We start from the raw sequence: 121,653 nt of genomic DNA, 5'->3' as shown, positions 1-121,653 counted from the left end.
GTCATAAGCACTTATTTCTGTTGAATATATGCCTAGGAGTGGAATTCTTGGTCATATTTGGGGTATATAAAATAGTTGTGTATTTCTCTCAATGCTCATGTAAATGTGTGTGTGTGTGTGTGTGTGTGTATATATATATATATATATATATATATATATATATAAAATTAAGGGAGGTGGGGAGTTTCCTAGGGCTGCCATAACAAGTCACCACAAACTTGGTGGCTTGCAACAACAGAACTTTACTCTCTCACACTTCTAGAGGCCAGAAGTCTAAAAGCAAGGTGTTAGCAGGGCCAGACTTCCTCTGAAGATTCTAGGGGAAAATCCTAGCTTACCTCTTCTAGCTTCTAGAGGCTCCAGGCTTTACTTGGCTTGTGGCAGCATAACTCCTATCTCTGCCTTTGTCTTCACGTGGTCTTCTTTTCTCTGTCTTCTTCCTGCCTCTGATAAGGACATTCGTCATTGGATTTAGGGCCCAGTCTAATCCAGGTGATCTCATCTCAAGATCCTTATTACATCAGCAAAACCATTTTCCCAAATAAGGTCACATTCATAGGTGTCTGGTGGACATATTTGGGGGACCACCATTCAACCCAGTACAGGGGAGTCTTTTTAAACAAAAATGGGAAACTTAGTTGTAACTTGGTACTTTTTAAAAAATAGCCATGGCTACAGGTCATTGCATACAGATCTAACCATGGTATGGTTGCACGGTAATTTATCCAGTCATTTGCTTACTCGTGGACAATCAGGATGTTTGGAAGCCTTTGTCACTATGAACAGTTCTGTAATGTATATCAGCATCCTTATCCCCATGTACTGGTGCATTTATTTCTCTAAGAATCAATTCTTAAAGATAGGATCCTTAGGGCAAAGGTATTCTTGTTTGTAATTTTAACAGATATTGTCCAACAAGAGTTTAGTTCTGGGCTTCCCTGGTGGCGCAGTCGTTGAGAGTCCGCCTGCCGATGCAGGGGACGCGGGTTCGTGCCCCGGTTCGGGAGGATCCCACATGCCGCGGAGCGGCTGGGCCTGTGGGCCATGGCCGCTGGGCCTGCGCGTCTGGAGCCTGTGCTCCGCAACGGGAGAGGCCGCAACAGTGAGAGGCCCGCGTACCGCAAAAAAAAAAAAAAAAAAAAAAAAGAGTTTAGTTCTTTATATCCCCATGTCCTCAATAACATTAGATACTATTAATCTCTAATAATTTTGCCGACCCAAGTGAAAAATGGTATCTTAGGTTCTTTTTTAGTATAATTTTATTACAAAATTTTTTTTTTAAAAAACAAAATGCGGGCTTCCCTGGTGGCGCAGTGGTTGAGAATCCGCCTGCCGATGCAGGGGTCACGGGTTCGTGCCCTGGTCCGGGAAGATCCCACATGCCGCGGAGCAACTGGGCCCGTGAGCCATGGCTGCTGAGCCTGCGCGTCCGGAGCCTGTGCTCCGCAACGGGAGAGGCCACAGCAGTGAGAGGCCCGCATACCACAAAAAAAAAAAAATAAATAAAAAATAAATAAAAAATAAAATAAAAAACAAAATGCAACATTCTCATTCTAGAAAACCCCTATTTACTATTGATACTAATTTCTATGAGTTTGCTGTGCTACCATACACAAATCAAGAAGTTAAAGAAACATATTCAGAAACATTCAACATCAGAAGCTTTAAAATCTAACTATGTAGTAACCTCTCAAAAAGCTACAACCTGCATTTTTTTTTTTTTTTTTTGTGGTACGCGGGCCTCTCACCACTGTGGCCTCTCCCATTGCGGAGCACAGGCTCCGGACGCGCAGGCTCAGCGGCCATGGCTCACGGGCCCAGCCGCTCCGCGGCACGTGGGATCCTCCCGGACCCCGGCACGAACCCGCGTCTCCTGCATCGGCAGGCGGATTCTCAACCACTGCGCCACCAGGGAAGCCCCCAACCTGCATTTTTTAAAAAGTGTTTTCTATACAAAGAATCTTATCAGCTATACAAAAATCTGTACAGTTTTTATACTGAAGCTAATATTGAGCTGCACTTGAATTCACATTCTTAGCCAAACAACTGCCTGAGCACACATGCACACTCCACGTACATCATTACAGATTAGCCATTTATTCCTCATCCTCATCCTCTTCCTCCTCATCTTCATCTTCTTCCTCATCTTCTGGTTCATTCTTCTTGGATCCTGTTGGCCTGCCAGGGCCCTTCTTTCCCGCTTCACTCTTGCCCTTGGTGTGGTATGCGGCAATATCCTTTTCATATTTCTCCTTTAGCTTAGCTGCTTTCTGTTCATAGGGTTGTTTACCTTTGGCTGACTGCTCAGACCACATTTCACTCACTTTTTTTTTTTGCAGTACGCGGGCCTCTCACTGTTGTGGCCTCTCCCGTTGCGGAGCACAGGCTCCGGACGCGCAGGCTCAGCGGCCATGGCTTACGGGCCCAGCCGCTCCGGGGCATGTGGGATCCTCCCGGACCAGGGCACGAACCCGCGTCCCCTGCATCGGCAGGCAGACTCTCAACCACTGCGCCACCAGGGAAGCCCTCATAGTTTCTTATTTCTATCTTAAAATCTCCTCCATCCCAAGTTTATAAAAGTCACCCAGAATGTATTTTGGAATATGATGTGAGGGTAATGAATCCAAGCCTTACATACTGGATGACTAATTAGATCTATGTCATTTATGAATTATACTACCATTTGTCCATAATATCATTCAAATATTCTTCCAAAACATCATTTGGAATTTTCAACTTTCTGCTGCGGTAATAGTTCAGTGAGCAGTCTTTTTTTTTGGAGTATAGTTGCTTTAAAATGTTGTGTTAGTTTCTGCTGTACAACAAAGTGAATCAGCTATACGTTTACATATATCCCCTTCCTTTTGGATTTCCTTCCCATTTAGGTCACCACAGAGCATTGAGTAGAGTTCCCTGTGCTATACAGTGGGTTCTCATTAGTTATCTATTTTATACACAGTAGTGTATGTATGTCAATCCCAATCAGTGAGCATTCTTGTACACAAATCACTGACACATCTCTGATCTCCTGACCCTAGACTCTGAAGGTAAGGTAAGGGTAAGGAACTAATTCGTTTTGGCCTTCTCTTTTGTTTATTTGCTATTCTACATGACAATACCAATATATATTATCCTAACTGGAAACTTGATCACTAGTCATTTGAATCCTTTATTTTATCATCATCAAGTTCCAAGAGTCACCGAATGTAAGTTTTTAGTATGAGAATTCCATATGCTCAAAGATTGGTTCCAGTTCATGAAGTTAAATTTTTTTTTCTTCTAAGATTTATTTTATAACTGTGTTAAGAAAAGTTCTACATCAGGGACTTCACAGGGTGGCACAGTGGTTAAGAATCCGCCTGCCAATGCAGGGGACATGGGTTCAAGCCCTGGTCCAGGAAGATGCCGCAGAGCAATTAAGCTCGTGTGCCACAACTACTGAAGCCCGTGCTCTAGAGCCCGTGCTTAACAAGAGAAGCCACCACACTGAGAAGCCTCCGCATCCCAACGAAGACCCAGCGCAGCCAGAAATAAAATAAATTTTTAAAACGTTCTACATCATTGTTGGTTAGATTACACAACAACAGTCTGCCTTGAAACCAGTATGCTGTTCTCAAGGTCATCAAAGACATTCTGTCCTTTTAGTTCTTCAGAGAAAAAAAATGGTTTGACTTCTAATTTATTTCTTGCCATGTAAGATTTAAAAGCAAATACTTATACATCAACTTATTTGTGCAGCAGTTAATCTGTGAAGCCATGATTTGCTGTTAACTTTAATCCAAACTGCCTGTTAGCATTTCACCATAACTTTAAAACTGTACCATATGACAGTGGGAAGCCTACTTTAGGCAAAAGAGCTGTTGCCAGGAAAGAGATCTGTTTCTTTGAGCCTTCTTTGGACTGCTGTCACTTTCCTCACCAATTGGATCAGATGCTAAGAAATGGCCCAACAGACCCTCTTTGGGGCCTCTCATGTACCTGCCAGCTTCCTTTCCTGCTCACCTGGGGGCAGTTAAGTGCTTTCTAAAAAATATTCTGGACTATCTACGTGACTTTCCAGCAAATTCTTTATAAAGCTGGGTAAGCTTCACCTCGGATATGGCCAGGTCATCAAAATTTGAATTTTATGGAGGTCTACTTAATGAGATTCTTTCTTATGCAAGTGCAGTTTATGCACTTGTGAATAACCTTCCTCTTTTTAAATCTCGTAGACTAGCCTGCAGACAAACGTGCTAGAGCTGGGTTGGGTTCCCACAATTCATTGATTTACCAAACTTTTCTGGCACCACTTATTCTGGACTGGCCTGGTAGGAGGAACAGAGATAACAACATGAAGATGCCTGGTCACAGGGACTGCTAGCAGGGAAAAGAGAATATGAAAATAAAGTGTTGTGTGTACAAGGCAGAACCATAAGGACTATTCTGTAAGAGGATCCTGGGGCCTCAGAAAATGGAGCTGTTCCTGCAGCTGGGGGGATTTACACATTCAGCCATGTGTATGGGGGACCTGCCAGGTGCCAGGCACAGTACTCAGACTGGCAACCCCCCATGATCATACAGTTAAATTTAAGGTTTACATAAGTGCCTTCAAATCTGATGAAACGGTTTCCTTTGGAAGTCCTCTACATTATGTGAGCGCTTTGTCTATCATATGGAATAACTGTAAAATACATATGGTGATTCAAATCTGGATGTCACCATCAAGGAAAAAAAGAACATGTTTTCTTTGAGGACAAAAATGCCATAGGTTCATTTTTGTTGAGGAACAAGGTAGGTGGAAATCTACTTATCTACTTCCTGATAAGTAGAAATACTTTTTCAACAAAGAACTTGCCATTTAAAATTCATTAAAGTGGGCTTCCCTGGTGGCGCAGTGGTTGAGAGTCCGCCTGCCGATGCAGGGGACACGGGTTCGTGCCCTGGTCCGGGAAGATCCCACATGCCGCGGAGCAACTAAGCCCGTGAGCCATGGCCGCTGGGCCTGCGCGTCCGGAGCCTGTGCTCCGCAACGGGAGAGGCCACAACAGTGAGAGGCCCGCATACCGCAAAAAAATAAAAAAAAATAAAATTCATTAAAGCTAATTCCTCCTTGAAAACATTATACTAAGTGAAAAAAGACACCAAAGGTCACATGTTATATGATTCCATTTGTATGAAATATCCAGAGCAAGTAAATCTATAGACAGTGGTTGTGAGGGACTGGAATGAGGAGAGACTGTGGAGTGATTTCTAATGGATACAAGGTTTCTTTTGGCGGTGATGAAAATGTTTTGGAATTTAGACAGTGGTGGTAGCTGCACAATCTTGTGACCATACCAAAACCCACTAAATTGCATGCTTTAAAATGATGAATTTTATGGTATGTAAATTCTATCTAAAAAATAAATAAATAAAAAGAAACCTGGTTCCAAATTGTTTAAATTTCTGCATCATATGCCACTGTGAGAATTATGATTGAAGAAATCTAAGTGAGCTTTTAAAAAAATACATCTATTTCTGTTATCTACAGAAGCCAAAGGAAGCCATCAAAGTTCCCTGGGTGACCTTTAAAAAAAAGAAAAAATTACAATAGGTACTTGGAAGCCATTTAGCAATCCTAAATGTTTAATAAAGAATACTGGAAAAATAAAGGGTAAGCTCCAGAACTAAAAGCCTGCTTGACCCATGTAAAGACAAACATGAAAAAACGAGCAAACAAAAAGCACATTCTTAAACAATACAACAATTCATCTCTTGTTTTTAAATTCAAAAAGTTACTAGAGAGGATTTGGGAGAAGAGATATTAAACTAAATGCTAAGGCTGGGAAATGTTACAGACATTCTGGATTCCAGGCATTTGTGTACACGCTCTGTGCCTCAGTTTCCCGTCTTTAAATGAGAAAATAGCCCCTAATTCATAGGGTTGTGAAAATAAAATTAAAATATATAAAACTCTTAAAAGCACTTTTTAAAAATGGTAGCTATATTATTATTGGTTACCAAGGGACTGCTTTTTATTTTACTGCTTGCTTACCCATATTTTCTAAGTGACCTGCAACGAACGCTATTCTCCTAAGAGGATTTATTGTTTAAAACAAACAAACAAAAACTCTGGTCGAATCACTCTCGGAACAGACGAAAAAGTGAAATCAAAGAATTGAGAGGATACGGAGAAGAAACACCAATGCTGCCGACTGGGGTAGGCGGCGCCCGCGGGCAGAAAACGCAGAGACTCCTCCCCGCCAGCCGGCGGCCCTGAGGCCGCCATGCTCTTCCGCTCCCGGAGGCCGGGAGGCGGAAGTCGTCACTCGCCGAGGGACCTAGCCCACGCCGCGTACCCAGCCCACGCCGCGTACCCAGCCCACGCCGCGTACCCAGCCCACGCCGCGTACCCGGCAGGAGGTTAGCCATGGCGATGGGCGGCGGCGGCGGCAGCAGCAGCAGCGGCGTCCCAGAGCCGGAAGACTCGGTGCTGTTCCGGCGCGGCACAGGCCAGGTGAGGTCGCAGCCGGTGCTGTCCCCGACCGGTCCCCTGCGCTTTTTCCTCGGCCAGTCGGCTCAGTGCGGGGCGGTGGGTCCGCATGTTTCTACATCTTTCCTCACTTGGGAGCCTCAGCCGCAAGCTCGTTCCTCGGCCAGTTTGGGCTCCCTAATAACTTTGAGCCTAGGCCCTACTGCTACTCGATTGTTCCTTGGTCGTACACCTCTCTCTCCAACTGGGAGGTGTGCTGGGGCAGGCCAGGGGGAAGCAGGGAAACCAGTTAGGAGTCTATTGGAATAATCCCGCTGTTATCAGTGGACAGCCGGTTACTTGGCTTCTGGATATATTTTGAAATCAGAGGCAACAGGTTGTGCACGCGTATACGATAATAGAGGCTTGAGAGAGGAAAGTCAAGGATAACTCCAAGATGAGAAGATGAAGTTGCCTTTTACTTTGATGGGGAATACTGCAAGTAAGGCAGGTTTATAAGGGGGTAAGATTAGAACTCATTCTTGGGTGAAATGTGATTGGAGCGAGTTCGCGAGTCGGAGAGGAGAAATTCACGGCAACATATGTGAGCAAATATTTCAAGTTTTATTGTGGGTACTGGAAGATAGAGAAATTGACCAATGGATGGAGAGGGAAGTGAGATAAAGAGGATTCTTAATTGTGTTTTTGTTTTTAAGATGGGAGAAATGTTTCAGCATGTTTTTGGGCTGATAGGAAAGATCCAGTAAGGACGGTATAATTGACGTTGCAGGAGAGAAGAAAATTGCGCAAGCAGCATTCTAGCGTAGTAGGAGGGAATGGATTTGGTCTTTGTTCGAAATATTGACAGTTCATGTGGTGACAGTTATATGGGTACAGATTTGTGTGGATGGGCAGATACAGTGGCAGGAGATTATGAAAATTCTGTTTTGATTGTTGCTGTTCTCTCAGTAAAAGAAGCAAGATCATCAGCCTACTAGTGAGGAGGGGGCAGGGGGCAGGTGTTGGAGGTTAGAGAAGAGAGAAGGTAGGAAGTAAACCTCTAGGAGAGTGGATGAGTGTTGCGTTAGGGAAATCTAGGCAACTTTAAAGGCCTACTTCAGATTTGTCGTTATGAGTTTAAAGGAGACTAGATAGGACTTCCCTGGTGGCACAGTGGTTAAGAATCCGCTGCCAGTGCAGGGGACATGGGTTCGAGCCCTGGTCCGGGAAGATTCCCACATGCCGTGGAGCAACTAAGCCTGTGCTCCACAGCTGCTGAGCCTGCATGTCTAGAGCCTGTGCTCTGCAACAAAAGAAGCCACCACAATGAGAAGCCCTCGCACCACAACAAAGAGTAGCCCCTGCTCACCACAACTAGAGAAGGCCCGTGTACAGCAACGAAGACCCAACGCAGACAGAAATAAATAAATAAATAAATATTTTTTAAAAAGGAAACTAGGCAGCATGATTGTATTTTAACCAAGCTAAATTCAAATTCAGGTGTGTGAGGGCAGACACAAAGTAAATGAATAGTTGAAATTAATAGGGTTGTAGTTTTACTTAGTATGAAGTGAAAAGGGGGCGGTACAGGGAGTTGTCTTAATGATCGATGGTGGAATTAAAGCTGGCTAAGAAAGGAAGTGAGGACATTACCATGGTGAGAAGCAGTTTAAAAAGTGTGAGGATAGGGCTTCCCTGGTGGCGCAGTGGTTGAGAATCCGCCTGCCGATGCAGGGGTCACGGGTTCGTGCCCTGGTCCGGGAAGATCCCACATGCCGCGGAGCAACTAAGCCCGTGAGCCATGGCCGCTAGGCCTGCGCGTCCGGAGCCTGTGCTCCGCAACGGGAGAGGCCACAGCAGTGAGAGGCCCGCATACCACAAAAAAAAAAAAAAAAAAAAAAAAAAAAAAAAAGTGTGAGGATCACTGTTTTACCAATCCCAGTGAAGTGGAATGACTGTCATCATCAACCTACTAGAAGGAATAAGTTGCAGAGCCTAGAAGGCAGTAGTTGGAGAGTAGGATTCTTGCAGTTGAATTTATGGAGATGTTATAGTTAATGGTTATAATAAAGACCATAGAAGTGAGTATCTGAGATTGGGTACTATAAAAGGTTATTGGTAGCGAAACGTTTAAAGATGTAGCAAGGGTAGGGTATTGGAAGGATCACGTACATGGGGTTTTTTTTTTTTAATTATCTCTTAATTTGGTTTATTTTTGAGTAATACTTTTTTATCGTTATTTATTTAATTTTTTTTTTTGCCTGCGTTGGGTCTTTGTTGCTGTGCACGGGCTTTCTCTAATTGCGATGAGCGGGGGCTACTCTTCGTTGTGGTGCGAAGGCTTCTCATTGTGGTGGCTTCTCTTGTTGCAGAGCACGGGCTGTAGGTGCGCGGGCTTCAGTAGTTGTGGCACACAGCCTCAGTAGTTGTGGCTCACAGCCTCAGTCAGTAGTTGTGGCTCACGGGCTCTAGAACTCAGGCTCAGTAGTTGTGGTGCATGGGCTTAGTTGCTCCACGGCATGTAGGACCTTCCCACACCAGGGCTCGAACCCATGTATCCTGCGTTAGCAGGCGGATTCTTCACCACTGCGCCACCAGGGAAGTCCCTGTACATGGGTTATTTTGTGTGTGTGTGTGGGGGGGTGTGGTACGTGGGCCCCTCACTGCTGTGGCCTCTCCCGTTGCGGAGCACGGGCTCCGGACACACAGGCTCAGCGGCCATGGCTCACAGGCCCAGCCGCTCCGCGGCTTGTGGGATCCTCCCAGACCGGGGCACAAACCCTTGTCCCCTGCATTGGCAGGCGAACTCTCAACCACTGTGCCACCAGGGAAGCCCATGTACATGGGTTTTTAAATAACCAAAAATTATGACAGGATTAGTGTTGGAGGGAGTACTGGCATATAAACCTCAAGGAATGAGGAAGAGTGACCCAGGAAGATATAGATGATTGCAATGAGGAGGGATAGTGGACAGTGGAGTTTGGTGATGGGATTTTCAAACCTGGGAGTTTTTAGGGAGGAAGAATAATCTGGAAGTGGAAGTGAGGAGCAAGGAAGATTCCTTCCCCACCTCTGGTACAGTAATTTGAGGGATATGGGGAAGAAATCATTTCATTTTGAAATGCCTGCAAGGAAAGAAGTGGGCTTCTCTTGGTGACTGAGAAACAGATATAAAGGCAGTCCTGATGGTCTGTTCTCTTTGCTATTGCTGTGTAACAAATCACCCATAACTTAGTGGCTTGAAACAATAATCATTTTTTATTCTCTCTCATAGTTTCTGTGGGTCAGGAATTTGTGAAAGCCTTAGTGGGCAGTTCGCCTTCAGACATTTCGTGTAGTTGCATCCACATAGTAATCGGAGCTACAATAGCTGGGGACTGAACTGCTAGGAATTGACAGGCCATCTCTTTTCTTCATGTTGTCTCGGCTTCTCCACGTGGTCCCAGTGTGCGGGATGGTTTGATTTCCTTACACCCCTTTGTAATCCTTCCCTTTCATCCTTCCTCATCTCCTGCCCCCAGACAACTGCTGATCCACTTTCTGTCACCATTAATTAGTCTACATATTCTAGAATTTTACAAATACGGAGTCATTTTTTATCTGGCTTCTTTAACTACGCATAGTTATTTTGAGTTTCATCCATTTTCTTGTGTATATCAGTCATTCATTCCTTTTCATTGCTGTAGGATCCTGTTGCACGAATATACTACAATTTGTTTATCCATTCACTTGTTCATGAACATTTGGGTTGCTTTCAGTTTGGGACTGTTATAAATAGAATCACCATGAGTATGGTGATTCTATTTGTATGGGCATATGCTTTCACTTCTCTTTGACAAACACCTAGGTCATGGAATAGATATATTTTAATTTTTTTTCTTTTTTCTTTTTTTCCCATGCATTGTGGGATCTTAGTTCCCTTACCAGAGGGTGAACCCAGACCCACAGCAGTGAGAGCGCAGAGTCCTAACCACTGGACCACCAGGGAACTCCCTATTTTAATTCTTCTGGGTTTTTTTTAAAGTTGAATTTTATTGTTTTTATTTTTATTTATTTATTTATTTATTTTTGGCTGCTTTGGGTCTTTGTTGCTGCACACAGGCTTTTTCCAGTTGTGGTGAGTGGGGGCTACTCTTCATTACAATGCATGGGCTTCTCATTGTGGTGGCTTCCTTTGTTGCGGAGCACAGGCTCCAGGTGTGTGGGCTTCAGCAGTTGCAGCATGCAGGCTCAGTAGTTGTGGCACATGGGCCCTAGAGTGTGTGGGTTTCAGTAGTTGCAGTGGCCTGTGGGCTCTAGAGGGCAGGCTCAATAGTTGCGGCGCATGGGCTTAGTTGCTCCGAGGCATGTGGGATCTTCCTGGACCAGGGATAGAACCCCTGTCCCCTGCATTGGCAGGCACATTCTTAACCACTGCACCACCAGGGAAGTCCACTATTTTGATTCTTTAAGAAGCTGCCAAACTTTTCTTCAAAGTGATTGTACCGTTTTACGTTTCAACCAGCAATGTATGAAAAGTTCCATTTTGTTCCACATCCTTGCTAACACTCGGTATGGTCAGTCTTGTTAATTTTAGACATTCTAATGTGTAGTGGTGTCTTGTTGTTGTTGTGGTTTTAATTAGCATTTCCCTAATGACTGATGATATTTATTGTCATTTCATGTGCTTATTTGCCATCCGTGTATCTTCTTAGGCAAAGTGTCTGTTCAAATCTTTTGCCCATTTTTAAATTGAATTATTTTTTTTGTTGAGATTTTTTTTTTTTTTTTTTTTTTTTTTTGCGTTACGTGGGCCTCTCACTGTTGTGGCCTCTCCTGTTGCAGAGCACAGGCTCCGGACGCGCAGGCTCAGCGGCCATGGCTCACGGGCCCAGCCGCTCCACAGTATGTGGGATCTTCCCGGACTGGGGCACGAACCCGCGTTCCCTGCATTGGCAGGCGGACTCTCAACCACTGCGCCACCAGGGAAGTCCATTGTTGAGATTTTTTTTGTGTATTCTAGATACAAAACCTTTATCAGATAGGTAATTTGCAAATATTTTCTCCCAGTTTGTGAGTTCATTCATTTTTTCATTCTCTTAACAATATCTTTTTGGGAATTACCTGGCAGTCCAGTGGGTAAGACTCCATGCTCTCACTGCCAAGGGCCCGGGTTCAATCCCTGGTCAGGCAATTGAGATCCCACAAGCAGCTCAGTGCAGCCAAAAAAAAAAAAAAAAACACAACTGAGTCTTGCTGCTTGAAGGACAGCTAGGGTGTATATAAAATCCTTGGCTCATACTTTTTTCCCATAAATTTCTATGAGGAAGTCTAATACTAACTAGTTTTCTGTATTTTGTAAATGACTTGATCTTTTTGCTTAGAGGCTCTGAGAATTCCTTTTAGAGACTTTTGTTTATTTGTTTAGCTTTTATTCTTCAGGGACCCCATTTATACATATGTTAAATATTCTTTGCCAGTCCTCATTTCACTTATTTTCTTTTTCTTTTTCTTTTTTCATGTCTTTTCCTTGGTACCGATTAGATTTTCAGTCAAATGTATTCTTATTTGGGTACCTTGCAGTCAGTATTACTTTTTCTTCCATTTCGTTCTTGATTTTGTTTAACTCCTCATTTGACTGTTTCCCTTTAGCCTTCTTTCTCATCTGAATTTTTAGAAATTTTGATTCAAGGTGTTTTATTTCCATATTGCGAATGCTAGTTTAAGACAATTTAATTTCAGATGGTTATCGTATTTTCTTCTGTTTGTGATTGTCAGTTGAGAAGTTTTATCACCTAAAATGTTTCTTCTCATAGTAACTTTGTATGGATGTCTTTGTTTGCTGTTCATTTTGAAATGTCTTATAACAGTTGTAATGTGATGAGTTTGGGTTCCTATGTATTTGTATCTTACTTTTAAGAGTGCCCACTTCTGTTGATACAGTGGAGTACACTTTCCTTTATTAGTAGTACCTTTTCCATTTGCAGAATTGATATATCTTCTGCTTTAAGAAACATCTCCTATTCCAAGGGGCAGCATAACCTCAAACAAGTCAATTACCTCTTTGGCTAATGGTTGTCCTTGGAGTGCTTTCTATTTTCTTTTCTATCTATCCAGATCCTTTTAGTTTTTATTTCCTAGCCTGTTTCCTCCATGATCATCCACCATACATTCCTTTCCCTTTTTTTTCCCTTTTTTAAATTGAGGTATAATTGACATATAACATATTAATTTTAGTTGTACAACATAATGATTTGCTATTTATACATATTGCAAAATGATCACAATAAGTCTAGTTAATATCTGCCACCATACATAGTTATAATATTTTTTTCCTTGTGTTGAGAATTTTATGTCTCTACAACTTTCAGATATGCAATACAGTGTTACTAACTATAGGCACCATGTTGCACATTACATCCCCGTGACTTATTTACTTGATAACTGGAAGTTGGTACTTTTTGACCCCCTTTGCCTGTTTCAGTCCCCTCCCCCATCCCCTCCACCCCCACCTCTGGAAACCACCAATCTGTTCTTTGTATTTATGAGGTTGGGCTTTTTTTGTTTGTTTGTTTGTTCTGTTTTTTGTTCCTAAATTCCACAGATAAGTAAGATCACATGGTATTTGTCTCTCTGTCTTACTTACTTCACTTAGTGTAATGACCTCAGGATCCATTCATGTTGTCTCAAATGACAAGATTTCTTTTTTATGGCTGAATAATATTCTATTGTATATGAACAGTTATCCCCTGCTTTTTAAAAGTTTGCTTTATACCACTTCACTTTTATAAAAGACCTATATTAGTAACTATTTGCACTAACTGAAGGAAATCAAAAGAGGATTTTTGCTTTTATGGAAAAAAAAATAAGGTGAAAAGCAAAAATAACATTCAGTGTTTTGTTTTGCAGCAAGCCATTATAGAGGCAGCAGGCAACCCAAGCAGTGAGAGTGGCACCACCAAGCTCCTTCCCCAGGAGCTACACTCAGCATCTCAGCATCAAGCCACCATAGCTTTGAACTGTGCCTGTGAGCATTTGTACCTTATCCTGATTATTTTGTTTATCCATTAGCAAGTTGTGTTCTAACATAATTGATTCTTTGCTTTACTCCATTTCCATTTACAAAAGCTTTCGTAGGAACACCCTACTTTCATATAGTGGGGAAACCTGTATACATTTTCTTTTTTAAAGATTTATTTATTATTTATTTATTTATTTAATTTATTTTCAGCTGTGTAGGGTCTTAGTTGTGGCACGCAGGATCTTCGTTGAGGCATGCAGGATCTTTCATTGCTGCACACAGGCTTCTCTCTGGTTGTGACGTGCGGGTTTCTCTTCTCTGGTTGTGGCACATGGGCTTAGTTGCCCCGGCATGTGGGATCTTAGTTCCCTGACCAGGGATTGAACCCGTGTCCCCTGCATTGTAAGGCAGATTCTTTACCACTGGACGACCAGGGAAGTCCCTGTATACATTTTCTTTATCCATTCACCCATTGTTGGACACTTAGGTTGTTTCCATATCTTATATGTTGTAAAATTTCTAATTTTTTGAGGAACCTTCATACTATTTTCCATAGTGGCTGTACCAGTTTACATTCCTACCAATAGTGTACTAGTGTACCTTTTCTCTACATCCTCATCAACACTTGTTATTGTCTTTTTGGTAATAGCCATTCTAACAGGTGTGAGGTGATTGGTTTTAATTTGCATTTCCCTAATGATTGGTGATGTTGAGCATCTTTTCATGTACCTGTTAGCCATCTGTATGTCTTCTTTGGAAAAATGTCTGTTCAGATCTTCTGCCCTTTTTTAAAAAATAAATTTATTTTATTTTATTTATTTTTGGCTGTGTTGGGTCTTTGCTGCACGTGGGCTTTCTCTAGTTTTGGCGAGTGGGGGCTACTCTTCATTGTGGTGCATGTGCTTCTCATTCTGGTGGTTTCTCTTGTTGCGGGGCACGGGCTCTAGGTGCACGGTCTTCAGTATTTGTGGCATGTGGGCTTCAGTAGTTATGGTGCGCAGGCTCAGTAATTGTAGTGCACAAGCTTAGTTGTTCAACAGCATGTGGGATCTTCTGGACCAGGGATTGAACCATGTCCCTAGCATCAGCAGGCACATTCTTAACCACTGCGCCACCAGGGAAGTCCCTTTTCCGTATTTTTAGTTGAATTATTTGGGGTTTTGCTCTTGAGTTGCATGAGTTCTTTACATATCTTGGATATTAACCCCTTGTCAGATAAGTGATTTGCAAATATTTTCTCCCATTGAGTTGGTTGCCTTTTAGTTTTGTTGATTTTTTTTTTTTTTTTTTTTTGCTATGCAGAAGCTTTTAAGTTTGGTGTATTCCCATTTGTTAGTTTTTGCTTCTGTTGCTTTTGCTTTGGTGTCAAATCCAAAAAAATCATTGCCGAGACTGATATCGAGGAGCTTACCCCTATGTTTTCTTCTAGGAGTTTTATGATTTTAGGCCTTACATTTAAGTTTTTAAGCCACTTTTAGTTAATTCTTTTTTAAAAATTTATCTTATTGAAATATAATTGGTTTACAATGTTGTGTTAATTTATACTGTACAACAAAGTGATTCAGTTATACATATATATATTCTTTTTCATATTCTTTTCCATTATGTTTTATCACAGGATACTGAAGAGTTTCCTGTCCTTTACAGTAGCATTTTGAGTTAATTCTTATATGTGGTATAAGACAATGGCCCAGTTTCATTCTTTTGCATGTGGCTGTCCAGGGTTTTTTTTGTATCATTTATTGAAGAGACTGTCTTTTCCCCATTATATTCTTGGCTCTTTTGTCATATATTAACTGACCATATATGCGTGGCTTTATTTCTGGGCACTCTATTCTGTACCACTGATTTGTCTGTCTTTATACCAGTACCATACTGTTTTGATTACTGTGGCTTTGTAATATAGTTTGAAATCAGGGAGCATGGTGCCTCCAGCTTTGTTGTTCTTTCTCAAGATTGCTTTGGCTATTTGGAGTCTTTTGTGGTTCCATACAAATTTTGGGATTTTGCTAGGGGTTGCGTTGAATCTGTAGGTTGCTTTAGGTAGTATGGACATTTTAACAATATTAATATTTACAATCCACGAGTACAGAATATCCTTCCATTTATTTCTATTTTCTTCAGTTACTTTAATAATATCTTATAGTTATCAGTGTACAATTCTTTCTTTTCCTCGATTAGGTTTATTCCTAGGTATTTTATTCTTTTTGATGCAGTTGTAAATGGGATTGTATTATTTTCTCTTTCTGATAGTTTGTTTTTATGGTATAGAAATTCAACACTTTTTATATATTGATTTTGTGTCCTGCAACTTTACTAAATTTGTTTATTCTAACTGTTTTGGTGGGGTCTTTAAGGCTTTCTATGTATAATGTCACGTTATCTGCAAATAGTGACATTTTTATTTCTTCCTTTACAAATTGGATGCCTTTTATTTCTCTTGCCTAATTGCTCTGGCTAGGATTTCTAATGCTTTGTTGAATAAAAGTGGTAAGAGTAGACATCCTTGTCTTGTGCCTGATGTTAGAGGAGAAGCTTTCAGCTTTTCATCATTTAGGATGATGTTAGCTGTGAGTTTGTCATGTATAGCCTTTATGATGTTGCGGTATGTTCCCTCTATACCCACTTTGTTGTGAGTTTTTATCATAAATGGATGTTGAATTTTGTCAAATGCTTTTTCTGCATCTATTGAGATGATCATATGATTTTCATCCTTCTTTTAGTCAATGTGATGTATCACATAGATTAATTTGTGAATGTTGAACCATCCTTGCATCCCTGTGATAAATCCCACTTGATCATGGTATAAGATTCTTTTAAATGTGTTGTTGAATTCGGATTGCTAATATTTTTTGAGGATTTTTACATCTTTATTAATCAGGGATGTTGGCCTGTAGTTTTCTTTTTTTGTGGTGTCCTTGTTTGGTTTTGATATTAGGGTAATGTTGCCCTCATGAAATGAGTTTGAAAGTGTTTATTCCTCTTCTATTTTTTTTTGAAAAGTTTGAGAAGGATTAGTATTAATTCTTATTTGAATGTTTGAAAGAATTGACCTGTGAAGCTATCTGCTCTTGAACTTTGTTTGAATTAATAGTCAAAAGCCTCTAACAATCTTCTTACTAGTAATTGGTCTATTGAGATTTTCTGTTTCTTCATGATTCACTCTTGGTAGGGTGTATGTTTCTTTGAATTTCTTCTAGGCTGTCAGATTTGTTGGCATATAATTGTTCATAGTACAGTCAGCCTTTCATATCCTAAGCTCCCACATTTGCACATTCAGCCAACTTCAGATCAATCATATTTGGGTAAAAAAAAATTTCCAGAAAGTTCCAAAAACAAAACTTGAATTTGCTGCATGCCAGCAACTATTTACATAGCATTTACATTATATTAGGTATTACTAACAATCAAGTATGCAGGATTGTATGCAAATACTATGCCATTTTATATAAAGGACTTGAGCAAGCATCAATTTTGGTATCCATGGTGGGTCCTGGAACCAGTACCCTGTGGATATTGAGGGATGACTGTAGTTACTTAAGATCCTTTGTATTTCTGTGGTATCAGTTGTAATGTCTCCACTTCCATTTCCAATTATATTTATTTGAGTCCTATGTTTTTTTCTTTGTGAGTCATCTAGAGGTTTGTCAATTTTATCTTTCTAAAGAACCTACTGTTAGTTTCATTGATCTTTTCTATTGTCTTTCAGTTTCTGTTTCATTTCTTTTTACTCTGATCTTTGTTAATTCCTTCCTTTTACCAACTTTGAGTTTCATTGGGTTCCTCTTTCCCTAATACTTAGGTGAAACTTAGGTTGTTTAAGATTTTTTCTTCTTTCTTTCTTTCTTTCTTTTTGGCTGCATTGGGTCTTCGTTGCTGCACGCGGGCTTTCTCTAGTTGCAACGAGCAGGGGCTACTCTGTTGTGCACAGCCTTCTCATTGCGGTGGCTTCTCGTTGTGGAGCACAGGCTCTAGGCGCACAGGCTTCAGTAGTTGTGGCACGTGGACTCAGTAGTTGTGGCGCGCGGGCTTAGTTGCTCCGCGGCATGTGGGATCTTCCTGGACCAGGGCTGGAACCCATTGGCAGGCGGATTCTTAACCACTGTGCCGCCAGGGAAGTCCTCTTGTTTCTTGATATTGGCATTTATCTATGAACTTGCTGCTTAGAACTGCTTTTGCTAAGTTTGGTACGTTATATTTCTATTTTCATTTGTATCAAGGTATTTTTTTTTCTCTTTTGATTCCTTCGTTAACCTATTGGTTGTTCAGTAGCATGTTGTTTAATCTCCACGTATTTGTGAATTTTCCAATTTTTTTCTTATAATTGGTTTCTGCTTTCATACATTGTGGTCAGACAAGATGCTTGATACGATTTCCATTTTCTTAACTTTATTAAGACTTCTGTCCTGACATATGATCTATCCTAGAGAATGTTTTTTCGCACTTGAGAAGAATGTGTATTTCTGTTGCTCTATATTTTTCCATTAAGTTAATCTGATTTGACATATCTTTCAAGGCAGATGGTTCCTTATTGATTTTTTTATCTGAATGATATATTTATTGCTGGGGTGTTGAAGTTCCCTACCATTATTGTATTGTCTGTCTCTCCCTTTAGGTCTGTTCATATTTGCTTTATATATTTAGGGGTGCCTCTGTTGGGTGCATAAATACGTCTGAATGTTGTATCCTTTTCGTAGATTGACAGCTTTATTATTATGTAGTGCTCTTCTTTACCTTTTATTAACAGTCTTTGTTTTAAAGTCTACTTGTCTTATGAGTATTGCTACCCCAGCCTTCTTTTCATTTCCATTTGCATGGAACATCTTTTTCCATCTCTTCACTTTGAGTCTGTGTGTGTTCTTACATCTGAAGTGAGTCTCCTGTAGGCAGCATATAGGTGAGTTTTAGTTTGTTATCCATTCAACCACTCTGTGTCTTTTGATTGGAGAATTTAAATTTAGTCCATTTACATTTTAAGTAATTATTGATAGGTATGTATTTATTGCCATTTTGTTAAATTTCTTCTGGAAGTTTTGTAGTTCTTCTGTTTCCTTCTTTCCTCTCTCTTCATTTGTGGTTTGATCATTTTCTCTAATGGTATGCTTAGATATTTCTCCCTTTACCTTTTGTGTATTTCCTGTAGATTTTTGCCTTGTGGTTACCATGAGTCTTACGTATAAAAACTTATATTTATTACCATCTATTTTAAGTTGATAAAAAGGTAAATTTGAACTCATTCTAAAGCTCTACATTTATACTCCCCTCCACATTTTGTCTTTGATGTCACATTTTACATTAAGCACCTTTCTGGGAGATACAGTGAGCTTGAGCCAGGCAGAGAGAGTGCAGATATTGCATCCAGTAGCCTCTGAGCATCTTTGTAGATCCCTAGCTATACACCAAACTAGAAGCCTCCTCCTCAAGACTAATTTCCTTTACAAGCAAATAGGCCTTTTTCACAGAAAGAATGGGGTGTGTTTCAGTCTGCTGTCTGTTCAGTTTCCTGAGGGTGGTAGCCCGCCAAGGACTGTCTTTTTGGTTGTTACAGCCCCATGGGACCCAAGAACACAGTAAGCCCCACCCTGGGCAGCAGCTATAAAAACCAAGCCACCAGACATAAAAACTGGGACTGTCTCTTTGATTGTTAACAGTCCCATGGGACCCAAGAACACAGTAAGCCCCACCCTGGGCTGCAACTGTAAAAACTAGGACATCAGATGTGCATAAAAGCTCCCCTCTGGGAGTTACTGGTGCTGTGGAGAGCAGCAGAGGGCAAAGATGGCCCTTGCTGGCTGGAGTGAGGCAGATGGCATAGGTACTGCTAGCCGCTGTCCTTAGTGTCCCAGCAGGTCCCTAGATGTATGTTAAATTAAATGCCTACTCTGCAGGTCAGCACTTTAAGATAAGCAAGTGAGCCTCTTTGACAGAAAGTCTGGGCGCCTCTCAATCAGCTGCTTCTGCGCTGGGTCATTGGAGGGGAGGGGTGGTTCCAAGTGTGGGAACCCTTTCAGTTCCTGTTCCCTCGTGGGTTTCGCGGACATGAATCCCCTTGGTTTTTAAAGTTAGATGTTTTGGGGACTCATCTCTCAGGTGCTGGTCTTAAAACCTAGGGTGCCCAATTTGGAGTTCAGACCCATTGCTCCTCAGGGAAAAGCTCCAGCTTGTGAGTTCACTCCTGACTGTGGGTCTCCACACCGGGAGAGGGGTTTACGGCAAGAGTGTTTCTCAGCCTCTCCTTCCCACTTCTGAATTTGTACTTTTTGTTTGTACTTCATGTTTTAATATTTTATCATATTCATTTTATATTATTATTTTGTGTGACAGTATGTCTTAAATCCCTGGTGGCCTGTTGTTTTCCAATTCTGCCAAACTAAACCCTTTATCTGCTCTTAGAAAAGACTGAAACGTGGATTACCCTTGAGCAGATCCACTTACGGTTGGTGGATAGGAATTAAATTGTGGAGTGTTTACTTCATGGCACTCTTAGAATATTTACGTATGTCTAGCTTCGGGGGTAATGTCCCATAATCTCTAAGCAGGTAGGCTTCTTGTGGTTTATTTAGGATTTTAAATACCCATTTTTAATGGAATTTCATTATGTTTGAATTAAGATAGCTCTTACTACTTGTTACTAACACATAACTTTTATGAAATCCAACCAAACATGAATTGTTTTTATTCTTTACCCTTCCCAGAGTGATGATTCTGACATTTGGGATGATACAGCATTGATAAAAGCTTATGATAAAGCTGTGGCTTCATTTAAGGTATGAAATTCTTATTTATTATTTTCCTTATTTTCTCATATGTACTCATTCGGGGAAAAAAATGATAGCATACTTACAGCAAAGTGTTAAAGTACCTATTACTCAGTCTAATTTTGAAAAAGATAACAGGATAGATAAATTAGTTATCTTCCTTTAGAAGTTGGTAACCAGTCTATGTGTCATCCCTTTAACAGAGGCAATTTGAGCAGAATTTTAAACATTTATAATTTTTAATGTGTTTAGACTGTATCAAACTATCAAAGTCTTCTTCTTTTTTTTTTTTTTTTTTTTTTGCGGTATGTGGGCCTCTCACTGCTGTGGCCTCTCCCGTTGCGGAGCGCAGGCTCAGCGGCCATGGCTCACGGGCTCAGCCGCTCCGTGGCATGTGGGATCTTCCCAGACCGGGGCACGAACCCGTGTCCCCTGCATTGGCAGGCGGATTCTCAACCACTGCGCCACCAGGGAAGCCCTATCAAAGTCTTCTAATTCAGCTTAGTGGAAGGACAATCTGAATTATACTTTTGAAACATTTAACAAGCCTTTATTGAAATAATATTGAGGATAAATAACCTCGTGGAGTAATGAATACTTGCAGAGTGTTTACAGTGTTCTAGGTACTGTTCCATATGCTTTACATACATTAAATTAATGTAATCCTCTCCAGATCCTATGAGGTATCAAGTCAGGTGTTCCTAATGGTGATGAATGTCAAGGAATATACATTTCTTTTGCAGGGTGAAGTCATTTTTTGTGGCTCAAACAAGACATTTACACAGTTGTCCAATATCATCATTTTCCCCACTGTCTAAGGTGCTTAGTCTTTTTGAGCATCAGACATGGGCCATCAGTAGTCCAGGCACAGAGCATACACTCATACAGAGCACCGAGCATGGAGTCCACTTCCATCCCTAGTCACTCCTGTAGTGTGAGGTAAAGGTCAGATCTGTATGTCATCCTTGAAGCTGAACTCTAAATTTGTCAATAACATGCTTTCCAACATACATTTAGACTAGAAATAACACTAATGCAGAGTTGCCAAGAGAGTTCTATAAAACGCAGATTAATATGGGGCTCGATGTGGCACGGGGTTGGTGATATTGCATGGGGAAGTAGACTGAGCAGAGAAAAAGAACTGATTTGGGCAAGAGATAGTTTACTTTTAATTGTGTTGCATTTGAGGTAAACGTGAGGATATGAAATTGGTAATTGGAAATGTTGAACTAAGGAGAAAAGTCAGAGCTGGATAATAGCTTTGGACGTTTGTTTGCATAGAAAGTATAATTGAAATAATAGGAATAGATGATCATAAGCTGGTAAAGAAGGATGGCCCGCTCTTCTTGGGAAATGCCCAAGTTTTAGACTTGATCTGAGAAGTAATAAAAGCATTAGGGCCCAACATTGCTATGTCATCACAAATGTTGTGACTATCAAAAAGAAAAATGATTGACAGAGTCTAATGTTATGGAAAGGTTGAGAGTGAGGAGACTTGCTTAAAAGGGTCCTTAGAGCTGATAATCAGATATATGATACCTTCAAGAGCAGTTTCTGTAGCATGTGGGATGGTGAAGAGAGGAAATAGAAGCTATCCTGAGACGGTGGGGCCTGGAGACCAGTTTATAGTGACTGAGTTATATTGTGACTTTTTAAATATATCACCCTGTAACATGTACATTTCTATTCATGTTTTCATAGCACGCTCTAAAGAACGGTGACATTTCCGAAGTTTCAGAAAAACCAAAAGTCACACCTAAAAGAAAACCTGCTAAGAAGAAAAGCCAAAGAAAGAATACCACAGCTCCCTTGAAGCAGGTTATTTTAAAACCTTGAGATTTAACTTCAAAGAATTTCTTGTTACTGTCCTTATTAAATAGTATAAAGTACCTTTAAATTATTAGGACAGTATTTTTCTATTGACATATAATCATAAAATTTCTAAAGCACTTATTAAACTTTCTGTTATTTAGGAACATGCATATTAATATAAAGAATTAGGAGGAAATGATAAGTACTAAATTCAGGACAGTGTTTATGTTGGGGTAGAGGGGAGGAAGGCAGTGCAGCTTGGAAGAAGTACCTGAAGGCTTAAACTGAATTAGCAGTGTTTGACTTTTCTAAATCTGAGAGAGGTATCCTTTTTTTTTCCTTCAAAAATACTAAAACTGTTAATACCTGGGGACCAGATATTCTGGGTAAAGTCATTTCTGCTATTTGAAACAGTCCACATAGAAGCTAATTATTTTGGTGTCTCATTAGTTGCTTTAGTTTCATCATTAGCAAGGGTGAAGAGAGCTGATGTTTGATAAGCACGTGCTATGAGCTGGGCTAGCGTACCGGACACTTTGCATGCTCGCCCTCCTTTCTGTTCTTCACAACAAATATGTGAGGCAGATTATACTACACCCACTTAACAGATGAGGAAAATAAGACTCAAGGAGATTAAGAAACTGGTCCATGATTATATAAATGGCAGGACTGTGTCATGTTATATTTATATTAGAATTCAGATTTCTGTGTTTGGGGCCCCAAGTTTTTTCACTATAACATTCTGCCTCCCAGAACAGTTAACCAGAGACTGTCCCCTCCACCCCCAACCCCTCTCCACCCAAACAAGATTATAGTTTACCCTCTTTTAAAGAAATGTGCGTGTGTTTGTGTGTGTGTGTCTATCTTTGGTTTCTTTTATAGTGGAAAGTTGGTGACAAATGTGCTGCCATTTGGTCAGAAGATGGCTGTGTTTACCCAGCTACCATTGCTTCGATTGACTTTAAGAGAGAAACCTGTGTTGTCATTTACACTGGATATGGAAATAGAGAGGAGCAAAATCTGTCTGATCTACTTTCCACAACCTCTGAAGTAGCTAATAATATAGAACAGAATGCTCGGGAGGTAAGGATAAAAAAATGGAATTCTTGGAAGCAGAAACTAGATGAGAAATTAAGCAGTATAACTGGTTGTCAGTTTGATCCACTGAAGCATTATATTTTTCTTAATGATGCTTTTGTAACAAAAATACATGTATTTCTTTCTCTTAAAAGAATGAAAATGAAAGTCAAATTTCAACAGATGAAAGCGAGAACTCCTCTAGGTCTCCTGTAAATCAACCAAATAGCATCAAGTCAAAAGCTGCTCCATGGAACTCTTTTCTCCCTCCACCACCCCATATGCCAGGATCAGGTCTGGGACCAGGAAAGGTAAACTTCTACCCAGAAAAGGTTTCCCAGGAGATACTTAATATAGTATTGGAACATTCAGCCCCTCCATTAAGTGAATTGTAGCTTTTCTCACGAAACTTTTTTTTTTTCGCTGTGCCCTGCAACTTGCAGGATCTTAGTTCCCGGACCAGGGATTGAACCCGGGCCACCTGGACCACTAGGGATTTCCCTCATGAAACTTTCATAGCTTTCCATAGATGTTGTAAATACATACCTGAGAATTCTTTGAAAAGGAAATAAGATAGTAATGTAGAATAGTTTATAATGAAAGCCTTTCCTAACAATTTTTATAGAGTATTAGGTATATTAGAGTAATAACTTAGCAAACTTTTGGAGATTGACATATATACTCTACTATGTGTAAAATAGATAACTAATAAGAACCTACTGTATAGCACAGGGAACTCTACTCAGTGCTCTTTGGTGACCTAAATGGGAAGGAAATCGAAAAAAGAGGGGATATATGTACATGTATAACTGATTCACTTTGCTATACAGCAGAAACTAACACAACATTGTAAAGCAACTATACTCCAATAAAAATTAATTTTAAAAATAGTTTAGCAAACTTAAGTTTGAAGGTATAATATTTTATCATCAGCTGGATGTTGTGCTGTAGTTCCCTGTGTCACTTGTATAAGGTATATAAAAATTGGAAGAGAACACAGTATTTACATCTGATACAGGTGAAATCCAGAGAAGCTCCCAGACTGTTTTGTAGAGCAAGATGTAAATACTGTTTTTATTCATGGTTCTTTTGGTTATCAGTAGCAAACAACTTAAACAAAAAGGATTTTTAGTTTAGGTTATATCATGGAATCAAAGTCCCTGTCCAGTAGTTTTGTATAAAGCATTGATTTCTTCAGGCAGTGATAATAATAAAGATTTTTAAAATCAAGCATGACATTAAAACTTTTCCTTAGGATTCCCTGTTGAGAGCTTCCTTATTGAGGTTTATATTCTATTACATTTTTCAGAATGGTCAGACCTCTTAATTTATATATATAACAAACATGCTTCATTGGTCTCAGGGGGCTGATTTTTCTTGTCAAGTGAGAGACACTAATTTTTATAATATATGCTATGCTCTAAATTAGCATATGTAATTGAAAGGACATCCAATAGATTATGCAATTTAGTTAATGAAATTGTGGGAGATATGGTCTTTTATGATGGAAATGTCTTGCTGAGTATACAGTCTCTGATTTATTAGGTAATTTAAAATTTTTCTTACTTTGGCTTTACTGCCTGAATGTCTACAGAGAAAGGAAATGAGAAAAATCTAAATTTATGAGTCTATATGACTTCAGCATTTGGCACGTGAAATTCTATTTAACCTTTTTGATATGAATAATATAGATATTATTCTGGGCAATTATTTCGATTCTTTTGACATTGAATTCTTTTTTACTGTTTACATATTGAAACTGTTAAATTGGTCTTTCTTTGAAATGTTCTTTACAGCCAGATCTAAAATTCAGTGGCCCTCCGCCACCACCCTTCCCATCATGCTGGCTGCCTCCATTTCCTTCTGGACCACCAGTAAGTGCAAAAGAATTCAGATTAAACTTTGCTTTCATACACAGTTTGGAATTTAGCAGAACATAGGTAGTTTGGAAATGTCACAGCCAGGTTCTGATGGGTAAAAATTCGGACTAAACTTCAGGGTTTTGTTTTTGTTTTGGGGTTTTTAAAAAATTTATTTTTGGCTGCGTTGGGTCTTCATTGCTGTGCACGGCTTTCTCTAGTTGCGGTGAGCGAGGGCTACTCTTCATTGCGGTGCCCAGGTTCTCATTGCGGTGGCTTCTCTTGTTGCGGAGCACGGGCTGTAGGTGCGCGGGCTTCAGTAGGTGTGGCTCGCGGGCTCTAGAGCTTAGGCTCAGTAGTTGTGGCGCACAGACTTAGTTGCTCCGCGGCATGTGGGATCTTCCCGGACCAGGGCTCGAACCCATGTCCCCTGCATTGGCAGGTGGATTCTTAACCACTGCGCCACCAGGGAAGTCCCAGGGTTTTTGTTTTTAATGACCTTCTGCTACCCAGACTTAGTCCTCTTATAGCCCATGTTATTCATGCTTCCTTCCTGGCAGCAAGCAGTATCTCACTCTAAGGGAGATAGCGCCTATCCAAAAGGATTTAATTACACCGTACCTTAGGATTCATGTTTTACCCTTCCAGGCATGGTCTGATCACGTAGATTGTCCAGATATCTAATGGCAGACTTTTAGATATAAACAATAGGCAAAATACAAAGACACTTTTTGGCAGACTGCATTGGGGTGGGGGCAGTGCAGATGTTCTAGCCAGAACTTTTACTTGAAACGCTGTGTGGGTGTTTTTTGAGGAAAACCATAGAAGGATTTATCCTTGGTCTTTTACCTATAGCTTCATAATGGAACAGAAAAATAGGTCTCATGAAAGCAAAATGTTTAAATATTTTATGTGACCCTGTTGCCTTTTGATTCATGTTCGATTTAATTTTATTGTTCTCTTGTTGTTGTTACTGATTGGCTTTCTCCAAATCCCAGATTTTTAAAAAAGTTTTAACTAGGAGATTACATGGAACGTAGGGAAAGATACAACTGACATCCAGCATTCTGTACATAAAATAGGTTTCCAGACCTTATGTTTTTGTCTACTAATTTTAAAGTGTATCTTTCTCTGTTTCCAGATAATTCCCCCACCACCTCCTGTATGTCCAGATTCTCTGGATGATGCTGATGCTTTGGGAAGTATGTTAATCTCTTGGTACATGAGTGGTTATCATACTGGTTACTATATGGTAAGTGATCACTCAGCATCTTCCCTGACAGTCACTTTGTGATTTTGTGACTTTGTTTTTTCATTTGTGACTAAAGAGTGGTTTCTTTTTTTTGTTTGTTTGTTTTGTTTGTTTTGTGTGTGTGTGTGTGTGTGTGTGTGTGTGTGTATGTGTGTGTGTGTGTGTGGTACACGGGCCTCTCACTGTTGTGGCCTCTCCCGTTGTGGAGCGCAGGCTCCAGACACACAGACTCAGTGGCCATGGCTCACAGGCCCAGCTGCTCCGCGGCATGTGGGATCTTCCCGGACCGGGGCACGAACCTGTGTCCCCTGCATCGGCAGGCGTATTCTCAACCACTGCGCCACCAGGGAAGCCCAAGAATGGTTTCTTATGTTAGGTAGATCCTAAGAGTTGAAAACTATAGGCAGGTTCAGTTCCAGACCACTGTAATGAAGTGAGTGTCACAATTAAGCAAGTCATGAATTTTTTGGTTTCCTAGTACATATAAACGTTATGTTGGGCTTCCCTGGTGGCGCAGTGGTTGAGAATCTTCCTGCTAATGCAGGGGACACGGTTTCGAGCCCTGGTCTGGGAAGATCCCACTGGCTGTGGAGCAACTGGGCCCGTGAGCCACAATTACTGAGTCTGCGCATCTGGAGCCTGTGCTCCGCAACAAGAGAGGCCGCGATAGTGAGAGGCCCGCACACCATGATGAAGAGTGGCCCCCACTTGCCACAACTGGAGAAAGCCCTTGCACAGAAACGAAGACCGAACACAGCCATAAATAAATAAAAATTTAAAAAGAGTTCCAATTTCAACGGTCAGCTACTCTAAAAAAAAAAGAAAAAAGTTATGTTTACACTATACTGTATTCTAGTACATATTTAATAGCATTGTGTCTTAAAAGCAGTGTACATACCTTAATTTAAAAATATTTTATTGCTGAGAAAAGCTAGCTACTATTTGACAACACAGGGTTGCCCCAGCCTTCAATTTGTGCAGAATATAGTATCTGCAAAGTACAATAAAACAAGGTATGTTCCTACCTTACAGTTTTAAACAATACATCTATCTAAGGCTAAAATTTCTCTTGTATTGTCCCCACTAAGTATAGTTGTAGTGCATTTAAAAATCTTTCATATTATTAGGTTATTTTTATTACAGTTGGCCCTCTGTATCAATGGGTTCTGCATCCATGCATTCAACCAACTGTGAATGTTCAAAGAAAAGAAATTCCAGAAAGTTCCAAAAAAGCAAAACTTGAATTTACTGCATGCTAACAACTATTTACATAGTATTAGATATTATAAGTAACCTAGAGATGATTTAAAGTATATGAGAGGATGTGCATAGGTTACATGCAAGTACTATGCCATTTTATATAAAGGACTGGAGCATCTGAAGATTTTGGTGTTCAGTGGCAGGGTGGGATGGGGGTGTATCCTGGAACTCATCCCCCATGGCTGTCAAGGGACGAATGTGTACATTTTCTAATTTAAGTGAAACTTTTTCTAAATTATTTTCCAATCTCATTAGTCTTTCTATTTTGATTTGAAATAAAATGGGTTGTAGGAAATGGAAAAAGGAAGGATAATACCCCCCACTCCCCCAGCCCCGCCCCAGAAAAAGGAAAAGAAAGACAAAAAAATAGGTTATTTTTGTGCACAGTGAAAGTCTGGTGTGATAAATGCCAAACTGGACCTTAGGGACTGAGGCTCCAAACTTCTCGTTTTGTGCATCTATCTGTTGCAGACATGTTCTACTGTAATTTAGCAGGAAATTTTAAAGGTTTTAAAAAATGAAACTAATATGGCATGCTAAGATTATGATGTGATACTTGAACTTTTAGTTAACTAATATATAGAAGAAACTAAACAACTGACTTGAAGATGTAATTTTATAAGTATATCATGTGTACATTCCTCCATCAATATTCTTACTTTAAAGCTACTCTTCAGCTGTTGTATAACCTTGATATATTTGTATGGTATGATGAAGTTCCCCTTTTAATGACCGAAACAATAATGGAAACTAAATTAATAGTTTGTAATGTGTTTTGAGACCAGTCATCTGATAACTTTCTCAGTTTCCCCCTTCTGCACTTCAAATTTCTCCGCATGTTTTCTGTAAATTATGAAATATAGTAGTTTCTCGGTATCTGCAGGCGATTGGCTCCAGGATTCCTTCAGGTACCAAAATTCAGGGATGCTCATGTCCCTTATGGAAAATGGCATACTACTTGCATATAACCTACACACATCCTCCTGTGTACTTTGAATCATTTTTAGATTACTTATAATAACCTAATACAATGTAAATGATATGTAAGTAGTTGCTGGTATGTTGCAAATTTAAGTTTTGCTTTTTGGAACTTTCTGGAATTCCTTTTTTCTAATATTTTTGATCTGTAGTTGGTTGAATCTGCAGATGTGGAATCTGTGGATACAGAAGGCCAACTGTATTTTGAAAAATAATTATAAAGTATTGGCATAAGTTATGTTTATTTTTAAATTTTTTAGACAGGAAAGATAGTGCAAAATTCATCCATAGTTCTAGTACGCGGATATACCATATTTTGCCTTGTTTTCAGGTTCATATTATGCAAAGGTTCATGGCTTTGTTTGGTTGTTGTTAGTATAAACTTTTTATTGAAATATGCAAGCAGAAGAGTACACATATTAGAAGTCCACAGTTTGGTGAATTTTCACAAAGTGATCACATTTGTGTAATCAGTGCTAATATCAACAAAAAGCCCACAATCCTGAAATTTCTTTTTATCCCCTTCTAGTCATTACCAATCCCTTTCCTAAGGGTAACTAACCCTTTTCCTGACTTATAATGTCATCAAATTTTTTAATTTTGTGAATAAATCACACATATACTCCTTTACGGCTGGTGTATTTTGTTCAGCACTTTGTGAGATTAATCTACATTGTTGTGTGTGGTTGTAGCTGTATTTCATTCCATTGTATACATATACCATAATCTGTTTATTCATTTTAACTGTTGACGGACATTTGGTTTGTTTCCAATTTGGGGCTATTAAATATTTTTAATAATTAAGCTTTATTAAGATACAATTTACATGGTATACAGGTCACCCATTTAAAGTGCACAGGTCAGTGGTTTTCGTTTTTATTATATTCACAATTATGTAGCCATCACTATAATCAATTTTATTTTATTTCATTTCATTTTGTTTCATTTCATTTTATTTGTTTTTGGTCACACTGCACGGCATGTGGGATCTTAGTTCCCTGACCAGGGATTGAACCTGCACCCCCTGCACTGGAAGTGCAGAGTCTTAACCACTGGACCGCCAGGGAAGTCCCTACAATCAATTTTAGAATAATTTCATTATCTACCCCCCAACCCCAAGAAAATCACATACCCTCATTTTCCCCAACCTCCCAGCAGTAGGCAATGATTAAACTACTTTCTATCTTCTTTTGGATTTGCCTCTTCTGGACATTTTGAATAAATAGAATCGTACTGTATGTGATCTTTTGTGTGTATCCTTTTTCACTCAGCCTGATGTTGTCAGGATCCATCTGTGTTGTAGTATGTATTAGTACTTCATTTTTTATTGCCAAATAATACTCTGTTGTGTATACCACATTTTATCCATTTGAGTTGTTTCCACTTTTTGGCTGTAATGAATAATGCTGCTGTGTACATTCGTGTACAAGTTTTTGTGTGGATGTACGTTTTCATTTCTCTTGGGTATATACCTAGGAGTGGAATTGCTGGATCACATGGTACGTGAAGGTTCAGCTTTGGTAGGTAACCAAACCAGAATACAAGTGTGTTGTTGTTTTAATAATTTCAGACTTACAGAAAAATTGCAAAAAATAGTACAAGAATTTCCATGTGTAGGTTCCCCAAATGTCAACGTTTTACCCCTTTAGGTTTCTCATTCTCATTCATTTCATTTTTCCTTCTCTCTCCTCTCTCCTTCTCTGTATCTATCTATATTTTTCCCCCCAAAACTATTCAGAATCAGTTGCAGATATAGTGCCCCTAGCATTTAAATACACTATGTATTTCCTGAAAGCAAGAACATTCTTTTGTATAATCACCATATAGTTATCAAATCAGGAACTTAAATCGATTAATACTGATACTATGATCTTATCTACTGGCCTTATTCAAATTTTGCCAGTTGTCTTATGAATGTCCTTTACAACAAAAGAAAGTTGTTATTTTAATCTAGAATTCAGTCCAGGGCCATGTGTTACCTTTTGTTGTCATATCTCTTTAGTCTTACATGACTGACTTTTAAAATATAGTTTTGTCCTCATACCATTTACATTGTTGTGTATCCTTTAAAAATATATATTTGTTAATTACAAGTGATAAATGTAAATTTTTCAAAAATTAAAGATGAGACAGGGCTTCCCTGGTGGTGCAGTGGTTGAGAGTCCACCTGCCGATGCAGGGGACACGGGTTCGTGCCCCGGTTTGGGAAGATCCTACATGCCGCGGAGCGGCTGGGCCCATGAGCCATGGCCGCTGAGCCTGCGCGTCCGGAGCCTGTGCTCCGCAACGGGAGGGGCCACAGCAGTGAGAGGCCCGCATACAGAAAAAAAAAAAAAAAAAAAAGATGAGACAAAAATCCTGTTGGTGACCAAAGCCATGCCCATAAATTGGGAGACTGAGGTTGACATATGCACACTACTATATATAAAATTGATAACTAATAAGAATCTACTACGTGGCACAGGGAACTCTTAATCAATACTCTGTAATGACCTATATGGGGATAGAATCTAAAAAAGAGTGGATATATGTATATGTATAACTGATTCACTTTGCTCTAGAGCAGAAACTAACACAGCATTGTAAATCAACTGTACACCAATAAAAATTAATTAAAAAAAAAAAAGCCAGACCCAGTTTCTACCCTTCTCCAGAGGTCACCACTGATATTAGTTTGCCGTATAGCCTATCAAAATCTCTTTCTCTGTGTTCAGGTATATATATGTGTGCTTATAAGAAATGTATTGTTTTTATGTTCATCTTTCTGTATATAAAGACATTCTGTAAGAGTTTAGTTCAGGATTTCCCTGGCAGTCCAGTGGTTAGGACTCCGTGCTTCCACTGCAGGGGGCACTGGTTCGATCCCTGGTTGGGGTACTAAGATCCCGCGTGCCACGTTGTGCAGCCAAAAAAAAAAAAGTGAAGTTGGCTTTTCTTACTCGTCATTCTGTTGGTGACCAATTTCACTAAATTTACTGACCATTTACTTCAACTATATTCTTTCTAACTTCCCTGGTGATCACATCATTTCTCTCCTCCGCTTCATAGGCAAACTTCTTCAAAAAATTATCTCTAGTTGTCCTCTTTACCTCCTTATCTCACATTCTCTTCAGGCCTGTCAGGTAGACTTCTGTCTTTCCTACTGTACTGAGATTTTTTTGTTTTTAAAGATTTTTAAAAATTAATTAATGCATTTATTTTTGGCTGTGTTGGGTCTTCACTGCTGCGTGTGGGGTTTCTCTAGTTGCAGTGAGCAGAGGCTGCTCTTCTTTGCGGTGCGCGGGCTTCCCATTGCGGTGCCTTCTCTTGTTGAGGAGCACAGGCTCTAGGCATGCAGGCTTCAGTAGTTGTGGCGTGTGGGCTTAGTTGCTCCACAGCGTGTGGGATCTTCCCGGACCAGGGCTCGAACCTGTGTCCCCTGCACTGGCAGGTGGATTCTTAACCACTGTGCCACCAGGGAAGCCCTGTATTGAGATTTTACCTCCAGATTGCTGACTCAGTGGTCAGTTCTCTGCTTTATGTCTCTTACCTCTCAGGAACATTTTAATATATTTGACTACACTTTTGAAAGACTTTTTTCTCCTGCCTTCAGTAACACGTTTTAATCTACTAGTCTTTTTTTGTGTGTGTGTGTGTGGTACGCGGACCTCTCCCTGCTGTGGCCTCTCCCGTTGCGGAGCACAGGCTCCGGACGCGCAGGCTCAGCGGCCATGGCTCACAGGCCCAGCCGCTCCGCGGCATGTGGGATCTTCCCGGACCGGGGCCCGAACCCGTGTCCCCTGCATCGGCAGGCGGACTCCCAACCACTGCACCACCAGGGAAACCCTAATCTACTAGTCTTACACCTTCTTCCTTGGCTGCTCCTTTTAGACTCCTTTAACAGCTTTTCCTCCTCTACCCAATATCTGTGTGGGATTCCTTATGCCCAACCCATAGCCCCCTTCTCTTCTCTAACTATAAACTCTCACTAGGTGACCTCATCTGCTCTAGGACTTAAAATGGCATGTCTGTACTGGAAGTTCTCAGATGTCTAGTTCTGAATTTGAGACTTGTTTATCCAACTGCCTATTTTCCCTCACCACATGGATGTCTGTTAGGTACATCTCAAACCAAATATAGCCAAAACCGAACTGTTAGTGTTATTTCATACACCTCTATTCCCACAGCCTTTCCATCTCAGTAAGCAGTAACATTGATGCACTAGCAGCACCAGTTTCTCAAGCCACAAATGTGGAGTTAGCATTGATTGATTCCTCACTTTCCTTCACTTTTTATAACCAATTTGTAAGAAAGTTCAGTTGACTATTTCCATACAGATCCTGAATCAATGCACTTTGATTTCTCTCCACTAATACCCATTCAAGATACTATCATCTCTTTTTTTAACCGAGATATATTGGGTTGGCCAAAAAGTTCATTCGAGTCCCCATTTCTTTTAATTGCATGGATGTACCACGTTGTGTTTATCCATTCATATGGACATTTGGGTTGTCTCGTCTTTTTGGCTACAGTGAATAATTCTGTTATCAACATTTGTGTATAAAATTTTTTAGGGACATATGTTTTCAGTTTTCTTGGGTGTATATTTAGGCGTAGAATTGCTGGCTCAAAAGATCACTGTAGCAGAACCATGGTCAGGGAGCTAAGATCCCACATGCCTCTCGGCCAAAAAACCAAAACATAAAACAGAAGCAATATTGTAACAAGTTCAGTAAAGACTTTAAAAAAATGGTACACATCAGAAAAAGTCTTCAAAAAAAATAAGTAAATAAATAAAGTGACTGCACCATTTTATTATAACCACCAGCGATGTGTGAGGGTTCCTATTTCTCCACGTCATCACCAACACTTACTATTGTCTCCTTGTTTGATTATAGCCATCCTAGTGGGTATGAAGTGATACGTTATTATGGTTTTGATTTGTACTTCCCTAATGACTAAATGATGTTGAGCATCTTTTCATGTGCTTGCTGACCATTTATATATCTTTTTTGGAGAACTGTCTATTTACATCCTTTGCCTGTTTTTTAAATAGGTTGTTTGTCGATGAGTTGTAATAGCTCTTTATATATTCTGGATAAGACATCATTACCTCTTACCTTACTGCAGCAGATCCCAAGTATTCTTTTTGCTTATGAAATTTCATGTCCCATCCTGCCAAATCCATTCTGAATACAGCAGCTAGAGTGATATTTTATTTTATTTTATTTTTTAAAATATTTATTTATTTGCATGGGGCCTTAGTTGCACCATGTGGGATCTTTAGTTGCACCATGCAGACTTCTTAGTTGTGGCATGTGGACTCTTAATTGCAGCATGCATGCAGGATCTAGTTCCCCGACCAGGGATTGAACCTGGGCATTGGGTGCGTAGAGTCTTACCCACTGGACCACCAGGGAAGTTCCTCCACACTCTTCTTACTCAGTGCACTCCTGCAACACTGGCCTCTTTTCTTGCTCAGGTCCAGATTTATACCTTCTTCTGGGCCTTTGCACTCATTATTCTTTAGTCTGAAAAGCTGTTACTGTATTTCACTTATCTGGCTTGTTACTCAGATCTCAACTGAAATTTCATCTTCCTGATTAAGCTAGAAGTGATCCACCCTCATTCTCTATTATATCACCCCACTTAGATTCTCTGTGTGGCATTTATTGTTCTTGGTATGATTTTCTTTACCTGTTTATCTGTCTCCTTCCAGTAGAAGAATGTTGAGCTCCACGGGAGCAGGGATCTTGTCTGTCTTATAACCTTGGATCTTTAGCATCTGGAATAGTGTCTGGTTCAGAATAAGTTCATCATTTGCTAAATGTTGAACATTAACAAGTTTTTCCTCTGGTAATTAGATAACCATTCTTATATATAAATCTTCTTGCAGATTATTTCCTTATGACATCTGGAAGTATCATTATTGGGTCAGAAAGTATAAACATTTTATTTTAGTTTAGTTTTTAAACATTTTAGTAGCTTTTGATACTGTTGACTGCCTTTCCACAATTCTTTCCATGTGTATTGCCACTGGCGCAACTTGAAAATGTTTGTTTTACCACAGCCTTAAATAGTTATACACCTTATTGCTTTCTTCTTTGATAACTCAAGCAGCAGTTAAAAAATATGAATGTTCTAACGTGTCAGAATATATTTGATTTGAAGGATGACCTGGATGAAAATTAAAGTTGGTTAACATTCATATTTCACATACTTGATTGTACTGTTATTAAAACCTAGCAGGTTTTTTGTTTTTTGGTTTTTTGCTTTGTTTTTGCGGTACGCGGGCCTCTCCCTGTCGTGGCCTCTCCCATTGCGGAGCACAGGCTCCGGACACGCAGGTTCAGCGGCCGTGGCTCACGGACCCAGCCGCTCTGCGGCATGTGGGATCTTCCCGGACTGGGGAACGAACCCGTGTCCCCTGCATCGGCAGGCGGATTCTCAACCACTGCGCCACCAAGGAAGCCCAAACCTGGCAGGTTTTCAACAGACTTTGAACTCTGGTCCTAACCAACAAAATGCAGATGTTTCTGTTTCTTCTGTGAGTTCAAGCAGCAGTTCCTAGGAAAGCAGCCTTGTCCAGTATATTTGCCACAAATTCAGGGCTAAGCTATGGTTAACTTGTTCCAGAGAAATGATCTTTACTTTTTGCACTATTATTTGTATATCTGCATAAATTAAAATATAAACCTGTGTTCGTATTCAGAAGTGTAAACAAATGGCCATTTCCTAGATCTTGCATTGTTGTCTCTTGGAAATTTTTACCATTAAAAAGAAGAAGCTATTGTTCATTGTCATGTTTTCCAATAGCTTATGTGTGTTGTAGAGAGCATTGCCTTCAGGTAGCGATTCTTAACCATTGCTCCACAGAAGCATACATGATTGACAACTTTTCCATTACTAATCTGTTCCCATAAGAGCAGCCAGACAGGATTTGGGTCTAGCTCTTAACCTATACATTTTTCTTTTTCTAGAAATCCTAGCAGAATACAGATGAATGAGAGTAATGTTATTGAAATAACATAGCACAGGCTCTAACGTTGGTACTTATTAGTAACAAATCCCCTTTAATACATCTTGTGGCCTCAAAGATATAGATTAATAGTGAAGTCAAAAGCTAGTATATATGTAGGGAAAGATAGAAAGCATTGAGGCCAGAAGAGAGAAGAGAGGAGTAGGACATTTGTGCTAAGTATGACCAGGAAAAACAGTAAATATTTGAGTCTTGATTTTTTTTTTAACTTCTAAAATATTTTTGTCTAGTGGGTACTGGTTTTTAATGGTTTTATTTTAATAAATGAGTATGACACATTATATATTTTATTTGACAGAAAATAAGATATAAGTTGGCTCAGGAACATCTTCAGACTTAGTGAAAGAAGAAAACTTTCTTAATTGCAGCCTAATAATTGTTTACTTTGGAGTCACTTTTAAAGTACACTTGAAGGCTGTACTTATTTTCTGATGATATTTTGTTAAAGAGAATTAATGAAATGTCTTATGTGAAACAAAATGTTCACTTCTGTATAAAATATGTTCTTTTTTTGTTTTAACATCTTTATTGGCGTATAATTGCCCTACAATGTTGTGTTAGTTTCTGCTGTATAACAAAGTGAATCAGCTATATGTATAATACATCCCCATATCCCCTCCCTCTTGCGTCTCCTTCCCACCCTCCCTATCCCTTAGGTTGTCACAAAGCACCAAGCTGATCTCCCTGTGCTATGCGGCTGCTTCCCACTAGCTATCTGTTTTACACTTGGTAGTGTATATATGTCCCTGCCACTCTCTCACTTTGTCCCAGCTTCCCCTTCCACCTCCCCATATCCTCAAGTCCATGCTCTAGTAGGTCTGTGTTTTATTCCTGTCCTACGCCTAGTCTCTTCATGACATTTTTTTTTCTTAGATTCCATATATATGTGTTAGCATATGGTATTTGTTTTTCTTTTTCTGACTTACTTCACTCTGTATGACAGACTCTGGGTCCATCCACCTCACTACAAATAACTCAATTTCGTTTCTTTTTATGGCTGAGTAATATTCCATTGTATATATGTGCCACATCTTCTTTATCCATTCATCTGTCGATGGACACTTAGGTTGCTTCCATGTCCTGGTTATTGTAAATAGTGCTGCAATGAACATTGTGGTACATGACTCTTTTTGAATTATGGTTTTCTCAGGGTGAGATTGCTGGGTCATATGATAATTCTATTTTTAGTTTTTTAAGGAACCTCCATACGGTTCTCCATAGTGGCTGTATCAATTTACATTCCCACCAATACTGCAAGAGGGTTCCCTTTTCTCCGCACCCTCTCCAGCATTTATTGTTTGTAGATTTTTTTTTTTTTTTTTTTTGGTGGTACACGGGCCTCTCACCATTGTGGCCTCTCCCTCTGCGGAGCGCAGGCTCTGGATGCACAGGCTTAGTGGCCACGGCCCACGGGCCCAGCCGCTCCGCAGCATGTGGGATCCTCCCAGACCGGGGCACAAACCCGTGTCCCCTGCATCAGCAGGCGGACTCTCAACCACTGCGCCACCAGGGAAGCCCTATAGATTTTTTTTGGTGATGGACATTCTGACCTGTCTGAGGTGATACCTCATTGTAGTTTTGATTTGCATTTCTCTAATAATTAGTGATGTTGAGCATCCTTTCATGTGTTTATTGGCAATCTGTATATCTTCTTTGGAGAAATGTCTATTTAGGTCTTCTGCCCATTTTTGGATTGGGTTGTTTGTTTTTTTTGATATTGAGCTGCATAAGCTGCTTGTATATTTTGGAAATTAATCCTTTGTCAGTTGCTTTGTTTGCAAATATTTTCTCCCATGTTCTATGCTTCTAAATTCCTTTATTTTCCTTACAGGGTTTCAAACAAAGTCAAAAGGAAAGAAGGTGCTCACATTTCAATTAAGGAGTAAGTCTGCCATCATTATAAAAGAGAGTGTTACTTTTTTATAAATTTTGTAGTTTGTAGAAAGTATATGTTTAAAAATTGAAATATTGAAAAGTAGAAAAGTTAATGTAAAACAATATTAAAGACATTTTGGTGCAAAAACTGTTTGATAAAAGATTGATCTAAATCCCCTCTAGAACTCTTATGATGTCAAAGTATCATCTCAGCAAATAATTGTTGGTTGGTTGTATTGAAAGGAAAACATACCTTTATAATAAAGAGATCCTTAGAATCAGAGATGAAACTTTGTGTCACTGTAATCAGACAGTCAGACTTGCTTTTTCATTTGAGATGCAGTATGAAATACACTGTATTACCTATGAAGTGTTATGGTCAAAAAAGTTTAACTGGAATTTAGACAAACCTTTAGGATCTACTTTCCCATTTATCAGAAATACTGGGGATAGAGAAACAAGTTAAATGACACCACAAAAGAAATGATCAGACAGGTCCAGACCGTGGAATGTTGTAGAAGATAACTGGCCTCCTTTCTTCAAAAAGTCAGTGTCATGAAAGAAAAAATGACATGGAGTGGGTAACTATTCCAGATTAGAAGTGACTTGAGATATAACAGCCAAATACAATGTGGCATCCTTCATTATTCATTAGACCCTGGACTTGAAAAGCTATTTATAAGAGACTTGGAGGTTGAGGAAATTTGAATATAGACTGGATTTTAAATGATATTAGATAACTATTGCTAATTTTATGAGCTGTGATAAGGGTGTTGTTGTTTCTGGAAGAATGTCTTTAAATTTGCATACTAAAGTATTTAGAAGTGAAGTGTTACAGTGTTTGTAATACATTTCTAAATGATTTAGCAAAATGTATATATGTGTGTGCATGAAGCATATATGGCTGTTATTGAATCTAAGTGGTGTTCATATGGATGTTCATTGTACTATTTTTTCTATTTTCTGTGTGTTTGAAAAGTACATAAGAAAAATGTTCAGTATTTTTAACTAAATTAGTAAAATCTATGTGTCTATTATTGTATTCCCTTTTTACATATTATTTTACACTTTTGGTCCATATTCATCCATATTTTGATGTTTTTCATCAGTATTTTATGCATGTGTGTGTATATATATCACATTTTTAATGTTTTTACATATTCTTTCTATCAGCTTGTTTGCCTGTATGTTATGCCGCTGTTCCTTTAGTTCAGTAGCTTTTGGCATTCTCAATAACATTAGTAAATACCTTCTTATATGTAGTACTCGATTCTATTCTGTCTTAGCGTTAGGGTAACTTTCTGTGTTGTGACTATTTAATATAAGGTTGTGGACATTATGATTCTTAGTGGATGTTTCCATGTTGCCTTGAAAAGCAAATTTCAAAAAACATCTCTTCAAAATCTATGCATTCCTGGGTGGGATATTTTTTAAATTATATAAATCCTCACATTTAAAAGTATAGTTACCTGTATTTCATTCTTCGATTAAAGTCAGTTTTATTCAATTGAAGTTCTTCAGCTAGGTTATTCAGCTAAGTCTAAAGAGATGAATAGAAAAACTAGGCAGGGGATGAATTGGGCTGAAGCATTCCAGGCAGAGAATGCACAAGCTAGAAGCATCAGGGCAGTGTGTTTCAAGGCCTAAGGCTAGCCCAAATGTCATACCACTGTCATCCGTTCTCCATCCATGTAAGTTCCCCTCTTTGAATCTCTTGTCTGCTTATTTCTATTACACAGCTTTTCACAGTATATTATATTTATTGTTTATGTATCTGTCTTTCCTCTGTCATTAGAGGCAAGGCACCACATCTCATTCTTCATCATGTCTACAGTATCTGGCACGGTTTTTTGAATGGTTTTTTGAATGGCACGGTTCTAGAATGGGCTTAGAGCACAGATTGGAGGGAATGTAAAAGAAGAGAGAAAATGAAGTCAAAACAGCTTGTTTTCTTGCTTTCACTGTAGTAATTGTCTTTGTGGTTACGAAGAATCCTAGATGGAAAATTCCATGATCTGTACCTATATTCAGAAGATAGGCAAATAGAAATGAGATGCCATATTTGAAGAGTACCTTCATTAAGGGATCAGCCAGAGATTACTTTATCTGAGTCATGTTTTAAGTTTAGCTTTTCTGTATGGTTGCCATTAACAGAAATAAACTACAGGGTTAATGGTTATGAACTTAAGTTATGTGTTGTTTGAAGCTCTTGGTGAATGGAAAACAATTCAATTCAGAAATAAAATTCTGAAAGTTTAACCAAAGTAACTCATGCTTCTGCAGAAATCCATGTTTATATACAGCAATCAGTAGAAGACATTCAGTATTCAGGTATTTCACAAAATACTTGGCATTTTATCATTTTTGTGTATGAATTGTGGCCTTTCAAGAGGATTCAAGAACATTTTTACATCGCTCTCATTTTTTTTCCAAATACTTTTTTCGAGGTTAACTTATATACAATAAAATGCACAGATTGGGACTTCCCTGGTGGCGCAATGATTAAGAATCCGCCTGCCAATGCAGGGGACACGGGTTCAAGCCCTAGTTGGGGAAGATCCCACATGCTGCGGAGCAACTAAGCCCGTGTGCCACAACTACTGTGCCTGCACTCTAGAACCCACGTGCCGCAACTACTGAAGCCCGTGCGCCTAGAGCCCGTGCTCTGCAACAAGAGAAGACACCACAATGAGAAACCCGTGCACCGCAACGAAGAGTAGCTCCTACTTGCCTCAAATGGAGAAAGCCAGCACGCAGCAGTGAAGACCCAATGCAGCCAAAAATTAAATAAACTTTTTTTTTTTTTGGTGGTATGCGGGCCTCACTGTTGTGGCCTCTCCCGTTGCGGAGCACAGGCTCCGGACGCGCAGGCCCAGCGGCCATGGCTCACGGGCCCAGCCGCTCCGCGGCACGTGGGATCTTCCCGGACTGGGGCACGAACCCGTGTGCCCTGCATCGGCAGGCGGGCTCTCAACCACTGCGCCACCAGGGAAGCCCTAAACTTTTTTTTAAAATGCACAGATTTAAAGTGAAGAGTTTGATCAGTTTTGAGAAGGTGTACCATTGTTACTACATCAAGATAAAAGAACATTTCCCTCAGTCCAGAAGTTCCTTTGTACCCCTTTCCATTCACCACACTTACCTATCCTGGTAATCACCATTCTGACCTCTATGAACAAAGATTAGTTTTACTTAGTTTAGAACTGCAATCATACTGTATGACTCTTTTGCACAGGATTGTTTTAAATTATTATTACTTGTGGGTTCAGCTATTGTCCTGAGATTATATATGTAACATATTTTGAAGACACCAAGTAATACAGTTGGAGAAGCTTTTGGAGAAACTAATTTCTTTTCTTTCTTTCTTTTTTTTTTTAAATGGAAATATAGTTGGATTTACCATGTTTTAGGTGTGTAGCAAAGTGATTTCAGTTATACATATACATGTATGTATATCCATTCTTCAGATTCTTTTCCATTATATGTTATTATAAGATATCAAATATAGTTCCCAGTGCTATACAGTAGGTCCTTGTTGTTTATCTTATATGTAATAGTGTGTATCTATTAATCCCAAATTCCAAACTTATCACTATTCCCCCTTTCTAGAGTCCACGTGTAAGTGACATCACATGATGTTTGTCTTTCTCTGACTTACTTCACTCAGTATGATAATCTCTAGGTCCACCCATGTTGCTGCAAATGGCATTACTTCATTCTTTTTAATGCCTGAGTAATATTCCGTTATATATGTATATATATACCACATCTTCTTTATCTATTCATCTTACAATAGACATTTAGGTTGCTTCCATGTCATGACTATTGTAAATAGTGCTGCTATGAACATTGGGGTGCATGTGTCCTTTCAAATTAGAGTTTTCTCTAGATATATGCCCAGGAGTGGGATTACTGGATCATATGGTAGCTCTATTTTTAGTTTTTTAAGGAACCTCCATACTGTAGGAGAAAGTAATTTTCTGAGCTTCGAAGTTCTAATCCTTTCATTACTAGTTAGTTTTTTTTGTGTGTGTGTGTGTGTGTGGTACGCGGGCCTCTCACTGCCGCGGCCTCTCCCATCGCGGAGCACAGGCTCCGGACGCGCAGGCTCAGCGGCCATGGCTCACGGGCCCAGCCGCTCCGCAGCACGTGGGATCCTCCCAGACCGGGGCACGAACCTGCGTCCCCTGCATCGGCAGGCAGACTCCCAACCACTGCGCCACCAGGGAAGCCCTCATTACTAGTTATTGTGACACATAAATTGACCTTTTACATTTTAAAATGGCATATAATTTAGAGTTGAGCTGCATTCCACTTTAAATAAAACTTGGTTTCTAGGCAGAAGAAGAAAGATGTGAAGCAGTGTACCTGAATATTAATGAGTCTTTGTGTTTAGATAAATACTTCTGGTTAAGAGTAAATAAAATCTTATTTTATATATATATATATATATATATATATATATATATATATTTAAAAAAAGACAGCATAGCTACCTTGTTTGATACCACTCAGTTGTTAGTTAGGGGAGCAGGGATTTGATTTGAAATTTGTTTGCTTACAAACTTCATGTTTTTTCCAGTTAAGCTGCTGATCTGGAAAGTTGTAGGTTGTTTGGTAAAATTTGGACTCCATAGTTTCCCTACTCTTGCCATTACCTGTAGGTAGAATTTTGACTTCTAGGATATTGTTCATTTTACTTTTACTGTAAAATTTATAATAAAAAATTAAATTTGTAAAAGAAAAATCTTACTTTATAGAACTTGGTTTCAGTAGACTCTTAGCTCTGTGTTAGTTGGGTTTTTATTGTAAAGGAAACTAGAAACTCACATCTTTTTCTTCCCTTTACAAGTAATGATAACTATACTTTTTGAATGATTACTATGTGTTGCTAGGCATTGTTATTTCATTGAATCTTTTTTTTTTAAATTTTATTTATTTATTTATGGCTGTGTTGGGTCTTTTGCTGCTCACGGACTTTCTCTAGTTGCAGAGAGTAGGGGCCACTCTTCATTGCAGTGCGCGGGCTTCTCATTGCAGTGGCTTCTCTTGTTGCAGAGCATGGGCTCTAGGTGTGCAGGCTTCAGTAGTTGTGGCATGTGGGCTCAGTCGCCCTGCGGCATGTGGGATCTTCCCGGGTCAGGGATCGAACCCATGTCCCCTGAATTGACAGGCGGATTCTTAACCACTACGCCACCAGGGAAGCTCCTCGTTGAACCTTCATAGCACTCTCAAGTTAGTTACTATTATTATTCCCAAGTGACTTGCTTTGGACCACACAGTAAGTGGTAGAACTCTGTATGACTTCAGAACTCTCTCTCCAGCTCTTAGCCCCCCAGCAACTGCTTCTGCCAGGCTCTGTGGAGTGTTGTCCTACACGTGCATAATTTAGGATTTGGGCAAGGACCTAAGTGGCAATCCTACACAGATTTCTGGGGCTCCTTCTCTTTAAGTCCCTCCTCTCTAGACCTTACCTCCTCAAATTCCATCTGCCTTATTCCAGAGCCTAGACACCAATCTCTGTTTCTTCCACCCACCCCGGAAGAACAGTACTCTCTACTCAGGCTCCACCTTTCATGCTGCAGTTTCATGCTGGAAACTGTGTCCAGCCAAAGGGGGTGAATGCAAAGCTCACCTGTTTCCCTTTCTCAAGAATCTCACCCTGTGCTCTCTGTTGCCCAATGCCTGGAAACAGCTGCATCCTAAATTGTGCCCAGTTTTATAACCTATCACGGAAAACAAGTACACTACCAGCTATTCCTCCGTTTTGTTTGTTTGTTTTTTGCGGTACGTGGGCCTCTCGCTGTCGTGGCCTCTCCTTTTGTGGAGCACAGGCTCCGGAGGCGCAGGCTCAGCGGCCATGGCTCACGGGCCCAGCCGCTCCGCGGCACGTGGGATCTTCCCAGACCGGGACACGAACCCACGTCCCCTGCATCGGCAGGCGGACTCTCAACCACTGCGCCACCAGGGAAGCCCCCTCCTATTTTTAAGCAAACATTTTATCATTTTTTTGAATACTTGGTTGGATGGCACAATTCATTGCATCACCTTTTCATTTTGGAACAATTAATTTTCAGTTGTTGGATGATTTCTGAAAGATTAATCTGTTGTGATGGTTAAAACAAAATGTGCTAAACAATGATATTACACTCTATCTCTCAAGTACATAAGGTTCATCTGTCAAAGTTGGGGTTATTGGTGTGTGTGTGTGTGTGTGTGTGTGTGTGTGTGTGTATACATATATATATATATACACCTCTCTGTGACAGTAGTAGGTCTGTTTTGGGCTTGTTTTGTTTAACTGTAGTTCCATAGAATTATTTTTGTGAATTGTTGATTAGTTTCATGTATTGGGCCTCAGAATCTAAATAGTGCTGTAGATCATCATATGTTGTCATACTGCTTCCCCAAAAGAATAGTTACTAAAGCCCTCATCCTTTACACTTATCGTTATTAGAGTATCTACTTGTTATAGTTTATTTAAATTATTTCTTTCTCCATTGTTATTCATGTTATAAAATAAAAGTTATAAAATAGTTTGAATCAGTTTTTGGACATTATTCAGTTTATTCTTTTAATTCTTTTTTTGTGTGTGTTTTTCTTAAACTACATTGTTGTTTGTTATATATAGCAATCTGATAGGAAAATATATTTAAATGAAAAAAGTAAAATGCAGAACTGTGTGTATTATGCTACCTGCCATTTGTGTAAATATACATTTACATATATGCATGTATGTGCATTGATTATCATCTCATGGCAATAGTCTAGTTATTACTGAAGAGGGACTAGAAGACACAGGTATGTGAGGGAAACTTCACAGTATACCTTTTTGTATTTTTTCTACTTTTGTGCTGTGTACATCTACTGACAGTAAAACAATATGTAATTAAGTTAAACTTGGTAAGATACTGATATATCATCTTCTTTAAATTTTTTTTCTTAATCAATTTTTTTTATTGAAGTATAGTTGATTTACAGTGTTGTGTTAATTTCTGCTATACAGCAAAGTGATTCAGTTATACATATATATAGTCTTTTTTAAAAATTCTTTTCCATTATGGTCTATCATAGGATACTGAATATAGTTCCCTGTGCTATACAGTAGGACCTTGTTGTGTATCCATTCTATATATAAAAGCTTACATCTGCTAACCCCAACCTCCCACTCCATCCCTCCCCCAACCCCCTCCCCCTTGGCAACCACCAGTCTGTTTTCTGTGTCCGTGATTCTGTTTCTGTTTCATAGATAGGTTCATTTGTGTCATACAGTAAGTCCCCTACATACGAACCTTCAAGTTGCAAACTTTCAAAGATGTGAATGTGCCCCTCTATGCCAGCTGCTGTACTGTACTACTGTGCCTTTCAAGGTACTATACTGTAAGATTAAAAGTGTTTTGTTTTGGGGGACTTCCCTGGTGGCGCAGTGGGTAAGCATCTGCCTGCCAATGCAGGGGACATGGATTCGAGCCCTGGTCCAGGAGGATCCCACGTGCTGCGGAGCAACTAAGCCCATGCGCCACAACTACTGAGCCTGTGCTCTAGAGCCTGCAAGCCACAACTACTGAGCCTGTGCACCACAACTATTGAGCCCATGTGCCACAACTACTGAAGCCCGTGTGCCTAGAGCCTGTGATCCACAACAAGAGAAGCCACCGCAATAAGAAGCCCACACACCACAATGAAGAGTAGCCCCCGTTTGCTGCAACTAGAGAAAGCCCACATGCAGCAACAAAGACCCAACACAGCCATACATACATACATAAAAATATTTTAATTTTTATTTTTTGTTCTTGTTTTGTTGTTGTTGTTGTTGTTGTTTTGCGGTACGCAGGCCTCTCACTGTTGTGGTCCCTCCCATTGCGGAGCACAGGCTCCAGACGCACAGGCTCAGCAGCCATGGCTCACGGACCCAGCCGCTCTGCGGCATGTGGGATCTTCCCAGACCGGGGCACGAACCCGTGTCCCCTGCATTGGCAGATGGACTCAACCACTGCGCCACCAGGGAAGTCCTTGTTTGTTTTTTATGTATAATTTGTATGAAAAGTATTATAAACGTATTACAGTACAGTACTATATAGCCAATTGTGTTAGTTGGGTACCTAGGCTAACTTTGTTGGACTTAAAACAAATTGGACTTACGAACACGCTCTGGGAACAGAACTCATTCGGTATGCAGGGGACTTACTGCATTTTAGATTCCACATATAAGTAATATCATATGGTATTTGTCTTTCTCTGTCTGACTTACTTCACTCAGTATGATACTCTCTAGCTTCTTACATGTTGCTGCAAATGGCATGATTTCATTCTTTTTAATGGCTGAGTAATATTCCATTGTATATGTGTACCACATCATCTTTATCCATTCATCTGTTGATGGACACTTAGGTTGTTTCCATGTCTTGGCTATTGTGAACAGTGCTGCTGTGAGCATAGGGGTACATGTGTCTTTTTGAATTATGAACTTCACAGTATACCCTTTTGTATTCTATTTTTGTGCTGTGTACATTTACTGACGATAAGAAATAATATGTAATGAAAGTACACTTGGTAAGCTATATCCATCATATAACTCCTTTAAACTTTTTTATTTTTCCATTTTTATAGGTAATTCATATAGTGTTTTATAATAAGTAAGTACTCTTTCCTTAGTATTTCTTGGAGAACACTTCATATCAGTATGTAGAACTGTCTTGTTTTAAACATTTGCAAGATATTCTTATATACAGATGTGTACCATACTTATTTGATTGAGCTCTTACGGATGGAAGTTTAGGTTGCTTCCAGTTGTTTGCTATTTAATACTATAGTCAGTGTTCTTTTACATAATTCTTTTTGTAGATATCTGAATACATCCTTAAGATTATCTGAATAGATTGAATTAGAATCAAGAATTAGATTCTAGAATTAGAACTCCTGGATTGAAGAAGATACACATTTATAATTTTAAAGATTTTTGCCAAATTGCTCTCAGTAGAGATTGTATTAATTTCCATTTCCACTGACATTGTATGAGAGTCGCTATTTCCCACAGTCTAGCCAATAATTTATCAGACCTTTGGATCTTTGTCAGTCTGATAGTTGGAAATGATTGTCTCATTGTATTTATAATTTATCTTATTGTGAAGTTCAGCAACTTTTCTTGTGTTTAAGAGAACTGTGTATCTTCTTTTCTGAAAACTTTAGAAACATCACCTTTGCCTACTTTTCAACTGGGATGTGTGTTTTTCCTTTTTGATTTGCAAGAATTCTTTGTGATATGAGTTGCAAATACTTTTTTCCTAACTTGTCATTTCTTTTGACCTTGCTTTGTTGTCATTTTGACAGAAATATTTGCTTTTTATGTAGTCATAGTGTTGAATTTTCATATAGTCAGAATATGAACAATTTCACCATTATTAGTCCAGAATAAACATCAAAATTTTTTTCTTAAAGGGTTAGACAGTAACTATGTTAGGCCATAGTTTCCCAGCCGCTGACCTTATCATTACCTTGATTCTTCATGCACTTGGTTTGTCAAAACAGTACTTTTGAAAGCTTCTATTTGTTGGATAGACAGATGATGGCTATCCACTTTGTTGCCTAATAGCAAACTATTTCATTTTTTTTGTAGATACCAGTTAGAATGATCTTATTGTTTTTCATTTCTACATATTTGTTACCTTCCAATTACTTTGTATACACATCTGTCTTCCATATCTGTCCACAAACTGTAAGTAAATTTTAGTGTACAAGCATTATAAAAGATGAAAGAATATTGTCACATGTCCTTTTAGCAAAATGGGATGGTTCAGTTTTTTAATCATAAAATATTAGATAATGAAGTCCTTCCTGTTGAAGGACTAACTAAATGATACTACCATATTTTCTTTTTTTGTCCTGAGAAATATATCAGTTCCTTTATTTACAAAACAGAAACAGACTCACAGACTTAGAGAACGAACTTATGGTTACCAGGGGGGAAGGGTGGGGGAAACAGATAGGGAGCTTGGGATTGACATGTACACACTGCTATATTTAAAATAGATAACCAACAAGGACTTACTGTATAGCATAGAGAACTCTGCTCAGTATCATGTAACAACCTAGATGGAAAAAAATTTGAAAAAGAATAGATACATGTATATGTATAACTAAGTCACTTTGCTGTACACCTGAAACTATCACATTATTAATCAACTATACTCCAATATAAAATTAAAAGTTAAACAAAAAAGAAGTATATCATTTCTTGAGTTTGGGAAAATTCACCTAAGTAGAATATGTCATCTGAAGACTCACCATCTGAGACTTAACTTATATGAACAATTTCACCATTATTAGTCCAGAATAAACATCAAAATTTTTTTCTTAAAGTGTTAGACAGTAAATATGTTAGGCCATAGTTTTCCAGCTGCTGGCCTAGATGTTACTCTCTATCCCTTTACATTCATCTAATTGCTTTAATAATTTTGAAATGACTTTCTCTGTCAATTTTGTTCTCTTTGCTATTATGGACAGAAAATGAAAAAGTCTGAATTCTCAACTGTGTTCAGGGAAAGCTTTTTTAAAAAAAGACTACAAGGATTGTATCTCCATACTTCCATTAAAACTTCTTGAAAGATAATCCAGTAAGAAAACTGAAGGATGGTGTAATAGTGATGCTTTATTTCACTACTGTTGATTTATTTCATCATCGTTTTAGGTGATTCCATCCTTTCATGTCCTTATTTTAGTCTTTTTTTTCCTTATGCATAGCTAGGGGTCACTGGTGAATGTCTTATCTATTGCTACGTAACAAATTACCCTAAAATTTAGCACCTTAAAACAGCAAATATTTATTTATTTATCTTCAGTTTCTGTGGGTCAGGAATGCAGGGGCAGCTGAGGTGAGGTGGGTGGTTCTCCTAAGGCTGCAAATCAGGTTGTCAGCCTCAAGGCAATAGTCATCTCAGAGTTTTACTGGGGCTGGAGGATCTGCTTCAAGCTCACCCAGATGGTGGTTGTCAAGAGGCTCTCTTGCTCCCTGGGGTTCTCCATAGGCAGCCTGAGAGTCCTCACAAACTGAGAGTTGGCTTCTCCAGAGTGGGTGATCCATGGGTGATCCAGTACAGAATGAGCAACACCACATGTACTTTTATAACTTAGTCTCTGCATCACACACCATCACTTCCACCTTTTTCTATCCTTTTGACTTAAGTGCAGCCCACAGCCAACTGGAGGGGATTAGAGAAGGGCAGGAATCATTGGGGACCATCTTGAAGACTGACTACCACAATGAGTTAAAATAAAATATGTCCTGGGATGAAGAATAACAAAATGTTTTAAGATAAGGGATAGTAAAATCACTAAGATTCTATATTGTAGATTTATAAAAGAGTCCAGTAGAGTTACAGCATAATTGCAAGATAGGAGTTTTATTTGTTTGTTTATTTTTTTAAATAAATAAATTTTCTCTTTGTTCTTTGGCAGACCTCTAAGAGTGAGTCGTGAATGTAAGGACAAATAGTTAGAACTGATCGAATAAGAAACTCAAAAATTGGGAATTCCTTGGCGGTCCAGTGGTTAGGACTCAGTGCTTTCACTTCCATGGCCCAGGTTCAATCCCATCCCTGGTTGGGGAACTAAGATCCAAAAAAAAAAAAAAAAAAAAAAAACCTCAAAAATTAAAACTGGGTTCATTGGGCCCAGATGATCTTGGGATTAATTTCCACTTTCTGCTTTCCTTAGAAGTTTTTTTAAATTTTCTTTCTATCTGTTGTTTATTAAAATGGATATTTCAGGACCATAAATTTTTCTCTGACAATTTAGTTGTATTCTGTAGAATTCTTATTTTCTAGATATTCCAAATTTCAAAATTTTGTTTTTAACTCTAGAAATGTTTTAATTTCAGGTTAATTTCAATTCATTTCAGTTAATTAATTTTTAGGTTAATTTTAATTTCAGTTAGGTTTAATTTCTAGTTTTATTGTAGTATAGTTATAGAATGTTTGTATTGTTCTAATTACTATTTTTTTAACACATAATTTTGATCAGTTTTTAGTATGTTTTAAATTCTGTCAGGACAGATCAAATACCAGTGCTCCTTAAGAATTTTTTTAAAAGTACTCTTGCCCATTTGTTCTTCAAACGAATTTCACAATTAATTTGTCTAAATATCTATCCCATAAAGATTGAAATTAGTATTGTTTTTTACACTAGCATATTTTTATTCTAGTTTCATTTACCATGATGTGTGTGTTGCTTTATGTTTTCTTCTTTATGATTTTATAAGAAAATAGATTTTTAAATTTAATAATTGTATATAGACTTTTTATCTTTCAGATTCAGGTGCAGCTCTCTCCCAAGGAGGATGGTATATTGATGTGCCCTGGTCGATGTGAACAGAAGTTTCATCATTTTCTTCATGAACACTTGGATGGGTGTATGTCATCTTCATTTCCCCTTGTTGCGTGTGACTCATGCTTAAATAACTAGTTAGCTATTTTGAGGGAATAATCAGTTTGAATAACTGAACAATGGAAATATGAGTGATTAAAAGAAATTCAAGGTCACACACAGTGCAGAAAGTCAATCAGTCAAAATCACAACTGAACCCATTTGTATATTGTAACTTTCTTAGTAAGTATGTTAAGATTTTTATCAGTGCCTTTAAAAATAAATAACTTTTTTTTCTTAAACCTTGACTATCTGAATATTTTTCTTTGGAATATATATGGTAGGTTGGAGTCTGTCTAAAGATGTAGAGAAAACTACTCAGGCTTATTTGGGTAAAGGGTAGTATTGTAAAGATACAACCAGTTGTAAAACAACGCTGCTGATGATCCAAGGTTAGGGAACAGAGCCTAGCTGAAGCTGAGTGTCAGAGGACTGGACCTGGCCAGTCAGGAACCAAGGCTGTGTTCTGTTGCTTGGCTGTCATATTGTCATTCTCCTCCTGCACCTTTTCTTATCTGTCTGCCTCTCTTCTAGCCTCCTCCACACCCTCCTCATTGCACAGTGCCTAACATGATTGCCCAGCCCGTCCTCTCTTCATCATTACCTTGCAGTTTCGTCTACCATCCATTTGACTATATCTGTGTCTCTCAGTTCAGATTCTCTGAAGAGGTAGAACATAGTACTGTTTTAGTTTAGTCTAAAGGATTGGTGTTCTTATGCCTGAGATTCTCCCTAGTCCATTTAGCTGTGGGAGAAGATACTATATGTAAGTACTATTTCTTTTTTTTTTTTTTTTTTTTTTTTAATTTTATTTATTTATTTATTTTTGGCTGTGTTGGGTCTTCGTTTCTGTGCGTGGGCTTTCTCTAGTTGTGGCGAGTGGGGGCCACTCTTTGTTACAGTGTGCGGGCTTCTCATTGTGGTGGCTTCTCCTGTTGCAGAGCACGGGCTCCAGGCATGTGGGCTTCAGTAGCTGTGGCACGTGGGCTCAGTAGCTGTGGCTTGCAGGCTCTAGAGCGCAGGCTCAGTAGTTGTGGCCCACGCGCTTGGTTGCTCCACTGCGTGTGGGATCTTCCCGGACCAGGGCTCGAACCCGTGTCCCCTGCATTGGCAGGCGGATTCCCAACCACTTCGCCACCAGTGAAGTCCCGTAAGTACTATTTCTTTCAGAAGTTCTGCTTTGCCAAACTGCGTGTGCCTAGAATATTAGTAGCTGCCCAGTATTTTTTGAATAAATAAGTGAATATTCAAGTGCCTGTTAAGTAAGCTTCGCAGAATGGAATGTTCTATGGCTTAAGCTTTTTTGTACGGGGTAAGTAGAGTTTTATCATTTTTCATGACAATGCTAATATTTTATATTAATTGCCTAAAATATGCCAGGTTAAATTTAGTTATGAAGGTAGCTTATTTGCTTTCTAAGATTTTTGGATGTTACCTCCCTTAATATTGTACCTAATACAGTTGGAGAGTAGTTGTAGGTTCAGGGAAGTCATTCATTTCAGCAAATATTTATTCAACTTTGTGTTAGGCACTGTTCTAGGTGCTTGGGAACAAAACAGATGAAATTTCCTGCTTACAGAGGTGGGAACTAGCTAGTAAACAAGTGAAATTTATAAGGTGGCACGTAGTGATTCATGTCACAGAGAAAAGGGAAACAGGAAAGGGAGCTGGCAGAGTGGAATTAGAAACAGGAATGCTTTATTTATTTATTTATTTATTTATTTATTTTTGCAGTACGCGGGCCTCTCACTGTTGTGGCCTCTCCCGTTGCGGAGCACAGGCTCCAGACGCGCACTCTCAGCGGCCACGGCTCACGGGCCCAGCTGCTCCGCGGCATGTGGGATCCTCCCAGACTGGGGCACGAACCCGTGTCCCCTGCATCGGCAGGCGGACTCGCAACTACTGCACCACCAGGGAAGCTTTTTTTAAAAAAAAAAACAGGGAACTCCTAATTGAGGTGACATTTGAGCAGAGATCTGCAGAAAATGAGAGCCATTCACATAAGTGAAGAACCTCCCAAGCAAAGAAAATGACAGGTGCAAAGGTCCTAAGACAAGAGTGTGTTTAGCATGTTCAGGGAACAGCAAAGAAACCAGCTTGGCTGGAGTGGAAGTAAGCAAGAAGGAGAGGTTAAGGTCATATGTAGGCCATTGCAAGGTCTTCAGCATTTCTTGGGAATCCATTGGAAGGTTTTGAACCAAAGGTGTTGCATGAGCGGATGCATAAAAAGAGGCTTCTGGGGGGAATTCCCTGGGAGTCCAGTGGTTAGGACTGTGGGCTTCCACTGCAGGGAGCACAGGTTTGATCCCTAGTCGGGGAACTAAGATTCCACACGCCAAGCAGCGTGGCTCAAAAAAATAATAATTTAAACAAAAAAGAGGCTTCTGACTGCTTTGTTGAAAATAAACCATAAGTTTCAAGGGAGAGAGAGCAGGCCGAGTAGGGCTTGGATCTGAGTGTAATTTCCAAGTGGAGCTCAGGATTTGCCAGTAGATTCCATGTGGAGTATGAAAGAAAGGAATCAAGAATGACCCCCAAGGTTTTTGGCCTGACCAAGTGGGAGAATAAAGTAATGAGATGGGGACTTCCCTGGTGGCGCAGTGGTTAAGAATCCACCTGCCAATGCAGGGAACACGGGTTCGAGCCCTGGTCCGGGAAGATCCCACATGCCGCGGAGCCACTACGCCCATGAGCCACAACTACTGAGCCTGCATGCCTAGAGCCTGTGCTCCGCAGCAACAAAAGCCACCACAATGAGAAGCCCACACACTGCAATGAGGACCCAACACAGCCAAAAATAAATAAGTTTATATAAAGTAATGAGATGGAGAAGTCTGCATAAAGAGTACTTTTGTAGAAAGGAAGGAGGAGTTGGGTTTGGACCTTTGTAGTCTGAGGAGTTGGATATGAGTAAAGTGTTCAAAGGAGAGACCTGGGATAAAGATGAAATTTTAGAAGTTAGCATAGACCTAGAATTTAAAGCCGTTTGTCAGGATGAGATAGCCGAGGAAGTGCATATAGAGATGTTAGAGAACTCTGGGGTACTCCCATTGTTTAGAGATCTGATAGGAGAAGCAGTAAAAGAGACTGAGGGAGCCCTTAATTAATTAGGAGGAAGCCCAGAGCGATGCCCTGGAAGCCAAATGGAGAAAGTTTCAAGGAGTGATGGGCCATATCAGAGCTACCAGTAGGTCAGATGCTGCTAGCAAGTCACATAGGATGAGGACTAAGAAGTATTTGTTGAATTTAGCAGTGACCCTCATAAGGGCTGTTTTGGTGCAATGGAGGAGGTGGTAGAGAATGGAAAAGAACAGATGAAGACAGCACATGTAAACAACTTAAGAATCTTTGTATTTCTGAATTTTTGTTATATTTGGGTATTAGTAAAATTACATTTGACATAACTTTAGAATTTTTTGTGAATCTTGTGTTGGTTGTATATATGTGTGTGTGTGTAAATTTTTTAATGTAAGATTTCTTACTGTGAGTCATGGTGAAAAAGTTTTAAAAATATGGGATTAGAACAAGAAGGTGAAGAGAATGTTTAGAAAAGAGGTAAAGGATATGGGAGGTGTTTCTCATGTGAGCACAGGGGAAGGATTTAGGGAGTTGGAGAAGGTTGGGATATGTGATCAGAAAGGGAGAAGATTTGAAACACAAGGATGAGTGTCAGGGCAGTGAGGGTTGACCTAGGAGTCCTGTGGAAATTGATGTATACTAGAATAAAGGGCATAGTGATCTTATGATCCAGAAATAATTCATTCTCTGTGAAGGGCCAGGGTAAATTAGTTTAGCTTTGTGGGCCTCTAAAAATGTAAAAAAAAACAGTCTTCGCTTATAGGCTATGGTCATACTTTGCTGCCCCCTGCTTTTTTGGGGGAGGGTGCATGCCACGTGGTTTATGGGATGTTAGTTCCCAGACCAGGGATTGAACCCAGGCCCTCAGCAGTGAGAGCGCAGAGTGCTAACCTCTGGACTGCTGGGGAATTCCCACTGCTCCCTGCTTTATACTAGAAGCCCTTGGCAGAAGCTCTGGACAAATAATTTGCGTGCAGTCCTGTTATTTTTTAAAGTATTTTTAATAGTACATGTATACGGTACAGAATTCAGATGATTATATGCAGGATAAAATGAACCTCCCTACTGTGTCCACTAGCTATCCTGCTCCCCTCCCTGGAATCTATCATCATTTACAGTTTCTTATTTAAGAAGTTTTCTATGAAGGTATGAACATGCATGTACATATATGTTCTCAGTCAATCTTAAATTTAACTAGATTCTTTTTCCTTGAGGTTTGAACTATGAAATGTAATAATACTTGTACCACTTATGACATTATTGCCTTCATGTCCAAATCCAGCCTTCACTGCCTACTCTGCAGTAATGAATCTGGACTCTGTAACTACCCCTCCCTTGTCAGCAGGTACAGTATAAAGCTTTGTCAGTAGAGGGTGCTGGTGAGACACAGGAGGGGCAAGGGACTTCTTTTCTTGGGTCCAGTGTGCCTCTCTAGCAGACACCTGCAGCACATGGTTTCTGCAGCCTTGTGCAGCGCCTGCCTTCAGCAGTGCCCAGTGGCCAGCAGCACTCAGCAGCCCCACGTGGATGGCTTTCCCTGGCACCCCCAAGACACTTTCTAAGCAAAGTGCTCCAAGCTTATATCTTCTTGGGCTGCACCTCTTTAATTAAGCCAACCTCTCTATTGTCCATGGCTGTGCCTTCTCTGTCGAAATGTAGATCTCAGCCCTGGGGTACTTTCTTTGGGTGCTCTGTCTCAGCCTAGCATGAAGAGCCATAAGCTATTCCCTATACCTGCTTAGAGTTCTCAATTTCATAATCAATCCTCATTCCTCCAGTTTCCTGTTACAGTGAATAACTCTTTATAGTAAACTTTCCCCAAATTACTGTGTGGTTTCTATCTCCTGATTGGACTCTGATACAAAACTTAAAACCTTTCTGATTACAAAAGCATTGGATATAAAATCAGACAAGAAGATAATCCATCCCACTTTCTAGTAATCTCACCCTCCAGAGCAACTATTAATGTTGTAATGCTAGTTTTATGCTTTATTTTAAATATAAACATAAAAACAGCTACTTGTAAAACAGAAAGCAGTACAAAAAGGACAAAAGTAAAAACGAATGCCTTCCTGTCCCCTTTCTACCCACTTAAAATAATTACCACTATTAACATTTTCTTGTGTATTCTTCCAGAAATTCTTAATGCATCTAGAAACATGAGAGTATAGCTTTTAAACAAATGGAATCATACCATAAATACCATCCCTGTGTTTCATGGTAAAAATAAAAATTAAGGTAAAAGAATGGTTTTCCAACTTATACTAGCATTATGAATTTGGATTGGCCTTCTAACCATTCAGAAAACTGTTGATTAACTGGTAGGAATGAAATTTTGGACACAGGCACAGATGTAGACATTCACATCAAATGTAATACCTTGAACATTATGAAGTCACTCACAAAATATGTTCTCCCTGAGCAAAGTGGATTCATAAGAAAATTTTAAGGCCATTATAAATGCATATGTTGGACTCAAACATGGTTATCTAAAAAAAAACACTGATACTCAAGATTCTTGAAAACACAGATTTAGCTAATTTCCAATAATGCTAAATTCTATTCTATACTTTTTTGCTTCTACAATAAGCATTGAATCAAAAGCCTCTAGAATACAAGCATTTTCCCTAAATCCTATTTCTTCATATCCAACACAGTTGGTAAAGGGAAGGTGTAAGTAAACCCTACTATACCAAAGTTAATTAAATGTACAAAACAGACCCTACAAGGATTAAGGAATATCTTGTTTCACCTATGTGTGAAAGTGATTCAGTCCTTAAGTTAGCCATTTTCTAATAACTTGACTACACCTTTCATATTGCGGCTTTAAGATAGATTGGTACACCTCTCCCTACCCCCTTCTCTGTGGCTTTGTTTGTTACTGTTCACCATAGTTAGCCTGAAAGCCCGATGCTGACCCTGGGTAATGAAGAGTTAGATGCGTAAACTTGATTAAAGGTCTGATCTTTGGTTGGGGAGGATCATTTAGGGACTAAAGAGTTACTGGTAATAATCTGTTTCTTAAGCTCAGTAATGGGTAAGCAGGTGTTTGGTTTTTTTATTATGTGCCTTATGCATTTTATTCTTTTGTATGCAGTATTTAATAAGTTTTTGGAAAATTAGGTTTTTTTAATTGTTGACAAAATTTTTCTTGATTTAGCAGTTTTTAGCTAAATCTTCTATTTCTGAATGATTGGAGAGAATGGCAGTACCCATTTCCAGTGAAGGGTGAAGTGTTTAGATAGAGGATGCCTTTCTATCACGGCAGTAAGCAGTGTGATGTCTTCTGCATCCAGGAGCCAACTTAACATGTTAAGTCTAGTGAGTCTTGGCAGTCGTAACACACATCGACTCAAAGACTTGACTGTTGTGGCCTGAGCTTTGATACATTCTTTGAAATGCCTGGAAATTGTTAACTCTTGCAAGTTGGGCATGTTGTCCAGTGTTTGAAAGAAGTTTCTGTATCCTTCCTCTGTAATCTTATGGTTGATTGAAAGATTAAGATTCTCAAGTTTCTGGAAACCTCCATTGATTGCTACCTTGGCTATAAATATAAAAGCAAAATATTTGTGAAAACAGAATCATAAGGACTTCTATTTCAGTACTGGTAGGCTAGGTTAGTTGAACCAACCTCTTCTACCACCATCACTTAAAGTAGAAAATGCCCAATTTTAATAAAGATATATAAATTTAACAAGTACATTAGATAGATTTACTTCTAATTGGAGTATTAAAGATTAATAAATTACATTTTAAAAAACCAAACTGTATATTTTTAACGAGACACACTTTAAATATAAGGACATAGATTAAAAGTAAAAGGGGTACATCTCTAAATAACTGGTGTGGCAAAAAAATGACAACTGAAATTAGAAAATATTTTGAACTGAATGAGAATGAAAATATGACACTAAAACTTGTGAGAGGGAGCTAAAGCCAAAGTTAGTGCTCTAACTATCCATCTCAGAAAATTAGGATACCAAAAAAAAAGAAAGAAATTAGGACCAAAAAAGCAAATTAGGACCAAAAAAGCAAATTATATCCAAAGAAAGTAGCAGGGGATAATAGAGGTAAAAGCAGAATAAATGAAAAACATGTAGAGAAAAAAAAATTTAATAAAATTGAAAAACCAATCAGGTAAAAAAAAAAAGTATTGAATATATCAGGAATGAAAAGGGGACTATCACCACAGGTCATACAGATAGTTTTTAAATTATAAATAAATACTATGAGCAATCTTAGAAAAGTTTTTAAATCCTTAGAAAAATGTAACTTGTCCAAACTGAACCAATGATAACACAAACGTATACCAATAGAAAACCCACAGTGAGATATCACAACAGATTCTTCATCAGAATGGCTAAAGCTTAAAGGTCTGACAATACCAAGCAGTAGCCAGAATGTGAAACAACTGCTGGTAGGAATGTAAGTTGGTACAATTATGGAAAACAGAATACTTACCAAATGACTCAAAGTCCAGCCTAGAAATACCTCCGTATATGCATCAACAGTCATGTACAAAATGTTCATAGCAGCATTATTCATAGTAGCCAACTCATATCCAGTTGAATGGATAAATTGGCGTATGTATAGTCATACGTGGGACAATATACAGCAATGAAAATCAGGGAACTCTATAGTCACACACATCAGTATGAATCAGAATCACAAGTATGTTGAGCCCGAAGAGGCAAGCACAAGAGTACATACTGTGGGGGATTCCGTGACATATATTTTTAAAACAGGTAAAACTAATCTATGGTGAAAGAAAGCAGTATGGTGGTCACCTTTGGGAAGGAGGGGAATGCAGTGTCAGAAGGGACACAAAGGCGGCTTCTGGGATGTAATATTCTATGTTGTAACCTAATGAGTAATTGTTACACAAGTATGAGTAACAAGATTTAAGTATGTTCACTTGAAAACTCATTGAGCTGTACACTTATGATTTTTGTACTTTTCTTTACGTGTATTAATTTTCTATTTTTAAAAAAGTACTATAAAAAGGAGTACGTGGGGGGTATGTGGCCAGGTGTCTGAGACACTAGGTGTTAAGAATGGACTTGAGGGCTTGTGTAGTCTCAAGTGGGAGGCTATCTTTTACTTCTAAATCTGACCAGAATGAACCAAAATCCACAGAACATTAGAGGGAACAATATGAATGAGGAAGTGGGTTGAACATTTTTAGAGGGATGAATGTTTTTGTAGACATTTTGTAGCAGAAAGCTTGAGTAATACCACTGGCTTTCATGTGAGCTGAAAGAGTTTATCTGAGGGTATCTCACCAATTTCCACGACGCTGTCATCATCCAAAGTCTGGAAAAATGAGAGAATGCGGAGACCTTGAAGATGCTGACATTGCTGGATGATCAGTTTGGCCACTTGATGAATCCCATCCCCAGTAGGAAGGATCAATTCTTCCAGGTTATTTAGAGAACCTAAAGTGTAGGCTATCAGAAGAAATAAAAAAGCTATTCTCTGTACTGTGTTCCCAAACAATTATAACTGAAAGTCTCAAAATCATGCACATTCTATGAGTCCCCATGTAGCATAGAGGCTATTCCTCTCTCTCTCGAAGGGCTAGAGAAAGGGGTCAGCCTACACCTTGATCTTCATGGCTACCTCTAGACAACCGTTCCTCCACCCTTCCCCAACCAGTCTCTCCTGTACTGAAGTCCAAAAGGCCTATCACATCTCCACTTCCTTTTTTTTTTTTTTTTGGCTGCACCACACAGCTTGCAGTTCCCCAACCTGGTATTGAACCCGGGGGCCCTCGGCAGTGAAAGAGTGGAGTCCTAACCACTGGACCACCAGGGAATTCCCATCCATTTCCTCTTTTAGACTGAAGCTTCTCCTGGCCTCCAGGATACTCTCCTAGCTCCTCAATGCCTTCATCCCCCTTCCTTTCTGTCCTGTTGTCATCCTTAGTGAGTTCTGCCTCTTCCTCCTAGCACTAAATCCTCACAATCCACCACTCTCATAACTTGACTTTTCACTTTGATCCCTCCTTAGCATGGCTTCACTTGTTGCAGAGCATGGGCTCTTGTAGCGCAGGCTTCAGTAGTTGTGGTTCGCGGGCTCTAGAGCTCAGGCTCAGTAGTTGTAGCACATGGGCTTAGTTGCTCTGCAGCATGTGGGATCTTCCCAGACCAGGGCTCGAACCTGTGTCCCCTGCATTGGCAGGCAGATTCTTAACCACTGTGCTACCAGGGAAGTCCCCATTTTTGTTCAAATAAATTCTTAATTTTTAATATGCTTCAGTTTATCTTTTAAGACCTGTTAGAACTTTTTTCCAGAACATACATTGCTTTTGTAATCATAAAAAAATAAGTTGAAAAAGTAATCTCTATAGTTATCATTTTGTTAAATCTAGGTTTTCATATACTGAGTTTTCATAACCTTAAAAGATAGTTTCACCTATATTCTAGAAACCTTTGAAACAACAGCTATTTAACTTGTCTGGAATGGATACCTGGCAATGAAATTGCATGGTGCTGGGACTTCTCTGGTGGTCCAGTGGCTAAGACTCTGTGCTCCCAATGCAGGGGGCCCAGGTTCGATCCCTGGTCAGGGAACTAGATCCCAATGCCACAACTAAAGATCTCTCATTCTGCAACTAAAAGATCCAGCATGTCGCAATGAAGATCCCGCATGCCATAACTAAGACCCAGCGCAGACAAATAAATAAATAAATAAGAAATTGCATAGTGCTGTAACAAATCTGTACTCAAAGAAATGAGTCACTCAGAACATTGCTTTGAAAGACATCAAGTGAGATCAAGGCATTTGGAGGGTAGAAGTTGAGCAGCACTGTCCCTCCTAATGAGCAAGGGCAGCTAATACATGTTGTAATTTGTTATAGCTAATGCAAAATAGGATTTTATGGGGGAAAGAATAAAGAGCAAGCTTTAGGCACTGTTTTATAAACATACCAAATTTTTCAGCTGTTTCCTTATCAGGAATATATTGGTGCTCAAGATTTAATATCTTCAGAGAAATAAAATTTGGTAAAACAATGACTATAAAAGGGAAAAGAAAAATTTAGTTATATCAGCTATATTTCTTATACCAAAAAGTAATGTGTTTAAAGAGTATTTTTAAAGTGATAGAAATTAATATAATAATACAGATTGAATTAATTAGTATGACAAGTAGATAACACAAATCTTTGCTCAGGAAACAATTCTCATAACTAGAAATGTTTAAACATCTAGAAACAACTATACCTTTAAAATTCATTTAAGATCAGATATTTATTGCGATAGTTTTGTTCTTTGACATCAACTGCATTTTTAAAATTTGGCTGTTAAAAAATGACTGTCCACAGAAGGATCTTAAACCAAAATTTTAGAATTATAGCTCTTACCAAATGGGGCGGCTTTAAAAAATGGTCCAGTAAGCTTAATTTCTTCAAGTTTCTTGCACGAAGCAAGTACAGTCATGAGAGACTCAAGATCCGAAAAGAAATTACATTGCAGATGGAAAACACGAAGGTTTGGAGAATTCTGAATTAATTTGACTGTAAAATATCAGTTAAATTTAAGGCATCAGAGATTGAAAATTTCTATCAGAATTAGTCATATAATTTATTAACTTGTTTCAACAATAGTGAATTAAAATAAAGCATCATGATGTAATGAATTGGGCTTAGGTTCAGGGTCTGTGACTAACTGATGAGCTACGTTAACCATCATTACTGACCCTCTCTGGGGAATCAGTTTTCTCCTCTATATAGTAATGGCATTGACTCAGCTAAAACCTTCAGCTTTAACATCCTAACGTCTCTAAGTTTGCACATGATGTCTACACTATAGAAACACTATGCAAAGAAACATAAAGGCAGTGACAACTCTGAAGCAAAACTTAAATTTGATGAAACAATTGCTGAGAAATACAAGAAAACTACTACTTCCAGCTTCAGCTACAAATTTTTTTGCATGCAGCTCTGCATGTCAGTTCAGTAGAGATTTACCTTTTTTTAGTCTTTAGTGTTTAGTCTTTACTAAACTAAGGAGTTGATGATACCTAAGTCATTTTGCTAAATGATACATTTAAGAAAGATAGTCGTACAGGCTGTTCATCAACCACGAAAATAGGCTGATGAGAAACAGGAAAAGGCTTCTGATTACTACCAGTCATCAGATTTCCTTCCCTCTTATCTGGCAGATCTCTAAGTTGCAACAGTAAGAGCAACTTAAACAAAAACAAAATAAAAGAACTCTACAAACTATTTTTGGAGAGGCAGTACATACCACTGGTTAAGAGCTCAGACTTAATAGTCAGAATTCCTGTGTTTAATTGCAAATTTACCATTTCCTTATCTGGGTGACCTTGAGCAAATTATCAATACTTAACCTCTATAACTCCATTTCCCCCACTGTAAAAATGAGAATATAATAGTATTTACCTTGTAGAATGGGTATGAAGGTTAAATGAGTTAATATTTATAAAGTGCTTAGAACAATTCCTACCATGTTGTAATGGCTCAGTAATTACAAATAGCTGTCATTTTTTAATGACAACAAGTGCTGTTCCCACAATTTACCTTGGATACAGGCTACACCCTCAGATCCACAGAAGCTTTAAATTAAATAAATTATTGGCCAAGTAGGTTTTCCAAGTGATATAAAAACAAGTAAATCAAAGCGCCACACTTACCTAGTTTGGAAGGACCGTATTCAGCTAAAATTCGGATCAATAATTTCTCCATATGGTGGAGATTTAGGAATTCTTCAGGAATGACTAAAAAAACATCTCGTTTATCATCCAGATTCACAGACAGTTCTTTCAGGCACAAGAACTTGTCCAAACTAAGAAAGAGTTGATCTAGAAAGTAGCACACAGTTTCCCATTATTAATCTAAGGAGTTCCAAATGCAAAATTTCAAACTATCATTTGATTCATCAAACTATTTTCATATTTCAAATGAAAACCTTTTACATACCATAAGACTTTCTTTTTTAGAAAGCACATATGTGAAGATAATGCTTTCTGCAGCATTTACTGATCATGTCAACTAATGCAAAACCTAAAAGTTTTGAGTTATGTTTTATTCAGTGGACATTCTTAGGACTTCAAGTCCGGGAGGCAGCATCTCAAGTAATCCTGAGAAAACTGCTCCAAGGAGGTGAGGCGGGGAGCTAGGATATATAGGAGTTTTGCAACAAAGGCAGGTAGTCAGAACAAAAGATTACTGTTAATAAAAGAAAACTAGATATCTCAAGTTAAAGAATTTAGCACTTTTCTATGTATGGGAAGATGCAAGAGTCTGGGGTCACTAAAATCGTTCTTTTGACATGCACCTCAGCTATCTGGGGCCAGTATCCTGTGTTTTCACATCCTGAGTTTCTTCCAGCTGCACCCCTTGGGGTGGCTGCAGTCTGATAACTGCTAGATGGCAGGTATTCTTTGTTTCCTTCCTGAGTTTCCTCAGGGCTCACTATCGGGGGTGGCTGCAATTGCTGATAGCTACAACATTCTTTGTTTACTGATATGGCAGGCAATATTTTATTTCTCATCTACCATATGAGAAGCCTTGTACTATACTCTGGATTCACAAAGACATCTGAGCAAATGGGGCTGGGACAACTGAATTTCTCCATGCAAAGAAGTTGGACCCTTACCTCCCAGCACCATATATAGAATTGGCTCAAAATGAATCAACAACCTAAATATAAGAGCTAAAACCATACAACTCTTAGAAGAAAACAGGAATAAATTTTCATGACCTTGGATTTGACAATAGGTTCTTACATATGCTACCAAGAGCACTAGCACAAAAGAAAAACAGACAAATTGGACTTCATTGAAATTTGAAACTTTACAGATTGAAGTACATTATTGAGACAGTGAAAAGGGCAATCTATAGCAGAAAATATTTTAAAACCAAGTGTCCAATAAATATTTAATTATACAAAGAACTCCTATAACTCAAAACAAAAAGACAACACAATTTTTAAAATGGACAAAGGAACAAACAACCCAGTCACAAAATGGGCAGGAGACCTAAGGAGACATTTCTCCAAAGAAGACATACAGTTGGCTAACAAGCACATAATATGCTCAACATCGCTAATTATTAGAGAAATGCAAATCAAAACTACGAGGTCTCACCTGACAATGGTCAAAATGGCTATCATCAAAAAGTCTACAAATAGGGACTTCCCTGGTGGCGCAATGGTTAAGAATCTGCCTGCCGATGCAGGGGACACAGGTTCGAGCCTTGGTCCAGAAAGATCCCACATGCCACAGAGCAACTAAGCCTGTACACCACAACTACTGAGCCTGTGCTCTAGAGCCTGCGAGCCACAACTACTGAAGCCCGCACACCTAGAGCCTGTGCTCTGCAAAAAGAGAAGCCACTGCAACGAGAAGACCACACACTGCAATGAAGAGCAGCCCACGCACAGCAACGAAGACCCAACGCAGCCAAAAATAAATAAATTTTAAAAAAAAATTTTTTTTTAAGTCTCCAGGGCTTCCCTGGTGGCGCAGTGGTTGAGAGTCCGCCTGCCGATGCAGGGGACACGGGTTCATGCCCCGGTCCGGGAAGTTCCCACATGCCGCGGAGCGGCTGGTCCCGTGAGCCATGGCTGCTGAGCCTGCGCGTCTGGAGCTGTGCTCCGCAACAGGAGAGGCCACAACAGTGAGAGGCCCACATACAACCAAAAAAAAAAAAAAAAGTCTCCAAAAATAAATGGTGGGGAGGATGTGGAAAAAAGGAAACCCTCCTACACTGTTGGTGGGAATGTAAATTGGTGCAGCCACTATGGAAAATGGTAAAGAGGTTCTTTAAAAAACTAAAAATAGGGACTTCCCTAGTGGCGCAGTGGTTAAGAATCCGCCTACCAATGCAGGGGGCAAGGGTTCAATCCCTGGTCCAGGAAGATCCCACATGCCGTGGAGCAACTAAGCCCGTGCACCACAACTACTGAGCCTGCACTCTAGAGCCCATGAGCCACAACTACTGAAGCCCGCACTCCTAGAGTCCGTGCTCCATAACAAGAGAAGCCACCACAATGAGAGGCCTGCACACTGCAACTAGAGAAAGGCTGCACGCAGCAATGAAGACCCAATGCAGCCAAAAAAAAAAAAAAAACTAAACTAAAAATAGAGTTACCATATGATGCAGTGATCCCACTCCTGGGCATGTATCAGGAGAAAACCATAGTTTGAAAGGGTACATGCACCACAGTGTTCACAGCAGTACTATTACCATAGCCAAGACATGGAAGCAACCTAAACATCCATCAGCAGATGACTGGATAAAGAGGATGTGATGCAAACACACAACAGAATGCTACTCAGCCATAAAAAAGAATGAAATAATGCCATTTGCAGCTACATGGATGGACCTAGAGATTATCATACTAAATGAAGTAAGTCAGACAGAAAGACAAATATATGATATCACTTCTACATGGAATCTAAAAAAGTGATACAAATGAACTTACTTACAAAATAGAAATAGACTCACAGACATAGAAAAAAACTTATGGTTACCAAAGGGGAAAGGGGAGGGAGGGAGGGATAAATTAGGAGTTTGAGATTAACAGATATAGACTACTACATATAAAATAAACAAGGACCTACAGTATAGCACAGGGAACTATATTCAATATCTCGTAATGATCTATATTGGAAAAGAATCTGAAAAAGTTTATTTATACACACACACACTATCTGAATCACTTTGCTGTACACCAGAAACTAACACAAAATTGTAAATAAACTACACTTCAATTTTTTTTAATGGGCAAAAGGATTTAATAGACTGTCTCCAAAAAAGACACACTAACAGCCAATAAGCACATGAAAAGTTGCTCAACAGCATTATTCATTAGAAAAATGCAAATCAAAACCAACGTGAGATACAATTTCACACCTATTAGGATGTCTCTGATTTTAAAAAAACAAAAAAGCATTGAGGATGTGAAGAAACTGGAGCCCTTGTACATTGCTTGTAGGAATGTAAAATGCTGCAGCCATCATGGACAACAGTTTGGAGTTTCCTTGAAAATTAAAATAGAATTACTATCATTAATAGCCAGTAATTCCACTTCTGGGTATATATCCAAAAGAATTCAAAGTAGGGTCTCAAAGTAATATTTGTGCACCCATGTTCATGGCAACTTTAGCCAGAATAAACAGTGCAAATGTCCATCAACAGATGAATTGATTAATAAAATGTGATATATACATACAATGAAATATTATTCAGCTATAAAAGTAGTGAAGTTCTGACACATGCTACAACATGGATGAACCTTAAAAACATGAAAGAAGCCAGACACAAAAGGACAAAATATTGTATGGATTCACTTACGTGAAATAGAATAGACAAATTCATAGAGACATCAGCAGCTGGGGAGAAGGAGGAGTTATTGTTTAATAGGTACAGAGTTTGGGATGATGAAAAGGTTCTGGAAGTGGATAGTGGTGATGGTTGCACAACACTGTAATTGTACTTAATGCCACTGAATTGTATACTGAAAAATGATTTTGAAGTTTCATGTATGTTTTACCATGAGAAAAAATATTTGAAAAAACAAAATTTTTCTAAATTTGATGATAAATATCAACCCACAGATCCAAAAAAAATGTTCAGTGACCCTCAAGTAAGATAGATACAAAGCAAAGCACATCTAGGCAATCAACAAACTGCTGAAAATCAAACCCATACTAGCAACAATCAGAAAATGAAAAAATTTAAATATTTATAAGAGTATCAAAAACACAAGGACCTAGGAATAAACTTAATGAAAGATGATAAAGTCTACACTGAAAACTCTCAAACACTGCTTAGACAAGTGAAAGGAGACACAAGTAACTGGGAGATACTACTTCCCACTTGTTTATTTCCCAGAGTACAAGCCCTTTCTTCCATGAAGCAGGTGGGGTGAGGGTAATTCTCAAGCATCATTTACATATAGATCATTCTTTTACTAATAACAAGTCATCTATTTATTAAGAGACTTCATTAGTCATTTTATTATTTTTATCAGAGTTTGAAAGCCATTCTGTTATTTGGAAGCCTTTCACTAATTCATATTATTGACAGAAATAAGTTAGTAAAGATTTATTTTATATCTGTTCAATCAGCAAGGATTTATGGTCTCACACTTTCAGAAGTTTTCATCCACCTAAAACTAAGAGTGAGAAGATAAAAGTACACATCCTAACAGTCATCTAAAGCAGGTGCAGGTTTACCTTGTAGATGGGTTGTCTCTGAGACTTCAAGAGATTCTAGGGAAGGCAGAGTGAGAAGCAATTCCTGTTCTACTGCACTCAGCTCAGATTGGCTTATGGAGCACTTGGTGAACGAGGCCTTATACTGCTCAAGAGCTGGGCGGATGCTTTCAATAAAACCGCTGCATCTGGTCAAGTGGAGTTCAATGTGCTGTGAAGCTGAGAAAACTTTCGTTAGAAACCTTAGCATCTCCTGATCCACAGCATCAGCATCAGTCACATGAACTTCCAGAAGGGGAATCTTGTACTGCTTTGGAGAAAGGTTCCAATAGCCAGTGCTGATATCTGCTGGTGCCTTGAGTTGCATGTTCAGAAAACTGTTCACGTTTTCCTCTTTTTTAACTAAATTCTGCTTCCATTCACTCTCAAGTTCAAAGGCAGAAGCATAGTCCTGATCTATAGTTGGTGCCTGGGATTTGTCTAAAAAGTCTCCCAGTAATGAAATATCTGATTTGGGTAACCTATTTCCGCTTATGGAGACCTGGACGCTCCCCAACAATAACAGGCTTTCTGGGTGGTCAAAAAAATACTGTAACTTAAGTACACTCAGAGACAGGGTTCTCCCTCGAAGGAACTGCAAAATAAATGGAGAACAGGCAGCAACAGTGTTGCTTTGATAAGCAATTTTTACAGCCAGAGCCAGTAAATGTTTTGAAACCAGTGAAAGGTAACCTTCTGGAGAGAGTTGCCACAACACCCTGAGATACTGCATCTTCTCTGAAATCTCTGGATGATGCTTCAGGTAGTCATCATTTTCAGATATATTCTCCAGTGTCTCTTGATTATTCACCAAAAGAAGCAATTGGGATACAATTGTTGGCCCTGCCTTTGTTGAAGGGTGGCAAGAGACATAGTTCAAAAATTTTTCATAGGGACCTACAGCCATCATGGTTGAGTTAATTTGTTTCAAATAATGAAGTCCCAAATCTTGATCCTCTTGCCTATCTGAATCCAGGAGTTCAGTCAGCCTCATCCCAGCAAGAAATTCTTGGAATGAAGCATTCAAAAACTGATAGACTGGCCTCAGTCTCTGGGCTGTGAATTTGCTCATGAGGTACATGGCTAGATCTTCATCTTCACCAATCCCTACTTCTATGAGATCATCATCACTAAACTCAAAGCAAGATGAAAAAAACCCTTTCAAGGCCAGCTCACCACAGGAGGACACAATTGCTTTGAGACGGTCAGCTGCAGCTTTGTGCTTCAAGAAAAGGCATTCTATATAGGACTTAAAAACAGCCACATCATCAAAGGACTGACAAAAAGGATACCGAAGCCAATTAGCACAGACTGCTGCTACGAAGAAGGGAGTTTTCTGAATTTCCAGCAATGTTTCATTCATTCTAAAGTCAATCATAAACTTTCGCAGACGGGTCAAATCATCTGGAAAGAGCTTCCGTAATATATAGATGGTATTACAGAAGGGAAACGCTTTGATCTCTAGAATTGTATCTAGGTATCGGCGGATGTCCTTGGCCCTGTTTGTATGGACAGCAATCAATAAGCAGGTCCTTGACAAATGGTTTTTTTGAATCATCCTCTCTATGATTTGGGGGATTGAGCACATCTCTTTGTAGTCATCCAAAAGGAATAACACCTGGTTCTTTAACTGCTGGATGATGTTCCTCAGGCCCACTTCAGTAACAGATCCTTCTGTCTCTAGGAGTTGGTCACAAATGACATTGGCCAGCCCCTGGTCTGGTCTGGTAGAGCCAAGGGAGATGTAGAAAACCAGCTGGAACCTGTGTAACGAGGGACAGCATCCTGATGCCCATAGAAGAGCTATTTTCTTCAGGAGGACCGTCTTTCCACTACCAGCTTCACCCTCCACACACATGATGGAGTTCAAGTTAGCAAAGACCTCAGGCAACACCACAGGCTCCTGCACAGTATCGATGATGTGTTTTGAAGCAAGGGACAGATCACAATTCAGCAGCTGATCGGTGGCTAGACAGGAAGAGACCTCAAGCAAAGACATGTAGCAGAAAGGGGCACTGGTGTAGGCTTTTCTCAGGTGCTCACTCAGACTCTTTGCCTCCTGAAGCCACTGGGCTTCACCATGGGCCACCTCTGTGGAGAAAAGCAAGGAGGCACAGTTATAAATACTCTTTTAAAATCCCCTATGTAGGGCTTCCCTGGTGGCACAGTGGTTGAGAGTCCGCCTGCCGATGCAGGGGACACAGGTTCGTGCCCCGGTCCGGGAGGATCCCACATGCCCCAGAGCGGCTGGGCCCATGAGCCATGGCCGCTGACCCTGCACGTCCGGAGCCTGTGCTCCACAACGGGAGAGGCCACAACAGTGAGAGGCCTGCGAACCACACACACACACACACACACACACACAAAAATCCCCTACATAGAAATATTCTAAAAAAACATTCATCTAATCCCATCTGCTACTTCCAGATCCTTACCTGGCACTGCAGAACTCACTGCTGACTCTTCAAGATTGCTTTCACTTGTAGTTTCCTTTGAAAAGAAAATCCTCTATTAAATCAACATTTGTATAAGAGGGTGGGGCTTTGAATTACAATTAGGGACCAGACATTTTCTAAACCCAACCCATCCTCAAGTATTTATGCCAGTTGCAGGGAGGAGTGCTACAAATATGAAACAATAAGTGATCTGCAAACACACACAAGCGTGTGCTCCTGGGTGATATCCAACAGTGCATTCCATGGGTGACTTGAGCTGTGATTACTGTCCAGATGATTAGAATCACAGTGTCTAGAGCAAGACGGACCCTCCAGAAATCATTAGGTGAAACTTCTGATCTTAGTTATCAACAGTTTTTAAAATATTACATACCTGGGATATAAGAAGGTTATGTTTCTTCCTTTAAAAATAAGCTATTTAAGGGGCTCCCCTGGTGGTCCAGTGGGTAAGACTCCAGCTTCCAGTGCAGGGGGCCTGGGTTCCATCCCTGGTCGGGGAACTAGATCCTGCATGCATGCTGCAACTAAGAGTCTACATGCCACAACTATGAGCCTCCATGCCACAACTGAAAAATCCCACATGCCACAACTAAGATCCGGCACAGCCATAATAAATAAAAAATAAATAAATATATTTTTAAAATAAGCTATTTAAGGGAGGTGGAGGGATGAGCAAAGATGAATCAAGTGAACGACAAATTACCTTGTTTACTTTTTTGGGGATGACAAACATAATACACCTAACATACAGCCTCAAATAAGGAGTGTGTGTGTATTAAATCGGCAGTTGCTAATCTCCTAGAGAACTATGTAGAATTTCTCAGTTTAAAAAGAGGTCAACCTATTAATCTGTATTTTTGATTTGGTTGGTTGGTTGTTGTTGTAAAAGAAACATATCTTCCCAGCTTTGAGAAAAGCCAACTACCAAGTCAGACCTTACTGTCCTCCAAATGATGATCAAAGATGGAATCCAGGTAGCCTGGATGCTAATCAACTTTTAGATCCAAACGAGTCTGGGCCTCAAAGTAGAAGGGATTGACTCTACATTTCATGAAACTAGGTATTATGTTTTGTTTATTGTAGCATCCCCATCTGCAACTGGCGCATGATCGGTGCTTAACGGATATTTGTAGAATTCATTTATTTATTTATTTATTTATTTTTGCGGTATGCGGGCCTCTCACTGCTGTGGCCTCTTCCATTGCGGAGCACAGGCTCCAGATGCGCAGGCTCAACGGCCATGGCTCACGGGCCTAGCCTCTCCGCGGCATGTGGGATCTTCCCGGACCAGGGCACGAACCCGTGTCCCCTGCATCGGCAGGCGGACTCTCAACCACTGCGCCACCAGGGAAGCACTATTTATTTTTTTATGATGAGCAGTTCCTGTTCAAAAACAGGAACTGTTTTTTTAACCACATGATCACACACTCTGAAAATAAATACGGTGGTGTTCATACCGTTAAGTCAGAAAGTTCACCATGGCTCTGAAGGTCTGGAATCACTTCTGCAGAGCACTTCATATTTTGGAGAAACTGACAACTAAGCACAAAAGTTAAAAGTTATAAAAATAATTGTATGGGACTTCCCTGGTGGCACAGTGTTTAAGAATCTGCCTGCCAATGCAGGGGACACGGGTTTGAGCCCTGGTCCGGGAAGATCCCACATGCTGCGGAGCAACTAAGCCCATGTGCCACAACTACTGAGCCCACATGCCACAACTACTGAAACCCGTGCACCTTGAGCCCGTGCTCAACAAGAGAAGCCACCGCAATGAGAAGCCTGCACGCAGCAATGAAGACCCAACACAGCCAAAAATAAATAAATAAATAAATTTTAAAAATAGTTGTATGCAATTAAGCATTTGCATTAGGTTTTCAAAAACACTGTTAGAGTTTTAGTGGCAAAAATTAAGTATAAAATTAACATTTCCAGTGATTCTGTCAGTGTCTTTATCAAACAAGACATGTAGACTATAAATCTCAGCAGTAGAGATATAAATGGTTCATAAAGTAATGGTGGGGATAACCAACCAATTTGGTGGAATGGGAGCATATTTAACACTCATCCATGAGACCAGCTAAAATGAACCTAAAGGAAAAAAAAATAGAGAAGACAACTCTATCTATGGATCCTGGAATAATGACAACAAAAAGGACATTAGTAGAAAAAATGGTGAAACATGTATAACATCTGGAGTTGATAGCAATGTACCAGCGTTGGTTTTTTAAATTTTAACAAATGTACCAGGATAATATCTTTTCTCTAAGTCGAAAAATTTTCCCAAATAAAAAGTTTATTTTAGAAAAAAACTCCATCAATATGAAGCCTAAAGAATGGCTACAAACATACTCTCTAAATTAATTTGCTAGACATCATGAAACTGGAACATAAAATACCTTCTAAATTCAGGTATGATGTCTGCCTGAAGAACCAAGGAAGAAAATTCTAAAGAGCTCTACCCACAATCATTAATTTGGATAGATGAGAACTATAAATGTCAGTAGGTAAATGATAAAACTAGAAACAACTATCTTGGTTTATTTTTATGCTGCTGAATTACAGGAAAGCAGGAGATAAAGCAAGAGGACACATCATTTTTATTTTCCTACTTGAAGATGAGCCCAGGAATAGAAGGGTAGCTACAGGAAAATAGCTAGTAGGACTTCAAATGTTTCTGTCCAAGGTCACTATGCAGATAGACCCATCAAGGAAAAGTACTCTGAAGGAAGGTAACATACAGGCATTTTCATACAAGTAAAGCCAATACAGTTAGTTGCCAGCAGACCAACACTACAAGAAAAGTTAAAGGAAGTTCTTCAGTTAAAAGGAAAATGATAACAGATGGAAACTTGGTTCTACCCAAAGGAATGAAGTGTGCCAGGGATGGTAACCCAATGGGTAAATAAGAAATACGTTTTTTCTCTTTTTGAAATGTATTTAAAAGATAATTTTTAAAGCAAAGATATAATACTATATTGTGAGATTTAGAATATATGTGATGTAAAGATGTATGAAAACAAAATCACAAATAATAGGAGGGGGAAAATAGAAGTATACTGTTATATGGTTCATACATTATATGTCAACTGTGATAATATTATTTGAACATGACTGTGATATGTTAAACATACATTATGTAGATTCTAGAGCAGGTACTAAAAAGATAAAGATGTACATCTAAAAAGCCAACAATAGAGATAAAATGGAATACTAAAAAATACTCAAATGCAAGTCAGGAAAAGAAGAAACAAAGAAGAGATGGGATAAATAGAAAACAAATAGCAAAATAGTAGATTTAAATCCAACCATATTAATAATTATATTAAATGTAAATGTTCTAAACATTCCCATTAGAAAGCAGATATTGGGGAATTTCTTGGAGGTCCAGTGGTTAGGACTATGAGCTCTCACAGCCAGGGGCCCAGGTTAGATCCTTGGTCAGGGAACTAAGATCTCATGATCTGGCAATACAGCCAAAAAAACTCAAACAAACAAAAACAAACAACAACAACAAAAAAGAAAGCAGATATTGTCAGACTGTTAAAAACAAGCAAGACCCAATTATGTTGCCTACAAGAAACTCACTTTAAATATAAAGTCATAGATTAAAAGTAAAATGATTTCGGGGATTCCATGGTGGTCCAGTGGTTAGGACTTGATGCTCTCTGGGTTCAATCCCTGGTCGGGGAACTAAGATCCTGCAAGCCATGCAGCGTGGCCAAAAAAAAAAAGTAGAACGATTTCAAAAAAGGTAGTATCATGTAAAAACTATACAAAAGCTTGAGTGGCTACATATATTAATATCAGATAAAGACTTAAGAATAAGGAGTACTATGAGAGATAAAGAGGGACATTTCATATATTCTCTGAATATGAAAGAGGAAACGGCAAAGAATAGCCAAGATATGGTCCTGAAGAAAAAGAACAAGGAAACTATATGGGAAAATATGAAAATATGCTCAACATTATTAGTAATTAGATTGACAAAAATTAAAATTTGGGCAATACTAAATTAGTGAGGAAGCAGACAGAATGGAAACATCTATGCTAGTGAGAATATAAATCAGTACAACCACTTCAAAAAAAGTTTTGCATAATCTAATAAAGTTGAATATGTGCAAATCCTATTACACTGCAATTCCCTGGTTGGTTATGCATCCTGGAGAAACCCATATGAGCACTGGGAATTATGTACAAGAGGGTTCATAGTGGCATTATTTGAATTTCAACACTCTGAAAACAACCCAGATGTTGAATCTAGAATAGAATGGATAAATTATATATTCATAAAACAATATACTATATAGCAATGAGAACAAGTGAACTACAACTCTATACATAATTATGAATAAGTCTCAAAAACTTTGTGTAAAGTTTGAGTAAAATAAGTCAGTCATCACAGAAGAACCATGCAGTATGCTTCCATTTATTTGAACTTCAAGAATAGGCAAAGTTAAATGTGTTTAATGATACACATGTAGTTGGTGAAACCATTAGGAGAAGAAGGAACAGTTAACCCAAATTTCAGGATCATGTTTACCTCTGAATTGGAGGGACAAGGATATAATCAGAATTGGGAAGGTGGGCACACAGTAGTATTCTAAGGACTTGATAATATTCAATTTCTTAACTTTAGTGCTGGGTTCATTTGTTTCTTTGTTAATTGTCCTTTAAATCATACATAAATATTTTAGGTACTCCTTTAAATGCATCCTAGTTTGTGATTTTAAAAAAGAGGCAGAAGATTTGAGCCTCACATGGAACACCGAAAAATAAAAACAACAAAAACCACAAAACAAACAAAAAAGGCAGAGGAAAAATAAAAATGCCATACAAAAAGGGATTTGATAGAGTCCAGGAGAGGTTCTAAATAAAATTAGACTGCATTCTAGCTTATTTTTCCAAGAATTAAGAAGAATATCCCCACTGTTTAAAAATTTACAAAATATTAAATCCAAATAAGAAAGAAAAAAACACAACTACTTCTGTCAAAACACCTTCAAAACTGTATCCTCTTTATTTTATTTTATTTTTTTTTGCGGTACGTGGGCCTCTCACTGTTGTGGCCTCTCCCATTGCGGGGCACAGGCTCCGAACGCGCAGGCACAGCGGCCACGGCTCACGGGCCCAGCCGCTCCGCAGCACGCGGGATCTTCCCGGACCGGGGCACGAACCCGCATCCCCTGCATCGGCAGGCGGAGTCCCAACCACTGCACCACCAGGGAAGGCCTGTATCCTCTTTAGAATCTTAGAATTAGATGGAAGTATTTAAGACCTGTTTGTATTAATATTTATTTCTGGAAGAGCACTTACTAATTACAAAGTGAAAACAAAAAAATGTTCTCTTACAGTTGAACATTTTTGAAGAGTTTGGTGAAGGTTAAAGAGCTACAGAAAATAAATATTGGGCTTCCCTGGTGGCGCAGTGGTTGAGAATCCTCCTGCAGATGCAGGGGACACGGGTTCGTGCTCCGGTCCGGGAAGATCCCACATGCTGCGGAGTGGCTGGGCCCGTGAGCCATGCTGGGCCCGTAAGCCATGGCCGCTGAGCCTGCGCGTCCGGAGCCTGTGCTCCGCGCAACGGGAGAGGCCACAACAGTGAGAGGCCCGCGTACCACAAAAAAGTAAATAAATAAATAAATATATATATTAAAAAGTAGCCATTTATTCATGAAATTTTAGAACACTGGAAACAGAAAATCCTAAATGCATCCAGGATGGGAAAAAGTAGTTTGCAATAAAAGGATTAAGAATCAGAAAGACATGGAATTTCAATAGCAGTATTGGAAAATATAGCGAAGTCTGTACAACTTAGAATTAGAATGACTTCCAACCTGGAATTCTATACCTAGCTAAACTACCAAATGAGTGTGAGAAAATATATATAAATATTCAGATATATGCATTAAATGGAAGCTAAAAACATGTATCGCTTATGCAATCTTTCCCAGGGAACTGTGGAGGAGTGTTCCAAAGTGAATGAATAGAGTGAAGTAAGTCAGAAAGAGAAAAACATATATCATATATTAACACATATATGTGGAATCTAGAAAAATGGTATAGATGATTTTATTTGCAAAGCAGAAAAAGACATAGAGGACAAATGTATGGATACCAAGGGGGAAGGTGGGTGGTGGGAGGAATTGGGAGATTGGGATTGACACACATACACTATTGACACTATGTATAAAATAGATAACTAATGAGAACATACTGTATAGCACAAGGAACTCTATCTAATACACTGTGGTGACCTAAATGGGAAGGAAATCCAAAAAAGAAGGGATATATGTATATGTATAGTTGATTCATTTTGCTGTACAGCAGAAACTAACACAATATTGTAAAGCAACTATACTCTGATAAAAATTAATTTAAAAAATTAAAAGACATAATCCAATTCCACAATTAAACAAAACAAAACAACAACAAAGTGAGTGAATAAACCAAGAAGAGGGTGACAGTAGATCCAGGAAACAGGAGCTACAACACAGGAGAGAGGCAATAGGAATCCCTAGGATGACCGTGAAGAATGATCCCAGGATCCTAGGATGACTACAGGACAAATAGTTCATATTGAAGCAGGTCAGAGACTTCACAACAGACTCCTTTAAGAAAATGAAGATGGGGGCTTCCCTGGTGGAGCAGTGGTTGAGAGTCCGCCTGCTGATGCAGGAGACACAGGTTCGTGCCCCGGTCCGGGAAGATCCCACATGCCACGGAGCAGCTAGGCCCGTGAGCCATGGCCACTGAGCCTGCGCGTCCAGAGCCTGTGCTCTGCAACAGGAGAGGCCACAACAGTGAGAGGCCCGCGTACCGCAAAAAAAAAAAAAAAAAAAAAAAAAAAAGAAAATGAAAATGGTGTGCTATCTTACACGTTTGAATGACCGGTGAGAAGATTTAAACATTTGGGAGAATTTGAAGATGAACTGTTGCTAAATACATTTTAAAACTAAGAAAATGGGTATATTTTTTAAAAAGGAAAATAACAAGTGTTGGCGAGGAGATGGAGAAACTGAAATACATACATATATATATATATATATATATACATATACACATATACAATTACATGTATTCAGCCATAAAAAAGAATGAAGTACTGATACATTCTACAAGATGTATGAACCTCAAAACATTGTGCTAAGTGAAGCCAAATACAAAAGATCATATTACATGCTTCCATTTACATGAAATATCCAGAACAGTAAATCTAGAGAGACAGAAAGCTGACTGGTAGCTCTAAGGAGCTAGGGTGCACTGGGGAGATAGGGAATGACTGCTTAATGGGTACAGAGTTCTCTTTGGGCATAATGAAAACGTTTTGGAATTAGACAGCAGGGTGTGGTTGCATAACATTGTGAATGTACTAAATGCCACTGGACTGTGCACTTTAAAATAGTTTATGTGTGAATTTCACCTCAAAAACCAAAAAACTAAGCAAACATACTAATAAGACGTTTGTTACTTACTACAAAAATTGGAAGTGGTACAGGGAGGGAAGGTAAATTATTTATTACTAGGGTTCGCCTTTATGAAGTCATGATAATGTAAACATGTAATGTGAAAATAATGATTGAACCAAAACTGTGCTGTGACTATAGTGAGAGGGAGGCTAGATGGGAAAGGGGTCATGAAAGCAAGGGCATGAAAGAGAGAGACTCATCCTTCATCATAAGAATCAGAGAGGTGGGCAAAGACTTAATCAGAATATAAAATGAGGGGAAAATTGCTAAAGTGTCAATACATCCAATTCATAGACACTAAACATTCATTCTACTCACTTAGGAAAATATTTGGTGTGTTCCTCTAATGGGTCATCACCTTCCTCCATCTTATACAAACATCCTCCACAGGAAAAACACTGTACGGTGTCGCTTTTACCTAGAAGTAAGGAAATTTGATCAGTGCCACTGGCCAGTGTATTTGTCGAATGACACACATAATAACTACCAGGCCTTTATTAGCAAAACCCTACTTGCACTTTCAATCGGATTTTGTGACAAAGTCACAAATTGGGTCACCAGTGAGGAAATATTCTATTTAGGGCTCTTCTCTCATCAATGGGGTCATGAACAAGTAACATTCAATGTTCCTATGTACCATGCACTGATTAACACCCTCTCCCTGTCCCCTCCTCATTCTGTGGAGCAAGAGATTTGCAAATCAGAATGTGGAACTGAAGTTCCGTGAAGGAAGAGATTTTTTCCTGTTTTGCTCCCTAATGAATCTCAAGGACCTAGAAGAGTGCCTAAGACTTACTAGGCACTCAGTAAGTTATTTATTTAATGAATAAATCAGAAAGAAAATATGTGGAGCTCAGGAAAATATATATGAGCAAATATAGCAACTCTCATGTAAGTAAGTTCGTGAAGAATCAAATGCCTCTTACTACATTATTGCTAGGTTTATTCCACTAGAAAGTAGGATCAAGTCTTCATGTGAGACTATTTCTTTGGAAGGAAATTAGCATTTGGATCTACCAAAAGATTGAACTAGAAATGGAGCATCCATCATCTTCCTTCTCTTCTTGGACTCCTGTAGGCATTGTAAAGCCAGAGCAGAGGAAAACCTCCCTTTGTGTCTGGATAAAAATAGGAGGTCCTAGAGCTTGCAAAACCCCAAAAGGATGAGATGCCTAGGATTTGTGGGGAGAGGAGGAGGTTCAAAAGGAAGAGGGTGAGGACACTGGACAGAGGGTCCTAGAGGAAGGCTGGCAAGAGGAAGACAGAATGGAGAGAGCAGGAAAAAAGGGTGGAACACTGCCTTTCCAAATGCTTAAGACTGAGGCATTAAGATTTTTTGTACCAATGGAACATGTCTGTTAGTTTGAGTGAACACTACATTCCCCTACTCTGTACTGCTCTGTGGTATTCTTGACTTACCTCTCTGTAAAAGGTCTACATGGACCTCCACCGTAACTTAGCATGTGTGTTTGGTCTGAAGAAGGCCATCAAGGTTCCCAGGAAGGACACAATATCCTTTCACCTTATTGTACCTCAGGCAGAGGTTTAGCTGAGGGGAACCTGCCCGCTCTTTGTGCATTACAGAGTGGAACTCCCTGATGACCAGCAGCTCAAGAGAGAGTACTATGAACTGATGGAAGATTCTACATGCTTAGGAATCATTAAAAGGAATTTCCTTTCTTTCTCTTCCAAGGAGTGTGTGGCAAAAACCGCTATCCACACTCCTAGTTATCTCTCATTCTTCCATAGTAACAGAAACCCCAATTTTCAGCTGGGCACATTGCTACCCAGAAAAAAAGTTAAACGTCCCAGCTCCTCTTAAGGTAGGTATGGCCATCTGACACAGAAAGGAAAAGGAATATATAAGGAATAATGAGGGAATTCCCTGGCAGTCCAGTGGGTAAGACTCGGCGCTCCCAATGCAGGGGGCCCGGGTCCAATCCCTGGTAGGGGAACTAGATCCCACATGCATGCCACAACTAAGAGTTCACATGCCACAACTAAGAAGTCCACATGCTGCAACTAGGGAGCCCACCTGCTGCAACTAAAAAAAAAGATCCCACACACCACAATGAAGATCCCATGCACTGCAACTAAGACCTGGCACAGCCTAAATAAATAAATAATTTTTTTAAAAAGAAAAAGGAATAATGAAAAGAAGTAGGGATTGTTCAGCTTAGTTAAATACGAGCCCAGGATCATGAAGTGTATGTGGGGTTTAAATGGGCAGCAAGGCAAGAGCTTGGGGCAAATTGCTGACTCACCTATGTAGAAAAAACCTGCTTTGGCCAGAGCTGCAGCTCCCACAGGGGATGCCTGGGGCCAGTTCTTGAAAGAGTCCAGTCGGAGTTCTTCATTAGCAAAGATGCTGCCATTGCAACACACTTGAATAAAAAGCGTATGGTGAGACCAGCAAGCTTTGATATTGCAAGTATCAGTGTTTGAATTATCCTTTCGTATTTACAGACAGAATGATATGTTTGGCATTTGCTTCAATATAATTGAAGGAGGGGATTAGAAAAGAAACAGGAAAGGCCAGACTGACCACATGTTGAAGCAGAGTGGTGGATGCATGGTGGGGATTTACTATGGTCTTATTTCTATATAGATTCAAATTATTTTATAGTAAAATATTTTCTAATTATCTTTCATCATGTAACATCAGGATGAAGCAAGAAAAAGCTAGAGGAGCTTCCCTTCCACCACAAGTTAGAATCGGAGTTGAGAAAGGCAAATTTTCCTTGCAGCTCCCTTAAGAGCAGGCAGATTTGTTTCTTGCCCTTTGGATGTCCACTCTATGCGGTGGTTTCTATTAGACTTTCCACACTGGGCTGGCCCTGGGGTTTGGTTCCTGTCTTCTGCACCCTTTGATGATTTGAAAACCAACTTATATTTATTAAATATGTAAATAAAATTAGATACTGCAAAATTCCTTAAGATGAAAGCTTGCTTCATTATTCCACTTAGCCCCAGGATTCCTGCTGTCACTTGAGTTTTAACTGGAATATGACTTAATGTACTGGAAAAACCTTAGTCTTTTCCTCCTGTGTGTCTCCTTTACTCTCACACTACCATCACATTCACGATACTTTTGATACAAGATGTATGGGGGTTTTCTCCCAGTAAACAGTTCTCTGCAACACCAGCTGGGTGTCCTACAATTTAACTCTGTTCCAACACTGTCTACTTAGTAGTGTCAGATCCTACAGGCTAAAGGCTCAATCCCATAACACTGCTCCTACCCCATTTCATTTGTTAGAGAGGATCACAGAACTCAGAGAAACACTTATGTTTGTTTAGTAAAGGATATGATCAAGGGTACCGATGAACAGCCAGATGAACTGGCTCATAGAGTGAGATCTGGGATCTTCTATCCTCATGGAGTAGGAATGTGTCACATTCCCAGTGTGGAAGTGTTCACGTACCTGAAGGCTCCTGGAAACCTGTACTACTGGGATTTTTATGGAGGCTTCCTCACACAGGCATGATGGATCATTAACTCCATTTATACCCCTCTCCCTGCTCTTAAGAATAGGGGGTGGGGCTGAAAATTCCAAGCTTCTAATCATGGCTTGCTCTTTCCAGTGACCAGCTCCCATCCAGAAGCCATCCAGGAGCTCACCCAGAATCACCTCATTAGAAACCAAAGACCCTCCCAGTGTTCTTATCACTTAGGAGTTTACAAGGATTTTAGGAGCCCTGTGTCGGGGACAGCGTCAAAGATCCAATATTAGAACAAAAGATGCACCTCGTGATATTATCACTTAGGAAATTACATGGATTTTAGGAGCTCTGTGCCAGGAACTAGGAGTAGAGACCAATATTTATTTTCTATTATTTCACATTTCATTTCTTAACAGACACTGATCCATTTAAGAATGTTTTCAAAACCATTTTATCCAGAAGCCTTAATTGTTTTAAAGGAAATTCAGTCAAGGACCCAACGCTGACATATTTCACTATGCTCATTTATGTTAAAAAACTAAGTCACGGGACTTCCCTGGTGGTCCAGTAGTTAAGACTCTGTGCTCCAAATCCAAGGGGCATGGGTTCAATTCCTGGTCTGGGAACTAAGATCCCACATGCTGTGTGGTGCAGCCAAAAAAACAAACAAAAAAAAACCAACTAAGTTACTCCAGGAGACCAGAAACTCTAATGAAATGGTTTTTTAAAAAATTAATATGGCACCATAAAATAAGGAGGAAAATGGAGGGGTTAAAAAAAAATTAGGCTGAAGAAAAAAAAAGCAAAAGAAGAAATAAACAAGCAAAGCTTTTTGAAATACGTCTGAATCTTTACCTGAAGCCATAGGTAAATCTCTCTTGACCCAAGAATTCACAAAATGTTCTCCCTGAAGAAAATTAAAACTCAAGTTATCCTACAAACAACTATGTATAAAACAAATAAGCTACAAGTATCTAATGTACAGCACAGGGAACATATCCAATATTTTATAGTAAATATAAATGGAGTATAACCTTTAAAAATTGTGAATCATTGTGTTGTACACCTGAAACAAATATTGTGCATCAATACCTCAATTTTAAAAAATTCAAGTTATCGACTTGGAGCATACAACTATCTATGAATAAACATTAAAAGAACTCCCTCCTTCAACCCTGCCCCCAAATGAAGAGTTTCATTGGATTGAGTGACAGTGTTGTTAGAGAATTATTCCTTTAATTATTATTTCTATTAATGTTGTAATTTTTTATGCAGTATAAAGGGAAGAAAAAAAAAACTAAATGTTTATTTATACTCAACAGGAAGCCATCTCCGGGTTGGTTTTTCCAGAGATCCAATTCAAAAGCTAAGTTACAACAAGATATCACAGAGGTCCTTTGACTAATGAGACGTATGAGATATAGGAAGGAAACTGGATTCAGAAGGGTGGTTAGGTATTGAGTAACTGATTCTTCTCTGAAAATTGCACCCAGATTGCTATCTGAAGAAACACTCCTCCCCCACTTTCAGGCCATGTTTTCTGCAGGGTTCTCACCTGAGTCGTGTTAGCCAATAAATTCGCTTTTTTTGCATAAGCAATTTAAGCTGGGTTTTCCCATCACCTGTCACTAGGGAAGCCTTCCCGATAGAGCATAAAGTAACCAGCTCTGAGGCCCGCTGTGGGTAGTGTGCAGTGGTCTGAATGTCTTATGCGGGCACTTAGATGGGGGTGGCCAAGGGAAGCTAGCGGAGGTGACCTCAGTCAAAGAGAGGAAGACTACCAGGAAGGCAGACAGACCAATCAAAAGGCAGCCCTGAAAAAAAATTCTAAGGGCTCTAGTTGACCAAGAGAACATGCTTTTCTTCAATCTGCCCAATGAGAGGTAGGGGAATGAAATAAGGGAAGAAGAAAGAAGGAGAGCCCATGACAAAAGAGTGATGCCGCCCCCTTCTCATTCAGATATTAGGTACTCAAAAGCCAACTTGAGAAAAAAATTGCTGTTGTAAATTACCGTGACGCCAACAAATCCCTTGTAGCTTTGAATATACCGGGTAATTTCCTCTGAGGATTTCTTACTTTGAAGAAATGCACATCTATAATTAATAAACAGAATCAAAATTTACCCTGATACTGTAGTAGAGATGTCCTGTATCTTTATATAACTGCAGTGACACAATGAACATTTGTTAAAACTTACTGCATTGTATGCTTTAAATTGCTCAATTTTATTTTACTCTGATAAAACTGTCAAAAAATTTACACCAAAACTTATGACAATTATCATTATTCTCATATAATTATTATTTCCATTAACAACATGTGTAATAACTTAAAATTAAATTTTCATATTATCTTCTCTCTTGAAACAAAATATAATTCAATCAAAGAGACAGATTTACAGTAACATATAGACTGGAGGGGGGTTTTTTTGTTATATTAAACTATGGTGACTATATCTAGTTCCTGTGGTTAAATAAAAGTTACTGGCAGTAAGGATAACAAACAATAATAAATTTCATCCACTGAAAAACATATATCACTACTCTGTAAAAAAATACAATGGAGGGCTTCCCTGGTGGCGCAGTGGTTGAGAGTCCGCCTGCCGATGCAGGGGACTCGGGTTCGTGCCCCGGTCCGGGAGGATCCCACATGCCGCGGAGTGGCTGGGCCCGTGAGCCAAGGCCGCTGAGCCTGCGCGTCCGGAGCCTGTGCTCCGCAACGGGAGAGGCCACAGCAGTGAGAGGCCCGCGTAACAAAAAAAAAAAAAAAAATGGAAATTTAAAAATTGAATTTTTTAAGAAGAGCATATGGAATACATTTTAAAAACACATTCCTGGGCTTCCCTGGTGGCGCAGTGGTTGAGAGTCCGCCTGCCGATGCAGGGGACACGGGTTCGTGCCCCGGTCCGGGAAGATCCCACATGCCGCGGAGCGGCTGGGCCCGTGAGCCATGGCCGCTGAGCCTGCGCGTCCGGAGCCTGTGCTCCGCAACCGGAGAGGCCACAACAGTGAGAGGCCCGCATACAGCAACAAACAAACAAACCCACATTCCTTTCCACAAAACAAAAGCAATTTTTAAGTTAACTTTAAAAAAAAATCTCTCATTCAAAAATTTTTTTTTTTCTGCAGTACGCGGGCCTCTCACCGCTGCGGCCCCTCCCGTTGTAGAGCACAGGCTCCGCGGCCATGGCTCACGGGCCCAGCCACTCCACGGCACGCGGGACCCTCCCAGACCGGGGCACGAACCCGTATCCCCTGCATAGGCAGGCGGATTCCCAACCACTGCGCCACCAGGGAAGCCCTGTCATTCAAATTTAAGGTTCCTTTCTAGTGATGTTATAGTATCATGAGGGCTGAGAGTCAGGAGGCCAGAATGTTAGTCCCAGTTCTGCCACTAACGGGAAGTGATCAATCTTGCCACTGTTCTCTTGTACAGACATGAGAAAGTGAACTCCACTAGTTGAGTCATATATTGTTCCAGGGCCACCACTCTGGGTAGCTAAGGTCCCCAGGTTCTAGATGTACAGATCCTTCCGAGGAGTGCCCCAAACCTGTACACAACCCAAATTCGTACATATTCCACATAGCACATGATGGATGGGGCCCTCCCCCATGCTTAATGTGGATTGAGAAGGTGCTCGATAGACACTACTTCTTTAAAAAAACAACAAAGGGGCTTCCCTGGTGGCGCAGTGGTTGAGAATCCGCCTGCCGATGCAGGAGACACGGGTTCGTGCCCTGGTCCGGGAAGATCCCACATGCCGCGGAGCAACTAAGCCCGTGAGCCATGGCCGCTGAGCCTGTGCGTCCGGAGCCTGTGCTCCGCAACGGGAGAGGCCACAGCAGTGAGAGGCCCGCATACAGCAAAAAAAAAAAAAAAAAAAAAAACAACAACAAAGGGCTTCCCTGGTGGCGCAGTGGTTAAGAATCTGCCTGCCAATGCAGGGGGCATGGGTTCGAGCCCTGATCCACGAAGATCCCACATGCCACGGAGCAACTAAGCCCGCGAGCCACAACGACTGAAGCCTGTGCTCTAGAGCCCGCGAGCTACTGCCGCCAGCCGCGGCGGGTCCTCAAAGTGCAGCAACAATAGACGAGAGGGGGTAGGGAACTGAACGCACCAAGGTATGGGATCAGAAGGGCACAAGCAACTGATGGTTGCAAGGCAAGTTTAACAACAAGGCGTAGCCGTATATATACCCCTAAAGCAGGGAATTTGCTTAGTCACGCCTTATCGGCATCAGCTGGTTGATTGGCTTCTCAGCTTAGTCACGCCTTATCGGCATCAGCTGGTTGATTGGCTTCTTGGCTTCTCCCTCAAAGGCACCAATTTCCCCTCCAGGGTTGCTTTTCCTAGCTTTAGGGAACAACCAGGGACTCCCAGTAACTGAGCAGGTCCCTGGAGCGATTTGGCCAAAGGCCATCTCCTTTTTTACGTTCATACCATAAAGTCCAGGATGCATACCAAGGAGAGTACAATAGGGCCCTGAGGCTTATGAGGGTCTTAATGGCACCTTCCTCAGAGGGCAATGCTCGCCACAAGCTACAACTAATGAGTCTGCGCTCTAGAGCCCGTGCTCCGCAGCAAGAGAAGCCACCACAATGAGAAGCCCGTGCACCGCAATGAAGACCCAACGCAGCCAAAAATAAAATAAATTACAAATATATATATATAATGTTTAAAAAATACAAGATCAGCGTGTTTTATTTATTTACAATTATTTAGTACACTGAGTACTACGTTTTAAAGAGTAGGAGCAGACTCAGACATTGTGTCCATAGTTTATAAAAGCAGCAAACAAAGCCAAAATTGATGCCCAAACAGCTAAGGTTAGAGCACAACCAACAAGAAACTGGGGAATTCTTAGTTCTAACTCCAGCTCTGGAATGTATTGGCTAAGCATATGCTCATGATGACAAACAGGTGGAAGGTGAAACGGTCATGGAATACACGGGAGTTTTTACAAGGCATTTGCTCCATATACTTTACTTATCACCCTTATAACAACCCTACCAGCTATGGATTATCATTTTCATTTTTACACACGAGACTCAGAGGGTCAGTAACGGGGGTCAGCAAGCCGCCGGCTCTGTGTATCTGTGAGCCTCTGTGCTCTGCCCTGCCTTTTGTATTGATAGCAGCGGACCTTAGCTCCTTCTACCTCTGAGGCTGAGTGCTGGACTCACATCTTCTTCCTAAGCTTCTCACCTTTCCCTCAGTCCTACGTCAGAGAAAGTGTACCAGGGCCACCCGAGACAGGATGTGCAACTCTTGTTGGTGTTAGACCATCACATGATGGTGGATGTGAATGGTGCTGTTGGGAGTTGTCCAGTGGATAACCCAGTGACACTAAGCATTGTGGCCATGAGAATAAGTGAAGCATTGGCTGAGGCTACAGCTACGACAGGTGCCCAAGAGCCAGGGCTGATATTCACTCGGTACACACCCATGTGGTTCACTGCCAACACACTCAGTATGATTGGCTGGGTGTCTATTCTTGATTGGTCAAGGAACCAGAATGACATTCAAAGTATTTAACCATCTGGCTTCCTGTATCCCTATAACTGTCTCATCTGCTTGTCGGGAAGAGGTCCCCTCCCTTTCCAATCTCCCTCTCCATCTCTCTCTCTCTCCCCTTCTTCCTTCTCTCCTTTGTTCCCTTCCTCCCTCCCACCCCCTCACTTTCTTTTCAACCATAAAAGAAATACACATTTGTTTCCCAGAATTTAAACAAGATAGAAGTGGACAAAGTAAAATATGAAAGTTCCTCTCCACCTCATCTCCTGACAAACCCAAACCTCAAGAGTTCGATTGTTTGGTTTGTATATTTTCTTAACTTTTTCTATATATATTTCAAACAAGTCCATATATAGGTTGAATGGTTTTAAAGGCTTATACTACACATTATTTTGCATACTGCTTTTTTCACTTAACATATCAGACATATTTCCATTTTTGTGAGCATGGCTGTCCATGTGAAAGATGACTTATAAACCTAAAGAACAGCCCAGTTGTTTTGTGGTTGACCTACGATCCAACCAGAAACTTCTTTGCATGTGGTAGGTGTATGACAAATATGTTAAAGAAATAAACTATGAGCCGAAGCACACTGCTAGATCCAATTATTAGATTATAGGAAATACAGGAAGTAGAGAAACATGTTAAATGACACCACAGAAACATTCAGCCAAACATAGAGTGTAGGCAATTTTATAGGACAGACTACGTGGCTCCTTTCATGAGTAAGTGACAAGAAAAAGTCAGGGAGGAGGAAATCTGTAAATTAAAAATCTTGAGCTATATCAACTAATATATGGACCTTGTTTGGATCCTGATTCAAATCAACCAATGGCAAAGAGAAAGTGAGGTGGGGGGATGTGGACATTTGAACCCTGGCTCAGATATTTGATGTTATTGAGGAATTACTGTTAATCCTCTTTAGAAGACAGAATGATACTGTGGTTATGTTTCTTTAAAATATTTTTATATTTTAGAGTTATATACTAAAATATCAACAAGTGACATTATATGATGTCTGGGATTTACTTTAAAATAATTTGGTTATTTTTATTTCTGGGGAAGGAGTGGGTGAGAGATAGATGAAATATGATTTGGCCATGTGTTGATAAGTGTTCTCTCTACTTGTATATGAAATTTTCCAAAATGAAAGTTTTAAAAATTGTTAAAGGAATGAATCTGTATTTAGTAGATACAGAGTCACATAGAAAATACTAGTAAACGTAACATTAGAAATAATTTTTAAAAGCACTTCATTTTCTAAGCAGAGAACTCAAGACCATTGTAATAATCAAAACTCTGAGTTTTTGAAATACAATGTTTTCATTTGGTATATATTCAGCAGTGCATTAAACCATTTGTAATAATGTTTTAAACATTGTCTTACTTTCCAACTTCCTTTATGTACCATTTTACATCATCCCTATGCAAATTATTCATGTTTATTAAGGCAGATCCTGAAACTTACACTTGGCAAAACATATCTTAGTATTTTGGATAATAAAACAGTAAGAAACTATTTTGAAATTATATAATTAAAAATTTTCACGATATCATCAGGGCTTTCTTGCTTGAATAAATCCTGGAGTGTTCCAATTTAGGAGAGAGAAAGATCAAAACTGAAGGTTCTACTCTGGAAAGGTGATTCTTGCCTTTAGTTTTGTTTTGTCTTAAAAAAAAATTACAAGCAAAAAATATTTATCTACTTACTTGGGGAACCACTTGGCATGTTCCTTCCAGGGATCATCATCATCTTCCCAATTTCCTAAACAGCCACCACAGGAAAAGCACTGTACAGTGTCACGTTTACCTGCATATGAAGGAAGACACTTAGATTGCCTGGCAACAGCGCCATGGGATGGTCCAGAAGGGGTGTCTCCAGAAGTTGACTGCTCTGTGCATGAATGAGACATGCTCCATCCCATCTGCCCACTCACACTCTCATCTGGCTGAATCCTCATCCACAGCCCCACTGCCCTAAGTGACCATTTCCGAAGCCTGGGACCCCACCTCTCAGACGTGGCACACACAGAACTCTAAGCTGTTGGACTCAGTATGCCCACTGAAGTAGTGGGGAAGCAGAGGAATCCCCCGCACTCATGAAGTAAAGTGCAGTTAGAAGACCTAAGCTGTAGCTTCGCTATGAAATTTCAGCGGAAACTTAGGCACATTTCTTTTTTTTTTTTCTTCACATTTGACATTTGTATTTGACAAGTATATTTTTCTTTTCTGACAACTGTTTTTAGGGGAACTACAAAGGGATCAACTCACTAGCTTTCAAAACTAAGAAGAAAACTTACTTGAGGTTTAAGGCATTTTGAGATGTAAATGGTACACAAACTGGTAGGCAAATTACAATCAAACTACAGACTCCAACTTTTTTGAACATGACAGAAAGATCCGTTTTTTCTGCATCTTACTCTGCTTCAGTCTCTAGGTCAATTAGGACATTAACTATAACATCTTGAAGAAATAAGTAATAAGCACACTGTGACATCTGGGGAATTCTATACCAGAAATCTCTTAAATTTTCTTCTTGGGTCCAACTTGGGTAACACCATCAAGGTGAATTTCTTCAGCTTCTGCTATTAATTAATTAACAATAGTAACAATTAACAATTCATATATCCAACATACACTGTGTGCCAAGCACTATGCAGTGTACCTGAGATGAATTGAAATATTTTGTTTCTTTTTTTAAAAACTTTTTATTTTATATTGGAGTACACCCGATCAACAATGTTGTGATAGTTTCAGATGCACAGCAAAGGGACTCAGCCATACATATACATGTATCCATTGTCCCCCCAACTCCCCTCCCATCCAGCCTGCCACATAACATTGAGCAGAGTTCCCTGTGCTATACAGTAGGTCCATGTTGGTTATCCTTAGGCACATTTCTTAAACCCTTTGAGCCTCAATGAAGTCAACTGTGAAATGGGGGAAAAGGGCAAGTTTGTCAGATTAGTATTAGTGCTTAATCCGTGCCTAGCATCAACTAAGTACTCAGTAAATGATAGCTGTTTTTGTTATCACAATTCTCACTCAGATCGGTCATAACATTTATGGCGTGGTTAGGATAACTCACACAAAGTATAATTTTCTGAAATGCAACTTGCCCTATATGTTAGAGTTAGCTTTAAGGTTAAAACAAAAACAAAAACCCTACAATACTGCTGCAATTAAAAGAATCAAAGAAAGATCATTTTAGAGTAGCAAAAGGAGGATGGGTGAGAAGGAGACTGGGGTCAGGCTGACATCATAGCTTATTTTCAGAGCCTTAGAAATCCAGTCAAGTATTGTCTGAGGCCCAGAATGTTAGAAAAAGTCACTTTCTTATTTTTTATATATTTTTGGTAAATTGACATGTTGTACTACACATAAAATAAAGCTAAAGTGAAATTACTGAAGTTGGATTTTAATAAAAGAAACCTTATACCTAATATAACACACTGACCAAGTGAGGAAAGATTTACAAAATATTACAACTGAAATATAGGACCTAAACTTAATTCCAGCAAAATATTTCAGAAAATGACTTCAACCTACCTGTATAGACAAAGCCAGCAGCTGAGAGCTCCCTTGGGGCTGTCCCTTGGGCATAAAATGGCCATTTCTTGTAGGATTTGAGTCTGGCCTTCTCTTCTTGGTATCTTGCTTTGTCATCCCTCCTCAACTTGTTCTCTGGATTCTTCACTCTTATATCATACTTGGCAATGTTACCAACATCTTTGCCCAAAAGGAACTCACAATTCGGATGGAACTTCTTATGGTCTTCCATGGGGAGTCTCTGGAGGCTGGTACCAAAGAGGATTAAGCTACAGCAGAAGCACTGAACCCCAGATTTTATGCCAGTGAAATAAAACCCAGCCGCTGCCATCTCCTGGGGTGTCCATGCACTGTAGGCCTCATAGGTCACAAAAGTCTTTAACCTTTTTGCTTCACTACGCATTTGGGAATTAAAGCCTTTTTGCATTTTTTCTCGTTCTTTCTGCTGCTCTTCTTCTAGTTTCTTTACATATTGAAGCACATCTATGCCTAGAAGACCAGACAGCTCTGGGAGCAAAGCATAATCAAACTGGGAAATCCTCTCGTCAGGGGCTTTCTCCTGGGCGGCCATTTTCTGAAAAGGGAAAGAAAATGTTCATGAACATCGCCACCTGGTTTACTAGTCCTGAGGTTTGTTTCACCCCTTTATTCTTTCTGTTTTTTTCTTCTGAATAACATTGATCTTCTGCTCATCATTTAGCCCAATTCAGAGCAAATATGCTAGTAGGTCTGTGACAGCTGATCTTTATCCTACCCTCAACAGTAAGGTCACCTATGGAGTCCAAACAGTTGGAAGCCCCCTTATCACAGCATCAATTGTCACTTAAGTTAAAGGCATAAAATAGCGGATACCCATATCATCATATAACAAGTTCAAAGATGCGTGCTTGCATTCTCAACATTTCAAGAATCAACAAGGTATTCCATTTAATACCTACAGGTGGAGTTGGATATTTCCACTCTACCAGCTTTGCTTTATGTGCCCTGCCTTAATCCAGCTCAGCTGATTTAGATTTGCCCATCTACCCACATTTCTGCAAACGTTGCAGCTAATTGAAGATCTTGATTAAGCCCAAGCATGTCCTTCATTTGGCAGTACCTAATGCAAGGAAAAGAGCTCCTTTGTCACTAATATGTTCAGTACATTTCAGCAATGGTTCCTCAGGAAGCTCTATCAGTCCACAAGGTTACTTGGCTTTTTGACTGAAGAGCTCCTTCATTTCAGTTGTCTCTTCATGCCCTCTCCCGTAGAGTCCCTTTAGTGGATATCAGATGAGGGTCACATTCCAAACAAAAGAAATATCTGCCCAATTCTCCCTCTGGTATCATGTTCCTTCCCTTTACAGAAGGAACCGGCCAAAGCTTGGTGGACTTGGTAGCCTAGGGCTCTTTCTTAGTACTTTCATTTTTGCCAAAACAGCCCAAACCATGAAAAGTGGGAAAGAGATTTAGAACCAGGGATGCCAGGCTGGCTGCTGAGGCCTTTCTTATTTGCCTCACTATTCTTGGCTGACTTCCCCTCTGTCCATATTTCTGTTTTAACCCATTTAGCTGCTTCTTCTGGCTCTGGGTCTATCACCTTTAAATTCCATTGCTGGGGGTGAGGGAGGGATAAATTGGGAATTTGGGATTAACAGATACCCACTACTACATATAAAATAGATAAACAACAAGGATCTACTATATAGCACAGGAAACTATATTCAATATCCAATATCTTGTAATAACCTATAATGGGGAAAGAATCTTAAAAAAAAGATATATATATATAACTGAATCACTGTGCTGTAAACCTGAAACATTGTGAATCAACTATACTTCAATAAATTTTAAAAAATAGCAAAAAAAAAAAATTCGATGGCTGTGCTTTTCTTCCCATGAATAATTATAGTACTAGGGCAAATTCAAACCAGGATGGCTTCAGCAGCCAACCTGGCATCAGTGGTTCTACGTCTTTCTCCCACTTTTCATCTTTTCTTCTCCTAAACAAAGCCGGAGCCAGCATTTAAATTAAGTCAAAAACTGTTCCCGGGACTTCCCTGGTGGTCCAGTGGGTGAGACTCCGCACTCCCAATGCAGGGGGCCCAGGTTCCATCCCTGTTCAGGGAACTAGATCCCTCATGCATGCTCCAACTAAGTCCACATGCCACAATTAAAAAAAAAAAAAAAAAAAAGGATCCCACTTGCCTCAACTAAGACCTGGTGCAGACAAAATAAGTAAATAAATAATAAATAATTTTTTAAAAAATTGTTCCCATTATTCCATTCACACTGCCAACTTCAGCAAATACACAGAGTCAGATAACTGAAAAAACTCACAAGCCTCTACACAGTATACTTACTTCAGAATTTAATAAAGGTAGAGGATAAGGTACAAAAATACAGGCAAACATCAGAGAAGTCTCAGACTCCAGCCCCAGTTTCTAGAACCCTTTCTCCACTGTTCAGGACATGCTTCATTTTAGGTAATGAACCACCTAGATATGTGCAAGGTACCTTGGTCTCAGGGAAACCACACTGTCACCTGAGGAGGGGTCTTTTATGCCGCTCCAGTCATGTGGCCCAGAGTAGGATGCCTGACCAGTCTCAAACAAGATGGTACGGGCTGCCCCCTGGTCTCTCAGATCCTAGCACAGGGCTACATTCATCACTAGTTAGTATGTTTCATTTAGGTTTGGTCAACAGACAACACCATGGCTCCAGGCCTCCCTGGAGATATATAAGCACAGGGTGGCAACAAACCAGCTGGAATCAATCCTGCACTTCTACAGCAAAGTTCAGTGGTCAGTTCTGCTGGTATCCGGGCCATTTCCAGGAGGAGAGAAGATCTCCAAGGCCCTCTCCAGGTTTCATGCTCATTAATTACAAGTGCTAAGAGTACCAGTGATGCTGCTGTGTCGTGCAAAGGATTTAAATCCACACCCATATGACTCCAGTGCCTGTCCTCTTGCCTCCAAAGAGAGAAACAAGAGTAAAAGAAATAAGAGGGTCATAAGTTTAGGTGTGGAAGAAAAGCACTTTTGCCAGAGATGGTAATTTACTTACCTAGAGGTTTATCCAGAGCCCCAGTCAAATGGAAGGAGAATGCATAGTGTAAATATGAATGCTCTCTTTATCTTTTAATGGGAAGCAGTGAGAACATACTTGAGGAACTGAAACTCAAAACAAGTTGCAGTTTTCTGGGAAATCACCAGTAAATGGTCTAGGGTGCTGAGTCAGCAGGGCGTAGTCAGGAACCAAAAGGTCTCACAAAACCTACCAAGTCCCACAGCAGAAGTGTTTTATTCTAATTAATTTAAGATTAGTTAATGTTTCGGGTGCTAGTATAAGTCTTATTTTTTTGGTGGCAGTTTCCATCTTTCTGGTATCTTTTAGGATTTTCTCTTTTATCTGTGGGTTATAAAATTTCAAAGTTATTGTGTCTCAGTGTGGGTCTTTCTACATTCATTGGACTCAGTGGACTTGTTTCAAGCTGAACGTGTGGGCCTCCCATCAGCCCTGGGAAATTATCTTCTATAATTTCTTTGGTAATTCCCTACTGCCTACTATTCTCTTTTCCCTCTTTCTAGTATTCCCATTATTCAGATGGGAATTTATCACTGAAGTTCTTATCTTTTTTTTTTGCTCACATATTCTCCCGTGCTTTGGCTTTAATTTCTGGGAGGTTTCCTCTTCATTATCTTCCAACTTTCCAATAAAAATTCCTTTTTTAATGTTTATTTATTTGGCTGCACCGGGTCTTAGTTGCGGCACACGGGATCTTTCAGTTGGGGCACGCGGGATCTTAGTTGCAGCACGCAGGATCTAGTTTCCTGACCATGGATGGAACCTGGACACCCTACATTGGGAGCGTGGAGTCTTAACCACCGGACCACCAGGTAAGTCCCACCAACAGTAATTACTAAGTTCAGCAATTATATTTTCAATTTCCCACAGCTCTTTCTTGTTGTCTCTTATTTTCACAAGATCTGATTTTTTTAGCGAACGCAATCTTTTATGAACCTCTCCTATACTGTCAAATGACAAAATTAAAATAACTTAATAATGAGTTTGTTGTCCTTGAGTCAAGGGAAAGCAATCCATAGACTGGGGGGAGCACAGTGTCAGCACTGCTCCAGAGGGATGGGGGGAAAGAGTGGGTTTTATAGAGAAGAGGCATGATGGGCTAGGAGGTCGGGGATTCATTATACGTCTAGCAGGTCCTGTTTTCTAGGGTCAGGCAAACTAGGGAAAGCTGAGTTGGAGGATTGTGATTGGTTTATATTAGGTTTCCTTGACAGGTGTTTCCTGTAAGTGCAGGCTGATTTGGGTTTAGATTTGTGACTTGGGTCGGCCATTTTGTGGGTCCCGAAATACAAATTATCTTTATCAGTACTAATACAAATAAAGTTCACCTGCCTCCTGAATGATCTCTTTCCTCCAAGGCTAATTACCATTTACCATTTTGTTCATTTTTCACATTACCAGCTCTCCTCAAATGTGTACTGATCCTTGGTTTTCAATTCATGTTTGAAAATTAGGCGATTTTAAAGCTGATTGATCAAAATTATGGCTAAAAATTCTGATGAAAAGCCACATGAGTGTGACCTGAACCTATGCCCTTTACTTTATGGAGAACAGATTGCGGAGCCAAGATTTACCCTGGAGAAGCCCTCAATGTCAGAGAAACACATGTGCCTATCCCCACGTGACAAGATGTTTCACAGATGACAGCCAGCCATGACGTCACTGGCTGTCCCTCACAGGCGTGGCGGTGCCCCCTCACATCTCTCCGATCACTCCCTGGATCAGAGATGCTGGTGGCAGCCATTTGGGGAGCTCATTCCACCATGAGGACACTGGTGCTGACAGGCACCACCCCAGAATCCTCCTTCTACTAAACAACCCCATTTAAAAATGGGCAAGAGATTTGGTCACCTTACCAAAGAAGATATATGAATAGCCATTAAGCCATTAAATTAAAGCCACAATGAGATACATACTGATGTCCTAAAATGGCTAAATTGTACTGCTCTCTAGGTGTGTATTTATGTTTCGGTTGAAAAAAGTCATTGAAAATAGTATTATTTTAAAACTCAAAACATCAAATCCTCTCTTCAGATCGTGTAGTGGACATTTGTGAGTGTTTGTTGTTGGCTACCCAAGTTTTCTCTTCCTTTGGGGATTTTTTTCCCTTAGCACTTTCACACTTCTTTTTTTTTTTAATTAATTATTTTTTTATTTTTATTTTTTAGGCACGCCACGCAGCCTGTGGGATCTTAGTGCCCCAACCAGGAATCGAACCCATGGCCCCTGCAGTGGAAGTGCAGAGTCTTAATCACTGGACCACCAGGGAAGTCCCCACACTGACGTCTTTAAAGGTCTGCCTCTTAGACTGGGAGGGTCACAGAGCCACAAGGTTAGGGTTTGTGTCTTCTTCTTGGTGTCTATATCCTGATGGCTAGGGTCTCATCAGACAAACAGCAGGTGTACAAGGTTTGTTGAGTGAATTAATGAATAAATGAACAAACTATGCATTACTTCCAGGGTCTGGCCTGAGGTGTGACTCAAATAACAATTTAGTCACATGAAATCAAGAATTTAAATCCCATAAGGACCCCATCAGTCTCCCAAGAAGAGAATTAGAAAATGTGGAAAGAAAATAATGACTCTTCTATTCTTACAGAACTGGACCCAAAAGGGGTATTAGGACACTCCCGAGGCTACTTCCCAGAAGCATGACAATCTCCTGTGACCTTTTCTTCCTTACTATAGGCCTCAGGGACTCAAACTTCTTGCCCTTTCGTCTAAACTCTATCACCTACTAAAGATCATGGGATTCTACCACCCCACTTCCCAAGGGCTGGTTGTACCCTTTCTTTCTCACCACTCAAGAAATTATTTGATGTTATAAATTTGCCGATCATTACAGAGATAAACACAGCTGCACACAGATAGGACCACAAACATGAGGAATTTCACAAAGTATTGAGAAGTCTTACAAAATGTTTACAGTTCTTCCCTACTGCCATTCCGAGCAGCAGAAGCCCTGTTGTTCCCGCACTGTTTCAACATACATTAGTGTTTTGATTATGGCATGTACTCAGATATACAGTGGGTCGCCTGTGCTTCTTAAATACAGGACTTACATGCTTTTAATCTAATTATCTCTCTTCTTCAGCCTCCAAATGGTACTGCAATCTTCATCTTGTAGTTATTCTCAAGGGCAAACAAGGTCACAACAAACAGAAACACTGCACATATTGCCACATATAGGTGGAAATGTATTGTTTGCACTATGACCCAAATAAATGAAAAAGAAATTTTATTACAGTTCCCCTCCAACCTCCAGTTCCATACCTATTACCTATCTGATGAACATGATTGCTTTCAGGCCCTCAACTAACAGCTAACATTAGCTACATTACTTTCATCTCCCTCAATACAACTTCCCAGGATTCCATAAGTTTTATTATTTTTGAATACTTAATTCATTTACAGGGCTTAAAATGTTTAACTATATAAAAGTATTTAAAAATAATTCTTACTCTCTACTGTGCTACACCACCACCCCAGGCAACCTTTTTTTTTTTTTTTTTTTTTTTTTGTGGTACGCGGGCCTCTCACTGTTGTGGCCTCTCCCGTTGCAGAGCACAGGCTCCGGACGCGCAGGCTCAGCGGCCATGGCTCACGGGCCCAGCCGCTCCGCGTCATGTGGGATCTTCCCGGACCGGGGCACGAACCCGTGTCCCCTGCATCGGCAGGCGGTCTCCCAACCACTGCGCCACCAGGGAAGCCCCAGGCAACCATTTTTATTATTTCCCTATGTATTCTTCCAGAGTTTCTTTCTATTTAAAAATTTTTTAAAATTTTTTCGGCCACGTGGTGCAGTTTGTGGGATCTTAGTTCCCCAACCAGGGATCGAACCCGTACCCCCCGCAATGGAGCGCAGAGTCTTAACCACTGGATAGCTAGAGAATTCCCTCATTTTTTAAAAAGACAGCTTTCGAGATATACTTCATGTACCATGTAACATAACGTATTCAAAGTGTATAATTCAGTGGTTTTTAGTATGTTCACAGAGTTGAACAGCCATTAAAATTCACTCTTTTCCCCAGCTGTTTGTAGTATTCCCCTACAATCTTTATTTTTGTAAGGTCCATAGTGATGTCTCCTCTTTCACTCGATCTTAGTAATTTGAGTCTTCTTTTTTTTTCTCTTGGTCAACTTAGCAAAATATTTGTCAATTGGTTGAACCAACTTCTGGTTTCATCGACTTTCTCTATTGTTTTCCACTGTTTCTTTTTGCTAAGACAAATATATATTCTTATTTTGCCTTCTTCCTTACATAACAGGTAGCATACTATATACTCTGAACTCTAGTATATTCTGAAGAATGTACTTCGGGTCAAAGAAAAATGATCCTCAACAGATCTGAGATGTAAGAATAAATCAAGAGCCATGAAAGAGGTAAATACGTGATTAAATCTTAATAAACACTAACTGATTAAAACAAATATAAATGTCTAGTGAAACACCAAAATAATTAAATGTACAACAATAATAATAAATAAGTGAGGAAGGAGGAAAGTGAGGTTAAATGTGTTATCCGTGGGGAGGGTAAAGGTACAAGTTAACTTTAGGTTTTGATGTTATGAAGGAGTACTGGAAGCAGTGCTTCCTCAGATTCTCTTGGCCATGCCCTTCTTTCCAAGGTGCTGCCCGCCTCCTCCTCTGCACTGCTGCTGCCTTTGCCCAGCTTCCTGAGCGGGCTGGAGTCCAAACTGAACTACACCAAGCCTATCTGACCTTCCAGAGTTGGCTGCAACGCCACACCACGGAGCCTGACAGCTGGCTCCCTTAGCAGTTACCAAAGGACCAGATGACACAGCCCTGTGTGGCAAGCCTTGGCTAGTGGGAAATGAAAGAAATTAGGAAATTGCATTACCCTCCCTTCCTCCCTTCGGTAGACTGTGCAGAGGGGCAGCTTCTCTTTATAAACCTTCTGGAGAAGTCCCAAACTCTAAGTGAACACACTTGCTGGGAGACTCTTATGACTCTTCACAGTCTGTCATCAAGCCTGGAGACTGTGATAACATATTGTTTTTCCTTGTCTCACTTTCCCTTTTTTTCCTTACCCATACTTCCCTAGATCTGCATCTCCCAAATAAAGCAACAATACTTTCACCTTTGCCTGAGGTTCTACTTTCTAGAGGACCCAAGTTGAGGAATTACGTGTACTGTAATTTCTAGAATAACTGCTAAAAGAATAAAAATACAGTATACAATTTCCAAACTAGTTTAGGAAAACAAAGAATGGTGGGAAACAAGCAATCCAAAAAAAGGCAAGAGGGACTGCCCTGGTGGCACAGTGGTTAAGAATCTGCCTGCCAGTGCAGGGGACACAGGTTTGATACCTGGTCCAGGAAGATTCCACATGCCGCAGAGCAACTAAGCCCGTGCACCACAACTACTGAGCCTGCACTCTAGAGCCCGTGTGCCACAACTACTGAAGTCCATGTGCCTAGAGCCCGTGCTCTACAACGAGAAGCCACCGCAATGAGAAGCTTGCGCACTGCAATGAAGACTAGCCCCCACTCACCGCAACTAGAGAAAGCCCGTGCACAGCAATGAAGACCCAACACAGCCCAAAATAAATAAAATAAATTTTAAAAAACAAACAAAAAAAGGCAAGAAAGAAGAGAAAAATGAAGATGGAGTAGTTGAAACAAATAGCACAAAGTAAGATGGTAGATTTAAACCAAAATGTATCAGTAGGCACATTAAATATAAATGGACTAAATGCTTCAGTTAAAACAAAACGACTTTCAGGAAAATAAAAAATTATATGAAGTGAAATGTATACATTCAAAAGTATTTAAAATAAATGTAATTTTCATAATGAATTTTAAGCTTTAAGGAATTTTCTAATCTAACAGAACTCAGAAAGACAAACTATTCAGAAAGATTCCTAATGTTAAAAAGTTTCAAAAAAAAAAAAAAAGTTTCCTTCATTATTGTAGTATACTGTGGAGTTCCACGGGGGAAACTAAGGCCAGAACTAACAGTATTATTAGATCACCATTTTAATTTCTATAATCTTAAACAAACCAGGATTTTCTCTATAATTTTCAAAAAATTAATTAATTAATTTATCTTTGGCTTCATTGGGTCTTCATTGCTGTGCGCGGGCTTTCTCTAGTTGAGGCGAGTGGGGGCTACTCTTTGTTGCAGTGTGCGGGCTTCTCATTGTGGTGGCTTCTCTTGTTGCGGAGCACAGGCCCTAGGTGTGTGGGCTTCAGTAGTTGCAGCACACGGACTCAGCAGTTGTGGCTCGTGGGTTCTAGAGCACAGGCTCAGTAGCTGTGGCTCATGGGCTTAGTTGCTCCGCGGCATGTGGGATCTTCCCAGACCAGGGCTCAAACATGTGTCCCCTGCACTGGCAGGCAGATTCTTAACTACTGTACCACCAGGGAAGCCCTCTCTATAATTTTGAGACTGGAAATTCCTCCTTACATCTAACTAAAATATTCACCTTAACCTTATCAAGTATACAAATAAAACCCAAAATTGTAGAAAGAGATAAAGCAGCCCCCCAAAAGGCACTCAATGTCCCTTTTATATACAGTACTGTGAGTGTGTGTCTAATATATTTCTAAGTAACTTTTCAAGAGGTGCCTACTCATGGCCTTTCTTTTAATTCAAGTAGGGAGAGATAAAATATTCTGATTATGTTAAAGGAATCTCCTTCAAGCCACTGATACCTCTTGTGGACAGAGCAAAAGGAAGGAAGACAGCAGTTAATTTGGTTACCTAGAGCCGAAGTCTGTTTACTTGTAAAGAACCATTTGGGTCTAGGCGCAGAGAGTATGACTCTTGGGAGAAAGATCTGTACTTTGGTCAAATTATGTCTTAGTGTGTGTATGCACACATGTGCTGCTAAAAATACATATTCTTTCTAATAACCTATAAGGGAAAAGAATCTGAAAAAGAATATGTGTATGTGTGTGTGTATATATATATATATATATATATATATATATATATATAAAAAACTGAAAATAATGCATATTCCTGGGCTTCCTCCAAGATTTATTGAATAGACTCTCCAGGGTGGGATTACATTGTCTTTACTGATAACATTCTTCACTAAGAATTGTTATTTATAAAATCATGAATATCATAGTTAAACTCAATCTAGAGTGACTAAAGTTCACAAATTTAAAATAAACATACCTTTGCTATGAAAACCTGATTCACTCTCAGAAGAATATACCCTAAAAAGAGTCCTGCCTATAACAGTATATCTTCAGTGAACCTGAAACATGGACCTCATCATACATTCTCACCTACATTTTTCTGATGACCCAGGGTAGGAAAGTTGAGGGGGATTAAGTTAAACAGTCCCTGGGTATGAACCTGAGTGAGGCTAACAAGGATAGTTCATTAACCTGAACTATAAAAGGTAAGCCAGTCTCAGATAACAAACCACCAAAATGGTGGTATTAGATATACACCATTAAGTAAATACTTTACCAATCATTACAGAGGAAGCTTTAAAGTAATAGGTTTCTTAGATCAGACTTTCCTTTCCAACTGTTCTTCACTGGAGTTTCTTCTAAAGAATCATTTTATTTACAGTCGCAAATGTCTTTTTAACACATTCAATGTGTATTATATGCTGGAATCAAATAGCTGAAGGAGCTGGAATCTTATGAATACAGCCAGGACAACAATGGAGAGAGTCATGAACAAAAATATCACAGTCCACACAAAAAACATTTTGGCACACAGTGCAAACATAGACCTGCAGTGAAAAGAAGAAAACTAAATTTAAAAAGTAGTTTCCAAAAGTTAAGTACAGCATAGTTAGAAGACATTCAAGTTGCTTTGCTCTTTTATATCTCTATCACTTTTTCCCTACTCACGTACCAACTTTATTAGTCCCAATGTACTATATATTCTCAAATCGAAGGCAATTAATTTTTTCCAAAAAATTATTCCTTAGAAATGAGGGAGGGGGCTTCCCTGGTGGCTCAGTGGTTAAGAATCCGCCTGCCAATGCAGGGGACATGGGTTTGATCTCTGGTCCACGGAAGATCCCACATGCTGCAAGCAACTAAGCCCATGTGCCACAGCTACTGAGCCTGCGCTCTGGAGCCCACGAGACACAACAACTGAGCCCATGTGCCACAACTACTGAAGCCCGCACGCCTAGAGCCCGTGCTCTGCAACAAGAGAAGACACCGCAATGAGAAGCCCGTGCACCGCAACAAAGAGTAGCCCCTGCTCGTTGCAACTAGAGAAAGCCTGCGCAAAGCAACAAAGACCCAATGCAGCCAAAAATAAATAAATAAATTTATAAAAGAAAAAAAAAGAAATGAGGGAATAATTTCGTTTTTGAGTCCTTAAAGTCCCTTGGGGACTTCCCTGGTGGCACAGTGGTTAAGAATCCGCCTGCCAATGCAGGGGACACGGGTTCAAGCCCTGGTCTGGGAAGATCCCACATGCCACGGAGCAACTAAGCCCGTGTGCCACAACCACTGAGCCTGCACTCTAGAGCACGCGAGCCACAACTACTGAGCCCGTGCACCACAACTACTGAAGCCCGCGCACCTAGAGCCCATGCTCTGCAACAAGAGAAGACACTGCAATGAGAAGCCTTCGCACTGCAACACAGAACAGCCCCCGCTCGTCACAACCAGGGAAAGCCCACGCGCAGCAGCAAAGACCCAATGCAGCCAAAAATAAATAAAAATAAGATAAATTTATTTTTAAAAAGATGGTGTCTTCTTAAAAACTTTCAAATGAGTCAAAAAGTGGTTCTAGTGAGGATGCAGCTACTGATGTCAAAGAAGCATGTAAAACTTAATAAAATTGTTTTTTTTAATTGGTTTTATATATATACATTTGGGTTTTGGGGGGGTTTTTTTGTCATGCCTCAAGGCTTTGGGATCTCACTTCCCCAACCAGGGATTGAACCTGGGCCACGGCAGTGAAAGTACCAAATCCTAACCACTAGACCACCAGGAAACTCCAATACAACTGTTTTATGAAATGTGAGAGTAGAATAAAACAAGCCATCCTTTCAACTAATATTTTATATAGTTTATAAAGTATAGTTTTAAATATGGACATGTAACTAAATTAACAAAAAATTAAAACTAGACAATGATCTATCTTATTTGCAACTTTATATAAGTTTATATGTTCAAATTGGCCCCATCAAAATTTTTAAAAATATTTTCTCAGTGGCATAATGGGGGAATAACCTTTGGTCTGTGGTCACCTTAAATGGTAACTTCAAAATGAGTTATGAGAGCCTAAAGTACAACATGGAGAAAAAAACTTTTAGTATTTCCAAACTAATATTTCAGTATTTCAGTTTAGCTTGCAAACTGAAGACAAAGTACTAAAATACCTTTATAGCAAAATTAGAATGCAGAATTACAAAACAACTGTTTGTAATAGCTCCCATTTTATCTCTACCTACTATTATACTTCTGAGGAATAACCTGATATGAGCCTGGTCTTCAACAATCTATTGAAAACTTATAATACTATTTCTTCAATATTTATTGTACAATACTTAATATTTACAAAGTACATGAACTTACATGTTGGTCTTTCAATTCCCCCTGACAGGCATAACAAAATCTGAAAAAGAAAGTTTAAGAATCATTTTGTTAAGGGCTCACTCATTAAAATAGCTCAGGAAAATTCCAACAAGAATTCTCTTATTAAAAGTACAGTTGACCCTTGAACAACACACAGGCTAGGGGTACCAATCCCCGAGGGTCAAAAATTTGAGTATAACTTTACAGTTGGCCCTCTGGCTCTCTGACCCTCCATATCAGCAGTTCCACATCCGAGCATTCAACCAACTGTGGATCATGTACTGTAGTATGTATTTATGGAAAAAAATCTACAAGTATGTGGACCCTTTCAGTTCAAATCCATGTTGCTCAAGGGTCAACTGTAATTATCTTTACATATGATTTTTAGGAGAAAGAATTAAGAATACCAGTAATTTAAGAAAATTCCACAGTAAATCTCAAGGTCATCTGATAGCTTAAAATCTTCCTTAAACAAATTTTATTTTATTTTCATCAAGGTTAAATATGAGTACGATTTCCTCAGCTGGTATTCTGCAAGAATACCTATAGAAAATGATTTGCATGATTATTTTTCAACTTTCCCAAAGACAGCAGACAGCTGGTACAAGTCTAGACGGATAGAAGTTAATTTATCATAAAAATGGATGCCTAAGGGCTTAATTTTCAAGGAATGGTTTAAAGAATTAAAAGTTCTCAAAATTTATTACAAAAGAGAACAGTTCTGTCCCTACCCACCTCCACTTCATTTCCAGAGCAAATGCTCACAGTGCTACCTCTTGGTTTTTTTCCATAGGCCATTGGCTATGATCCTCCCACTACAGAAGATGAGATTTTAATTCTCTTTCAACTATCTTGAACCAATAGCATGGGTACACATAACTACATAGAAAGAATTGAGAATGACATTTATTAAGTCATTTTGGATAGAACAATATTAAATGTTTAGTTTATTATGACTATATAGACATATTCAGCTGAGCCATGCCATACAAATTTTCCTCTCTGTAAAACACTTTCTCCTGGAGTTAATAACTGTATTGTTATTCATAAGCTTAAGTTTTCTAATTACCACTAACTCAGCCCCAACCGATCCCTGAGAAGTCTGAATATCCTCTTGTTATGTTCAGCTACATCAGGAATTTTATAGTTTCCATCCTCTGGTGACATGTCTCCTGGAGCATTCTGACCTTCTCCAAACTGGACTGACTGTTCTCCATATCTGACATACAAGTGTCATTCTAGGACGTCATCCTACAGCTTCCTTAGCCACTTTTGGTTAGGTAAATATTCCTATTCTCTTTCATTCATTCTCTTTCTCAGTTCTTTTGAATCATCTCTTCCACAGCTTCCCAAGAAAGTCTCTTGAGACCTTACAAGTCTGAAAATATCTTTATTCTACCTACATTTTTTTTTTTGGCTGCGCTGTGCATTATGTAGGAACTTAGTTCCCCGACCAGATACCAAACCCACACCCCCTTCACTGGAAGCACGGAGTCTTAACCACTGGACTGCCAGGGAAGTCCCTATTCTACCTACATTTAAATACCTTGGCTAGGTATATAATTCAGGTTGGTAATAATTCTTATTCCAAATTTTGAAGGAAATTGCTCCCTGTCAGCATCCAGTGTTGCTCACAAGAAGCCAAACAATTTTAATTCCAGGTGATGTGACCCAATTCTCCCTCTCCAGAAATGTTTAGGGTTAGTATTTTGCTGTGTATTCTGAAATTTCACAATGATACACTTTAGTGCAGGTCTGCCTTCAATATGTCAGGCACTTGACAGTCCCTTTCAATCTAGAAAGTTCTTTCCTTCAATAGTAGAAAATATCCTTGAATATTTCTTTCATACTCTTCATTTGATCTTTTCTTTATTTTTTATATTATTTTGATATTAGGCCTCTGGATAAATCTTCCAGTTTTACACCATGGAAATCAGCAAATGCTACGAATCGGGGCTTTTTTTTTTAGTTTTTGGAGAGCTGATTTACCAACATACCACCACTCTTACTACACATAGATGGGTTTAGGGAAATTAACAGATCTCTGGAGATCCAGATCTGTTTAATGAATCATTTCAATCATAGACAAGGCATTCTATATCTCATTTTCTATATTAGCAGTAATCTTGACCAAGTGAATATGACTCTTTTTAATGTAGTAACAATATATTCAAACATTATCACTTGTAACAGATACAAATTACTCAAAACTCATATACCTTTCTCCATTATGTTCTTCCAGGGGAATATCTTGAAAAGCATCCAAAGGAAATAAGTGATGGTAAGACCGTGCCAAGTGGGGAGCAGACACCAAAGTTAGACCTAACACATAAAGCAGAAAGACATATTTAATAACCCAAACCTCATAAAGATGATGGCTGAAATGTCAAATGATATAACTTAGGTTAAATATTTTCAAGTTCTTTTTTTTTAGGGTTGCAGGCATTCATTTCTTTAGTTTACCTGTGGCCATAAAAGGAAACTCCAGGATGGAGTCTTAGTTCTGTCACTAAGTATGTGACCTCTCTTGGCATATTTCCTTACTTATAAATTAAATTCTACAATTTTGTTACTTTAACTTCTCATTCTCCTTATATATATTTATTTTATGAAGAGCTGCAAAAACATCTACAAGATCTACTGCACTGCCTTTAAAGAACATAATTTTTTTCAGAAAGAGAATTACGAAACTCTTTTAGAATGCCATGTTTATTTTTTTAAATGGAGTATTAGGCACACAATGGAAAAAAGTAATCTATGTCTTTTCTCACAGATTAAATCCAGAAACATAGGCAGAGCTTAATATTTATATTTATTTTAATAGCAATATAGGTAAGAAGTTATTCAAGATTAATTTACTGGATAATGAACAGTTGGTTTCTTACCACAGATTTTACATTCAACAGGAAGCTCACAGTACTTTGCCCGACACTGTGGGCAGAAATAGCCTCCTAATGTAAGTCCTGGCTCAGTGTTGCTATCCAGATGCCTGTGGGGGGAAACATTACTTTTTAAAAAGTGATATATAAAGATGTGAGCAGTTAGAGCAAAAGCCACTTTGATTTTAAAACCTTCACGTTGTTTCACTGCTCACTTACACTCTGTTCATTTTTGTCTTTTTTTTCCTCTGTGCATTTTGTTTTGAATAGTTTCCATTAATGTCTTTGAATTCACTCATCTTCTCTTCTTCAGTGACTAATCTGCTGTTAATCCTAATCCAGTTTATTTTTCATCTAAAACACTGTATTCTTTATCTCTGGAAATTTGATTGGGGTCTTTTTTCTATCTTCCATATCTCCTATCATACTCATGTACTCCTCAACTTTCCTGAGCATATGGAGTATATTTACAATAATTATTTTAACACCAAACCTATTACTTCTATCAACTGTGTTATTTCTGGATATATTTCCATTCTATGATTTTTCTCCTTGTTATGGGTCATACTTTCCTACTTCTTTGCATGACTGGTAATTTTTGATTGGTTGCCAGATATTGTGAATTTTGCTCTGTTTTGGGTGCTGGATTTTTTTTTGCATTGCCTTAAATACACTGTGGCTTTTTGTGGAATATACTTAAGTAACTATGAAATAGCATGATGCCAAGACTTGCCTTTAAGTTTGTTAGGCTGTCCAGAACAGCTGCTAGTCTAGAGTTAACTTGGTTCCATCACTGTGGACCCTATTCAATGCCTGCGGTGTTAAGAGGCCTTTCCACACTGACTGGTGTTAATATGAACTACTCCCTGCCCCGTGTGAGCTCTAGGGATTGTTCTGCTGCTCCTCTCCAGTTCTTCTTTCCTGGCCTCCAGGAAATTCCCAACAGGAACGTACAGATCAACACTCAGCTAATGACTCGTGGGGGCTTCAGAGGAAGCTCTCCAGAGCTCTCTGTGTAGCTCTTTACTCTCGAGTACTCTGCCCTGCAAAATGGTAGCCGCTTCCACCCTACCCCTACAAACTCTGAACTTTGTTTCTGAACAGAGCAAAACCTCCTGGTTCTGTGTGGGTCTTCCCTCCCTGCACAGCAGCCTGGAAATTCTCTCTAGGCAGTAAGCTGCAATCATAGGGCCCACCTCATTTGTTTCTCGTCTTGCAGGGATCATTACCTGCACTGCCTGTTGTCCAATGTACGAAAACCACAGTTTTGTATATTTTGTTTGGTTTTCTGCAAGGAGACGGAAGTGTAAATCTAGTCCCTATTACACTTTTATAGCTAAAGACAGTAGTCTTATTTATGAGTTTTAAGAATTACTTTCTTAAATTTACTTTTGTTTTATAATTATGTAAAATTAAGCTCCAAAGTTAAAACAAGTTATATGCAGAAAAGTCTAGGATCTATCTCTTTGCCTTTCTCCACACATTGTGTTAGTAAACATTTTTTTAATTTTTACTTTTTGGTTTCATTACTATTTTTATTATTAATATAAACAAGTATGTATATCTACTCAAACCTCCACCCTCTTCTTAGATGATCGGTAGCACACTATACACTTTTCTCTACCTTACTATTTTACTTAGTATTAGAGGAGTATATATAGTTTTCACTCCTTTTTACAGCTACATAGAAAGTAATTTTCTACAAAAGCCATTACATTTCAAGTCCATCTTTTAAATTTATAACTTACAGGAAGGACTTAACAATGTAAAAACATTATCACGGACGGACAGTTTCAAGGTTTTTACTTACGCCATACTGAAAGAGGGCTTTGCATCTTGATCAGACAGAGAAGCAATGGTATGCTGAGGAAATCCTTCACAGAAGAAAATGTATTACTTTTTTTTCCTCAAGGAAACAGAAAAATTCTAGTAATAGAAACCTAAAAATGTTCCTACCAGAAAGCCCACTAAGTTGTGCAAAACTTCTCTTTCCTGCCTTTTAGATATGTTTATTATAGCACAGTCAAACTGACAGTAATTCTCAGTTTGAAAAAGAATTAATAGTGGAGGAAATGGGGGAAAGATCTGTCCATACATATGGCCTCAGATTCTAAAGTTCATATTTATATTTTCTAATTTAACAACACTTAACACACACTGCTTTTTAAAAAGAAAATGTGTGTAATTTTTAAATACTTTCTGATATAACAGAGGAGTCTATAATATAGTCTACTTTCATTTTATATAAGAACATACTTCTAGTTTAAAATTTTGGAATGTCTATACCCATGTAGTTTATTTTCCATATATATTTTTAAATTCTGAAAACAAGTTTAAGAAAAGCAGAAACCATAAAAAAAGAGAAATTTCATTCTATATAAAAATTTTAAACCTATCTACATTTCAAAACAAATAAATAAAAGTAAAGGAAAATGACCAACTGAAAAAACATTTGCATCAGGTGACTGAAAATGGGTTGATATTCCTAAATGGTTCTAATAAATCAATTTGGAGAATTATTATAAGTTTAAAAATAACTTTAAGATAGGCTAAGGAAATGTATCAGTAAATTGAAAAGATTAGCCAACATAATATCTAAAATGTACTGAGTGTTTATATCAAGCATTACTCTAAATACTTGGTCTGTATTAACTCAATCCTTGCAACACACAATGAAATAGATACTAATATCACATGAGATGAGGAAAAAGGAAAGAGAGGTTGAACAGTACTATAAATAGCCAAAAACAAGGCAGAAAAGCATTCCATCTCACTGACAGTTTAAAAATGCATATTAAACAAGGAGCCTCTTTTTGTATTTAAAAGTTGGGCTTTTTCAATTACAAATTACAAAATAGTTGGGCTTTTTCCATTTCAATTTACAAATAAATGTTTACTATAAAATAATAATTGTATTACACAGCTTCGATAAAACAGTACAGCAGAATTTACAGCTTTTTAAATTTCTTAATATAAGAATTTCTCTATAAACACAGTGTCTTTATACCTTTCTAACCTTAGCAATTAAAAACAAAACAGTAGTGTTCTTTGAGTGATAGGACTACAAGTGAGTTTAATTTTCTTTTTACTTCTCTGTATTTCCCAAAATTGCTTCAACAGCATAATTTTCTCTAATTATAAAACATTTAAGTTAAATACAAGAAATTCTTAAATGTTAAAATAACGTGTGCAAATGAGATAGAAAGTCTAGCTTGAGTCAAAATATATTTTTTAATTTTTATTTTATTATTATTATTATTTTTTAATATATTTTTTTAAATGTCTATTTTAAAATAACACAAAATAGGGAATTCCCTGGTGGTCCAGTGGTTAGGACTTGGCACTGTCACTGCAGTGGCCTGGGTTCGATCCCGGGTTGGGGAACTATTTAAGACCCTGCAAGTGATGCGGCCAAAAAGAAAATTAAAAATAAAAATTAATTAATTAAATAACACAAAATAAGTACTTACCCATACGAATAAGTGAGCATTCAGAGCTTGAGCTAGCAGGAGGAGGACTAACATGATGTGTCAGCAATTCTTTGTAATGGCTTTCATCTAAAATAACATGGTATGTGCCTAACAAGAGGAGAAGTAAAAGAGAAGAAACAACAGCTTTTCAGACATAAGAATGAACTGTAATTTCTATATAATTCTGTAAAAATTTTACCATCTGAAAATGTTCATTTTCAAAGTATATACTTAAGTTAAATTATCATTTTTCAAAAACTTTATTTAAATAACATCTCTAAATTGACTTCTCTAGGAATAACTGTAATTACAATTTAATTAAAGCCAAGTTACAAGTTCTTCACTAAGTATTAATATAGTAAAATTTCTAGCTTTTCAAGAGTTATAATGCTTCCTCTGAACACTGACATAACTACTGAAAATTCCTTGCATTCTGAGATGATATCTTATAGAATCGGTGATATATTTAATGTAACTACCCATATTTTGGACTTCAGGACATGAACTGATTTAAGTTTAGCAGCTTAAAAAACATATAAAAACATCCTAATTAATAAACTGTTACTTTACATAGTAATTATGAGTAAATATTGAAGATTCTAGATATATACCACCAGTTTCACGAGCAAGCACAGTGCAAACCCGAACCTCTGCAGACAATCCAATAACAGACACTCTAATTTTAGCTGCCTTTAGGGTCTTCGTAAAATCCAAGTAAATGGAGAGTTTTGAGGGAAGAAAAAAAATTGAATAATTAATGTGTTTGAAAAATAGAATGTTCTGAAAACTAGTAATAAATTCACTATAGAATTCTCTTTAGAGTTGTAACTTTGATTTTGATTATGAAGAAATTATTGGTTCTACCTTGATTAGATCATAGATATTAGATGGATCACAGGTTGTGAGACTGCTAAAGATGATTAGGACTTCTCTACTTGTATGTCCGGGCATGTGTCTAAAGAAGGATAAAAACCACTCCAATTAGGTATAACAAATTATACTAATAAAAAACTCAGAAACAATAGTACACATGGTTTACACTTAGACTACAGAATAACCTCATTTGTTTCAACATTACAAAGGAATGAATTGTGAATATACTCTAAAAACCTTAATGCCAATTTTTCTAAAATTAGCTACACACTTAAAAAATTCATTGATTCACTTATTCATTCAATAAATATTTCTTGAATACTCTTTTAAGTTCTGGGGATAAAGTGATAATCAAGACCAACAAGGTTCCTGACATCATGAAGCTTACATTCTAATAGATTTGTTTCATACGAAGTCTAAAGTGTACATTGGAAAGTGTGACAATACCATAGGAATCAACTTTAAGGTGCATATGTGTGGCTTGAAAATAGTAGCATAGTTCTTTTTTAAAGACTACAATTTAATCTCATGTTGATTCAGTCATAATATTCATAAGCAGTAACGTTTGTGTACCATTTAATTAAATGACGGTTTATGGGATTTTAAGATGTGATGAACTGTTCTCCTCTATACCAAATAGATATTTCTAAGCTTTGTGGAGCAATTTTATCAATTATTTATAGCTTTCCTGCTTATATTTTCATTGCTCAGCTTTCACTTGTGGATGCTGCTATTGTGCCTACCTTCACTATGTGTGTTACCTCCTTCTCATCTACTTCAAAACTAAAAAAGTATCATATAAAGGTATAAAAATCTGAGACAGGACAGACTATCCAGGGATAAAATATATAAGCTTTAAATATATTGAATACTTTCTTTGGGGCTTTAACTATATTCCACATAGTTAAACTTGCTAGAAAAGTGCTATTAATTTACAGATGTATTACAAAATAAGTTAATAAAAACCAATGTACAACACTCAGTTATTATACCACATTAAATTCCACATACAATCAATTTTCAATAAAATATTTTTTATCATATTTCTTTTGTACTACTAATATTACTTCAGCTTTAATTATATTTTTCTTCAAGGATATACCTCAGCAACTAAAATGTAAAATAAAAATTACTTACCAACACCATACTAAACATTATAAATGACATTACATATTTCTCTCAATAATGATTTCATTATAGCTGGGTTTATGGAGACTCATATTAACATATTATCATTTCAACTTAACTCATTCAAAAAACTTTGAAATAAATTATAAACAATAAGTGTAAAATACTAACTTTAGAGTCTGCATAGCCATGCTTAAGGAGTTATAAAGAGATGGCTCTCCATGGCAAGTCATATCTACAGCTTTCTTCAAAGATATTATGTGTTTCCTTGGGTTTCCTAAAATAGAAATGGAATAATCTACTTTTAATAAAAATAATCTATATATACATTATAGAAATTTACCTTTCTCCCAAATTTACATATCTATGATGTTAAACAACAGAATCCCTTTGATTTACATTTCTAGCAAGTTGCATTTTTTTTGATTTTTGAATTTTATTTTATTTTTTATATAGCAGGTTCTTATCAGCAAGTTGCACTTTCATCAGAAATGTTTTGTTTTATAAAGTCTCACTCATACTGAAAAAACAGAATACAAATAATCTCTTTGTCTATCAGCACACATTTTAATAATATTAACTTAGAGTACGTAAATTTTTACTCTTAATATTTCCTATTTCATCTTTTTTTCTTTTTTTTTTTTTTTTTTTTTTGCGGTACACGGGCCTCTCACTGTTGTGGCCTCTCCCGTTGCGGAGCACAAGCTCCGGACGCGCAGGCCCAGCAGCCATGGCTCACAGGCCCAGCTGCTCCGAGGCATGTGGGATCCTCCCGGACCTGGGCACGAACCCGTGTCCCCTGCATCGGCAGGCGGACTCGCAACCACTACGCCACCAGGGAAGCCCCATCATTTTAAATACTAATATATGTTCACATTTTAACATCTCTGAAATCACAATGTGTCTTACAATCACTGGCAGCCAGGCAGCGTTTGTGACACAGCTGTCACTGCCTGCTCATGTGCGAACCTATGAATGCTGTTGACGTGTTGCTGCTTCAACTGTATCATGTGCATTGTGTTGTTCATGTTGAGTTTAACTGCAGTTTAAAGTGTGTTGCTGCTTCAACTGTATCATGTGCATTGTTTGTGCTGTTCATGTTGAGTTTAACTGCGATTTAAAGTGTTTTTAGAAAGGCTAATACAGACGGTAATATTTTTATGTAGAAAGGCATGGAACAGAACAGTGAGGTGTAAATGAGTTATTGGTGAAGCAAAAACTCATTGATAGAAAAATGCCTGCAATTCCATTTTTTTCTTCAGGGGTAAAAAACAAGCACTTTATAAGACCCAAGAAAGAGGATTTCCACAAAGAGACAAAATTGTGTTACGTTGTTATTGAAATAACATCTGAAAAGACTGTCTGTCTCATGCTAAGCAATACAAATGAAGGGAAGAAAAACCACCAAATTCTTTAGAATAGTTGACAGGCATGTCAAACCACCAAGAAGCTGGTATGAACAATTCACATATCATTTTACATTGTATCAGAGGTTAATTGCTAGAGTTTTTCCTTCTTGATGGCTCATAAAATAAAGGTATCTTACAAATGATAGAATCTGAGATTCAATAAAATATGGTATTCTTCAGACATTTCCTATTTCAACATTGTCTTCATATTAATTAACAACAATGAAACATCGAGTTTATCATATAGCAAACTACCTTCATACCACTGAACATTTATTTCCAATTTGTCACTATTATAGTGGGTTGGCCAGAGTTCGTTCAGGTTTTTCTGTAACATCTTCAGAAAAACCCGAACAAACTTTTTGGCCAACCCAATACATACCACTGCAGACAGTATATTTGTAGAATGAGGCTTTTTCTTCTTTCATAACATTTCCTAAATAAACCCCAAGGAATTTTTTTTTAATACCTTTTTTTTTTTTCCCTCTTGGCCGTGCCGCACGGCTTGTGGGATCTTAGTTCCCCAACCAGGGATTGAACCCGCGCCCTCAACAATGAAAGTGCAGAGTCCTAACCACAGGACCACCAGGGAAGTCCTCCAAGGAACATTTTTATGGCTCTTTTCCAGAAAATGTTAAACAAATTAACCAGACTATCAGCATTATAAGTACCAGTTTCTCCACGGTTCAGCAAGCCATATATTGCTTTCGAAACTTCATTTTGGTCATTTAAAATATGTAAAATGTTGTTGAGTGGGCTTTTTTTTTTTAAACACTAGTTTGGGTAAACTTTCTTTTTTAATAGTTATTTAATTCCTCTTTTTATTCTGGCATGAACTGTTTATCTTCTTTGCCCATACATCTACTTGGAGCTTCTTGGTGTTCTTATTTATTTGAATAAGTTTTAAAATATTAACCATTTGCCATAGTTAATATACAGTGGACCCTTGAACAGTAAGTGTTTGAACTATGTGGGTCTACTTATATGCAGATTTTTGTTCACTAAGTATGTACTACAGTACTACGTGATCTGCAGTTGGTTGAACTCACGGAGGTGGAACCACGGAAACAGAGCAACGACGGTAAAGTTATATGCAGATTTTCAACTGTGCAGAGGGTCAGCATTCCTAATCCTCAAGTTGTTCAAGGGTCAGCTATACACTGCAAGTATTTATTCTTGGAATCATAAAATTTTAGAAATGAAAAGTACCTAAGTCTAATTTCTTCATTTCATAACTGAGAAACAAATCTAATAAGTTAAGTGATTTGTCCAAAGACATATGCCTACCCAGTGGCAGGACCAGCACTCAAAATCTTCTGGCTCTCTATCCACTTTTCTTTCTACCATAACATTCAAAAAATTTTTTTATCTCCTACTGTGTTATGAGTATAGAAAAAAAGCATACTTATATTACTGTCAGTGTGGTTTATAGCAGTGATTCTGTTCAGAGGAAGAGAGGGTACTTTCAAGAGGCCTGTAAGAATCACCAGAGGATTTTTCATCTCTGTGCACCCATAGAATATTACTATTAACTTGGGGTAGGGGGCATGCAAGAGGGTCAGCCCTACATCCTTTTCTTAGGGGAACCATCCTTCCTTCACTGTATAAGAATCCAGTTTAGACTACGTGGTTCAAATGGAACTTACCCTGCTTCTACCCTACTCCAGACACAGACATGTAATCCAGGCCTACCAACAAAATACTTCATTCCCTTGGCCACTTTGACGGCTCATGGATGGGCAGATCATAATCAGGGTCAATAATAGTCCTCTTTGGAACCTGTGCTGAGGCTACGGACTAGGAGGGTCATGTAGATTTGGGCTATTAATAGACATCTTTTCACCTCTCAGAAAACCTATCAGAGAATGAAACCAGACAGAAACAACTATATCAACTATATCAACATGAGTCAGTAATTTCCCCTTTGCCCTTAAGCTAGTTTGTGATTTTTTGGATTACTTCCAACTGAGTTTCCTGGATGAGCCCAGGCTAACATACACTTCACTACTTACTGCCATAATGAAAAATCACTAATGATGGAAGTGTGTCAATTTTATGTGTATTGGTGAGGATGAAAGGTTGAGAACCACATTTAAGGGACAGTATATTTTATAGAAAATAGAATTAGTGATGTAAATTTGCAATAGCACATATACCAAAGCAAATAAAATCTGCCATGATTATCTCTTAAGAGAATACAATTCAGTTAGGCATGTTATGCAAGCAGAAAATCTAATCATTAACAACTACAATTCAATTTTTATACTCTTTGTTCTTTAGAGGTTTACCTTTAAAAAATTAATTTTAAGATTAAGTGGATCTTCTGAATGGTTAAAATAATTTTATCTTAATGCTTTCAGGATAAGAATAAATACATTTACATTCATTATAATACTATTCATGACTGTGCAGAACTCAATTTTTTTAAAAATGAAAAAATAGAACTCAATTTAAAACAGGTTATTTTAGGGACTTCCCTGGCAGTCCAGTGGTTAAGACTCCACACTTCCATTGCAGGGAACACGGGTTTGCTCCCTGGTTGGGGAACTAAGATCCCTCATGCCACGTGGGTGGCAAAACAAAACAAAACAAAAAAACAGGTCATTTTAGAGACCAAGAGTTTAATAAAGGTTTTTTTTAAGTGTTTTACCGAAAGAGCCTGCAGAAAGGCTCCATTTTACTTATTAGGCAACCTTACAAACAGAGTTACAAGGTTGAGTGAATAAAGCCAAGTCCTTGAGTGCTATAAAGGTAATTTTATGCATACCTGAGAGTTCAGTCAGTTTTTCAGCTCTTTTACTCTTTGTTACAATTATTCCAATCTCAAAATAAAAACAAAAATGATTATTAATTTAACAAATTATTTCTTCTTGATAAGAATGTACGTAACTAAAATAAATGACTAATTACAAAAGGAATAAGTAACATGAGAAACTTCTGATCTAAACTAAGCTATGTGTTCACTGTACATTAACTTCTAGAGTTATCTTGCTTTTCATTGCTAAGTGTCCCAGAAACTTGTACACGATCTGAATCACTTAATTACCAATAGAATATATGTACAATGTTTTAAAAAATAAATTATATTTTGCAATAATATCAGGATGCTAATTTTGAATTATATCACTTATCTACATACCTGACTAATAGGATTTTGATCAAAATATTCCTCTACGAAGTATTCCAACAACTGTTTAAAGAAAACAAAAAGGAAATACTAGATAAGGGCAAAACAACAACCACAGAAAACAGGTTTTGTGCAATCTTCTTTTTTTAAAATTAATTTATTTGTTTTTGGCTGCGTTGGGTCTTCGTTGCTGCATGTGGGCTTTCTCTAGTTGCGGCGAGCAGGGGCTACTCTTTGTTGCAGTGTGCAGGCTTCTCATTGCAGTGGCTTCTCTTGTTGCGGAGCACAGGCTCTAGGCATGTGGGCTTCAGTAGCTGTGGCAAGCGGGCTTCAGTAGTTGTGGTGCACAGGTTTTGTTGCTCCACAGCATGTGGGATCTTCCTGGACCAGGGACTGAACCCGTGTCCCCTGCATTGGCAGGCGGATTCTTAACCACTGCACCACCAGGGAAGTCCCTGTGAAATCTACTTATGAAGCATTGTTTCTAATGATTTTTAAGTTTATAGATTTTCAAAAAATGTTGAGAAGTAAAAATATTAAATAAATAAAAAATAATAAATTTTGAAATATTAAATAAATAAAAATTAAAATATTAAACCTGAATTTGAAACGGTAAGTGATGAGATAGGTTTGAGCTAGGTCTTAAAAGATGGAACCATTTGCACATATAAGACAGAAACAATCTAAACAAGGAAAAGATCCAATAAAGACAAACAGGAGAATAAGCAAAATTGAGGATGGGTTTTAATAAATTAGGAATAATCTGAATGTGTTTATCAGCTGAGGCGATTGATTCAAGTAAGTCAAAGGAGAATGAAGATTCAATAAAGAAAAGGGATAACTGACAATGCAAGATCCTAACACGGAGTGGAATTAAGGGCATAAATAATTAGCTATTTTGGTATACCATTTCCGTAAATGATCCGGTAGCACTTCTACTTAGCTATAGTTTGTATTAGCTAAAAAAAAAAAAAAAAAAAAAAAAAAAAAAAAAAAAAAAAAAAAAGATTGCTTTCTTTAAAACCATTTCTTTTATAGAATTCAGCATCCTTCCTCACATGTAGTATAAATTAGAATAATTTTAGTATACCTTTAAAGTACATGTCAGTCTATTTGGCTTTAAATCCTGGTCTTCCATTGTTCTTGATCCATCTACTACCACATAAAGATGACGCATCTACCAAAAAAAAAACCCCAAAACAAAACACACAAATAAGAACAATTTTCAAATACATTTTTGATCAAGAAGTAAAAATGTCATTTAGTAGTCACATATTCTACACATATATTTTTAATATATTCCCTTAAAAAGTTTGTTTTACTGTTGTTTATTCTATTAAGCCAGAATGTTTCTCTAACTCAAACTAGTCCTGTACCAGAAAAGGAAAAAAGAGTAACATACCATTCCAAGTTGAACTTGTCCATGGTGCTCAAATACCCTGTTAAAATTATGCAAACATTTTAATGGAATACCATCTACTACCTGAAAAATCATTACAACTTTTCAACTAACCTGCATTTTTTTAGTGAAATAAATTATTAACTTATGGATGCATATAATTATGGGCATTTTGGACAGTCCCTGAAGATCAATTTCCCTGCTGAGGCACTAGGTTGCTGGCTCCTTCCCCCCATTTAGAAGGCTACAAGTCAGTTTCCCTGAAACACTGCTCAAATGAAGTACCAAGGAGTGGCCATAAGTGGACAAAAACGCTTAAAGGAATATATTTTACCTTTTGTAACACACACAAAGTTTACCTACCTTTTTCTCTTTGCTTTGAAGAGAATGTCTTCTATTGTAGCTTTAAGTGATCCTGATTCATCTTCTTTAAGAATCTCCCTGTAAGCAATAATTACTTATTTGAAAAGATAAGCTAAAATTTTATTAACCCAAGAGAAATGAAAACATATGTCCACACAAAGATTTGCACCTGAATGTTCACAGCTGCGTTATTCATAACAGCCAAAAATTATAAACAATCTAAATGTCCATCAAATGGTGAAAGGATGAATAAAAACATGGCATAAACATATTAACAGAATACTATTCAGCAATAAAAAGGAATGCATTACTGATACATGCAACAACATGGATGAACTTAAAAACAGTATGTTCAGTTAAAGAAGTCAGACACAACTGACCATATATTATATGATTACATTTACATGAAATGTCCAGAAAGGGCAAATCTAGAGAAACAGAAAGCACACAGTAGTTGCCTAGGACTGGAGGTGGGAATGGAATTAACTGTAAATGGACATGAGGGATATTACTGGGGTGGTAAAAATGTTCTAAAACTGATTTGTGTTGATGATTGCAATCCAGTAAATTTTCTAAAAATCATTGAATTATACATAAGAAACAGGTGAATGTTAACATGTGTGAAATATACTTCAATAAAGTTGTAAAAACAAAACCAAAAAAACAAAACCCAAAACAACATCTAAAAGGGAAGGGAAAGTAATAATGCCCTACTTACCATGTTCTTTCATAGCCTCCTTCCCATCGTTTAGTTCTTTCAGGCTCTTCATCCATTTTTTTCTTGCCGTATTGTATTAGTCAATATTCTGTTAAAAAAAAATCATTAGATTGTGAATTGATTAAAGATGTTTGTCACCAAATGCATACAATTAAATTTGAAAAGTAAAGAGAGGGAAGTAAACATACAAAGTAAAAAACAAAACTCAGAATGCAAAATCATCTTATTCTTTGCAATTTATTCAATAATTGTAGCTGAATGAAAAATACTTTAAAATCCTCATGGAACTCTTTTCCCATCCCCAAGAAAGAATATGAATAATTAATTATGCACAAATTTGGTACCAGAAATAAGCATCTCTTTACAATTTAAAAAAATGTATTAAAGATGTGTCATAGGACAGAACCATAGAATTATGGGAAGTGGGTACAGGTGTAGATGAAACATGAGCCACAACTGTTGCTTATTATAGCTGAGTGATGAATACATGGTGATTCACAGTACTATCTTTCCACCTTTATCTTTGTGTGAATTTTCTCATAATCAAGTTTTTAAATGAAATTTATTATTCATAAATGATAAATGCTTATGGCTTATAATTTTTTTAAAAATACACTATTAACCCCAACTATTAAAAGTAAAAGGAAATACTTAGTAATGCAATAAATAGGACAGGGCTTCCCTGGTGGTGCAGTGGTTGAGAGTCCGCCTGCCTATGCAGGGGACGCCGGTTCGTGCCCCGGTCCGGGAAGATCCCACATGCCGCGGAGCGGCTGGGCCCGTGAGCCATGGCCGCTGAGCCTGCGCGTCTGGAGCCTGTGCTCCGCAACGGGAGAGGCCACAACAGTGAGAGGCCCGCGTACCGCAAAAAAAAAAAAAAAAGGACAAATGGTTTTGATGGATGTTACAATTAAGGATGATTGGTTTTTTGCTTCTTTATTCTTTTCTGTATTTTCATATTTTCAATATGAACATGTATTTCTTTAATAATCAGGGATACCCCATCTTGATTTTGAACTCAATTAATTTATTTTAAATTTTATTTAATTATTTAATAATTTCATTATTATTTAAATAATTTTAGTAAGCATTTGGAAAGGAACTTTATACATTAGCTCAGCCTGTCTCAAGAGGGAGGTTATATGGAAACTCTGTACTTTTCTTTTTTTGCAACTTTTCTGTAAATCTAAAATTATTTCAAAGTTAAAAATTTAAAACATTTGCATTTTGTTTTGTCTGGATTTCACATGTTATTTTAGGAAAATAGATCATAGGATTTGAAAAAATAATAATAATAATCAGGGATAAAATTGGTGTTGGGAGGACTCTATTAACCATAATCAAGTAATAAACACCCCCGTCACATCCACACCTCCACCCTCCCCAATGGTATCTCCCTCCCCATTCTACATTCTCACTTTCAACTTCCTTCTACCATAAGAAAGATCAAAGGAATCCTAAGTGCCAAGACATTAAGGACAAAACAAATCCCATCATTGGCAGGGGCAAAGATTAATTTTTGTGATGAGGACAATAACCAAGACCTCAACCTCATTTATTTCATTTTTCCTATAGAAAAATATACTTAAAAATCTAAATATATCTAGATTTTTATAAATGGACGTCTGGAATTAAAACCTATTGACAAGTTTAAGACTGCTTTTATGGCATCACCGTTTTCTCTGGCACCTGCTACAATCAGATATTATTTGCTAAAGTTCTGTGTGTCTCTCACTGAATTAACAAGCCACTCCCTGGCGCTAGAAGAGATTCATTTGTTTCAGGAGGTCAGGTGGTCCACTTTAGTATCCTGAAATAACAAGAAGGGCCTTAATTCTGACATCAGTGCTATTTCAACACACCATGTTGGTGCCTTGCAGGTTTAATGATGAGTGTAGTTAACACAGCATACAGTGACTAAATTGAACATTTTGATCTTCCATGGAGGTGTTTTTGTATTTATCATGAATGTCAAAAATCAAAAGCTTAAATTCTTAAAGACGTGGCTACTGCCATCCATCACATCAATATTTAAACTGTATTTTATTTTTATTTTATTACTTTTAATTCTCTGAAACTTCAGAAACAAAATGAGAACTATATGAGCAGAAGCTGCAAGCAGGACCACCTCTGGCTCACTGCATACAAGGACTTCTTAATTCAAACTGTCTGCAATGGGAAACTACAGGGATAGGACAGAGGTATTAAGATCCCCATAACTGCAGATGTTCAAAGGGAAGCTGGATGTTTACAATGCATGCAGTTAATAGAGAAGGGATTTATGCAGCCTGGAGGAAAATGTACTTGGTAACCTCTTAGGTCAGCATCTCCAACTGCCTATGACTGCCCAATATTCCATCTTCTTACAAATATCGCTGGGAATCCAACCCCAGGAAAGCCACTTCCCCCTGGGGAAGCCTGGTGGTATGATTCCTTCACATGAGCTCAGAAAGCTACACGTAAACAAATGAGATGTGCACCACACATCGCAATTTATGAAGCTTTCCCTCACACGTAACCCTGCCAAGCGCTGTGCGACAGGCAAGGGTGATAACTGTCCTGCTTTTCAGGTGTGGAACTCAAGGCTCAGAGGCTGGTAACTCGAGGCCACACAGCTGGAGGCTGGTGACGAGCTAGAACCCAGGACCACAAGTCCCCAAACTCGTGCCCTGCCTTAGGGCAGGAGAGCCACTCTCCAGACTGCTGCCCCAGATGCTTCTATGCAGCTCCCTAGACGGAAGTTGCCCCCCACCCCCTCCCACACATCCTCATTCCCTACGAGGCGGTTCTGCGCTATTCAATCCCCAATTCCAGCCGCGAAGGCCCCTCCTGCTGCCACACTTCCCAGGCCTCGAATCCCCGCCTCGGCTCCGAGGAAACCTCTACCACGGCCTCACCTGTCCTGAGGTGAGCTGCTGAGGACCGCTCTGCCGGAAGCTCTTCTCAATTTGCTCTGAGGGCGCCGCCGAAGTCCTTCCGCCGCGCGCGGAAGCGACGCACAAACGTTCCGGCTGCTGGGAGTGGTGGTGGCCGGAGCGTGGCGCTCGCAGGCCGGAGCAACCTTGTTGCTGACTTCACGGGGAGGGACGTCCTGCTTCCTTCCAGCTCTTCGCAAAGAGGCGGGAAGAGTGGTGTCCATTCGCCCTTGGAAAGTTGGAGGCCCGGTAGCCGTCCATCCGGGATCTGAGACTTGATTTTATTATTTACAAAAGGTTGGCATGAAGAACTCTGACCACATCAGCAGCCTCAGCTGAGCCAGCTTGCTGTGCAGCGGTTTTCCTGGACTGCTCTGCTGCTCCTGCTAAATGACACACATATTTATTGAGCACCTATTTTGGGCCTGGTACAGTTCTAAGCACTGAAGAAACAAATGAAAAACTGACAAAAATCCTTGCCCTCATGACAATTATTAAGAAAAACATACTGTATCAAATGGTGATTGTGCCATAGAGAAAAATTAAGCATGGAAGGGGGGAAAGTGTTATGGTTTAAAATGGGTGGTCAGGGGACTTCCCTGGTGGTCCGGTGATTAAGACTTCCACTGCAGGGTTCACAGGTTCGATCCCTGGTGGGGGAAATAAGATCCGGCATGCCAAGAAGACAGTCGAACCATGACCAGAATGAGGGAGGGAGTTAACCGTGCTGATACTTAGGGAAAGATTTCTCCAGGGAAAGGGAGCTGCAAGTACAAAGGCCCCTGGGGTGGAAGCACATTGGTGTGTTTGAGGGATGGCATGGGCAAGCAGGGGATGAGTGGTGGCAACTGAAATCAGAAGTGCGGGTCTCGAAGCACTGTCAGAACTTCGGAGGGATGATGGTGGCTTGGACTAGCATAGTATGGCAGTGCAGCTAGTGAAAAACGGCTGGATTCTCAATCTTGTCAATAGACTGGATGTTTGTTATGAAAAAAGAATCAATAACTCCGAAGCTTGTTGCTGAGCAGCTGAAAGGCTGGAGTTGCAATTACTGAGAGGGTGGCGGGGGTGGTAGGATCAGTTCAATTTTGAACAAGTTGTTTGAGGTATCTGCTAATACAGAATTACTAGCATTTCCCATACCTGAGAAATGGAAAGGCAAGGCACCCCAGAGCCTCAAAAAAGGATTATGCCCAGGAGAAGGAGAAAGGAACTGCCGGAACCTCTTTGGTTCCCCATCACCGCACGCTTCCCCTCTGTTGCCTATATTGTTTTGTTGGTACTAAAATCTTTCCATGAATTCTTCCCCCTCAAAAACATAAACAGAAGCCATCCTGCACAGTAGTGGAAAGAACAGACCTGAATTAAAAATCAGGCTCTGCCACACTAGCTGGGTGACCTGAAGCAAGTCACAACCCAAGTCTGATCTATAAGATGGGATTATTTCCACCTACCCTACAGGGCTTGCACATCACGTCTTCGCAACTCCATAACCAGCTCCTTTTATTTCTCCCCAGAAGACAAGGTCTCATTGTTTAGTTCTGATGTTGTCTTTAAAAGGTGAGATGGGGAAATTAGCATTGCTGATTTCCAGGGCCAGTCGGCTTCCATCTTTGCCTCCCCTACATCTTTGACTCCTTTACGGGACTCACACATAAACTCCACCCTTTTTCCTTTTACTTCCTTCCTAGTATCTCCTCTTCCTCCCTCCCTTCCTTCTACAAACCCCACACTTTTCTTGCCTTCTGTTCTGATTAGCCATTCTGTTCCAAGACAGGATTCACACCTATAGAACAAACAGCTACAACCCCAAGCTCCAAATTTCTCATTTATGTTTACTATCCACCTGTCTGGGAAGACTGTGGAAAAACAGAAAAGGACAGAGGACTCCCCAATGAATTTAAATTAAAGCATATTTGTGGACAGGAGGCCGAATCATTCAAGCTTTTCCCAACTGTAAAGTTTACTCTCCTCTGAATATATCTGTCTCAGATCTTGAATCAAGTAGGAATGGTACTAAGGCAAAACAAAACAAAAATGCATAAATCCATGGTGATCTTTTGCCATTATTATGACCGACACAGTATTTTAATTGCTTACAAAGTGGTAGAATAAAGAAATGATATAACCTAGTCAAACGTTTCAATTTGTAAAACTAAGCAACAACTATAAAGAATGGAACAATCTGTTCTCTGCCCATGGGTGGCTGGACACAATCCAGAGTTAGGAAATTCACAAACAGCTCAGCCAGTGGAATCAAGCTGAAATTCAGTGTACACCTTCAAAGACTGGGAGAGATGAG

General features: G+C 39.0%; 3 protein-coding genes across 6 annotated transcripts; 1 reads left to right on the top strand and 2 right to left on the bottom strand.

The window, feature by feature from the left end:
- The first annotated feature begins 6,243 nt into the window (after positions 1-6,243).
- Positions 6,244-49,981, top strand: LOC131755937 (survival motor neuron protein). Of its 3 annotated transcripts, XR_010840162.1 has the most exons (10): positions 6,244-6,475; positions 20,126-20,197; positions 21,890-22,006; positions 22,883-23,083; positions 23,233-23,388; positions 24,874-24,951; positions 26,078-26,188; positions 37,276-37,353; positions 46,936-47,034; positions 49,626-49,981. XR_010840162.1 is itself a non-coding variant. In XM_059062569.2 (9 exons), exons 1-8 carry the CDS (start codon positions 6,389-6,391, stop codon positions 37,321-37,323), a joined length of 870 nt encoding a protein of 289 aa, XP_058918552.1. In that variant the 5' UTR covers positions 6,244-6,388; the 3' UTR covers positions 37,324-37,326; positions 49,610-49,981. The 3 variants fall into 3 exon arrangements, 2 of the variants coding, with proteins under 2 accessions (XP_058918552.1, XP_058918557.1); XM_059062569.2 differs by lacking the exon at positions 46,936-47,034 and having other exon boundaries at positions 37,276-37,326; positions 49,610-49,981; XM_059062574.2 differs by lacking the exon at positions 46,936-47,034 and having other exon boundaries at positions 6,270-6,475; positions 37,276-37,326.
- A 3,818-nt stretch (positions 49,982-53,799) lies between these two features.
- NAIP (NLR family apoptosis inhibitory protein) lies at positions 53,800-91,608 on the bottom strand. Of its 2 annotated transcripts, XM_059062542.2 has the most exons (15): positions 91,520-91,608; positions 88,475-89,048; positions 86,636-86,735; positions 81,420-81,501; positions 80,263-80,314; positions 78,228-78,347; positions 76,282-76,381; positions 69,955-70,036; positions 68,477-68,531; positions 66,024-68,132; positions 61,473-61,640; positions 60,181-60,333; positions 59,747-59,833; positions 58,100-58,264; positions 53,800-56,361 (listed from the first exon to the last, which is right to left on the bottom strand). In XM_059062542.2, the coding sequence occupies exons 2-15, from the start codon at positions 89,043-89,045 to the stop codon at positions 55,997-55,999; spliced, it is 4,209 nt and encodes a 1,402-aa protein (XP_058918525.1). In that variant the 5' UTR covers positions 89,046-89,048; positions 91,520-91,608; the 3' UTR covers positions 53,800-55,996. The 2 variants fall into 2 exon arrangements, with proteins under 2 accessions (XP_058918525.1, XP_066887209.1); XM_067031108.1 differs by lacking the exon at positions 81,420-81,501 and having other exon boundaries at positions 91,520-91,569.
- A 6,916-nt stretch (positions 91,609-98,524) lies between these two features.
- On the bottom strand, positions 98,525-119,435 carry LOC131755934 (general transcription factor IIH subunit 2). The gene is made up of 16 exons (XM_059062565.2): positions 119,334-119,435; positions 116,437-116,524; positions 115,719-115,796; positions 115,359-115,395; positions 115,047-115,133; positions 113,969-114,019; positions 113,597-113,651; positions 109,592-109,697; positions 108,284-108,374; positions 108,031-108,118; positions 107,420-107,527; positions 105,760-105,823; positions 103,956-104,059; positions 103,290-103,392; positions 101,071-101,110; positions 98,525-99,260 (listed from the first exon to the last, which is right to left on the bottom strand). Exons 2-16 carry the CDS (start codon positions 116,490-116,492, stop codon positions 99,141-99,143), a joined length of 1,188 nt encoding a protein of 395 aa, XP_058918548.1. The 5' UTR covers positions 116,493-116,524; positions 119,334-119,435; the 3' UTR covers positions 98,525-99,140.
- Between the last annotated feature and the right edge of the window lie 2,218 nt (positions 119,436-121,653).

The sequence above is a fragment of the Kogia breviceps genome, chromosome 4 (genome assembly GCF_026419965.1).
Source record: "Kogia breviceps isolate mKogBre1 chromosome 4, mKogBre1 haplotype 1, whole genome shotgun sequence".
Taxonomy (NCBI): domain Eukaryota; kingdom Metazoa; phylum Chordata; class Mammalia; order Artiodactyla; family Physeteridae; genus Kogia; species Kogia breviceps.
The sequence above is the reverse complement of the archived record's forward strand: the minus strand, read 5'-3'. Positions and strand labels throughout refer to the sequence as shown.

Bases quoted from the DNA above. Each gene is read 5' to 3' on its own strand.
- LOC131755937 (XM_059062569.2), top strand. From the start codon at position 6,389: ATGGCGATGGGCGGCGGCGGCGGCAGCAGCAGCAGCGGCGTCCCAGAG. The intron at 22,007-22,882 runs GTTATTTTAAAA...TTTCTTTTATAG, and splicing joins CCACAGCTCCCTTGAAGCAG to TGGAAAGTTGGTGACAAATG. The intron at 26,189-37,275 runs GTAAGTGATCAC...TTTTCCTTACAG, and splicing joins ATCATACTGGTTACTATATG to GGTTTCAAACAAAGTCAAAA.
- NAIP (XM_059062542.2), bottom strand. From the start codon at position 89,045: ATGGCCGCCCAGGAGAAAGCCCCTGACGAGAGGATTTCCCAGTTTGAT. The intron at 86,736-88,474 runs GTAGGTTGAAGT...CTTCATATGCAG, and splicing joins TGCTGGCTTTGTCTATACAG to GTAAACGTGACACTGTACAG. The intron at 70,037-76,281 runs GTGAGTAGAATG...TTTTGTGCTTAG, and splicing joins CACACCAAATATTTTCCTAA to TTGTCAGTTTCTCCAAAATA.
- LOC131755934 (XM_059062565.2), bottom strand. From the start codon at position 116,492: ATGGATGAAGAGCCTGAAAGAACTAAACGATGGGAAGGAGGCTATGAA. The intron at 114,020-115,046 runs GTATACTAAAAT...TTCTTTAAACAG, and splicing joins GACTGACATGTACTTTAAAG to TTGTTGGAATACTTCGTAGA. The intron at 107,528-108,030 runs GTATATATCTAG...TCCTCTTGTTAG, and splicing joins GCTTGCTCGTGAAACTGGTG to GCACATACCATGTTATTTTA.